The 134,742-nt window shown below is 41.0% G+C and overlaps 2 protein-coding genes across 6 annotated transcripts; one reads left to right on the top strand and one right to left on the bottom strand.

Annotated features, from left to right (window-relative positions):
* Positions 1 to 12,037: 12,037 nt before the first annotated feature.
* Positions 12,038 to 87,017, bottom strand: Mrrf (mitochondrial ribosome recycling factor). Of its 5 annotated transcripts, none has more exons than XM_004662768.2 (8): positions 86,928 to 87,017; positions 78,706 to 78,915; positions 72,533 to 72,688; positions 66,694 to 66,812; positions 59,957 to 60,048; positions 33,500 to 33,659; positions 12,484 to 12,572; positions 12,038 to 12,294 (listed from the first exon to the last, which is right to left on the bottom strand). In XM_004662768.2, the coding sequence occupies exons 2-7, from the start codon at positions 78,887 to 78,889 to the stop codon at positions 12,495 to 12,497; spliced, it is 789 nt and encodes a 262-aa protein (XP_004662825.1). In that variant the 5' UTR covers positions 78,890 to 78,915; positions 86,928 to 87,017; the 3' UTR covers positions 12,038 to 12,294; positions 12,484 to 12,494. The 5 variants fall into 5 exon arrangements, with proteins under 5 accessions (XP_004662825.1, XP_045016778.1, XP_045016765.1 ...); XM_045160843.1 differs by having other exon boundaries at positions 12,454 to 12,572; XM_045160830.1 differs by having other exon boundaries at positions 12,038 to 12,572.
* Positions 87,018 to 87,038: 21 nt separating this feature from the next.
* Positions 87,039 to 121,265, top strand: Rbm18 (RNA binding motif protein 18). Its single transcript, XM_045142009.1, has 6 exons — positions 87,039 to 87,172; positions 90,304 to 90,432; positions 107,676 to 107,802; positions 113,024 to 113,110; positions 115,025 to 115,110; positions 119,167 to 121,265. Exons 2-6 carry the CDS (start codon positions 90,320 to 90,322, stop codon positions 119,324 to 119,326), a joined length of 573 nt encoding a protein of 190 aa, XP_044997944.1. The 5' UTR covers positions 87,039 to 87,172; positions 90,304 to 90,319; the 3' UTR covers positions 119,327 to 121,265.
* Positions 121,266 to 134,742: the final 13,477 nt, after the last annotated feature.

Consider the following 134,742-nt stretch of genomic DNA (forward strand, 5'->3'; position numbering starts at 1 on the left):
AATGCAGATACAGGAAGCCTTTAGAACCCCAGCCACACAAAACCTGGAAAGAACCTCTCCTCATCATATTATAATCAAACTACCAAACACACAAACCAAGGAAAAAATATTGAAAGCAGTTAGAGAGAAAAATCAAGTTACCTACAAAGGCAAGCCCATTAGGATTACAGCAGATTATTCAACACAAACTTTAAAAGCCAGAAGGGCTTGGAGTGATGTATTCCAAGTTCTGAAAGATAACAATTGTCAACCAAGGTTACTTTATCCTGCAAAGCTATCCATTCAAATAGATGGAGAAATAAGGACATTCCATGACAAAAACAGGTTAACAGGTTTGAAGACAAAACCAGCTCTACAGAAAATACTTGATAAGATCCTCCATGCTGAAGAAAAGACAAAGCACACATATAAGGAACCTGGAAAAAAACAAGCAATACTCAAATACTAGTTAACACAAGAAAGCAAAGGTAGAACTGGAACAACAACAAAAAAAAATGGCAAACGTAAATACACACCTTTCAATAATTCTCTTAATATCAACGGCCTCAATGCCCAAACCAAAAGACATAGGTTTGCAGACTGGGTTAAAAAGCAGGATCCTACAGTTTGTTGTCTCCAAGAAATTCACCTTTCTACAAAGGATAGACATTATCTTAGGGTGAAAGGTTGGAAAACGGTGTTTCAAGCAAATGGGCCTTGAAAACAAGCAGGGGTTGCTATCCTAATATCAGACAAGGTAGACTGCAGTTCAACGTTAGTCAAGAAAGATAAGGAAGGTCACTTTATATTGATTAAGGGCTCACTCCAACAGGAGGACATTACAATCTAAACATATATGCACCTAACATGGGGGCTCCCAAATTCGTCAAACACACACTATTAGAACTAAGGTCACACAGTGGTGGTGGGTGACTTTAACACCCCACTCTCATCAATTGACAGGTAATCCTGGGAAAAAATAAACAGAGAGGCATCTGGACTAAATGAGATCATAGAAGGAATGGGCCTAACAGATATATACAGGACATTTCATCCAAATGCTACAGAATATATATTCTTTTCAGCAGCACATGGAACATTCTCTAAATCTTAATAAATTCAGGAAAATTGAAATAATTCCTTGTATTCCATCTGACCACAATGGAATTAAACTACCAATCAATAGCAAGAAAGGCTATAGAGCATACACAAAATCATGGAAACTAAACAATACACTACTAAATGGGTCAATGAAGAAATCAAGAAGGAAATCAAAATATTTATAGAGTCAAACGATAATGAGAACACAACATACCAAAATCTGTGGGACACAATGAAGGCAGTTCTAAGAGGTGAATTTATAGCCTTAAGTGCCTATATTAAGAAATTATAAAGGTCACAAGTAAACGACCTAATGCTTCACCTTAAAGCCTTGGAAAAAGAACGAGGCAACCCAAAAATCAGCAGATGGGAAGAAATAATAAAGATTAGGGCAGAAATTAATGAAATAGAAACCAAAAAAAAAAAAAAAATCCAAAGAATTAATGAAACAAAGAGTTGGTTCTTTGAAAGGATAAACAAGATTGATAAACCCTTAGCAAATCTGACCAAAAGAAAGAGAAAGAGACACGAATTAATAAAATGAGAGATGAAAAAGGTAACATCACAACAGATTTCAGAGAAATTCAAAAAATCATAGGGACATACTATAAAAGCATATACTCCACATAGTATGAAAATCTGAAAGAAATGGATGATTTCCTTGATTTATATGACCTACCTAAATTAAATCAAAATGAGATTAATCACTTAAATAGACCTGTAACAAACATGGAGATCCAAACAGTTATCAATAATCTCCCAACTAAAAAAAGCCCAGACCCAGGTGGATTCACTGCTGAATTTTGCCAGACCTTTAAGGAAGAGCTAACACCATTGCTTCTTAAGCTTTTCCAGGAAATAGAAAAAGAAGGAATTCTACCAAACTCCTTCTTCTATAAAGCCAGCATCACCCTGATACCAAAACCAGGTAAAGATAGAACAAAAAAGGAAAATTACAGACCAATCTCCCTCATGAGCATAGACGCAAAAATTCTCAACAAAATATTGGCTACCATCATGAAAACAAATGATCATAAATGTTGGCGGGGATGTGGAAAAACAGGAACCCTTCTACACTGCTGGTGGGAATGCAATCTGGTCCAGCCATTGTGGAAATCAGTGTGGAGGTTCCTAAAACAGCTAAAGATTGATCTACCATATGACCCAGCTATAGCACTGCTAGGCATATATCCGAAGGAATCATCTCATTTCCTTAGAAGCACGTGCTCAACCATGTTTGTTGCTGTTCAATTTATAATAGCTGGGAAATGGAACCAGCCTAGATGTCCCTCAACTGATGAGTGGATAATGAAGATGTGGCACATTTATACAATGGAGTTCTACTCAGCGGTAAAGAAAAATGAAGTTACGAAATTTGCAGAAAAATGGATGGATCTGGAAAGGATTATACTAAGTGAGGTAACCCAGGCACAGAAAGCGAAGTGCCACATGTTCTCCCTCATATGTGGATCCTAGCTACAGAAGATTGGGCTTCTGCGTGAGAAGGAAAATACTTAGTAGCAGAGGCCAGTAAGTTAAAAAGGAGACATAAAGGGAAGAGAAAGGAAGGGAGGAGGGTACTTAATAGGTTGGTATTGTATATATGTAAGTACAATGATTGAGATGGGGAGGTAATATGACGGAGAATGGAATTTCAAAGGGGAAAGTGTGTGTGTGGGGGGAAGGGAGGGTATTACCATGGGATATTTTTTTTTTAATTTTTATTAACATTTTCCATGATTATAAAATATATCCCATGGTAATTCCCTCCCTCCCCACCCCCACACTTTCACCATGGGATATTTTTTTATACTCATGGAAAATGCTAATAAAAATTTAAAAAAAAAGCCGGGCATGGTGGCGCATGCCTTTAATCCCAGCACTTGGGAGGCAGAGGTAGGAGGATCACTGTGAGTTCGAGGCCACCCTGAGACTACATAGTGAATTCCAGGTCAGCCTGAGCCAGTGTGAGACCCTACCTCGAAAAAAAAACCAAAAAAAAAAAAAAAAAAATTAAAAAAAAGATATGCTCATAGCAGAAGTCTAAAATAGACCATTTCAGTTCAAGATCCATCAAAAGTTCAAAAAACAAGAATACAGAAAACCTAAAGACATGTTTTCTTTTTTTTAACTTTTTTGGGGGTTCCAATGGGATAAAAATGTAGAAGCACTATGAAAAGTTAACAGCACCCACAAATACTGCTTCCAGGTGCTGTTGGTGCTAGAGTCCTTATTCATTGCTTCGTCATCATTTTGCTCACTCTGGTTCTCTAACACATTTTAGAGAAGCAGCCAATCAGGTGGGGTATGAACATGTATTCTTTGTTTGAACATGTAGTCTATACTGTCCCCTTAACAGCTGCCCCTTCCATATTTACTAGGTGCCAGGGACTACAGAGGCTCATTTTTATTGCCTTTTTTCATTAGAAATAGTCCTTGGGGGGGGGGGAGATTTCGAGGTAGGTTTTCAGGCTGGCCTGGAATCCACTATGTAGTCTCAGGGTGTCCTTGAACTCATGGCGATCCTCCCACCTCTGCCTCCTGAGTAAGTCATTGTTTTATACAGTAAGCTGCTGCTGCTGCTGCTCTACATCCCCAGAGCAACACTACCCACAGTCTGAGTGCTCAGTAGGTTCCGTAACTATGTACAAGTTAAATACCCCCCCCCTTTTTTTTTTCGAGGTAGGGTTTCACTCTAGCTCAGGCTTACCTGGAATTTACTATGTAATCTTAGGGTAGTCTCAAACTCATGGCGATCCTCCTACCTCTGCTTCACAAGTGCTAGGATTAAAGGTGTGCACCACCATGCGTGGCTTTTTTTTTTTTTTGAAAAAAACTTTTTATTGGTAGTCTTCATACCTGTGTATTAATGTACTTTGGATATAATCCCCTCCCATCATTCTCTTGTCCCAATCCCCAAACCCCTTCCACACTGAACCCCTGCCTTTCTCCATCTAATCCCTCTACCATTTTGATGTCTTTTTTTTTTTTTTTCCAAACTCTCCTTCACATCCATGATGACATGCTGATGGGCCCAATACAGGTAACAACAGCCACTATGAGGTAATGAATGTGTCCAGAATACTACATTCCAAAGCATTCCCCCACCCCCATCTCTGGCTCTTTTTTCTGGCCCCTCTTCCACAGTGTTTCCTGATTCCCTGAGCCTGGGCAGGCATGATGGAGATGCCTTTCCTAATCCTTAGCATTTAACTCGCTTCTCCTCAGCACTATGATGAGTTTTGAGTCTCCCCAGCAGTCATCACCATCTGTGCAGTTTCTCTGATCACAAGTGAGGGCAACATAATTATGTGAACATACAGTTAAGCATTCAAAGGGTAATATGATGGGTATAACATAGCTATGTAACCAAATAACAGTGCTGCCTTGCCCCCTAGGGCCTATTACTTTCTAAACCATAGGCTTTAGACTAGGTACCAGCCATGATATTCCTCCCATGGAGCAGGCCTCAAGTCCAAGCTGAGAGCAGCTGGTTATCCCCATAACACTCATGTTGCTATTGCACCAGTGGACACATCTTGCCTGTCTGGCCAGTTGTGTAATGCAAAGGGTCTACTGCTAGTAAAGACTGTTGATTTTTTTTTTTAAAGCAAACAAGCCATAATTTTCTTACATTCTATTTATTTTTATTTGAGACAGGAAAGAGGGGGGGGGAGAGGGAGAGGGAGAGAGACTGGGCATGCTAGAGCTTTCAGAAATGCAAATGAACTTGACAAATGAACCACATGTGCATCAGGCTTACACTGGAACTGGAGGATTGAACCTAGGTCCTTAGGCTTCACAGGAAAGTGCCTTAACAGCACAGCCATCTCTCCAGCCCCCACCCCCTTTTTTTCAAACTAGGGTTTCGCTCTAGCCCAGGCTGAACTGGAATTCACTCTGTATTCTCAGGGTGGCCTCGAACTCATGACAATTCTCCTATCTCTGTCTCTCAAGTGCTGGGATTCAAGGCGTGTGCTGCCACACCTGGCTATTGTTACATTTTTAATTTTTTTTCTTTTTTTTTTGATTTTTCGAGGTAGGGTCACACTTTAGTCCAGGCTGACCTGGAACTCACTATGCAGTCTCAGGTGGCCTTGAACTCACAGAGATACACCTACCTCTGCCTCCCGAGTGCTGGGATTAAAGGCATGCACCACCATGCCCGGCTTTAATTAATTTTTTAAATTTATTTGAGAGAGAGAATGGATGTGACAGGGCTTTAGCCACTGCAAACAAACTCCAGACACATGTGCCACCATGTATATCTGGCTTACGTGGGTACTGACAGATCAAACCTGGGTCCTCAGGCTTTGCCTTAGGCAAGTGCCTTAACCACAAAGCCATCTATCTCTCCAGCCCATTATTACATATTTTAATATTTTAAATTATATATATACATATATGTATGTATGTATGTAGTTTGCTTGTTTTTTCAAGGTAGGATCTCATTCTAGCCCAGACTGACCTGGATCTCATTATGCAGTTGCAGGCTGGCCTTGAACTCACAGTGATCCTTCTACCTCTGTCTCCTAAGTGTTGAGATTAAAGGTGTGCATCACCAGGCTCAGATAAAAATAATTTTATTTATTTGTGTGTGAGAGAGGCAGAGAAAGAGAGAGAAAGAACATAGGTGTGCTAGGGACTTTTGCTGCTGCAAACAAACTTCAGATGCATGGGCACTTTGTATATCTGGCTTTATGTGAGTACTAGGGAATTGAATCTGAGTCAACAGGTTTTGTAAGCAAGTGCCTTTAACTGCTGAGCCGTCTCCCCACCCCTAAATTACACACACACACACACACACACACACACACACACACACACACAGTTTTTCATGGTAGGGTTTTGCTCTAGCCTAGGTTGACCTGGAATTCACTATGTAGCCTAAGAGTGGCCTCGAACTCTCAGCAGTCCTTCTACCTCTGCCTCCCAAGTACTGGGCTTAAAGGCATGTACTGCTACAACTGGCCAAATTACATATTTTTTAAATTAGCTGAAAGAATAATAGGTTTCCATATGGCTCATTCATAACGTTTTTAACTTTGGTTAACCCTCCCTCCAACCCCTCCTTTTATCTACCCTCCTTCCCTGGCCCCACTTAGACTTTTCCACCTGTAGTGTCCTTCCCCTTTACTTACATATCTACTTGTGGTAGTTTAAATGGATGGTCCCCAATATATGCAGGATTTGATTAAAGTTTGTAATTTAGATCTGCAGCCACCTGGCTGGAGAAGGTGTCACTGGGTGGATCTTAAGAGTCCAGCACTAAGGTGTGGTGGTGGATTTGGAATTCCAGTCTAAAGATAGGCAAAGTGCCACAGTTCTGTGTGGAGTTCATGAAGTGTGCTTGTGGTATGGCTTTTGGGTTTGGTGTTGTGTCAGTCATTGTGCTTGGATTTGTAAAAGCAGGCCAGCTTCTTCTGCCATTATGGAATTCCCCTGCTTCAATAAATCCCTTCCTCCACAACTGTGCCTGGTCTGGAAGTTCATCTCAGCGATCTGGGGCTGTCTACTACACTACTATACCCTTCAACTTAAGCCCTCTCCTCTCCTTCCCCCTTTCTAGTTTACTGGCCTCTACTACTGACTTGTTATTCCAACTTACATATAAATCTAAAAATTCCATGCTAGGGTCTGCGTGTTAGAGAAAATATGCTGTACTTTCTGTACCTGGGTTACGTCACCTAGTATAAACAAAAACTTTCAAACACCTAAGAAAGAAATTGAGGAATTAAATGCCCTTTCAGAACTTCAATATGCTCATGTGAACACAGATAACAGCCGTACCTACATCAACTAAGATAACCCTCAATGTAACAAGACAATGTATCATGGTGACTAGTTCACAGCAGGCATTCCATAAATGTTAGTCTGTGGCTGCAGAAAGAGCAGATTTAGCTGGGCGTGGTGGCACGCGCCTTTAATCCCAGCACTCGGGAGGCAGAGGTAGGAAGATCGCTGTGAGTTTGAGGCCACCCTGAGACTACATAGTGAATTACAGGTCAGTCTGAGCTAGAGCAAGACCCTACCTCGAAAACTAAAATGCAGATTTTAACAGTTAATCCTAGAATAGGAATTTATTTATTTATTTTGAGACAGGATCTCATTTTTGTAGCCCAGGTTGGCCTTGAAGTCACAGTGATCTTCTTGCTTAAGCCTTGGGGCTGTTTAAGCCACCATGCCCAGTGAGGTCCTTTCATTTTTTTATTTTATTTATTTATTTTTTTAAAAACCCAAACCTTTAAGTAGAAAGAGTGTCCTTTTTGTTTGTTTTTTTGTTTTTGTTTTTCGAGGTAGGGTCTCACTCTAGCCCAGGCTGACCTGAAATTCACTATGGAGTCTCAGGGTGGCCTTGAACTCAAGGCAATCCTCCTACCTCTGCCTCCTGAGTGCTGGGATTAAAGGTGTGCACCACCACGCCCAGCTGAGTAGAAACATCCAATGCACTGGATTTTTTAAAAATAAAAATCATAGGATTAAGATTAAAATAAGAGGGCTGGAAAGATGGCTCGTGATTAAAGGCACTTGCTTGCAAAGCCTAACAGTCCAGGTTCAAATCCCAGTACCCATGTAAAGCCAGATGTATAAAGTGGCACATACATCTAGAGTTTGTTTGCAGTAGTAAGAGGCCCTGGCACGCCCATAATGACTTTTTCTCTCTTCTTTTCTCTCCCTCTCTCTGTTTGCAAATAAATAATATTTTTAAAATTACTTTTAAAAAGATTAAAGTGGGGCTGGAGGGGTGGATTAGTAGTTAAGGTGTTTGCCTGTGAAGTCTAAGGATCCAGGTTTGATTCCCCAGTACCCACATAAGCCAGATGCACAAGGTGGCATATGCATCTGGAGTTTGTTTGCAGCAGTTGGAGGTCCTGGTGCACCACTTCTCTCTCTCTCAAAAATAAAAAAAAAAATTTAAAGATAAAAATAAGAAGTGATAGATCTATATTATGAAATATTGCACTGAAGTGAAAGAATGAATCACATGTAAAAACATGGACAGATGACCATGGCTGTTTTGGCGTTAAGATAAGCAACCTTTAGGAAATGAACAGAATAGCTCTACCTTCTAACTTTTTAAAAAGTTGTATATGAAGCCAGGCCTTTAATTCCAGCACTCAGGAGGCAGAGGTAGGTGGATTGCTGTGAGTTCAAGGCCACCCTGAGACTACATAGTGAATTCCAGGTTAGCCTGGGCTACAAAGCGAGACCCTACCTCAACCACCCCCCCCAAAAAAAAAACTGTATATAAAGGGCTAGAGAGATGGCTCAGTGTTTAAGGTGCTTAACTGCAAAACCTAATGATCCTGGCTCAATTTCACAGTACCCATATAAAGCCAGAAGCACAAAGTAGTACATGCATCTGAAGTTTGTTGGCAGTGGCTAGAGGCCCTGTAGTGCCCATTCTCATTCTCTCTCTGCATGAAAATAAATAAAATATTAAAATATATATACACATTATATATATATGGCTGGAGAGATGGGTCAGTGGGCAAAAGGGCTTGGTGCCTAAGCATGAGGACCTCAGTTTTTGTTTTGTTTTAGCTTTTTTGAGGTAGGGTCTCGCTCTAGCCCTGGCTGACCTGGAATTTACTCTGTAGTCTCAGTGTGGCCTTGAAGTCACAGCAATCCTCCTACCTCTTCCTCCTGAGTGCTGGGATTAAAGGCTTGTGCCACCAGGCCCGATAAGGGCCTGGGTTTGCATGTTCAAAGCCAGGCATAGCTGTGCACACCTGTAACTCTAGAGCTGAGTGGGGCAGAGACAGGAGGGGAGCCAGGGCTCCCTGGGCAGCAAGGCTGACTGAAAAAAGCCCTGTCTCAAGGAAATAAGGCACAAGAGCATACAGGAGGGCACTTGACATCCTCCTCTGGTCTCTTCCTGTGTGCATATGGGGTATGCACATCTACACACATGTATGCATACATCACACATGCACACACACATATTACCTATGAAAGAAAATGGTCTGAAAGTATACATTATTTTAAAAACAGTAAGACTGGAGAGTTGAGAAATTATAATATCCAACAAACACATACACATGAAGTAAAAGATGAAGGAGGTAAAAAACATGAATTTGTTTATGGCACTTTGAGAACCACTGAACTGAACAAAGGGGGTGTTTACTTCTGGCAAGCATGAGAATTTCCATACCCAACTTTTCCTTTTGAAAGAGAAGAGTGACTGTCAGGGGGCAGAGGGGATGAGCTGTTCCCACACGCTCATTACTCAGCACATCCAAACAGGTAGTCTCCTGGTCCTGCCACAGACCTGACACATGGAGCAGCAGAGCAGCCCTTTGGTAAATGTCAACTGAAATAGAGCAATCAGCTGAAAGCTATTTGCTGAGCTGTCTGACTGCCCTGGGCTCGAGGTTTTCCTTTATTCATTTATCATGATATACAGCTTTGTCCAACATATACACAGGAGAAAAATTGTTGACATGTGGAACCCAAGTACTGAAAAATCTTTCATTCACCCCTCCCTCCCCGTCTGTTCACCAAATAAGTTTTTGTTTATTTAAAGACTACAGAGGATTTGGCTGTTAAGAACCAAATGCCTTTGGAGTGCAGTTACAACATAATTTATCATTTCCTCTGTTTATTAAAAAAATCCTGCATCTTTGAGAAGCACGTTTGCAGTGGGTGGGGAATTTCGGCCACTCACAAAAGACTTGCAAGGCCTCTGCCATGTGGCTTGTCCCACAAGGGGCTCTTTCATTGCTCTTTCCATCCTGTTCTCCCCTGGCTGACTTCCCACTGATCTCATGTGATGGACACAAAGGGCTGGTGAATGGGCTTGGAGGGCAGGTAAGCACATTACTTCCTTTCGTCCTTGACCTAATTCTGACCTTAAATCCTCCCTGGCTACCTCACAGATGGTTCCACCAGCATGAGCAGAGGGAGCAGGGCAACTCTTGCTTCCTTTAGCCCAGGACAGAGTCTAGAAGGAGTCAAACAGCAAAGAGAAGTCAGATGCTGCTCCAGAGGACCTCGGCCAGGCCCTGCTGCTGCTGCAGTTCCATTCTAAATTGAACACACAGGAGAAGTGGAACAAGCCTTTCCTCCCAAGGTAATAAGTTATTTCTGTATAGCAGCACTGCTAAAGACAGGTCATATCTTAGCAGTGTTTATATTCCAGTACCCAGCACAGCAGCCAGTGCTCACTAAATGCTTACAGGGGTTACTAAACATGTGGTGGCACTCTGTGTCATGCTCCTCCATACCTCACCCCTTGCCCCTGCTCATAGATATCCTCTTACATCAAGCCAGTGAACCCATTTCCTCAGGCTCTGTGAGCACCCTACCAAGTTAACTAGATCAAAAGAGGGGTCTGGGAACCCCATGTGTGTGGCCCAGCCTTGTGATAGGCATCAGAAGTGGGGCTCTCTTACAGGCTGAGTGTAGGACCCAGCTGTCTCCAGGCAGACACAGTAAAACTGAATTGCAGCATAAGATAAGTGGTCAGTACTCACTAGAGAAATAGTAGTGTGGCTGCACATTTTGGTCACAGGAGTGTTCTGTATTGAGAGAATATAGTACAAGAAGCAGTATTTTTTTTCCCTCTGACACTAGTGGGACTTTTGAAGTAGGCCTCAATTCCTCAAATGTGTTCGGTGTATCTGTGTAGGATGCACATGGGTGTGGGTGAGTGTGCACGTATCCGTGCATAGGCCAGAGGTTGATATCAGGGGTCTCATTCAGTCACTCTCAACCTGATTTAGGACACAGCCTCTCACTGAATCTAGAGCTCACCAATTCAGTTATACTAGATACCTAGTGAGCTCCAGACATTTCCCGTGTTTGCTTCCCCAGTGCTGTATTATAGGCCTGTGACTACCATGTCCACATTTGACATGAGTATTGGGGATCAAACTCAGGTCTTAATGCTTGGTGTGGTAAATACTCTGCCCACTGAACCACCATCACCAGCCCCTCAATTTTTCAACTTGAATCACAGCTCTGCCACTTGCTAGCTGCCCATCCTTGGACTTTACAAGAACTTTACCTTCTTATATAAATGAGATTGACTATGAATAATGAAAATTCTGTACTACTTTTCCATTTTATAATTTTGGGAGAATTCATTGCCTAATATTGTCAAGTCCATTTTCCTAATTATACATGTAGGTGAAATGCATCTGTCAAAGTTTCCCATGAAGATTCCAAATAATGCCTAAAAATGAACCTAGCTCATGACAGCTATCTCACAAATAGATGAATGAATTAGTGAAATGACCAAAGAGGGGGAAAAAATCTAACAACCTGGCATCCAAAGATGGACCACAAGCCACCTGTCTGTCAAAGACAGATAGGACCTAGAGGAAAGTTGTCTCATTACCAAATATATGGTGACAGAACAAGAGTGAATAAATAACAAAAAGAGAGTGGTAAGACCTGAAAGAGAAGAAAAGCCAGTAGCTCTTTTTTTTTTTTTTTTCGAGGTAGGGTCTCACTATGGTCCAGGCTGACCTGGAATTAACTCTGTAGTCTCAGGGTGGCCTTGAACTCACGGCGATCCTCCTACCTCTGCCTCCCAAGTGCTGGGATTAAAGGTGTGCGCCACCACGCCCGGCTTGCAGTAGCTCTTAAGTTCCATTTATTCCCAATGCAAATACATGGATGCCTATAAGTGTTACTCAGTGCATGTCATCTCTACAGGTACTATGTAAAAATATAGATTAATTAGTTAAAAAAAACCCAAAAAACAAAAACAGTGTTCAAATAAAAGCAGGAGACTAAAAGCCGCTAATGGGGGTCCTAGGTTAGAGGGCACTGGGAGACTTCTAAGAGAATGTGATATCCACAGTAAACAGGACTAGCTAGTGGAGAGCAGAAAAGTGGTTCAAGCAGAGCACAGAACCTTCATGAAGGTGACACAGAGACAGAAGCTGTGTTCTTGGTTGCTTTCTATACAGATTCCTGGCGCTCATCCATCCAGACCAAATACACTTTCTTGGTGGTTGTTATTTTCAATTTATTTAGGCTTTATCATGATCAGTCAGAGTAAAGGCCCACATCAGTCCATATAGTTTCAACATGAGGGCAGGGCTGACTCACTATCAGGAAAGGGGGCTCCTGAGATGAGAAGCAGATGGTGCTGAGCCAGCCAATGCTCCCAGTCCTATGGTGACTTCAGTCACAGCAACTGCCAGAGTAATGGTCCTCTGCCAGCAGCAGACATCCATACCAAAAGGCTCAGAGCAGAATAGGCTAGGCAGGGAAGCAAAGACAAGAACCAGTAAGCCGGAGCATCCTACTAGAAAGCTAGGTCTTCCAGGGACTGACCACATAGTGACTGCCTTCCACATGGACAACAGGTGAGGTGGAAGGTGCCAATCTGCCCACTCCCCCCCACCCCGGAGGATTCACCAAAAACTGGACTCTGTGTGTGGCTGAGACCTGCTGGACTTTCATCCAAGGAGTTCCTTGGTCTTCACTGCCAGATGCCTGTCCAGCTCTGCAACTGTGTCGTCGGCCATTTGGCTGATCTGCAAGAACAAAGTGAGGTGGCTTGATAACTAAGGCTGCAATTGGCAGCTGGACAAATATTCCAGAAATATGCAAAGGTGATCTGGAATATAATAACCATGGCCAAAGTCTCCATTAACTGAGTGCCAATCAGGCACTGCATTAAAAAACTGACATACATATTCTTTTTGACTCCTAGTAACAATCTTATAAGATAGATACTATTATTATTCATATTCTGCAGATAAAAAAATCTGAGGCAGTTAGCTCATTTATTTAGGACACATGGCAAGAAAGTTGCAATGCACAGCTTTAGTACATAGTAGTCCAATTCTACAAACCACCATTTTTTACTATTATACAATACAAAGAAGCCAGCCTATCTATCTCTTAATGAGCTTTCAGAACACCAATCTCTCAACTGTTCCATTATAGAAAGCATTTAGATGAACTGATAAAATAATATTAAGATCCCAAGTTAAGCAGAGAAAATGCCTTTAAAAAAATGAGGCACATCTGTTTAATAAACATGAAGAAGTAAACACATGTTGAAAAAACTGCAAATTGAAACAAGATACTGCTCAGCTAATATAGTTACTAGTATATTTGATATTGTGGTTTTTAATTATAATATTCAATACCAGCAAGCTATACTGAATGGATAATCTCATATCACAGAACTCTAACAATACAAATGTCCATACAATCTACCCCTAAAATCTCTAAGCTAAAAAATCATCACGTGAACAACAACTGAAAGTAAAATTCTTAAGTTCTATGTGTAAAGATTAGAAATGAAAAAGGCAATATAGCAGATCCTAGAGATAATTGGGAGAATCATAAGGACATATTTCTTTTTTTTTTTTTTCCCAAGGCGCTTGCCTACAAAGCTAAAGGATCCAGGATTGATTCCCCAGGACCTACATAAGCCAGAAGCACAAGACGTCACGTGTGTCTGGAGTTTGTTTGCAGTGGCTGAAGGTCCTGGTGCACCCATTCTCATAAGGACATATTTCAAAAGCCTATATTCCACCAAACTGTAAAATCTGGAAGAAACGGATGAATTTCTTGATTCTATCACTTACCAAAGTTAAACTCAGAAAAGGTAAGTTATGAGAATAGAACTGTAACATCTAACAACAACAACAAAAAAGTCCAGGCCCAGACAGATTCACTGACAGATTTCACCAAACCTTTATAGAAGAACTGAAACCACTGCTTCTCAAATTAATTCACAAAATTGAAAAGGAGGAAATGCTCTCTAACTCACTCTATGAAGCCATCATCACATTGATATCAAAGCCAGAGACCCAACAAGAGAAGAAAATTATAGACCAATAGCCATGAAGGACTTAAATGAAAAACTTCTCAATGGAATGCCTACAAATTGAATCCAAGAACAGATCAATATCATCTACTTCAATCAAGTAGGTTTCATCTCAAGGATGCATGGATGTTCAACATACAGAAAATAATAAACACTAAACTTAAGGACAGAAATCTTATGATCATCCCAATACATGCAGAAAAGGCCTTGAACAAAATATGACATTTCTTCTTGATAAATACACTGGAGAGGGGCTGGAGAGATGGCTTAGCAGTTAAGGCGTTTGCCTGCAAAGCCAAAGGATCCTGGTTTGACTCCCCAGGACCCATGTAAGCCAGATGCACAAGGGGGTGTGTGCATCTGGAGTTCATTTACAGTGGCTGGAGATCCTGGCACACCCATTTTCTCTCTCTCTCTCTCTCTCTCTCAAATAAATAAATAAAATATATTTAAAAACCACTGGAGAGCTTAGGATGGAATGCTCACATCTCAACATAATAAAAGCTGTATACAACTATCTAAAGCCCATATCATACTAAACCTGGAAATCTTGAAGCATTCCCACTAAGTCCTTGATCAAGGCAAGGGTGTTCACGCTCCTCATTCCTATAAGGCAGAAAAAAGATATAAGAGATACAACTTGGAAGAAGTCAAACTAGCCTTGTTTGCAGATGATATGAATTTGTATTTAAGAGCCCCTAAAGATTCCACCAAAAAACTTCTAGAACTGATAAACACTTTCAATAATGTGAAAGAATATAAAATTAACACAAAAATCAGTAGTCTTCAAATATTGCAAAGATAAACATATGGAAAAAGAAATAAGGGTAACAGTCCCATTTATAATAGCCACAAAAAATTAAGTATCTTGGAGTATTCTTAGCCAAGAAAGTCAAAGATCTTTACAATGAAAACATTAAAACATTGAAGAAAGAAATTGAGGAGGATATGAGAAGATGGAAATATCTCCCATGTTCATGGGCAAGAAGAATTATTATCTTGAAAATGGTCATTTTTTACCAAAAGTAGTATAAAGATTCAATGCAAGTCCAATCAAAATTCCAGCACCATTCTTCACAGAAACAGAAAAACTAATTTCAAGATCCATGTGCAAGAACAAAAGGCCTTGGACAGCGAAAAATGTGCTCAGCAAAAAGACTACTACTGGTATTGCCACCATGCCTGATTTCAAGCTACACTACAAAAGCCATAAACAAAAATAAATAACAGCATGGTATTGGCACAAAACAGAATGGGGAGGGATGGAGATGGAAAGGAACAGAAATGAGAATGGAATATCCAGAGATAAGTTCTAGTTACTACAGCTATCTGATCTTTGACAAAGATGTCAAAAACACACAGATAATAGATGGCAATTTCAACATATGGTGTTAGAGAAACCAGTAACTATATGTGCATAAATGAATCTAGACCCTCTTCTCTCACGCTGCACAAAAATCAACTCCAATGGACCATGGACTTCAATATAAGACTTAACTGTGAAAAGATTAGAGGACAAAGTAGGGAGATCACACTAAGATATAGGCACAGGAAAAGATTTTCTTTTATTATTCTTTTTTTGTTCATTTTTATTTATTTATTTGAGAGCAACAGACAGAAAGAGAAAGGCAAATAGAGAGAGAGAGAAAGAGAATGGGCGCACCAGGGCCTCCAGCCACTGCAAACGAGCTCCAGACACATGCGCCCCCTTGTGCATCTGGCTAACGTGGGTCCTGGGGAATCGAGCCTCAAACCGGGGTCCTTAGGCTTCACAGGCAAGTGCTTAACCACTAAGCCATCTCTCTAGGCCAAGACTTTCTTAATAAGACTCCAGTAGCCCAAGAAATAAGATAAACACTCAACCATTAGGATGTCATGAAACTAAAAAGGATTGCACAATTTAACAAACCATCAGAGTCAACAGACAACCTAGAGAATGGGAGAAAATATTCACCAGATATATAACATGTGTAATCTAGAATCTAAAACATGCAGGGAACTAAAAAAAAAAGTAAGCAGTAAAAAAGGTCAATCAATCCATTCATAAAATGGAGTAAAGAACTGAACAGAGTTCTCAAAGGAAGAAATGCAAATGGCCAATAGACAGCGTACAAGATGTTCAACATTTTCAGCCATCAGAGAAATGCAAATTAAAGCTGTTTTGAAATTCCAACTTATTCCAGTCAGAATTGCTATTACCAAAAAAATCAAATGAAACAAATGCTGGTGAGGGTGTGGGGAAAGAGAAACACTCATATTGTTGGTAGGATTATAAAACTGTACTGCTACTGTGGAAATCATTACGTAGGTTTCTCAAAAACCTAAAAACTCAGCTGGGTGTGGTGGTGCACACGTTTAATCCCAGCCCTTGGGAGACAGAGGTAGGAGGATCATTGTGAGTTCGAGGTCACCCTGAGACTACATAGTAAATTCTAGGTCAGCCTGAGCTAGAGTATGACCCTATCTTGAAGAAAAAAAAAAAGTACAACATCACTGGATCAAAACATTGGAGAGAATCAGCATAGACGGTTTATATCTTAACACAATAAAGGCTATATATACAAAGCTCCTAAAGCCCAAATAAGACTTAATGGAGAGAGACTGGGGGAATTCCCATTGAGATCGGGAACAAGACAAGGGTGCCCACTCTCACCTCTGCTCTTTAATATAGTACTGGAAGTCCTAGCTCAAGCAATAAGACAGGAGAAAGAAATAAAGGGGATACAATTTGGAAAGGAAGAAGTCAAGTTAGCACTATTTGCAGACGATATGATCCTACATGTACAAGAACCGAGAACCTCCATTCCAAAACTCTTAAAGGTGATAAACTCCTTCAGCAAATTAGCAGGATACAAAATCAATGCACAAAAATCAGTTGCCTTTCTAAATGCAAATAACAAAGACACAGAGAAAGAAACAAGTGACATTATCCCATTTTCAATAGTAACAACAAAAAAAAAAAAACACCTTGGAATAACGTTAACCAAGGAAGTGAAAGATCTATACAATGAAAACATAAAAACACTCAAAAAAGAAATTGAGGAGGACTTAAGAAACTGGAAAGACCTCCCATCCTCCTGGATAGGCAGAATTAACATTGTAAAACTGGCAATCCTTCCAAAGGCAATCTACAGATTTAATGCAATTCCCATCAAAATCCCAACATCATTCTTCACAGAGATAGAAAAACTGATCTCAAAATTCATATGGAAAAACAAAAGGCCTCGGATATCCAAGCATATCCTCAGCAAAAGAAACACTTCTGGAGGCATCACCATACCTGATCTAAAGCTATATTACAAAGCCATATTAATAAAAACAGCATGGTACTGACATAAAAACAGGAGTATAGAGTAATGGAATAGAATTGAGGACCCAGACTTTGGGACAAAGTCCCAAAAAAAAAAATATTTGACAAAGGCCCTAACTATATAGGCTGGCAAAAAGCATCTTCAACAAATGGTGCTGGACAAACTGGATAACCATATGCAAGAAACTGAAACTTGATTCACACATCTCACCATGCACAACAATCAAATCCAAATGGATCAAAGACCTCAACATAACATCAGAAACTTGGCTACTATTGGAAGAAAAGCTAGAAGGAACATTCCATGATATAGGAATGGGAAAAGACTTCCTGAACAAATCCCCAGTAGCACAGGAACTTGAACAATCATTCAATCAATGGGATGTTATGAAACTGAAAAGTTCTTCACAAACATACCATAAGCAGAGCTAATAGGTTACCCACAGAATGGGAGAAAATATTTGCTAAATATCCAACTGATAGAGGCCTAATTTCTAGAATCTACAAAATACTCAAAAAACCTAAACAATAAAAGTCAAACAACCCACTCACAAAATGGAGCAAGGAACTGGATAGGCAGTTCATAGAGGAAGAAATACAAATGGCAAACACACACCTAAGGAAATGCTCATCATCCCTAATAATCCGGGAAATGAAAATTAAAAGTTCTATGAGATTCCACCTTACCCCAGTAAGGATAGCAAACATCAAAAAATCCAAAGAAAATAAATGTTGGTGAGGATGTGGAGAAATAGGAACCCTCATACACTGTTGGTGGGAATGTAAGACGGTACAACCACTTTGGAAAGCAAGATGGAGGCTCCTAAAAAAAATGGCTATAGAGTTACCAATAGACCCAGTTATTCCCTTACTGGGCATACACCCTAAAAGCTCCATGCCTCAGCTCAGAGAGATTTGCTCAACCATGTTTATAGCTGCTCAATTCATAATAGGCAAGGGCTGGAAGATGTCCATCACTAGACGAATGGATAACTAAGATGTGGCATATCTACACGATGGAATTCTACACAGCAGTAAGGAAAAACGACATAATAAAATTTGAAGAAAAACGATTGAGCCTGGAACAGCTTATTCTCAGTGAACTCATCCAATCACAGAAAGATAATCACCACATAGTCTTACTCATCTACAGCTCCTAACCTGAATCTACCCAAGTCGCCAACATACCTAGCAAGCATCTCACAGACGGACAATAGGGAGGGGGAGAAGGGAGGAGGGTACACAAAAATGGACTCAAAAGGCAATGGTACCATAAAACACTACATCCTAAAAGACAGACCAAATGGATTAACCTCCACCAGGCCCTTAGAGGGAACACTAGATTCACAAGGCCCTGTAGAGGTTATGACAAAAACTGTCCCTTATCTCCTCCTATTTCTGCTTCTCTCTCTCTCTCCCTTTCTCCCTCCTTCTCTCTCATCTCTCTATCTCTTTTATATCATTTATCCTGTTCTTCCTTCTCTTCTTGGCCGCTGACATGAACTCCCGGTACTAGCAGGTGGCAATCATCTACAATGGACTTTTGATCACAGAGACCTACAAGGTTTCCCAAAAGAAGACAGATTTATGTCAGAGCTCTTGAGGATTCACCATAGGTTAGTGGTAAGACCCTACTGCTGAAGACACCATACACTGTTGGTATGTAGCATAGAGCAACATGGCTGGAAGCTAGAAGGGAATCAGTCCCCAGACAGCGTGTGTAGTGCCAGAAAGTAATACATGAGCGACTGGGGGATAAAGACCAATATCTGCCCAAGCAACGCATGGTCTAACTTACTTAGCAGCAAACAACCCCACGTGATACTCATACAAGTGCAATAGTGGCGCATAGCCATGGTGGGAAACTATCTGCTCTCAATTTGGCTAACTGATCTGCTCAGTGGAAGAGAACCCATACCTGGAGCTGGGAAACAAGTCAGAACCATATCCAAAAATGAACCCGCTCTCCAGTAAACTATCTCTAAAAAACAATCATTAACATATCTACTTGGTGCTAACTTTACTCTCCATTGGAGAATCTGCTTCTCTTTGTCAGACACAGATCCTGAGGAGAGAACCACCCCATCACACCTCAAAAGGGCCCCAGCTGAAACTAAGAATAATTGGGGAAACATGCAAGAATGCTGTTTTCTTGGCGAACTGGAAACCAGCACAACAGTGAAGGAGACAGACACAAAGAATAATCACACCCTACCAAGCCAGATATCCAGAGGCACCCAAGATCTCAACATGGAAGCAGACCTAATATGAACCCAACATGGCTCAGGAAAATTTGTGGAAGAGGGAGCAGAAAGAATGTCAGAGCCACATGTTGGGTCATGACATACAGAGACATTTCCTCCTACCTGAAACTAAAGGCTAACCCCACAATGCATGACCCATATACCCCAACAAGGAGGGTCCTGGTGGAGGAGGAAGGACAGATTAGAGGCTAACAATGGTACCAACCTGAATGTATTCACTGACTACAAAAAAATTAATTAAGGAGGGCATTACCATGAGATATTTTTCATAATCATGGAAAATGTTAATAAAAAATTGAGAAAAAAATTAATTAAATAAAAAAAATCTAAAGCTCTACCATTTGATCCAGCTATACCACTCCTGGGCATCTACCTTAAAGACTGTACACTTCAGTGTAGAAATACTTGCTCAGCCATGTTTGTTGCTACTCTTTCACAATAACTAGGAATTGGAATTAAACTAGATGCCCACTAATTGATAAACAGATAATGAACATGTGGTATATATGCAAAATGGAGTTTTATTAAGCTATAAGTAAAAATGAAATTTATGAAAATGTATGTAATACCAAACAAGTACAGTAATCCAGGCTCAGAAAAGCAAGTACCACATGTTCTCTTTCATATGTAGATCCTACCTTCAAATTTTTAGATTTGTATGTTTAAATTAAAGCAAATGTCTAGATTCCAGGAACTGAGAAGGGGGGATGAATGAGAAGTGGTAGCAGAACACATGTGACATGAAAGTAGAGGGAGGGAAAACTGGGGTGGAAAGTTATAAGTGGAGATGTAGGCAGGCTATGGGGAGCAGAAGGATGGGAAAGAGAGTTATTGAAAACTAAGGATGCATGAAAAATTTCAAAATATAGTATCTAGTCCAGAAACTTGAGTGTTTTATAATAAGCATGGGTTACATTTATAATCAGCAAGACATGTTTGAATAATGTTTCAAGATATATATAATATCATGGAGACATGCTTATGTTATCCTTCAATTGCAGAAAAAGCAATTCACTATTCAAATTTATGTCTCAGTATCTGATCAATAAACTATGTAAGCATAAAATTGTAGATTTTTTAAAACTAGAAAGAGACATTTTAGAGATGAGAAAATAGGTAATATATAATTCATGCTGTCTCAGTCACATCCTGCCTAGGACATATCAAATTCTCAAGAAATATTTACTAAGTGAAAAATTCTTAAGGTTTTCCTGCAGTAAATATGTATACCCTTTTATGAATGAAGAACAAAACAATATAATTTACTTAGAGTATAAGTCTCCCTCCTAAGCCAAAAGGGGGCTGAAGGCAGGAAGCTCAGGCAGGAAGCTTTGAGGGTAGCAGCATGGTGCCCAGGTGCTCAGCAGCATGGTGGCTGCTTGACATGTTTATTTGTCAACCACAGGCCTTGGCCAGAAATTGGGAACTCCATGCACTGTTTGAAAGAATAGAAAATAAAAAGGACTTGTAGCAATTGGTCCCAGGCAGGCTCACTCCAAAGTAAGAACACATTTTTCAGCTGGAAAAGCAAAGCTCCTGGGGCTGCCAGATAGTCTGGAAGAGTGGCTTGAACATGAATGGCAGCTTCCTCCCTCCTCTCTTATGCTGCTTTTGGCCTCTGCAGGTTCCTTGCAATGGGGCTAAGCAGTGATTAGCAGCACCGGCACCTTCAGGCTGCCAGCCTGGGACAGTGAAGAACAAAAGCTGTACAGAGGATATCAAGGTACTAGAACGGGGATGGCTAAGAGAAAAAGTACTCAGATTAATAATACGATAACGTGGGGAGATTGTGCAAACCACTTTCCTACTTTAGGTCTCAGTGTCCTCCTCTATCAAATGAGGGTACCAGTTCTTTCCTTAGACAACAATTAATTGTAAGGATCAGTAAAACCACAAATAGACAAGCATACTTTAGACTGGGTATTTGTTATGCAAATTTTATTTATGTTACTATGAATTTTACTATCACTTTCTGACTTCTTTTTGAGTTAATCAAGCAATGAAAACATTACTAGCCTTTGGGAATAGTCCACTAACAGGTTCATCATTATCATGTTTATTGGACTCCCTGAAGTACTGATGATTAACATCAACAGCAACAACTCCCAACTCCCAAGTATTTATTACATGCTAACCCTGTGTTAACATGTTTATATACACCACTGCACATAAACCTCATGATAAATGAAATGTGATGATCTATCTCTTTTTAGCATATTTTCTCTCATCTGCCTGTTGCATAAGCATTTCTACTGTCTATAGGTGTTTTGATTGTTACTTCAGTCACTGAAATCCAACCACTTCATATTACTACTATAGAGCTGGTAGAATAGGCATCGTCCCTATTTTACAGAGAAATAAACCAAAGTGATCTGAGGTCTACTTTAACTTAGTGGTGTGACTGGGCCAAAAATTCACCCACTCTTGATGGAGAGTGTGGTGTTCTATTCCACAGCACCTACAAGAAGAAGCCTACACCTTCCTCATTGGAGCCAGGCTTTAAGAATCCATTCCATGGGCTGGAGAGATGGCTTAGCGGTTAAGCGCTTGCCTGTGAAGCCTAAGGATCCTGGTTCGAGGCTCGGTTCCCCAGGTCCCACATTAGCCAGATGCACAAGGAGGCGCACGCGTCTGGAGTTCGTTTGCAGAGGCTGGAAACCCTGGCGCGCCCATTCTCTCTCTTTCCCTCTATCTGTCTTTCTCTCTGTGTCTGTCGCTCTCAAATAAAAAATAAAATAAAAATAAAAATAAAAAAAAAGAATCCATTCCAATTCCTTTAAAACTACAAGGTCAGGGAGTGGAACAGAATGGGCAAACACAGTGAAAATTACCAAGGAGCAGCAACCATATTAGTCATCTCTAAGTATGTTGTACAATTTGGTTTTCCTATCAGTCTGTGGGATGGGTACTATCCCTACTTTATACATGCGCAAAGGCACAGACAAATGAAGCCATTTGCTGACTTTCACAGCTGGAAAGAAAAACAGCTAGAATTTGAATGCAGGTCTGCTGACTCCTCAGCAAGAACCACTGGCACAATCACACCCTGTCTTGTGAAGATTATACCTTCAGCACAGCAGCAGCAGCAGCAGCATCGCCTTTGTGCCTTACAAGTTCAGGAAAATGACAGGCAGGGACAGAGACAAGGATGACAGGAGCAAAGACCACAGCTCTGGGCACAACAGTTTTCACACGGACAGGGCCCGGCATCCCTGACTCTGCCTGTCTCCCAGGGCCCTCCCCTCTTTTGGCCCCACCAGCACCCAGCTTCACTCGCTTCAGAATGGCTGTTTCTCGGAGAAAGACAGCAGTGAAAGGATCTTGGCCAGAGTTACTGGTGGTTTGTGCCAAGTGCTTTAATGTTCAGCAGACCCATTTATAGCAAACTTAAGTGAAGGTGAAACAGCAGGCAGGCAGATGTCAGCATCCTGAGCAAGAAGATCCTGGGCCTTCAGCAGTGCTGGCCTGAGGGGGGGAGGGGGCGCCAGGAAACTGCGAGGAGTTGAAGAGTTTAGGGTCAGATACAATGGCTCAGAATTTACAGCTGAATCATTTCATTCTTGCACACCAAAGAAGAAAGAAACACTGACAAAATAAGTCAAGGGCTGTAGAGATGGCACAGGGGTTAAGTGTGCTTCTTGAACAAACACGAGGGCCTGAAAAAGCCAGAGATCTCATTTAAAACAGCTGGGTGTGACCAAGTGCACCTAGGACCCCAGTCCAGCAGGAGAGCTCCTCAACCTCCAGAAACAGTAACAAGAGGCTCTCAAGCCTGGTGCACCTTTAATCCCAGCACTCAGGAAGCAGATATAAGCTCACTGTGGAAAAGCCACCCCCCCCACCCCGCGCCAAAAAAAGCCAGGTGTGGTGGTGCACGCTTTTAATCCCAGCACTTGGGAGGCAGAGGTAGGAGGATCATCGTGAGTTCCAGGCCACCCTGAGACTACATAGTGAATTCTAGGACAGCCTGAGCTAGAGTGAGACCCTACCTCGAAAAACAAAAACAAACAAACAAAAAAGCTCACTGTGAGTGCAAGGCCAGCCTGGAACTATAGAGGGAGTCCCAGGTCTGCATGGGCTACAGTGAGACCCTACTTCAAAAAAATAAGGACAATAAAAAAAAGAAAAAAGATAGTCTGGGCTAAAAGCAATTGAGCCAGACACCTGACATTCTGCAGGCAAGTGACCACCACACCACCATGAAGGCAACAACAACATGCATACACCACACCACATAAACCGTATTACATGCATGCAACAAAATAAAAACATTTAAAAATTTTTTTCAAAAAATCTGACCTCAAAAGAATTCTGGAAAGTGACTTTAAAAGGAAAAAACAAAATCCCAGCACTCGGGAGGCAGAGGTAGGAGGATCGCTGTGAGTTCAAGGCTACCCTGAGACTACAGACTGAATTCCAGGTCAGCCTGAGCTACAGTGAAACCCTACCTTGGAAAAACCAAAAAAAATAAAATAAAATAAAAAAAAAGGAAAAAACAAAAGACAATTTCACAAAAAACTTCTTCATAATCCCATCACATGAAATGACAGTGTGTGTATGTATACTGCCTACCATTTTATGTTTGTGACTTTTCTTTATAAAAATGGAGTCATAATACTGTTGTGTAGCCCATTATTATTTTTTAATTTTTATCTCTAGTTTATTATTATTATTATTTTAGACTAAGAGCAGAGTATGAAAACTCACAGCCAAAGCACTTGAAAAAAAGGCCCAGGATGGGTGGGGACCACATGGGGTTGGCAGGGCAAGGTCCTGGGGGAGGGGACATTGTTGTCATGGTCTCCAAAGTGTCTACGCGTTGCATAGGTCCTGTCTTCACAGAAGACAAAAGAGGAGCCAGGGGGTCTCCGGGAAGGAAGGGGCCTAGCCTGGTGGAGAAGGCGTCTGCAGCTGGAAGGGGAAATTGAGAAAGGTTGGAGTTAAGGAGGGAGAGGATCTCTGTACAAGAATACCCACCTCTTTCCACCCCTGCCCACGGCCTGGCCCCAGGGGTGTCTTATTTGTAAACTTGGATGCAATCCGAACCACAATCCTGCAAGTGGGAGTGGAGGGAGAAGGACGTGCTTATTGCTGCAAACAGGGGAGGGGGGCAGCCGCTGGCACTGCCTCTCGCCCACCCCGCCCCCTCCCCATGTTCTGCCCTGGAAGAGAGAGACAGGGTGTACACCTCCCAGGCTTCCATTCGTGCTCTTTGAGGGCATTTATGTCCCTCTTGGGGTGGGGTGGGAGACAAAGGAGAAGGGCACCAAGGGTCAGGGGAAGGTACCAGAGGGCAGGGAGTCCTGAGGCACTGCCCTTTAAGCTCCTCCCCAACGTTACCAAAACCACAAGGCCACCTGGGGACCTGTGGCTGTCCCTGACCCTGATCCAATACAGTGCCCTAACCTGGAGAGGGGGCACAGAGGAGGGCCAGCACAGATGTACAGTGCAGACCCCACTTCCGACCATGGGGGAGGTAGACCGTAGGCCACACAGCTAGGCTTCCCTTGCAGAAGCAGAAAAGTTCTTGGCTCCTTCTCAGCCACGACCCCATCTCTCCCTACCCCGAGAGAGGGCAGAACTAGGAGGCCAGGAGTATCATGAGGAAGAAGGCGATGCCCATGTCCAGGGGCAGGTGTTCTCTCTTGGGGCTGGTCCTGGTGATGCTCTTCTCAAGCCTGGGCATTTGGGGGTTCTCTCCCTCAAAATCTTCTAACACATTGATCTTCACATTGAAGCCCATTACTTTTAAAAATCACAAATTCTCAAAAATGTCCATGTCAATGAAATATTTTTATAACTCCTATATAGATGACATCCATTGAATGGGTATAAAATAATTATTTTTCCACTGTTAGAAATTAAACATTTTCATTCTATTATACATAACATCAATGACACACAACAGCCCTAAAGACTAATATTGCTCACAATATCTTTTGGATAGATTCCTAATTATTGAGTAAGAAATGTAAGAACTTTTGGCATATGCTGCTATATTATTGTCTAGAAAGGCTAGATCTGTATTTTTTTTTTAAATAATCTTTTCTAGAGTTTGGAAGTAGAAGCAGTGCTTTAAAGACAATCAAAGAATTTTAAGCTCACATTATATTTCCAGTTCATACAGGTATGTTGTCATCCAGAACTCAGGAGCTAAAACTGGAGGACTGATGTGAGTTTGAGGCCAGTCTGGGCTACACAGCAAGTATGAAGCTAGCCAAGGCTTACACAGCAAGATACCATAAAAAAAAAAAAAAAAGTAGGGCTGGAGAGATGGTTCAGAAGTTAAAGCATTTGCCTACAAAGTCTAATAACCTGAGTTTGATTCCCCAGTACCCACGTAAAGCCAGATGCAGAAAGTGGTGTATGCATCTGGAGCTCATTTGCAGTGGCTACTGGCCCTGGCGTGCCCATTCTCCCCCTCTCTCATTGCAAATAAATAAAATAAAATATTTTAAAACTAAAAGTAAAAAATCTTAAATGTTGGGACTCAGAAAAGGTAAAATAAACTGGGCATTGAGGTACATATCTGAAATCCCAACACCTAAGAGACTGAGGCAAGAGGATCACGAGTATCAGGTCAGCCTAGTTTACACAGTTAAGTCTGAGTTCAGTCTGAGACATACAGGGTGTGGTGGTTTGATTCAGGTGTCCCCCATAAACTTAGGTGTTCTCAATGGTAGGTTCCCAGTTGGTGGAGATTTGGGAATTAACGCTTCCTGAAGGCAGTGTATTGTTGGGGGCGGGCTTATGGGTGTTAGCCAATTTCCTCATGCCAGTGTTTGACACACTCTCCTGTCACTATGGTCCATCTCATGCCATCGTTTTCCCCTGTCATTGTGGAGCTTCCCCTTGAGCCTGTAAGCCAAAGTAAACCCATTTTTCTCACAAGCTGCTCTTGGTTGAATGATTTATACCAGCAGTGCGAACCTGATTGCAATAGTAAAGTGGTACCAAGGAGTGGGATTGCTGCTAGACACCTGACTGTGTGGCTTTGGCCTTTTGGAGCTGATTTTCAAGAGGAATGTGGAAGGATTAGAAACCTTGGCCTAAGAGACACCTTGCAGTGCTCGAAGTACAGCTTGATGGATTATTCTGGTCAGAGTTGAAAGACCTGAATGCAGTAAGAACTATGGACTATGAGGTTTGGCTTATGAGGGTGAAAAAGAGATTTGCTTGGACTGGGCTGGCAGTTTGTGAGAAGCTTGCTCTTACGCCCTTGTCCTGAGAAGTTGTGCAGGGTTGCTTTGCGTAGAAATGAACTGGTGTGAGCAGAGGGATATGGCACAGAAAAAAAAAAAAAAAATCTTTGGGCGAACTATTGCCCATTCAGCTGCAATTGAGAGATTACAACCTTTGAGATTGGGCCAGCTGACCTGCACTGGGGCAACAGGAAGAATGTAGACTCTTTTGAAGGGGCCTAAGTGCTCAAGGAGTGTCCTGTTCTTCAAAGTCTTCTTTATTCCCCCCTGGATTAACAAACTGGCCCCCAACCTGGTATTATAGAGCATAAGAAATTCACAAAAGAGAGGGTCATTGTGTTTGCAACACAGTCTTGTGTTTTGGAAATGGCCATGGGTAGTGTGAAGCTGGTTTGCTGGCTGCCTATATGGAGACCCCATGGGGCCATGCGGATGAACCGTGGATTGCAGTGGAGACCCAGTGGAGATGCCGGGACCATGAGATGGCTGCTCAAGAAAGGTGCCGCCCCAAAGAAGTTTTCCAGGACTGTGAGTAGCCTAGCTGGAGGGGTAGAATTTGAATGCCAGAGACTTGTTGCTGGTTAGAATTAGTGGACTTGAAGATTTGTTGCTGGCTAGAGTTGTTGGACTTTGAGCTATATTTGGTGTTTACTCTGGTTGTTTTAAATCTTGTACTGACTGAATATTCTTTGCTATGCCCAATGCCATTTCTTGCAGTGTGAATGTTTATTCTGTGCTATTATAGGTTTTTTGAGGTTATTTTTTGGTATTGTGGCTCAGTTAAAAAATCTTGGACTATTGGGATGTAAGAACATCATTGGAATTGATAAAAAGTATGGGGACTTTTAAAGTTGGACTGAATGCATTGTATTTTACATCATGTATGTATATCAGTTTATGGGGGCCATGAGCAGAAAGTGGTGGTTTGATACAGGTGTCCCCCATAATCTTAGGTGTTCTGAATGCTAGGTTCCCAGCTGATGGAGATTTGGGAATTGACGCCTCCTGGAGGCAGTGTATTGTTGGGGGCGGGCTTATGGGTGTTATAGCCAGTGTCCCTTTGCCAGTGTTTGGCACACTCTCCTGTTGCTATTGTCTGCCTTATGTTGGCCAGGGGGTGATGTCCACCCTCTGCTCATGCCATCATTTCTCCTCTGCCATCTTGGAACTTCCTATTCGAGCCTGTAAGCCAAAATAAACCTTTTTTACCAGAAGCTTCTCTTGGTCACATGATTTCTACAAGCAATGCGAACCTGACTGCAACACAGGGAGATGTCTGGAAACAAACAAACAAGAAAAAAAAAAAAAAAAAAACCACCAAAGGGGCTAGGGAGATGGTTCAGTGGTTGAGACTGCTATGCAAGCATGAGGGCCTGAGACCTGAGTTTCCCTAGCACTCATGTGAATAGCTGGGAGTGACCACACACATTCCAGTCCTGTGAGGAGTAAAAAACAAATTATCACTGGGACTCAGCAAGCACTGGAATCAGTGAGAGAATGTCTCAAAGAAATAGGAGGATGAGTATTAAGCAGATACCAGAGGTACAGGGCATGTGCATCTGCACGCGCACCCACACAACCCCTCCAGCTACACCCATGCACACGCCGAAAGTGGAGTGGGGGGTCCTCCTACAACAAAAAGGTAAAGTTCAAATGACACAAAACCTAAAGTGGAGTCGGGGGGGGGGGGTCCTCCTACAACAAAAAGGTAAAGTTCAAATGACACAAAACCTAAAGTGGAGTCGGGGGGGGGGGGTCCTCCTACAACAAAAAGGTAAAATTCAAATGACACAAAACCTAAAGTGGAGTGGGGGGGATCCTCCTACAACAAAAAGGTAAAATTCAAGTGACACAAAACCCAAAGTAACCTAGGCAGCATGTACCAAATATGCATTTCTGGGATAAGAACACATCTCAGTGGCAGACTACTTGCCCTGTGTATGCAAGGTCCTGGGTTCAGTCCCTAGCACTAGAGGAGGGAAAAATGTTTCTCTGTTCAAGAATCACACACTTAGTATATTTTATCCTAAGAAAACACAAGGATTTATAATAAAGGTATTCACTGCAACTGAAGTTACAGGAAGTTTTCTAATTTTTTGGTATCTAAAAGGAGTACTTCTAAAAGGAAGTTATGGGTATAACAACAAGATGAATTATTTGGCAGCCATTGGAAATGTTCATTTACAAAGTTATTTAAGACACAAGAAAATGCTAAGGCCTTTAATCCAAGTGGAAAATTAAACTTGGATGTATGTGTATGTATGTACACACACACTGTATACATCCAATCATGTTCAAAACTATGTAATGTACTGAAAAGAAAAAGAAAAAGAAAAAGAAAAAGAAAAAGAAACAATCATTACAAAATGTTAACAGCAGCTGCCTGTGGGCTTATGGGATTAATTTTTCCACAGATTTTTAAAAACAGGTTTCATATTCTAAATTTTTATAATGAGCAGATCTTACTTTGATAATCAGGAACAAAATTAGCCAGCAGTCTCATTTATATAAAACAAAACAAAAATAAAAACCCACACCAAAACTGTTAGTGTAGTCCCACTGGAGCAAAGAACAAAATGAGGTGCACATGGGCTGGAGAGATGGCTTAGCAGTTAAGGTGCTTGCCTGTGAAGCCAAAGGACCCAGGTTTGATTCCCCAGGACCCATGTAAGCAGGATGCACAAGGTGGCACATGCATCTGGAGTTCCTTTGCAGTTGCTAGAGGCCTTGGTAACCCCATTCTCTCTCTCTCTCTCTCAAATAAATAAACAATTTTAAAAAAATGAGGTACACAGCCTTCCTCTTAACTAGTTTCCTGCACAAACCTTTACAAAGTTACTAAATGATAAAGAACTAATCTTTTTCTTAACAAGCTTAATTCACTTTCATTTTTCTGTATAAAATCCCTATGTGGTAGCCACAGCTGGAGCCTGGGTCCTCTGCACTGAGACTCTGGTGTGTGTATTTTTAATTTTTAATTTTTTTTATTTTTCAGGGTAGAGTCTCACTCTAGCTCAGGCTGACCTGGAATTCCACTATGTAGTATCAGGGTGGCCTTGAACTCATGGTGATCCTCCTACCTCTGCCTTTCAAGTGCTGGGATTAAAGGCATGCGCCACCACACCTGGCTGGTATGGGTTTTCACAAGATGGTCAGTGAATTCCTGGTAGGGAGACTTAGTGAACAGTCTCTTTCCAGAGGTCAGGGGTCAGGTAAGCTGTAAGCCTCAGAGATGGTGTCAGAGGTGGCCTTGGCAAAATTGTCCAGAGTGGCAGTACAGCCCTTGGCTGAAGTACAGCAGTCATAAATACCAGCCACCAGTAGCAGCTTCTTGGGCACGGGGCAGAGACAATACCAGTGCCCCTGGGGACAGGGATAAGGTGCACCAGCACTAAGCCACAGTGGCCTGTCACTTTACGGGGCCCTGTGTGGGGCTTGCCAATCTTGTTCCCCCAGTGGCTTCTACAGACAAGCACAATGGAGAGCTTAGCCAAGATGCTGGACCCTTGGATGACAATGGCTACCTCCCTGGAGCACTTAACACCTAGACCAACAAGACTGTTGTAGTCCCCAATGACAACAAAAGCCTTGAACCTGGTCTCTGGCCAGCCTGAGTCTGCTTCTGCACTGACATGATCTTCAAACCTCATCCTCAAGGGATGCCCTAAGAAGAAATCAGTAATCTCAGACTGTTGGATGGACAGGGAGAATGGAGGGATCTCCTGCAGAGACTTGACCAGGCATCCCAGCTTGGTGACAGGATCCACTCCTTGTCTTTAGCTTTGCCTGCACAAGCCCCAAAGCCTGACTGAGGCCTGGAGACGGCTGCCCAAACCTCCACAGAAGCCTCCCAGGCCTGGACCCTGTGTCCTCTGGGACCTCCTACTGCACCAGCATCATCGCCATTTGGTGTTTTCCCAAGAAAGAAGCAAGAATTAATCTTTAAATGCTGTCTTTTTTTTAACACACTTTTACATTAGAAAGATGTCTATGCTATGTTGTTTAGTATAAATCTCACAAATCTGCTTAGAGACCAACTGTAGGGCCTCACTAACATGTTAACAATGGTCATATTTAAGTGATGAGATTTCAATAACTTTCTTTAAAATTTTTTGAGCCAGGCATGGTGGCACATGCCTTTCATCCCAGCACTCAGAAGACAGAGGTAGGAGGATTGCTGTGAGTTTGAGGCCAGCCTGAGACCACATAGTGAATTCCAGGTCAGCCTGGGCTAGAGTGAAACCCTACCTTGAAAAACAAAAAAAAAAAAAAAAAAAAAATCAATCAACCTATCTATCTATCTGGAGAGAATGTGCACAGCATGCATATGAAGGCCAGAGGACAACCTCAAGGTGTCTGTGCTCTACCTTCTACACAAGTAGGGTCTCTGGGCTGGAGAGATGGCTTAGTTGTTAAGGTGCTTGCCTGCGAAGCCTAAGGATCCAGGTTTGATTCTCTAGGTCCCACATATGCCAGGTGCACATGGTGGCGCATTCATTTGCAGTGGCTAGAGGCCCTGGCACGCCCATTCTCACCCCCCTCCCACACACACCTATCTCTCTGTCTCTAATAAATAAATAAAAATAAATCCTTAAAAAAATGTAGTGTCTCTGGCCACTACAAACTACCACACTAAAAAGGAACTCTGACTCACTGGCCCTCCAGCTTCAGGCTCCGGGTTCTCCTGGCTCTATCTCTCATTGTTGTAAGTGTACTGGGATAACAGATGTACATGTCACTTTCTACCCAGCTTAATGTAGGCACTGGGTAATTGAACCTGGGTTTATCAGGCCTTGCAAGCAAGCACCTTTAACCACTGAGCTATATTCCCAATCCTCTTCCTTCTCCTCTTTTTATTTTTCCAATAAATATGTATTAGCTTAGTATTAGAAACACTAAAAAAAATAAATGGTAAGAAGCACTTGAAGGAAAAAGTCTAATCTGAAAAGGCTGATGAAAAGCCAGTGTTAACAAGTAAAGACTTCTGGCAAAGTTTCTGTCAAGTGGATTTTAATAAGAGTGTTGGTTATCCTTCTTCAAAGATATGATGACTTCTGCACCCTGAGACAAACCCTCTATTTGCTAAGTGAGAAACCCAGGAGGTCCACAGGCTTACTATCAGGAAGCAATGAAAAGACAAAGTGTCCACTGGAGAGAGGGAATCTTCTATGACAACGATGAGGAGCTGGGCCAGCTGGGACAGGGCCAGGACAGTGTCTCTCAAGCCTGACCAGGCTCAGTAAAGGCCAAGCTACTCTATGGAAAGACCTCCTTCTGGCAAAGCTGAGTAGAAGGGTGGAAAAAAGGCAAGGGGGTGGGGAGCTTTGAGAGCTGGGCGTCAGGGATACTGATGGTACTTTCTAGCACACCAGGAAACCCCTTCAAGGTGGAAATTCTCCCTCTCTCTCTCTCTCTCTCTCTCTCTCATGGTTTTTCGAAGTAGGGTCTCATTCTAGCCCAGGCTGACCTGGAATTCACTATGGAGTCTCAGGGTGGCCTTGAACTCATGGCAATCCTCCTACCTGTGCCTCCCGAGGGAAGGTAGAAATTTGTTACACACACACACACACACACACACACACAGAGAGAGAGAGAGAGAGAGAGAGAGAGAGAGAGAGAGAGAGAGAGAGAGAGATATGAGACCCTAAAGGTCAAGTAAATACTGGTAAATTCACCTTTCTACCTCAGTTCCCCCTGGCACCAATCAGACTCAGACTCAGACTTTCTTCATTTCCTGGCTAGATTTCCACAACCACCTACTTGCTTTGGTTTTGTCCCCCAACAATGTTTCCTACCTGGCCACCACAGTCATCTTTCAGAAACACATATCAGCTGATTGATATGGATGCACAGCCAGTGTGGGAACCCTTTGGACATGTTAACTGGCACATAAGACCTTCTATGATGTGGCCATTCTGTCTTCCCACTTATTCTCTAGGCTCATTATAGGGTCAAGTCCTGCTGACCTATGTGAAAAAAATTCTTTCATATCACAATACATCTGTACATTGAATCTTCCTATCCCCCTTGTCTATTACTGTTTTACTCTAGTTCCTTGAGGGTTTATTAAGTGCCACTCTACACACTGGGAACATAGCTACTCACTCCTCAGCAACCAGCAAACCTAACAGAACAGCATTAGCAAGGAGCTCTAAAGTCAGTCTGCCCATATTTATTTATTTATTTTAAATATTTTTATTTTTATTTATTTATTTGGCAGAGAAAGAAGGGGAGAAAGAGGGAGAGAATGGGCATGCCAGGGCCTCCAGCCACTGCAAATAAACTTCAGATGCATGCACCCCCTTGTGCATCTGGCTAACATGGGTCCTGGGGAACAGAACCTGGGTCCTTTGGCTTTGCAGGCAAACACCTTAACTGCTAAGCCATCCCTCCAGCCCAGTATGCCCATATTTAGAGGTCATTGCTACCATTTACCACCAACAGGACTTGGACAAGTTATCAAACTTCTCTGACTCTTAGTTTCCTTACTATCCACCTTGAAGTTTTGTTGTTCTGTTGTTTCAGGGTCTTGCACAATCCAGGTAGGCAAGTATTCTTCCACTGAGCTACACCCCTGACCCCAACCTCAATTTTGCAGTGATGGGAGAAATGAAGCAATGTAAAGTGTGTGGCCCAAAGGCTGGGCCACAGTCAAAGGTCAACAGCATCTTATCCTCGCCTATGGATCTTTCCAGGGTCTAGCATAAGACAAAATCTAGAACAGAGACTTAGTGTTGATCATATGAACTAAAGAACCAGAGACATTCTGTTTTTAATTGTCTTTGCTTCAGATACAAACACATAGGTTCCCCGGATAAGATACATAAACAATAGTCACTGGTACCTGCTTCTCTATGAGCCTAATGGTGTCCTCTGAGGTGTTGTCCTTTGATTTCTTGAGCTTGTTCATCGCATTGGCACGGACCCTCCGTAAACTGTCTTTGGCCTTGTTGGTGCTTTGTTTGGCCAGTTTCACCAGCATTTCCCTGTGTTCCCTGGTTACTCTGATAAAAGACACACACAAAAAAAGTTCAACAAGATCATCTAGCAATGCATTAACGTCAAGCCAGGATTTGACCACCACTATGTCCACTAGCTCAGTAGTCTGTAATTTCCCCTGTCAGCTGATGATCTTCATTATTCCTGACAGATGTCCATGAACATGCTCAGTGTCAAGCACAGTTCCTGGTGAGGTATCCAGGAAGAGCCAGTAAGCAACTGCTGATGAGCAGGAACCAAGGAGGCTAGGAGGACCTGGAGTCATGCTCCATACTACTTACAATATACATTCATGAGTAAGGTGAAGGGTAAACAAGATGATCATGTGAACTGGTGATTAGTAACTCTGGCACATCCCAAATATTCAACAAAAGCAATTAATTAGCCATAATTAGCCTTTCTCTTCCATGAAAGGCAGCAATGCAAATGAGTAATGATGTTATAAAAATAGCATTAGCTCTAAATCTGTAAGTCACCCAAAACGAGTAATTTATAAATATTGTAAAACTGACCAAGAAATAGCCTAAGTCCAGTATAACATGTGAGAGTTGCTGTACCTGTTGACTTTCAGAAAGTACCCACGGAAGTGTCCAGTATCTTACAAAGACTTTATATATCACAATTGTTCATATTTGTTTATTTATTTAAAGACAGAATCTCATGTATGCCAGGCTGGCCTCAAAATCATTATGTAGCTGAGAATGATCCTAAATTTCTGATCTTACTGCCTTTATTTATTTACTTTTTGGTTTTTCATGGTAGGGTCTCACTCTAGCCCAGGCTGACCTGGAATTCACTATGTAGTCTCAGGGTGGCCTCAAACTCATGGCAATCCTCCTAACTGCCTCCAGAGTGCTGGGATTAAAGGTGTGAACCACCACACCCAGCACCTTTATCTTTTAAGTGCTGGAATTTTAGGTGTGTGCCATTATGTCTTGCTTATGCAGTACTAGGGTTGAACCCAGGGCTTTCTGCATGCTAGGGAAGCACTCTTCCCACTGAGCTACATCCCCAGCCCATCATTTTTATAGTTAACATCCTCATCAGAATGACACCATACAGATTTGGTGCTGACAACAAACCACTGGGAAAGTAGTGCTTCACTGATCCTTACAACTAATAAGACAGTTATGATTTTACATTTAGTCGTCATGACTACCTAGTCAGTAGCCCAGCATATCTGCCCTGCCCTCCTTCCCCCATTCTGTACAAACTGCCCACTTCCAGTTAAAACCAGTTCTGGGTGCTAAAGTAATACATTAGGATGAAAGCAACAGACATCTGTTCTGCTCTTAAAGAATCTCATTTATGGAGAGAGGCAAATAAGAAGACATTTACAATCCAGCATGAGAAATGCTTCAGTAAGGGAAGTGGGAAAAGAAAGAAAGGTGCCATGTAGGGAGCAGCGCAACTAACTCACTAGGAACCGATGAGTTCCTGGAGGGAGTGAGCAGTCAGGGAAAACTTCCCTGAAGAAATGGTGTTGAAGGCTAGTAGTCATCAGGAATAGTCACTACTACTCTGGGCCTTGTCCTCATAGGCACAGGTGAGGAATGCAGTTCCACACCCTATGGTAAGGCTATACAACTTGCACTGGCCAATGAAATATGAGCAGATGATGAGTATCATCACCTCAAGAAAAAAGCTTTCAGAGGCAATGAGTGTTATACCATATTTGTTTCCCTGGGTCACAGTAGAAGTTGAGATAGAGCTCAGGTCCTAGGATATTCATGACGAACAGCACCTAACACATAGCTTAACCAAAAAATAAACTTCTTGCTGGGTGTGGTGGCACAGGCCTTTAATCCCAGAACCCAAGAGGCTGAGGTAGGAGGACTGCTGCGAGTTCTAGGCCAGCCCGAGACTACATAGTACATTCTAGGTCAGCCTGGGCTAGAATAAGACTCTACCTAAAAAAAAAATAATAATAAAATAAAAAATAAATAAATAAAAATAATCTTCTTCTGTTAAAAAAAAAAAAAGGAGATTTGCTTATTATTGCAGCACAGCCTATACTATCCTAATGCACCTCACTAGACCTAAAGCATAAGTTCAAGTTTAGAGGCAGAGCAAGGAGAACTCCCAAGAGTAAAGAGCCTGTACAAAGGCTCTGAGGTGCACAGAAGCCATGTTTCATCTGAGGAGCTGGCTGGAGCACAAATAAAGGAGTAACAAAGGAACAGTCTTATATGACCATGAGCCACATTTCACAGATGAGGAAAATGAGCTCCAAAGAAGAGTTATATCTTTTTGTTGTTATTGTCTGGGGATTTTTTGAGACAGGGTCTTACTATGTAGCCCAAGCTTGCCTGAAAATCATGATCCTCTTGCCAAAACCTCCCAAGTTTTATGTCTATAGGTATGCATTAGCATGCCAAAGTTTGGTATCTTAATCAAAGTCAAACCCAGAATGACTAGACTCAAAAGCCACTGATTGATATTAGTGCAACAAAATTCCTCTACCCTGAAATGGACATCCCTGGCAAATGCTTCTTGACCCTTTGTGGTAGTTTTGAGTAGATGTTCCCCAACAAGATTAATGAGTTTTCTTGAAGCTTCTTGGACTTCCAGCTACTTGGCTGGAGGAGGTGTCAGTGGGGCAGACCTGAATAGCAGCTGAAGACAGGCCTGTGCTCCCAGCAGTTTGACTGCTGGTCTTTTTGCTCTTGGCTTTTGGTGGTGGATTTTTGCTTTTATTTAGTTATATATGTTTTTTGCCATTAAGGAACTTCCCCTGGGTCTGTAAGCTTCAAATAAATACCCGTCCTCCATAACTGTGTCTGGTCTGGAGGTTTATCCCAGTGACCTGAAGCTATGGGCAACACCCTCAAATCAACATTGTTCTTGCCAAGTAAGGACTTCCCAAGTTCTGGATACATGATCATTATAGACTACTAATGAGTATACACCAAACATTTCATGGCATCTACCTTATAGTTTCTCTAGAGATAAAAAGAATAGAAGTTTTGAGGAAGAACAAGCTCTGAAGATGAGGTAGACAATGTCACTAATCTTCACAACTCCTCTTCAAATGAGAGTCCCATTTTCCAATGAAGAAACTGAAGCTTACAGATGTTAAATGACTGGCCCAAGGGCTTGAGTGATAGATAGTACAAGGGCTCAAATCCAAACTTTTCTGTTCTGAATTCTTTCTACTCTCAGTACAAAACACACAACTCTTAACACAAAGGGGATAAAAGATTCTGGAATCAAATATGCATGACCATGGCCCCAGGAACACAGATTCAAATTATCCCAAATGTTATGTTCCAAAGTGTTAATTTTACAAAAGTTTTACAGTTATGAATAAAATAAATTCATAAATCAAGGCACCTTTTGAACACATTGGTGGAGACCTCAGATAGGAGGGTTACAACAAAGAGGAGAAATCTCTGCTCTAGGCTTCAGAGATTATCTGATGTTACTCTCAGCCTTTGGGTTGGTGGAAGCCAGTGGTCTGTTAGTACATACTGAAAAGGTTTCACCTGATCACCTGATAGTCACAGGATATTAGGTCAGACACAAAGGTGGGCAACAAATTGCTAGTAAGGGGCTAGAAAGTAGCCCAAGGTAATCTGGCTGTGATCCTGCAACACTCCATCTCTCTGTGATCACAGGAGCTGTATCACTGCATTTGGCCTTGATCGAAGGAAATGCAGTGCTTTTTGGGAACTTTAGTTCCTACCGCTTTTCCATGCTGCCTACCCCTTAAATCTATTTCATTTCAAGTAAATCATGCACTTCTGCTTCCAGGCAGAAAGCTTTCAAAGTCAGTAATATGAATCTTGGGACTGAGAAAGGACAAAACCACCATGTCAGGAGTTTAGGGATTTGGATCAGATCTTGTTACTTTTATGGTTTCTAATTCATTGAACAAAAATCATGCTGACATGTTTAGGTCTCTTTTTTGTTCTGCCAAAGCATATGTCGTTATAAGGAAGGAACAGGAAAATTAAAACTTGATCCACTGATTCAAAAAACTTAATCCTGTTGAAATGCTAGGAGGGGCAGAAAACAAATGAATCTAAGGCTATAAGAAACCTCTTAAGCTTCTCTAAAAAGAGCTTATTGCAGTATTTCAATCTTGTATTTCATACACAATTTCAAATAGGTATCTCACTTTTTTTTTTAAATTATTTATTTATTTAGTTGAGAACGACAGACACAGAGGGAAAGACAGATAGAGGGAGAGAGAGAGAATGGGCGCGCCAGGGCTTCCAGCCACTGCAAATGAACTCCAGATGCGTGCGCCCCCTTGTGCATCTGGCTAACGTGGGACCTGGGGAACCGAGCCTCGAACCGGGGTCCTTAGGCTTCACAGGCAAGCACTTAACCACTAAGCCATCTCTCCAGCCCTCAAATAGGTATCTCACTTTTGAGAAACCTTCAATAAAAAATTTTAATCAACTTTTCACTGCTTTAAATTTCAAGTGGAAGAAAAAACATATATTTTAAATACATATATTACAACTCAAAAACACCCTCAAAAATAAAAATGAGGTCATTATATATAATTTGGCCTTATTATAATGTATTTTATTATTTTTGTGAGAAAGAGACAGAATGAGAATGAGCAAGCTAGAGAGCCTCTTGCTACTGCAAACAAACTCCAGATGCATGCACCACTATGCACCTGGCTTTACATGGGTACTGGGGAATCAAACCCAGGCAAATTGCAAACAAGCACCATTAATCACTGAGATATCTCCCCACCGCATAGGCATTTTTAAAATATATTAATGTACCTGTAACATTACCATACCATTAACAGCAGGTTTTAGATGTACAGATTATTACTGACATTGTAAAAATATTTGTTTCAGGTTTTAAGTACACAGTCATTTATCAAGAAGATACCACAAGGAAAAATGAGAGGGAAGAGCAATGAGAAGGGGGAGGATGGTGGGAGGAACAAGGAATGGTGGGCACAGGAAGGGCCAAAAGGAAGAAAGGCAGAAACATCCTCACTTGCATTTGGTGCTGAGCTGAAATTTTGTATCTAACTTATAAGATCAGATACTCACGGTGACAGTAGAAAGTAATTTTGAAGTCAGAAAGACCAATTTCATTTGCATCCTTATCACTGAGAAGATGGCTACCTGAAGGCAAGATAGTTTTCCTTTTTTTTTTTTTTAAATGTTTATTTATTTATTTGAAAGTGACAGACAGAGAAAGAGTCAGAGAGAGAGAGAGAGAGAGAGAGAGAGGGGGAGGGAGGGAGGGAGGGAGGGAGGGAGAGGGAGAGAATGGGCATGCCAGGGCCTCCAGCCACTACAAACAAACTCCAGACGCATGTGCCCCCTTTTGCATCTGGCTAACATGGATCCTGGGGAATCCTCGAACTAGGGTCCTTAGGCTTCACAGGCAAGCACTTAACTGCTAAGCCATCTCTCCAGCCCACAAGACAGTTTTTCTGAGTTTAACTTTCTTTATGTCTAAGATGAAGACAAAAAAGATACCTTATAGGGTGACTTCAAAAAGTAGATATAACATGGGCTGGGGAGATGGCCTAGTGGTTAAGGTGTTTGCATGAAAAGCCAAAGGACCTTGGTTTGATTCCCAGGACCCATGTAAGTCAGATGCACAAGGGGGTACATGCATCTGGGGTTCACTTGTAGTGGTTGGAGGCCCTGATGTGTCCATTCTCTATGTCTTTCTCTGTCCTTCTCTCACTCTCTCAAATAAATAAATGAAAAAATTAAAAATTAAAAAAATTTTAAAGTAGATGTAGCAGATATAAAGTACTGATAAAGACAGCAGCATATAGTAGCCTTGAATAAATGATAGCATTTATGAATTTCTTAATCAAATGCATTTAATTACTTCCTTATGAAACAATAAAGGCACATCTGCTTTAGAAAAGAAACATACATTATATTATGGAAATATTTTAATCCCTTTCCAGGCCAGTTAGTAACACATCTGATCATCGGCACCTCACATGCATAGGGTCTGTGACTATACCAGGTTTGTGTTCCAGACTTCTGAGTTCCCACTCTGAACTGGTGTGCATTTCTTATGGAGCACTGGCTGAACTCCTTGTGCTCCATGCCAGATCCTCACACACACTACAGAGGAAGAAGGCTGGGCCTGGCCTTTCCAGAGATTCAGTGAAGTGGTAGAAACAAACTTGTTAACCAATGCCAAAAAAGACTGTGACTTCTCCTAGGACCTTCTATTCAAGGAGCATGCGGAATTTTGGCACAACTGGTCTGCTCTGAAATGGGAAATGCCTGAAGAAGCACAGTAATGGGTCAGCTGCAGAAGATAGGAATGGACATTTTGGGGAAAAGCACAGAGGGAGATGAAATGGTGGGAGAACATAAGACTGGAAAGGGCATATCAGGACAAATTTGTGCTGCAAGCCTGGAGTTTTCAATTTTTGTTTATCAAAAATTGATTAACAAAAGGGGAAAGTATGGGGGGAGGGAGGGAATTACCATGTGATATTTTTTATAATCATGGAAAATGTTAATAAAAATTTAAAAATTTAAAAAAAAATAAAAAATTTTAAAAAAAATGATTAACAAGAAAAGAAAGGAAAAGGAAAGAGACAGCGAGGGAAGAAATATTAAGGCAGGCCAAGCAAGTGACTGATACTCTCTAAGTCTTAAGTGTTCTTATCTGGAAATAAAATAAAAGACAAGAATACAGCACCTCTAATTCATTACTGAGACTGAAACAATGGAATTATGGAGGGAGACACTCAAGCCTGCCAAAGAATGAGCACTCAGAATATGTAACCCATCTCTTGCTGCTTAAACAGTAGCTTAGGTGTTGGCACCCCTCAGGCATCTTCAAATAATGAATAGTTTAAGAAAGTTTTAATAAATAGAGAAATGATTAACACAAAGATTATTTTTTGAGATCTGATGAATAAGTTAACATCATATGTATATTTTTTTAATTTATTTTATTTTATTTTATTTTATTTATTTATTTGAGAGCAACAGACACAGAGAGAAAGACAGATAGAAGGAGAGAGAAAGAATGGGTGCGCCAGGGCTTCCAGCCTCTGCAAACGAACTCCAGACGCTTGCGCCCCCTTGTGCATCTGGCTAACGTGGGACCTGGGGAACCGAGCCTCGAACCGGGGTCCTTAGGCTTCACAGGCAAGCGCTTAACCGCTAAGCCATCTCTCCAGCCCTCATACGTATATTTTAAAGTTACATGTTCCAAATATATAGCCCTGAAATCTCTTTTCAACATTCACTCAATTTCTGGCTTTATTCAACTTTTTACTAAACATCCATTATGGCAAAAACAAGGGCATAACCTTAAACAAATGAGTTTCCAATCTAGCAAAGAGAGCAGTCCTGTTTAGGCTAAGATGAGGAAAAGTAGGGGGAATGGTTATTCTCACCAGAGGGAATGGAAAGGCATTGTCCTGAGTGAGGACACTGCTCGTGGACTGAAAAGGCAGTGCAGTAGGAGCACAGAAAGCAAGGGGTAAAGACTACCCAAAACAATGAGGTTGGAGAGGCCGGCAAGGGCCCAGATACACAGACCCTTCAATGTCATACTGAGCCATGCATGCAGAGGAATATTATTCAGCCTTCAAAAGGAATGATTTGGATACATGCCACACATAAACCTGTGTGACACAAACCTAACAGCCTACAAGCTTGGGCATTACAGTGACAAGTCCAAGTGAAATAAGCAAGATTCAAAAAGAAGGTACTGTGTGACTTTGTATATATAAGGTTTCTATAGCAGTCAAGTTCATATAGACAGAAAGAAACATGGTTCCCAAGGATGGAAGGATAAGGGAAATGAGGGGTTCTTTAACAGATACATTGATAGATACTGTTTCTGTTTTGCTGGATGAAAAGCACTTGGAGACTGGCTATACAACCATGTGAATACACTGTTACTTATACACTTAAAATGACAAAGAAGATAAAATTTAATATGTATTTTACCACAATTTTTTTAAAGAAGGGACTTCTTAGATTATTCTTACAAATAACACAAACCACCACAATAGAGGTCCAGGGAAAAGGAGACCTGGACAAACTTGTAATTTGTACAGACAGCAATGTGCAAACCATATCTAAGAACACAGAGAGACTGGGCAGAAACCCCTAGATAGGAAACTGGGGTGCTCAAGACACACTTTACAGCAGCTTCTTGGCTGGGTGATGAAGACAGCAAGAAGCCTTTTCTGCTAGGGTCAGAGAGCCTGCCAGTGTAAGGCAGGGCTTTTGGCAGAGCCAGCAGGGTCACATTTTGTTTGCATAAACTTTGCCAGGCAGGTCTTGCAGTAACTTCCTGGATAGGGGCCTTCTTTCAAAATTCCTTGAGCATGTTGTCATGAACAATAAGCAGAGGGCATACCCCACTGATAACTAACACAACAGAGACTCTCACTGGCTGAAATGACACTGCCCACTATTTCAATCAAGTAAGAAGCTATATGCCACCAGAGGAAGCCAAGCCCTGCTCAGCGTGGGCAGTACAGTATAACTGCACTTCTAATGTCACAGATGTAACTTCAGAAGGATCTTTGGTCACTTAAAAGGTAGCTTGAAATATAGCCTTAGGGACTGGAGAGATGGCTGAACAGTTAAAGGGGCTTGCTAATAAAGCATGATAGCCTGGGTTTGAGTCCCCAGAACCCACATAAAGCCGGATACACAAAGTGGCACATGTATCTGGAATTATCTGCTGTGGCAGGAGACCTTGGTATGTCCATACTCACTCACTTTCTGTCTGCCTCTTTCTCTCTTCTTCTCTCCACATAGTTTTTTTTTTCAACTAAAATATTTTTTTAAATCATAACTTTAAGTCAGATGTGGTGGTGCATGCCTTTAATCCCAGCATTTGGGAGTCAGAGGTAGGAGGATCACTGTGAGCTCAAGGCCAGCCTAAGACTACATAGTAAATTCCAGGTCAGCCTAGGATAGAGTGAGATCCAACCCCAAAAAAGAAAAAAAAGAAAAAAAAGAAAAAAAAAACACATAATTTTAAAGCCAAGATGACTTAAGTTAAAGTCTCAGCTCTGTCACTTGTTAGTTTTAGAACTTTGATTATGCTATTCAACCTCTCCAAACTCAGTTTCCTCATGTTTGAAATGGGAGCATGGCCATTACTAAGAAGCGGATACAAATGAAATGATGGTGGTAAGGGCTTGGTACACTGCCAGTGCATATGTACTGCAGGAGCTCAATATGGGGTAGTTGCACATCATTCTAATTACCGGAATCTCCAATACTTAGGGACAACAGGATATGAGTAGAAAGGGAGAACATGTTCAAAAAAGATTTAGTCCCTTGAAGCTTGGGCCATGGAATGGATGGTGAGCAACAATGTAAAAGGACAGTAACTCAGGAGTATGAAGCCAGAGCAATGAAAGTTCAAGCCCATCTGTAGTACAGAGTGAGTTCAAGGCTAGTCTGGGCAACTTAGTGATATTCTGTGTCAAAATAAAAAGTAGGAAAAGGGCTGGAAACAGAGTTCATAATAGAGTACTTGTCTAGCATGTGCAAAGCCCTGGGTTCAATCCCTAGTAAATGTCAAAAAAAATTGGAAGAGAGGGCAGTAGCAGACAGTGGGAGCTATGGGGGCTATTCTGTCCCAGTGGTTGGAGGGAGCAGCATATCTAACCACAATTCTGAGGATTCCACTTAGGGAAAGTCTATCATCCCCTTACTGGGTTGCTGAGAGACTTCCCCCCAGTAGGAACATAGATCTGCAATCAGCAACAGACACATGCCCTGTTTCATTGTTTGCTGATGGGAGCTGTTCAGTGCCTGAAGGCTGCTGGCCCAGAAGGAAATGTTTTTGTTTTTATAGCCTGACCAGACTTCCTATGTTGCAATGTACCTCAACCCAACCCTCCCATTGGTCGGTCTTATATACATTAATATCCCATAAAGACATCAGACCAAAGGACTTCTACCACCAATAACTTTAGTTCTACTTAGGAACACAAGTAACCACCTGCTTTCCAAGGTTTGGGACTGAAGCCTGGCTAAGAAATGCTGAAGTGCAGTCCAGTAGGAAAGAAAGAGAGAGGAGCTGAGGTCATGATCCTAACCCCACTCTGCCAGCTACATGACCTTAATTAAGTCAACTGTCTTCTCTGTCACCCTAGGATGGAAACCCAAGCCCTGGACTAAGCAGACTCCTAAGGAGACTCCTTCAGCTTCCACATACATTAGTGAATATAGGTTTGTGGCCTAAACAGAACTGATTCCCCAGCCCTACTCTGTCACTCAGAGATTGAAAAACTAAGGACACTGGCTTTTCCTCTCTGAATTTCAAGGTCACCTTGTACTTGAGAAAAGTCTCTGAATCCAGAATGCAGGGCTTAAGACCCAGATGTACATGTCTACATTATGTGGCTCTGGGAAAGTAAATTAACTTCTTTGTCTTAGTTTCCCTGACTGTCCTAAATATAAATCTATTTGCTTAATTAGAATCAATTAATAAGTGTGATGGCACATAGTGACATACTCAATAAATGTGTTATTATTTTCTCAACTGTGAAATGCAAAGCTAGGGTGAGAATATAGTTTGGATGTGACCTTTAACCAGTGTCACAGTGGTGCATACCTTTTTTCTTGTTTGTTTGCTTGTTTTTGTTTTTCGAGGTAGAGTCTCACTCTAGCCCAGGCTGACCTGAAATTCACCATGTAGTCTCAGGGTGGCCCTGAACTCTTGGTGATCCTCCTACCTCTGCCTCTCAAGTGCTGGGATTAAAGGCATGCGCCACCATGCCCGGCCGCGGTGCATTCTCTTAATCCCAGCACTTGGGAGGCGGAGGTAGGAGGATTGCTGTGAGTTCAAGGCCACCTTGACACTACATAGTATATCCCAGGTCAACCTGGGCTAGAGTAAGACCCTACCTGACAAAAACCAAAATACAAAAAAAAAAAAGGTGACCTTTCTTCCATACCTGTTATAAGCAAATAGCAGATGATAGCTAACAAACATATGCAGGCACTGAGCTATCTGAAATTATAAATAAGAAAGTAAGAAAACTAATAGAGGCCCAGCTCAGGGGCAAAGCACTTGTCAAGTATGTACAATGTCCTAGGTTCCATCACCAGCACCAAAAGCAAAGGCAAGGGGGGAAATAAAGATGTTTCCTACTGAAAAAAAGGTGGCTACAAGACCACTCTAGAGAAAGACTACCTGTGCTTTCATGTATTAGCTATGTGACACTGGGCAGAAAGAGCCGCCTTCTGTGACTTTTTTCCATCTATAAACTAGGTATAGTAATGGCTTCAAAAGATTACTATGACAGCTGATGTGTTCATAAAAAATTTCTATTTAATAGAAAAAACCTAAAGAATAAAAGATTACTATAAATATATTAGCTAACACACAAATAGCACCAGGAAGACAGGGGCCAAATAGTGAGTGCTCATATTTGCTTAGTCCACAAACACTGAAGGCACTGCAGCTGTGCCTTGTTCCAGGGGCTAGGGATATATTGATGCAAAAATGACTAGCTCTTCCTCTCTCTTCTCAAAGCATTACCATTCTAGTGAAGGAAGGAGAGAGAAAGAAAATAAATAAATGTCTAAAAGGACATGTAAGTGCTGAGAATAAAATAAAGCAAGATAAAGAAATATGGAAGGATCTTGCAGTAGTGTAACAAACCCAGTCACATTCATCTCATCATCCTACCCTGGCGTCTTCAGCTCCCTACCAAAAATAATGATAACATCTGCAAAGCCCTTTTAAGGTGCCTGACTCTGAGCTGATGCATTCTCTATGTATTAGGTCAGTGAATTTCACAATACCTGGATTTTACAGATTAGAAAGCAGAGGTTCAGAGAGATCGAGCAACCTGCCCAAGTTCTAGTTTAATCTCTGTATGGCCCGACTCCTGAATTCCAGGCCTTCTGCTGTACTTATCCTTGTTGGTTACATGAATGTCACAGCTATTCTTACTAGAGGTAGGATAAGGACAGCACTGCTTGTGCATTAAGACCTGCTTATATGATATAATTCACTGTTATCTTCCAACACTTGCAAGAGCAGTAGGGGGGAAGGCGAGAGGGAAGGAATCACTAGAGGTACAATGGAACAATGTTTTGCCCTACAGCAGGTACAGAGAACATAGGAATGGCAAACAGAGAACGCTGTCCTTTGTGTACAGCTTTTGGACAACCATAGGTGGCAACTTTCTTTTCAGTCCAGGCTCTACTTCCCTGTGTGTTTCAGTCATCACATTTATGCCGACAGGGAGCCCTACCCTATACATTTGGGACTTGTGATCACAGCAGGCACTTCTAAACTGCCATGGTAGGAAGCAGCACTGAATAGGACAAGACAGGCATCTTGAAACTGTAGGGGATCTCCAGGCTTGGGAGGTAGGAAGAGACAGTGTTCTGAACTTGCCTGAAAAATGACTGGCTCTGGGACCTGGGCGATAGCTCAGTAAAAGCATATGCTGTGCAAGCATAGCAGGACTTGAGCTCAATCTGCAGTATACATGTAAAAAGCCAGCTGTGGCTTAGCAGTTAAGGTGCTTGCCTGCAAAGCCTAAGGACCCATGTTCGACTCCCCAGATCCCATTTAAGCCAGATGCACAAGGTCATGCATGCAAACAAGGTGGCACATGGGTCTGGAGTTCAACTGCAGTGGCTAGAGGCCCTGGGGCACCAATTTTCTCTCTCTCTTTCTCTTTCTCTCTCGTTCCCTCCCTCCTTCTCTCTCATAAAAAAAAAAAAAAAGCCAGTTGTGGCTGCACACATCTGAGGAGTGGAGTCAAGTATTGCTGGGATCCCTGGTCGGCCAGTCTAACTGAAAAATAGCAGCTCCAGGTTTAGTGAGAGATTCTGTCTTAAGGAAATAAATAGAAGAATGGTAGAAGAGGACATCAGATGTCTTCCTCTGGCCTCCACTTGTGTATACACCTGTGCACATGCCACATACACATACACATCGCAGTCACCCAGCCCACCAGAACATAAGGTGTTCTCCTCTGATGTGTTTTTCCCTTAACAGATCATCAAAGGTCTATGTGGGTTGTATAAGAAAAGGATGTTACAAGTATTTCCTAGAATGTATAAATCATGTACACATATTATCCTTATAACAAGATCTATAAGGTGATTTAGTGGCTGAAGTAAGGTCAACCCTAGATGGAAATTGGTCACATGTCATTAGCCAAAGGAACAATGTGATAAGATGGTAAGAACATGGACTCTGAAAGCAGACTGCTTCAAACCTACAAAACAGCTCTTTGCTCTTCCATTTACTAATCTGTCACCCTGAGCAAGTTATTAAACTTTTTGATCTCTAGTTTCCTTATTTGTATTTTACCCATCTCAAAAGGGTATTTCTATGCAGCCCCAAAATACCAAGACCATCATGAAAAACCAAGTTATAGTGCTGTAGACATCTAATGCCATTTACATAAAATATGTACAAATACTCTTTGATTCATGATGGGGTATGTCCTGATAAACTCATAAATTAAAAAAGGTTGAAAATGCAATACTTCATACACTTAACTTTCCAAACAATGTGGCTTAGCAATACAGCACTGCAAAATATGGCTGTTTCCCTTACGACCAAGTGGCCAGCTGGGAGCTGTGACTCACTGCCCCCTCCAGGATCACAACAAAGTATTGGGCTGCATATGGCTGGCCCAGGGCAAGGTGGGGGTTGGAAATCAAACATCCAAGTACAATTGCTACTGGCCACTTATCACTTTTACGTCATTGTAAAGTACAAAAATCCAAAGGTGAAGGCTGGAGATGGCTTAGCAGTTAAGAAGCTTGCCTGCAAAGCCCAAGGACCAATGTTCAACTCTCTCTTCAGATCCCACATTAGCCAGGCACACAAGGTAACGTGAGCACACATGTGCACAAGGTGGTGCCAATTCTCTCCCCCATACCTCTCTCTCACATAAAACAAACAAACAAAAAGACCAGTCTGTTGGGCTTGCCTCAAAAAAAAAAAAAAATCCTAAGGTAAGCCACCATATGCCACTGCCCATTTGTACATATACATGAGTTTACATGTGCATTTTTTTTTTTTTCGAGGTAGGGTCTCACTCTAGCCCAGGCTGACCTGGAATTCACTATGGAGATTCAGGGTGGCCTCAAACTCACAGCAATCCTCCTACCTCTGCCTCCCAAGTGCTAGGATTAAAGGCGTGCAACATCACGCCTGGCTTTACATATGCATTTTTTAACTGGGAAGAATATATATGTATGCATGTACACTAAACAGTGGCTACTATGGAAAGAATACTTGGGTAGTAAATGAACTTTGCTGTGTTTGCTTATTTGTCTATTTTTGCAGTACTGAGGATGGAATTCAGGGCCTACACATGCAAGACAAGTGTTCTCCCACCAAACTACATTTCAAGAGCTTTTATTACTTTTTCTTTTTGAGACAGGGTCTTACCAATTGCCCATGCAGGCCTTGAACTTGCAATCCTCCTACCTCAGCCTCCCAAATAGCTCAAATTACAAGCTTGAGCCAACAGGCCCAACTTAAACTTTCCTTTTTGTATTGCTCTAGAATTTGAATTTTTGTGATAAATGTGTATTATTTTTTCAGTTAAGAGATGAAAAAATATATATCTGATAACTGTCTAATTGCCAAGATACATAAAAACTTATAATTCAACAATAAAAAGACCAAAAAAAATGAGCAAAGGACTTGAATAGGCCTTTTTTCTAAAGAAAACACAAATGGCCAATAAGCACATGACATGCTAATCATCATCAGCCATTAGGGAAATGAAGACCAAACCCAAGTGAAATACTGCTTTGTATCTTTTTTTATATAGAGAGTTTTGTCTTTTAAAATTATTCATTCATTAACTTTTATTTGGGACAGAGATAAAGAGTATGTGCGGGGGGGGGGGGGGAGTGAGAAAGAAAGAATAGGTACACCAGGGCCTCTAGCCACTGTAAACAAACTCAAGACACATGCACCACCTTGTGCATCTGGCTTATGTGGGACCTGGAGAATCGAACCTGGGTCCTTAGGCTTCACAGACATGTGCCTTAACTGTTAAACCATCTTTCCAGCCTCACTTCATATTTTTTAGTATAGTAACAATAAAAATGACAATAAGATAACAATAAAAATAAATGGTATGGCCGGGCGTGGTGGCGCACGCCTTTAATCCCAGCACTCAGGAGGCAGAGGTAGGAGGATCGTCAAGAGTTCGAGGCCACCCTGAGACTACAGAGTTAATTCCAGGTCAGTCTGGACCAGAGTGAGACCCTACCTTGAAAAATTAAAAATAAATAAATAAATAAATGGTATGGTAAAGAGATAGAAAAAATGGAATCCTCATATAGTGTTGGTAAGAATGTAAAATGTGCAGTTCCTATAGAAAAAGTTGGCAATTCCTCAAAAAGTTAAGCAGAGTTACCATGTGACCCCATAAATCTACTCCTAAGTATAAATGCAAGGAAACAAAAACGTTCACCCAAGAACTTGTACAATATCCATAGCACCTTATTCACAACAGCCCCAAAGTAGAAACAACCCGATGCCACCAAATGAGGAATGGATATATCAAATGTGTATCTGTTTATACAATGACATACTGGTACATGTTATAATATGCATGAACCTTAAAAACATAAGCGAGAAAGGAAGGGAGGAGGATACTTAATAGGTTGATATTGTATATATGTAATTACAATGATTGTAATGGGGAGGTAATATGATGGAGAATGGAATTTCAAATGGGAAAGTGTGGGGGTGGGGAGGGAGGGAATTACCATGGGATATATTTTATAATCATGGAAAATGTTAATAAAAATTAAGAAAAAAACATACGCTAAAAAATCTCAATCACGAAAGAGTACTTATTTTATAACTTCATTTATATGAACTACTCATACTAGGAAAGCTAAGCTAGAGACAGAAAGTAAATTAGTAGTTGCCTAGAGCAGGTTTTCCAGGAAAGTGAGTAATGACTGCTAGTGGAATAGGACTCCTTATTGGGAAGTAGATAAAGCCCTAAAACTGATTGTGTTGATGGCTGGATGCACCTCTCTGCACACTAAAAACCACATTCATATACTTGCAACAGGTAAATCCAATCTCAGCAACGCTATTAAAAAGCCCCAGGCGGGCTGGAGAGATGGCTTAGTGGTTAAGTGCTTGCCTGTGAAGCCCAAGGACCCCGGTTCGAGGCTCGATTCCCCAGGACCCACATTAGCCAGATGCACAAGGGGGCACACGCGTCTGGAGTTCGTTTGCAGTGGCTGAAGGCCCTGGCGCGCCCATTCTCTCTCTCTCTGTCTATTTGCCTTTCTCTCTCTCTGTCACTCTCAAATAAATAAATAAAAATAAACAAAAAAAATTTTTTTTAAGCCCCAGGCCTCTCTAGTATAGCAATGTCGGGCTGCCTGCCTCAGTGAAGGCAGTATGCTCATAATGGTGACCCTCACAGAGAATATCACAGGAGGGCTCAGTAGCAATGGTGAACCTAAAAATGACAATGACAATAGCAAAAATCATATGAACTCCCATTTGTTCAATTTATTTCCCTCCTTCACTGGTGTCAGACCTACATTGCAAGCAAACGACACCCTGTCTACTCCTGCTCCCCTTGTATTTCATTCTTCACGTTTCTTTCAGTAAATATTCACAAAAGTAAATACTGTTGTCATTCCATTTTATAGAGGAATAAAGTAAGCTTAGAGAGGACTGTCTTGATTAGGACATGTAACTCTTTGCTGATTGCTTTTTAACTGTTTCCTCCAGCTCTCCATTTGAGCTCTCGCTGGCTGTACAGCAGCTTCCAGCCTCACATAATCCAGCTGGGGACCAATCCACCCTGGGCATCATCCAGAAGAAACTGCAAATTGGTATATGGGAAGAGAGTGGAAGTTAGCCAGCGGGAGCTGTAACCCATAGCTTTTTACTATAATCTGGAACACTTTCTAGTCTGATTCTTCAATCATCTTGGAACAATGTCTGGGGGAAGGAGCCAAATCTAGGCATCGGATCTACCATTCAATAATGCCCAGAGAAAAGATGAAACTGATGACAGCAAATATCCAACAGCCAGACCTTGGGGAGTAGTTCACAAGGCAGGGAGTGCCAATGACAACAGGGTCTCTCACCTTTACCAGAAACATAAAGCCGATCTCACAAATAAAACTAATCACTAGATTTTCTTACTTAGGGCACACCTTCCAGGCAGTCTTGTTCATCATTCATATGCAAAGAATAAATCAAGTGCCTATTAACAACCAAACTATAGGGCTCCTAAGTAACTTATATTCCAAGATAATTACAAGATAATAACTCAATTCTTTCCATCCCTAAAAGTGAAAAAGGTAAGAGAGGAATCAATGAGAACAAAAAGGGAAGGGCTAAAGAGATGGCTCAGCAGTTAAAGGCACTTGCTTGCAAAGCCTGATGGCCCAATTTCAATCCCCCAATACCCTCATAAAAACAGCTGCACAAAGTAGCACATGCATCTAGAGTTTGCAGTGGAAGAAGGAGGCCCTAGCATGCCTATATTCTCACTGAGCTCTGTCTCCCTCTCTCTGTCAAATAAATAAATAAAAATATTTTTTAAAGTTTAAAAAAAAAGAGGGCTGGAGAGATGGCTTAGCAGTTAAGGCACTTACTTGCCTGCAAAGCCTAAGGACTCAGATGTGACTTCCCAGAACCCACATAAGCCAGACACACAATGTGATGCATGTGCACAAGGTGGCACATGCATCTGGACTTCAAGTGCAGTGGCTAGAAGTCTTGGTGCACTAATCCTCTCTTTCTCTCACTCTCGCTTGCTTGTTCTCATTCACAAAAAAAGAACCTTCCCCAGGGGGGAAAAAAAAGTGGGAAAAGAAAACTAATAAGTAGAATAGGAATTAGCAAACAGGGCTGGAGTGATGGCTTAGTAGTTAAGGCACTTGCCTGCAAAGCCTGAGAATTAAGGTTTGATTCCCCAGTACCCACATAAACCAGATGCACAAGGTGTTACATGTGTCTGGACTTCGTTTTCAGTAGCTGGTGACCCTGGCAGGCCCATTATTTCCCTCTTTCTCTACCTGTCTCTTTTCCTATCTCTCAAATAAATAAACAAACAAATAAAAAATTTTAAAAAAGAAATTAGCAAACAGACATAAAAATATCCTTGGTTTTAGACCCAAATAACCAGAAAAGAAAGCTATGTCCAAAAATTACTTAACTAGAAGAATTAGATCAAACATTCTAAGATGAAGGAATTAAAATCTATTGTCTATGATGGTCCTCATATAAGAAGCCTTACATATATTACCTGGCTACCCCTCAAAACCACTGTCCTTATTCTCATCTTACAGATAAGGAGGCTAACAATTTAAAAACCTAAACATGTCTAAGGTCATAGAAGCAGGAAGTACACTGCTCTACTGGCCCACCATAAGAACTCATTTTGAGAAGAACAGATGCCTAGCAGCTTCTGACTTCCAAAGTGTTGAGTTCCCTGTGGCATTCATGCTGAGATCATTCCAAAACCACATTATCCAGGCTGCTCTCTGCCAGTGACCATGCATGACGGAGATTCGGGAGCAGAATCTCATTTTAACCAGCAAGTTAAGTACTCCTCGGGTGGTCTGTGCTCAAGATTATCCCAACGGCCTGGCTAAGAGAGCTACACTGTAGTAAGTCTATCCAATCCTCCTCTTTTCCTTTCTTTTTAAAATTTTAATTATTTTAGAGAGAGAGAGAGAGAGAGAGAGAGAGAGAATTTTGGTGTGACAGGGCCTCAGCCACTGCAATCACACTCCAGGTGCTTGTACCACATAGTGGGCATGTGTGGCCTTGTGCTTGCATCACCTGTTTCTGGCTAACATGAGATCTGGAGAATACAACATGGGTCCTTAGGATTCGCAGGCAAGCACCTTAACCACTCAGTCATCTTTCCAGCCCTCTTCCTTTCCTTTCTTTGCTCATGTCAGACCTGAACTTTCTCCCCTTTGTCTTTCACAAGTGTCCCTCAGCATCTCTCATACATCTAATTCTATCCTGGTGACTTTTTTCTCAGGAAATCCAGGCTGGCATAACCAGAATGACATAATAGGGACTTCAACCAGGTTTGTTAGCCCTAATATCTTGTGTTTCCCTTTGCATCACAGAGATAGCAATTTTCAGCATAGCTATGGCTCCTAGCTTTTCTGACTCAGGAGACACACATTCTCAACTCTCCTTTGCTGGTTGTCAAAACACACACTGCAGAAAAGACAGTATTTGTAACAAATGGTGCTGGTAAAATGGAAAAATAAAGAGATAGAGATGCTGAAGAAAAACCTAATGGAAATAAAATGAAATAACTCAATTTAAAAGTTCCCAAGAAAGCCATACCAAGAGAATAAATCATGTGGAGGACAGAGTAATAGGACTTGAAGACAGGGCAGAGAAAAGAGACTAAGAGGTCAAAATCAATAACAAATTCAAAAAAAAAAAAAAAAAAAAAAGAACAACATGAGAGAAATGTGGGACACCTTAGAAAGACTTAACATTCAAATTATGGGCATACACAATGGGGACTATAGGTCAAGGGCACAGAGAATATCCTCACTAAAATTATAGAAGAAAGTAAGTTTCCTAAACTTTACAAAGAAGAGGCCCACCCAGGTATAAGAGGCATGAAAAACTCCAACTAAGCAGGACCAGAAAAGATTCTCTACATCACATTATAGTTAAAACACTAGCCAAGAAAACAAAGATAAGTGTATTAAAAGCCACAAGAGAGAAACAGCTAGTCACTTATAAAGGTAAGCCCATTAGAATAACATCAAATTTCCCAATGAAAACTCTAAAGCCCAGAAAGGCTTGGAATGCAGTATTTCAAATTTTGAAATGCTGTAGCTGCCAATGAAAACTACTATATCCAGTGAAATTATCCCTCATAATAAAAGAAAGTAAGAAGCTGCTGAGAGTTATACTAAAGAAGGCTTCTAACAAGCCCTTCAAGACTCAGGGAAGATGAGGCAGAAATAATGTAAGAGCCACAGGGTTGGAAAGCATTCTGTGAGTTATTGTTCTCCCTACAGGAACCCACTGGTCCATTCATGACCCACAGTGACTCCATCACTGAGGAGAGCCTTCAGTGGAATGGGGGTGGGGAAGAGAGGACAAAAGAAGGTAACCTGGCCAGGCATGGTGGACACACTTTTAATTCCAGCACTTAGGAGGCAGAGGTAGGAGAACTGTCATGAGTTCAAGGCCACCCTGAGACTACATAGTGAACTTCAGGTCAGCCTGGGCTTAAAGCAAGACCCTACCTCAAGAAACTGAAAAAACAAAACAAAACAAAAAAGATAACCTGATGGTAATAAGACCAATTTGTAATATGTTTTTATATTAAAGTTCCCAGTAAAAATTATAAAAAATATGAACAAGCATAGAGCAGTGCCTATAACCCTTGCCTATCATAACAAGAAAGATGGAAGGAAGATATGTGGTGCTTGACTTTGCATTTAAAAAAAAAAAGCTAAAGCCACGTTTTAAAGTCTGCTGGCCTGGGTTCAATTCTCTAGTACCCGCATAAATCAGATGCACAGTGTAGCACACACATCTGGAATTCATTTGCAGAGGCAAGAGGCCCTGGTACATCCATGCTCACTCATACATGTTCTCTCTCTCCCAAATGAATAAATAAAAATATATTTTAAAACTCTAGAAAGTCAAGATGGCAAAAATGGTTTCCTGTGAAGAACTAGATGGAGGTAATTATAATTTTTTATTTAATTTCTTTTAAGATAGATCTAACACAGACACTGATGGATAAAGAAGGCAATCAATGAAGGATGCAATGTCAGTAGGGAATTAGTCACTTGTGTACTTTTGCCTTTTGTTGAATCCATCATTTTCGTTAAGAGTTTACAGGCTGGAGAGATGGCTTAGCAGCTAAGGCACTTGCCTGAGAAGCCTAAGAACTCATGTGTGAATCCAGGTCCCACGTAAGCCAAATGCACAGTGATGCAAGCACACAATGTCACACATGTGCAAAAGGGGGTGCACATACCTACAGTTCATTTGCAATGGCTCAAGGCCCTGGTGGGCCCATTCTCTCTCTCTCTTGCGCTCACTCTTTCTCACTCTCAAATACACACACAAAAGAGAGTTTATAGACAATCTCAAAAGCAAAGCATTCCTATGTCCTTTAGTTTGCCCAGTGCTATTTGGTAAAACAATGAGTACACAGTGTATACTTGTATATACACATGACGAATATGTGAATAAAACAGAAGTAGAAATCTGGCTGATTAAGTCCTGCTCACATCCTTTCAGGACCTGTGATAAGAAGGGAAAGACTGACATTCTGGATACATCTTCTATCAGGAAATCACAATAGGAAGAAAGGAAAACCTAGACTGCATGCAATTCTAATCCTACTTCTACCACTTACACCTATCTGACCTCAGGTATCTATAAAAGGGCTTCCAAACAGACTCACTCCTAATTGAGAGAATCTGGGAGAAACTCTACAATGCAGTATCTGCAGTGGCCACACCTCTAATGTAGATGGTTAATAAAGGGTGCCCCCCCCACACTGAAACTATTTCAATGAATCTTGATTGACGTACAAAGATTCCTTTGACTTATCATAAAACAGTAGTGGTCAGAGTTCAAATCAAAACTATATACATGGTCAGTGAGAAAGGATTTAACACAGCATCTGAGACTCAGTAGCATTGTACCCAGAGAGGCTTGCTGAAAACCTAGAGGCACCCAGAGCTGACGTTCAAAGGCTGCAAAAAGGGGACTTGGGGAAAAGAACCACTTAGGTTCCTAGCGTGACCTGCTACTAATTTAAGACTTATTTTCAGGCTGAAGAGATGGCTTGGCAATTAAGGCACTTGCCTGCAAAGCCAAAGGACCCAGGTTCGATTCCCCAGTACCTACGTAAGCCAGATGCACGAGGTGGGATAGCATCTGGAGTTCATTTGCAGCAGCTAGAGGCCATGGCATGCCCATTCTCTATCTCCCTCCTTCTCTCTCTCTCTCTCAAATTAATTGAATATTTTTTTAATTTAAAAAAAGATTTATTTTTGTTTCCTTCCCAGAAGATCAGGGACAAATAACACAGCAAGAATCACATATTCAACAAGCTCTTTTAAAAAGAACGTAAGGCTCCAAGGAGTGTAATGAAAGCAAGGCAGTGTCTAAGATCAGTGGTGACGAAAACTGAAAGGTACTTGTGAGCACCAGAGTTAAGCAAACTTGCCGACTGTCATCTACCCTGAGACTACATACTGAATTCCAAGACTGTTTGGGCTACAGCAAGACCCTACCCTGAAAATAAAAAAAGAAAAAGAAAAAAGGTGAAGACAATTTCCCCTGTTACACAGATAAAAAGAGGAGTTGGAACTCAATTCAATGTATGTAGCACCAGGGCTTAAATTTAACCACTGTAATCTCCCTGTACTGTGCTTCCCCTTTTGTATGTTAGGTAACGGAAAGCTCCTCAGAGTCATGCTCAGTGCAACCATTCCCTTCCTCACACCTTCCTTTTCTCTTAAAAGTACACATAGGTATAAAATTAAGTTTACAGACATAATAGTATATGTGGTTTCTTTAAGGAAACTATCCTGCTTTATCTTCTCTCTTAATCTCACATCTCTGCCTGTCACTATGTACTATTTCACCTACTTTACAAACAGGAGCTTGAAGACAGCAATCTAGGGTGATATAATACGAGTCATATGAAAGTCACATTTATTTATTTATTTATTCATTTATTTACTTACTTACTAGCTTATTTATTTATTTATTTTCTAGGTAGGGTCTCACTCTAGCCCAGGCTGACCTGAAATTCACTATGTAGTCTCAGGCTGGCCTCGAACTCACAGCAATAGTCCTATCGCTGCCTCTGGAGTGCTGGGATTAAAGGTGTGTACCACCACACCCAGCAATGAAAGTCACTTTTAAATCAACTTTTATCTCTCCTCCCATGATACAGCCATAATGAACAGATCATTTTTTTTTAAATCTAGAAAACTGCCACATGCTTAATTCAGTAGGGCCTCATGACCCTACCACTTTGTCAGAGGAAAGATAGTATATAAAAATGAGATTTGCAGGAACAGATGGTTTTGGTCTGTCAACTTTCTCTTGGATTACACCCATTCCACTAACCAAGATAAAATAATGTTACAGATCCCCTAGTCTTTAGAAATTAGAAATTCGAGTTAACCTCACTGAGTCTTTAGGCTCATGTACCAAAGGCAATTAACTCCTGCAGAGTTATAGAAACACACTTTATGTCAATCTGATGTTTGAAATAAAAATGTAACACACATTTGAGCTACTCTGAAAAGAACACAAGTCAACACTAAACATTAGCAATACCAATTTTAAGGTTTCATAAGGGACCTGGCAGATCCGCAGGTGTCTCCTTCATCCGGTATATGGGGAAAACAAAACTGAAGAGAGTGAAGTGACTTCTCAAGGTTGTAGACAGGACAGCAAGAAGTATAACACAAAGTTGCTGACTATTATCATTCCACTTGGAAACCTTGTTCCTACTATTTGTAAGTACACTTAGCATTTTCCAGAATTACTCATCTACCCAGAGACAGAAAAGTTCTGGCCGTGAATCCTGACTACCACTTCTTGGTCATGTTATCTTGGGCAATACCGTAATTTCTCTGAACTTCAGGTTTTGTTTTGTTTTTGGTTTACAAACTATAGTCACGTTATGTTCCTGAAATAAACTGAAGGTAATATAAATAAGGGGCTTGCCGCACAGCCTTTGAGCTACATCAGATCTATATGCTCATATGTCCCCCAGCAAAGCCTGCTGTATAAACATTCTCAGAAGACACACTGAGCAAATCATTTCCCAAGCAAAACAGGTATTAGTCTTGAACCCAAGTCTATACAGCTTTTATACACCAGATTATAATTCACAGGATTTCAAAGTAGAGTGGTAATTCGGTTTATATAGTTAGTACCAAGGACACACACAAAAAAAAATAAGTCATCTTCTGGCCATAAGTCAGAAAAAAGTTAAGGAGGAATATTCCTAGTTTCTCAGTGTTGTGACTGAGTCTCACTGCGGAGCACAGAGGTACATACTTGTAATCTCAGCATTCTAGAGGCTGTGGCAGGAGGGCCTCAAATTGGGAATCCAGCCTGGGCTACGGAGTGAGACCTTGTCTCAAAGAAGGGAAAAAAAAAATCTTGTTGTTATCATGATATATTAGAATCAAATAAACCAATGTTTAGATCCCAGCTTCAGTATAAACTATATGACCTCAGAATGTTACTTTACCTCTCAGAGCCTAAATTTCTACAACTAGAAAAAAAAAAAATCTAAAGGGCTATGATGCATAAGGCAAATTTCATGAAGAAATAAAGGATGATGTGTGGCACATAAAGAAACCTAAGAAGGGCTACACTCCACTTTCTCTTTCTAGTTACCTAAAACTTCATCTGCTTTACATTCCTTCAAATGTCTCTCCTTTCCCAAAATCCATCTAGAAAATAGCCCCCAGGTATCTCTAGCTCACATTTTTCTATTTTCTTTTTTACTTTTTGAGGCAGTATCTCACTCTATCCAAACTAACTTGGAGCTCAAAATGTGATACAGGCTGACTTTGAACTCATGGTGATTCACCTCCCACAACCTCCCAAGTGCTGGGATTATAGGCATAAGCACCCACACAGGTATGTGTATCTCTACCTTTTTACCATGTTTACACTTCCTCATGGTCCTTAACATCATTGTGTTACATGCTTTTTGTTTTAATATTTTTCATCTACTTATGGAGAAAAGCAGAGAAAAGACTGAAAGAAAATCGGATGTGATAGGGCCTTTTGCTGCTACAAACTCCAAACTTATGGCATCTAGCTTTATGTGGCTACTGAGGAATCAAATCCAGGCTAGCAGGCTTTACAAGCACCTTTAACCACTGAACCATCTCCCCAGCCCTTGTTTATGTTTCTATGTACTATGACTGCTCAGCTATCAGGGAAGCTCCAAGAGGATAGGGAATTTTTGTTGTTTGTTTTGTCTACTGCTACAACTCACCATTTAGGAAAGCACCTGGCCTATAGTACTTAATAAATATTTGTTGAATGACTAAACAAATGTTCTACAAATATGCAAGCCACTCTGTAAGAACAAGGACTTAGTTCTACTCTGGAATCTGGGACATAAGTCTCACCTGGCCTGAGGCAGCTGCTTCCTGACTGTTCTGGTGTTCCCACTGTCCCCTGCATTCCATACATTTACCAGCAACAAGAGAGACCCCAGCAAAATCCTTTACTTCAACCAACAGCTTCCCATTACCGTTGGAACAATGACCTATGAAGCCTCCACCACTATCTTCCCAACTAGTCCAAACTGTTCTTCTTTCTCCTTGAGTTTCAGCCATGCTGGCTTTTCTTTTTCTCAAATGCCATCATATCTATTTTTAAAAATATTTAATTTAGTTATTTATTTAAGAGAGAGTAGGAAGAAGAGAGAGAGAGAACAATAGACAGATAGAAAATGGGCACACCAGGGCCTCTAGCCACTGCAAACTAACTCCAGATGCATGTGCCCTCTGTGCATCTGGCTTACAAGGGTACTTGGGAATCAAGCCTGGATCCTTAGGCTTTGTAAACAAGTGCCTTAACCACTAAGCCATCTCTCCAGCCCCTGTATCTATTCTTTCCTTTAAGACAGGGTTTTATTGTGTAACCCAGGCTAGTCTTTAACTCATGATCCTCCTGCCCATTTCCTAAGTGTTTCTGTATTTTATTTTTTAATTTGAAATGAACATGTGTTTTAATGCATTTATAAATTTATTTTTAATAGTGTTCTGTGCTTATAACTAAAATTATTTAGCTAGCAAAGACTAATGTAAAATAATTCTTCAAGGAATATGGGATTGGAAATTACAAGTGACAACTTTTTTCTGAGCTTGCTACTCCCCCTGCCTAGAATGTCCTTCCCTAAGGCTGATTGTGCTCTGCTTCATCTCCTAGCTCTCAGAAGAAAAGGAATCCCCTTAAAGAGTCCTCCCAGGCCAATGCGACCCTTGGCACTATGACCCACACCAAGTCACTGTCAAGAGGACATCACTAACTTTTATTTTCTCATAGTATTTCCTGATCAGAAATGACATTGTCTATTTGCTTGTCTGAACTTCCAAGCCAGAATGTATCAGAACAGGCTATTTCACAAGCTGACTACTGGATACCCAGCAACCAGCCATGGTAGGCATTCAATAAGTATTTCTGAATTTGTAAAGTGGATCACAAAACATGTTTGCTAGGATGAAGGATGCAGGTAAAGTACACTATCTGCATAAGTATGGTATTCTTGCAAGAACAACATCCCATTTCATTTAAATATATAAATTTCAGCCAAACTTACTTAGGAATGGGTACCCGAATTAGTGTCCCTTCCACTTCTGGGTTCAGATTCATTCCACTTTCTCTTATAGCCTTGATAGCTGCAGCTGTACACTAAAAACCAGATCAAAAGGTAAACAGAATTAGTAAATAATTATTACCAGATGTAAGCCCTCTGTCGATAACTGGCAACCCATCTTGGCAGAACATGGAAACATTTAGTTCTGTTACCAGTAAGATCAGGAAGTTACATTGGTGTAGAGTGCTTTGATCAAGCTGAATAGCAAACTATGTCCACTCCTGGTACTAGTGTACTGCGGAAGGAAAAAAAGAAAAAGAAGAAAAAATAAAAAGAAAACAGCTCTGCTTCTTTGAAAAGATTTCAATGGTTTGAGGCAACGCAGATCAAAACCACAATAATTCTCAAGGGAGGAGGGCTGGTCTGTGCAAAGATTGGTGTAAAGACAGATGAAAGATTTCTTACGTTAAAAATTCCAGTTGAAAAAAAAAATTCCAGTTGACATTTTACACTTAAAATATACCAGTGCCGATTTGGATGAGTAAATATATTTAACTCATTCGCATCTACACACAGACCAAACAAATGAACAATCAATATCTACCACAGAAAAGGTAGAATGGTACAGACTGAAAGCGTGGGCTTCAGAGTCAGAAAAGTTTAGTTCAAATCCCAGCTCTGGGACCATGTGACCTAAGCAGGAAGCCTGACCTCTCTTAGCTAGCATTTCATAATTTGAGATGATGTGTATCCAAACCTCTGAGAGGCCATGAAGTAGCACAAGAGATGTATCTTTCTCTAGTCCTAGCACACAATGATACTCAGTCAAGGGCAGTTATTGCATAAGCAAATTATGCACACTTATTAAAATCCCCCCCAAAAGGCTGAGTTTATATCATCATTTAAGTTAATACATTGCTGTCCTCCTAGCATCCTTTGGGGGCTTCTTTGACAAGTCTGGCACACTGGAATACAAACATCCCCAAGTGCCTGTGACATAACCAAACATGACCTGTTTATCATGTAACAGGGACCTATAAGGTACAGTCCCTAAGCATAGGCATGGCCTCCCTTTGAATTCAAGAAAGATGGACTGATGGCCTAATCCATCATACTCCCAGTTACTTGCAGAGTTAAGGGGAGACTAAACAATGATTTGGTCTAATGATGTTACTTTGTATTTTTTACAAAAAGCCAAACTCAATGTATTCAGTAATTATGACACCAGGAAGATGATTTTTAACAGCTAAAAATAATTTGAGGGATGGAGAAATGGCTTAACCAAAGGACACAGGTTCGATTCCCCAGGACCCATATAAGCCAGATGCACAAGGTAGCACATGCAACTGGAGTTCATTTGTAGCAGCTGGAGACCCTAACTTGCCCATATCCTCCCTCCCTCCCTCCCTTCCTCTCTCTCTCTCTCTCTCTCCCCTTCCTCTTTCTTTCTCTTTCTCAAATAAATATATAAATAAATAAAAATAAGATAGAATAATTTGAAATCAGGTTTGGTATATAAAGAAAATGTAGTTTAGAGCTGGAGAGATGGCTCAGTAGTTAAGGCACTTCCTTGCAAAGCCTAATAACCCAGGCTTGATTCCCCAGTATCCATGTAAAACCAGATGAACACCTGGAGTTCATTCTCAGTGGTAGAGGCCCTGGCACACTCATTCATATTCTTTCTCTCTCTCTCTTTGGCTCTCTCTTCTTCAAATAAATAAAACAGAGGCTGGAGCAATGGCTTAGTGGTTAAAGCACTTGCCTGCAAAGCCTAAGGACCCAGGTTCGATTCCCCAGTACCCACATAAGCCAGATACACAAGGTGGCACATGGATCTGGAGTTCATTTGCAGTGGCTGGAGGCCAAGGCATGCTTATTCTCCCCCCCAAAATAAATCTTTAAACATAAATAAAATATTTGTTTAAATAAAGAAAATATGGGCTGGAGAGATGGCTCAGCAGTTAAGGTATATGTCTGCAAAGCCTAAGGATCTAGGTTCAATTCTCCAGGTCCCACATAAGCCAGATGCACATGTTGATGCCTGTGTCTGGAGTTTGTTTGCCATGGCCGGAAGCCCTGACATGCCCTTTCTCTCTCTGTCTCAAATAAATAAAAATAAATCTTAAAAATAAAGAAAGAAAGAAAATCTGAGGTACATCCACAATGGAAATTTTTCCAGCCATAAAGAAGAATGAAGTCATGTCAAGAAAATGTATGCACCTAGAGATAAACATATTTATCTCGAATTAAGTGAATTAAGTCAGTCTCAGAAAAATATTGCATATTTTTTTCTCATTTGTTCATCCTACACTTTATAAATACATAAAAACGGTACAGTACAGATAACATGAAAGTAAAAGGGAAAGTATCTAGAGGAACAAAGGAGACTAATGGGAAGGGGAGTACTAGGAAAGGAGAGAGTAGTAAGGATGTGCTCAAAGTATACTCTTACTTGCATGAAAATGGCCTTATCTATTCCCTCGTTAAAGAAAAAGAATATGGCCAAAGGAAGTAAGTTAACTGGACAAAGAAATGAAATTAATTTTCTTCTGCAAGAGAAAAGCCATGGTCCTTATTAAAATTAAACACTGATTTCTACAATTAACAATAAAAGAAGTCTCTACTTTGAAGAGGTAGCCTTGTCTCACGTCTCCCAATTGACTTCTGCAGCCTCTCTCTGCTCGGCTAATGACTCACCACTCTAACACTACACTTCCACCAACCTGCTGTTCAGTCTGATGCAAGTAGTTCCATACACCCTTCCCCAGCAGGCAGGCATAAGAGCACTCACTACCAACACAAAGTTAGGCAGGCAATGGTTCAGTACTTACATTTTTCTAGTACACAGCACAGTACTTATTGAACATATTAATGAGCTGGATTAAATCTGCTTGAAACAAAACTCCTGACTTCATCTCATAGGAACCTTCAAACTCTTATTATAAACTTTAGCTTTACAAAATCTCTTCATATGCAGGGGCAAAACATTAATTACAGTGCAATTTTATATAGGAACCTACTGAAATAGTTCTTATAATTTATCCTAAATATGTATATTTTAACACGGTAAGACACAGAGCCTCAGGAAATTATGGCTATTTCTCCAACATGATGTTTGAACCATTCATGGGTCAAACAAAAAATGACAAATGGTACAGAATTTCCATCTCTTACCTTAGCCTTTATCTCCTACTGGAGGAGGTACTCAGCAGTATCTCAGTTACTTTGTTTTCAAATGCCAATATGCAGCAACTGGTAATGGCTACTAGAGTACTGTGTGTTGAGAAAGATCAGGGACTCCATCTCTCAACAGGTAGGGAGATGTGCCATGATCAATGAACAGCAATGTCTGTCCTTGCTATACTTAAGCCAATCTACACTGAAGGACAAAGATGGAAAATCACTTGTGGGTGGATGAACAAGACTTTAGGAATCTTGAGTCAAGTCAACTCTGTTAGTGACACACCAAATACTGGCCTTCCATTGTCTTGATATCCCAATGAATCCTCAGAATAAAAAGTCTATGAAAACAGAGCTCTAGTCTGTCTTGATCATCAGTTAATTTCCAGCTTCTCAAGGTGAATTTTAATCACTTGAAGGACTCAAAACATATGTTGAATTAATGAATGAATCGTGAAAGGAACATAGGCTTCCCTGTCAAATAGAGCTATGTTAAAATATTGACTCTATTACAACAGTGTGAACCTAGAAGAGATATCTGACTTCATGTAGCCTCTGTTTCCTCTTCTACAAAATAGAGTAAGACTGATTTTACTGCTAATCATGTGAAACAAATGATACGAAAGTGACTGACAACACTTGCTACACTTTCTTACAGGCACTCAATACACATTCACTTTCTTCCCTCTATAGAACATAAGAGAGCCTGCAGATTTGATATCTATCTGCCTTGTTCAAATGATGCTGTGGTTTTTATTCCCTTCTTTTCTTATCATTAACTGTAGCTTCAGACAAGTTTGTGGAAGGGAGCAACTATGTGCTTCATTTATCAAGCAGGACACATGTTAAAGAAATGCAGCACAGTTTTCTTCTTCAATGCATTTAAAAAGATTATGCATGTAAATCAGCATCGCATCACTAGAGCATGACACAAAAATGCTCAGATTTGGAAAGAAAGCCAACTCTAGGTGAGACTGAAAGGAATTATATAAACACAGGGAGGATTAGCTCAGCATTTTGAAGCTATGAACATCAATACCCTATGGGCAGCTTCTAAGTTGGAGGAAGGAAATGTTTAGTTAGCACTATTTGTTTAACATATATACCAGACGAGATAAAGAAATTCAAAAGACAATGTAACTCACACTTCCTCACTCTGTTCCTGTAAATGAACCCCTCTACTGACCTGCTGGTTAAGCTTTCTCAAAGCCTAAGAAATTTCACATTGGAAAATGGCAAAGATGCTTTGGTTGAAAAAGGAAAATATACTCCAACCTCCTAAGAAAAAATGAAGCTGTTAATACCTCCTCCTGCTTCATAAGAGGTGCTCTGGTGGCCAATCAGGTGCTTCTTCTGTGAATACCATTTGCTATTTAATAACAGAAGTACTTGGCTCTGAAAAGCAATCTGCCTGATGAGGTCTTCAAGCTGTGTAATTAGGAGGCTATTCCCTAAATTGGTCTGCAGTGCCAATGGGATTAGATGAACAAGGCAGACAGGCCTCAGTGGTGCAAAGGGGACCAGTAAAGGAAGAGGTGACAGTTCCATTTTCAACCCTTCTGTGCTCCTTCGCAATGCCATGAATTAGTGCTTCCCTTCCATCAACCTAATGACAAGTATTCATCAACTCAAGGACACTTTATGGAGTGTGTCCGTGTGTCAGGCACTGTGTTTGGTGCTAGACATAATGAACAAGCTATACTGGATTTCTTTACTCCAAGTTTACAAGCTAGTGAAAGTGAGGCAGAAGAAGTGACATTTATGATGTGATCCAAAATATGAGTATCAATTAGCCAGTCACATGTTCCATAAGAACAGTACAAAGGCCCAGAGGATGCAAAGAGCTTGATGTGTTTAAGAACTTTAAAGCCATAGTAGATGGAGCAGTACACAAGGAAAGCAGTGCCACAAGACTGGAAAGATTAAAAACAGGTAGAGACCAGATCATGCAAAGCCTTCAAGGCCACAGCAGGGATTTTCTACTTTAAAGATTACTTGAGGGCTGGAGGGTTGCCTTAGCAGTTAAGGCGTTTGCTTGCAAAGCCAAAGGACCCAGGTTCAATTCCCCAGGATGCACATTAGCCAGATGCACAAGGAGGTGCACACATTTGGAGTTTGTTTGCAGTGGCTGGAGGACCTGGCGCACCCAGTCATTCTCTCTCTCAAATAAATAAATATTAAAATTATTATTAAAAATTACTTGAACCATGGGAATGATACAATCCAAAATTCGATGGAAAAAAAAAAGTTCACTGGGCATGGCAGTGCACACCTTTAATCCCAGCACAAGGGAGGGTGAGATAGGAGGATTGCTGTGACTTCAAAGCCAGCCTGAGAATACATAGTGACTTCTAGGTCAGCCTGGGGTAGAGATAGACCCTACCTGGAGAAAAAAAAAAAGTTCACAGTATAGTAAAAAGAATGGGGTAGTTAGTTATTATGTACCAGCATCCCCAAGAACCCTCCAATTTGAAACAGTTTGTTCATGGCAAAGGATTTCTCCTTATACTCATGCTAACCTAGTTTTTCTAATCCAACACACAGCCAATCCTGTTTCAGTGTGGGGGCTAGAACTACTGAAATGATCAGAACAGGAAAATTCCTTGTCTTCATGTTAATAGGTAAGGAAATGAAGGTCCACAGAGTGAAGCAACTTACTGAAAGTCAACACCAAGTTACAGGTTGAGATGATACCAGATGACACCAGGCCCTCCAAGTTTCTCAATCCAGGCTGATGCCAATTAAGAAGTCCGATTATCTTCCTCAAGGTTGCAATGATTTAATATAACCCATCTTCCAATTTCCAAAGCACTGTGTTCCATACAACATTTTGTCTAGTTTGAAGAGATGTGAGTTCCTGCAGGATCTACTCCAATACTAAGACAAAAGTCACAAACTGGTGACCCTCAGGCCATACATTTTACCCATTAATATGTTTTATTTGCTTCACAGAAATTCTTGCTTGGTTGGTTTTTTGAGACAGAGTCTCACATAGCTCAGGCTGGTCTCAAAGTCTTGACCCTTCTACCTCTACCTCCTAAGTGCTGAGATTACAGGCCTGTGCCACCATACTTGATTGTCTCAACTTTTAAAAAAGAAAAGTGAGTTATTATTTTGTGTACAAAAGATTTCATACCAAATTTGCAGTTACTGGTTTCTTCTGGAAATAAAAATGGGAGCATCTAGTATCACTAATTACCAAGCCTACATGTCTTTCTGGCAATGATCAGGAGTTAGGCAAAGGTGTCCCCCTCAGACAGAGCACATGCTCCAGGTTACCAGAGACAACCCCTACCTTTGGCCAAGCACCAAACACTGCCTCTTCATTACTGTATTTCTTAGATGGATGGTGTTATTTCAGCATGCAAATCACTTACCTGATCGCTATGGTCTGTGTTTAATGGGAAAGAATTTTAGAAACAGAGAGAGCTTTCTTTATCCTCAAATTCTGTTTAGTAAGCCTGATCTCAAACTGAAGGGAACACTTCCTCCTGATAACACCCAACCTCCTTTATTCCAAGAGAGACTGGAAAAGAACCCTTTTAGCAAGACCACCTTACCTCTGGGAAGCTTGCCATATTCACCAAGATCAACTGTGGTGACTTCATGGAGATCTGGCCAATCTGGTTTAAAGCAAGTTTTCCATCAGCAGTTACCACAGTAATATTATCAAGGGATCCTAAAAGAAAATTCAATATGGCTTTAAAATTCCAAAGGACCTTACTTAGAAGCCCCATATCTAAGTCATTGAACTCAGATTCACAAACATTCAGGGATCTCTTACCAATGTGACAAGACTGCTCAGAGGCTTTCATAGGAGCAGCGTCACATGGTGGAGAGCACTTAAAACATTGGCAGAACTTGGGCTGGAGAGATGGCTTAGTGGTTAAGCACTTGCCGGTGAAGTCTAAGGACCCCGGTTTGAGGCTCAATTCCCCAGGACCCACGTAAGCCAGATGCACAATGTGGCTAATGCATCTGGAGTTCGTTTGCCGTGGCTGAAGGCCCTGGAGTGCCCATTCTCTCTCTCTCTCCCCCTGACTCTTTCTCTGTCTGTCACTAGCAAATAAATAAATAAAAATAATTGAAAAAAAAAAAAAAAACATCGGCAGAACTGGGCTGGAATTCCTTACTATCAAGTAGGGTAGCCAACCATTCTAGTTTGCCTGGACTGAAGTGCTTCTCTGTGATATAGAACTTTTATAGTTGAAACTGCAAGGAACTGATCACTCTTACAGCAACTTTGCCATTTACTATGAAACCTCTAACAAATTACTTTTCTCTGTGGCTTGGTTTCCATCTTAAGTTAAAAATAACAACTTTGGGGCTGGAGAGATGGCTTAGTGGTTAAGCGCTTGGCCTGTGAAGCCTAAGGACCCCGGTCCGAGGCTCTATTCCCCAGGACCCAAGTTAGCCAGTTCATTTGCAGTGGCTGGAGGCCCTGGCATGCCCATTCTCTCTCTCCTTCCCTCTGCCTCCTTCTGTCTGTCTCTCTCTAATAAATAAATAAATAAAAATTTAAAAAAAAAATAACAACTTTGGGCTGGAGGGATGGTTTAGTGATTAGGCATTTGCCTGCAAAGCCAAAGGATCCAGGTTTGATTCCCCAGGACCCATGTTGGCCAGATGCACAAGGGAGCACATGCGTCTGGAATTAGTTTGCAGTGTCTGAAGGTGCACACATTCTCTCTCTCTCTCTCCCTCCCTCTTTCTCTGTCAAATAAATAAATAAATAAAAATAAAATATTAAACAACCTTGTGCTGGAGACATGGCTTAGCAGTTAAGGCATTTGCATGCAAAGCCTAAGGACCCAGGTTCAATTCCTCAAGACCCACATAAGACAGATGCACAAGGTGGCATATGCATCTGAAGTTTGTTTGCAGTGGCTGGAGACCCTGGTGTGCTCCCTCCCTCTCTCTCTCTCTCTCCTTTTCTTTTTGAATATATTTTATTTATTTGAGAGAGAGAGAGGCAGAGATGGAGAGAGAGAGAGAGAAAGTGAGCATGCCAGGGCCTCCAGTCACTGCAAACGAACTCCAGATGCATGTGCCCCTTGTGCATCTGGCTTACATGGGTCCTGGAGAATCAAACCAGGATCCTTTGACTTTGCAGGCAAACGCCTTAACCGCTAAGCCATCTCTCTAGTACTCTCTGCCTCTTTCTATCACTCTTTCTATTTCTCTCTCTCTCATAACTAAATCAATTAAATATTAGAAAAAAATAATAATCTTATATAAATGACCAACTACATAACAGATACCAAAAACATAAGGATTTGTTACTTCTTATCCTTCTTTGCTCTAACTACTCTACCCTTCCACACTATATTAATACCTCTGCTTTACAGATGAGAAATTGAGATCTGAGAAGAATAAATGGGCCAAAATCACACAGCTAACAATAATCAAGAACCAAAAGTCGAACTCAGGTGTGCCTAATTCTAAGGGAAATGGGACAGATAGGTGTCTTTTAAAGAAATTAAAGTTGTTCTGGCAATATGCTGTTAGATTAAAGCAATACCATACTGTGGTATGAGTGAGGTTTGATTTGAAACACTCAACCAGATAACGAGATTCCTTGTCATCACAAGATAGCTAGCTATTCGTACCATTGGCTTAAACCTAGAAAAATATAGGTGGTATAATGATAAAAGTCACTATGATTCTAAATACCAAAAACCCAAGTTCAAATACCAATTCTTCAGTTTTCAGATTGTGAACACTGGACCAATACCTTTAACTTTATGGGCTTCTTTTCTTTTTATAAAGTTTTTGGAGGCTGGAGAGATGGCTTAGCAGTTAAGGCATTTGCCTGCGAAGCCGAACGACCCGCGTTTGATTCCCCAAGACCCATGTAAGCCAGATGCACAAGGGGCATATGCATCTGGAGTTCGTTTGCAATGACTACAGGCCCTGACGTGCCTTCTCTCTGTCTGTCTATCTGTCTGTCTCTCTCTCTGCTTGCAAATAAATAAATAAATAATGTTTAAAAGTTTTATGATGATTAGTATAAAGTATTTATAACTGTGTCCCAATAATGGTATTACCTCTTGACATTATTCTGTTTTAGCCATACTAATGTACTTTTGGTATTCTAATACATTGCTCTCTTTCCTCAGGACCTTTGCATAATTTTCCTTCTATTAAGAATCTCTTGGGAGCTGGGCGCATGCCTTTACTCCCAGCACTTGGGAGGCAGAGGTAGGCGGATCACCATGAGTTCAAGGCCACCCTGAGACTGCATAGTGAATTCCAGGTCAGCCTGGGCTAGAGTGAGACCCTACCTCGAAAAACCAAAAAAAATAAAAAAAGAATATCTTGGGTTGGAGAGATGGCTTAGTGGTTAAGCACTTGCCTGTGAAGCCTAAGGACCCCGGTTCAAGGCTCGATTTCCCCAGGACCCACATTAGCCAGATGCACAAGGGGGCACACAAATCTGGAGCTCATTTGCAGTGGCTGAAGGCCCTGGTGTGCCAATTCTTTCTCTTTCTCTGCCTCCTTCTCTCTTACTGTTGCTCTCAAATAAGTAAATAGAAATAAAACCAAAAACAAAAAAAAAAGAACAACTTTCTCAGGCTGGAGAGATTGCTCAATGGTTACAGGCTCTGGCTTTCAAAGCCTGATGGTCTGGGTTCAATTTCCCAGTACCCATGAAAAGTCAGATGCACAAAGTGGTACATGCATCTAGAGTTCATGTACAGTGGCAAAAGGACCTGGTGTACCCATGCATTCTCTCTCAAAAAAATTTTTTTTAAGTATTTTTAAGATTTTTTTTTTTTTTATTTTTATTTATTTATTTGAGAGTGACAGACAGAGAGAGAAACGGGGGGGGGGGGCACACCAGGGCCTCCAGCCACTGCAAACGAACTCCAGATGCATGTGCCACCTGTGCATCTGGCTTATGTGGGTCCTGGGGAATCGAGCCTTGAACCAGGGTCCTTAGGCTTCACAGGCAAGCGCTTAACCGCTAAGCCATCTCTCCAGCCCCCAAAGAATATTTTTCTCTACCCATATAACTCTTGCTTATTCTTTAATACTCTGGTATAGTAATATTTAATCTCTGACCCTCTCAGCTGGATTACAGAGCCCTCTTATGAGCCCCTGAACACCTATGCCTAAATTTACTGAGCACTTTCTATAAGCAACATACCATGCTTCCTAATATTCACTTGCTTTCATTATCAAAGTTACTCAATGAGCTATTACTTCCACCATTTTACAGAGAAGAAAACTGAGACACACTTGAAACTTGAGACTTGCTCAAGGTCACATCAGCTCTTAATAATGGAACCTAAATTCAAATACAGGTCTGACCATCTCCGAAGCCATGGTCTTCACCACTCTGCTTTCTTGTATGGTTTTATACATACTCTTTTACTTGTCTGCCCTTTCAGACTAGATTCTATGTTCCTAGAAGGCAGGGACCAAATCTTTCTCTCTGTGTTCATAGCACCTATTGAAGTTGTCAGCACAAAAGAAGTGCTCAGTAATACTATGCTGAATAAATGGATGGACAGATGATGAATGAAAGGGAAACAACAAGAGGAAGAAACAAATCTGTAACTTAGACAACTGTTAAAAGGTGTCAACTACCTTAGAGACAGAAATTTAGACAGATGGAAGTATAAGAGGAGAAAAGTGCTTGCTGGTTCAGATAATAATGAAAGATGATAGAGAAAAATCAGTCTAGTAAAAAAGACCAGCTAGGTTTAGCCTGTTTCACCCGGTTTCTTCACAGCCTCAAGTCCTACGTTGAACATTACACAAACATAACCTAAAGGAAAGAAGCAAAGAGGAAATACCAAGGGGAGGCCTGTTGAAAACGAATCTTAACTGAGCCTTCCTGATTTGCCATAAGATCCTTTGCCACAAAGTCTCAACATGGGCATTTCAGTGTGCAGTTGTGGTGGTTCCCATCCCCTAAATCCATATCGACATAATACATCAAATCCTTTTCCCTCAATCTGTCCCCAGTGAGAATCTCCCTCAGCCTCATTCTTGCCCCTCATTTTCTCAGAGGTTAACATTTAACAAATTACACTCCCAGCCTCTTTCCAGGTCCATCATCTTTTTAAGTTCAACAAGAGTGGAGCTTGCTGGCTAATTTTAAGTATCACATTTCTCCCTGAGCTCCTCTCAAACTGCTCTCTGGTTTCGGCTGCAGAATGTTAACAGGCCAGAAAGCACGAGGGAGACAGAGCACTTTATCAGTTTCATACCTAAAATAATAAGCAAGCTTAAAATAAACAGTTGGGAGAGATTGAATGGCATGCTTTACTGTCAGCAAAGGCAGAAATGCCCCAGTCCAAAGGTTAACAAATGACGTGAATGGTCTTCCAGTTTCACACCAGATCTGATCTCTGAATTCAGCATGTTTCTGATACTTTTAATAATGGAGCTGTATATTTTTCACTTGGCTTTCTTACATACAAATTCATGAAATAGGTTTCTATCTTCCTTACTAACTTCCTCAATCAAAACCTGAGTGTAGAAGTCAAAGCTCCCACAGATACCTTCAGAGGGGGTCATAGGCTTAACTATGGGATGATGACAATTTGCAAAAGGCCAATTTAACAGCAATTGGATTTTTCCTGCCTGCTTGCACCATTAGCTGACAACTCACTTCTCCATCACATCTGCAAACAGTTCTCCTAGACAGTTCTGACATTTTCCACTTAGAAAAGCCACTTTCAGGAAGTTATTAACCCAAACGAAATCTTCCTGGTCAAGCTCATGGGTACAGAAAGGCCTCAGGTAGGCAGGTTTCCAGCATTTGGATTCCAGTATGGGATAAGCGCTGTCAAATAGGACAAGTCTGGAAGAAGCAGACCAAGGACATCAAAATTGTGAGCCTACATACCTAGATGTGTTTACTCGTAATGAAACTTCTTTTTTTTTTTTTTTTTGTTTTTCGAGGTAGGGTTTTACTCTAGTCCAGGCTGACCTGGAATTTACTATGTAGTCTCAGGGTGGCCTCGGACCCACAGTGATCCTTCTACCTCTGCCTCCCGTGTGCTGGGATTAAAGGTGTGTGCCACCACACCCAGCTAAAACTTCTATTTTTTGAAAGCATAATTTCATAAAGGAATGATTATGACTATTTTTGTTCACTGCTGTGCCTAGTTTACTGTGCACTCAACTCAATGTCTAGTTCCTAGGAGACAACAATTGCCAAATGGATAACCATGTGGCAGACATGCCAGAACCATTATACATGCTACTGCATTTATTTCAGTACTCCTGTAAAGCTACACAGTAGGAATCAGACCAGGAAACTTCTGTTATAGGAAAGTAACTGCCATAGTCACTAGTTGGTCAGATCAAGCTAGAGTTAAAGCTCCATCAAAGGTGTGCTCCTTACACTAGACCACTTTTGGAAATACAGGTTTCGTCACTAACCTGGCGAGGTCCTTATGTTGAGAGTCTTATTGAAGTTATCCTTGAGTGCGTCCATCACAGACTTCATTTCTTCATCCAACTCTTCTAAGTTGATTATATCTTCAACTAAGGCTGTGTTAATATTCACTCTGGTTTGGGAATGTCCTTTCAATTTAGCTGGAAAGTCAACATTCAGCAAATAAAATAACAGCAGAGGCAATACAGATCAGTAAGTAAGTGCCTACTGTGTGCAGGGCAAAATGTCAAGTGCTAGAAATTTATATATTCTCTCTGCCTTTATTGAGTATCAGCAAAGTACCTAGCACTATGCTAAATACCTTCTCAGACATTATTAAGGGAAAAGGCTTTATAATTAGACACTGTAAGTTAAAATTTAGCTATAATGCATACTAGCTTTATGACCTTGGGTATCTCTAGCTTTCTGAGTATCAGGTTTCCTATCTGTAACTTTCAAGTCTATATTGTGAGGTTGCTACAAGAAGATAAATGAAGTCACTCAAACATCTATTATACACATGGCAGGAAATCCTTAAGTAAATTAATACCTTATTTTTCTGAAAAAGAAAAAAGCAGATGAGACAGTTATTAGTCAGTGCCTAATGTCACATATAGGCCAGGGAATGGTAAAAACAATACTTGGTCTCAGATTTGTATAATATTAAGCCCATGAGCTTTCTTTTAGACCACCTCCAGAAAATCTAATTGGAGAGAGTGGGACTGAATTAATTCAGCTAAAAATGAATGTCCAAGGTTATATACAGTATTGAATGGTTGATACAGATAAAAAGAGAGTAGAGGGACTGAACAGATGACTTAGTGGCTAAGGTGCTTGCCTGCGAAGCTAAAGACCCAGGTTCAATTCTGCAGTAACCACGTAAGCCAGATGCACAATCTGGAGCTCATTTTCAGGGGCCTAGAGGCTGTAGCATGCCCATTCTCTATCTGCCCCCCCAAATAAATAAATAAATGTTTTTGAAAAAAAAAGAACAGCAGAGAGACATTAAACACTACCAATAGCAGTAGCAATGGTGTATATTTTAGGGGAAAAAAACAGTACTGGAATATCAATGAAATTTAATTTTAGGTTTAAATCACCAGTAATTTTTCATACACATGTGTATGTGAAATAAATATTATTGTATTTCTTTATGGGTATGGCAAAGGAGAAAGCAAAAGTATTTACTATATTCATGCAATGAGTATAGTGCTGTTTATGCATTAAACATTCAACAAATTTTATTATTTGCAATGAGCTCAATGCTGACTGCTATGCTATTGTGTGGCACATCCTAATTTGCAATTTCAAGTATATCTTTTTCTTCAACTTTAATTAATTTATTTGCTTGTATGTGGGGAGAATTGGTGTACCAGGGTCATATCTTGCTGCAAACAGACTCCAGATGCATGTACCACTTTTTGTCCAGCTTTCTGTTGATGCTGGGGACTTGAACCCAGACCATCAGGCTTTGCAAGCAAGAGCCTTTAACCACTGAACCATCTCCCTAGAACTCAAGCACATTCTCCTATTTGATATTCAAGATGGCCGTCTGAGGTAGAAAAAATAAAGTAAAATTACTGTGTATGGTAAGAAATCTGAGGTGCTGGCCATTTAAGTGTTTTGCCCAAAGTAACTTACTATCTGTAAAGTGACTATTTTCAAATATTTGTTCTTGTCACCATCATGCTTAAAATCTCAGTGCTCTTGAGCAAACAAACTAAGAGCTTAAAATTTTTTGAAACTGATAAAAGATATTATCCTTTAGATTAAGAAGGGCAAATTAAGCTGGGCGTGGTGGCACACACCTTTAATCCCAGCACTCAGGAGGCAGAGGTAGGAGGATCACTGTGAGTTTGAGGCCACCCTGAGACTACATAGTTAATTCCAGGTCAGCCTGGACTAGAGTGAAACTCTACCTCAAAAAAAACAAAAAAAAAAAAAAAAGAAAAGAAAGAAAGGCAAATTACAAATAGGATAAAAGCAAATCCGTTTCTAGATATCCTATAAATAAAGAAAACCAAGGGAAAACACAGAGATCATTTAAAAAGCCAAAAAGAAAGACAAAGTCAGAGCTGGAGAGATGCCTTAGCAGTTAAAGGTGCTTGCTTACAAAGTCTGCCAGCCTAGGTTCAATTCCCAAGCTACTCACCATAAGCATAAAATGGATGCAAAAAGTGGTGAAAGCACCTGCTGCTCATGGGTGTGTCCATTCACACACATGCAAATAGATAAATAAGGCTCAATAAATCCAGCAATGAAAGAGATTGTATATCAAACTATATATGTGTGTGTGCACACACATATGCATATACTGCATATCAAAAGCAGCAGAGCTCATACAAAAAAAATGGTTTAACATCAGAAAAACTATTTGGTGTCAAGTTACCATATTAATAGATAAAAAGCAGGGGAAAACTGGGGATACAGCTCAGTAGCAGAGGACTTTCCTAGCACGTATCAGACCTTGTACTCAATCCCAGGCACTACAAAAAATAAAAAGGGTTGGAATCACCTCAATAAATGTGGTACTATCATTTGGTAAAAATTTGATACTGTTGCAGTCAGTTTTGTTTTGCTGGCAGAGATCACCTAGTCAAGAGCAGCTTTTGGGAAAAAAGGGTTTATTTTGGCTTCCAGACTCGAGGGACTGCTCCACGATGGCAGGGGAAATGATGGCATGAGCAGAGGGTGGATATTATCCCTGGCTAACATAAGGTGGAAAATAGCAAAAGGAGAGTGTGTCAAACACTGGCAAGGGGAAGCTGGCTATAACACCCATAAACCCACCCCCAACAATACATTGCCTCCAGAAAGCTTTAATTTCCAATTGCCATCAGCTGGGGACCTAGCAGTCAGAACACCTAAGTTTATGGGAGACACCTGAATCAAACCACCACCGATACCTACTTAAAAAAAAAAAAAATGTTTAACCGGGCTGGAGAGATGGCTTAGCGGTTAAGCGCTTGCCTGTGAAGCCTAAGGACCCCGGTTCGAGGCTCGGTTCCCCAGGTCCCACGTTAGCCAGATGCACAAGGGGGCGCACGCGTCTGGAGTTCGTTTGCAGAGGCTGGAAGCCCTGGCACGCCCATTCTCTCTCTCCCTCTGTCTTTCTCTCTGTGTCGCTCTCAAATAAATAAATAAATAAAAATTTTAAAAAATGTTTAACAAAATAAGGGTTACAGGTATGCTAAAATTAAACAACCAAAAATATAAAACAACAAATATTTATGTTAATATATAAGATGTAAGACAAAAATGTTTATTATCACCAATGACATTTATTCAAATGACACTAAACTTCCTAGGCAATTGAGTGGAGGCAGGGAAGGAAGAAAAGGGAGCATATGTGCATGTATAAGCACCAATGTTCATATGGACAAGAATATTTATAATATAACAACATAATTGCTTTCTTTAGGCTCATTTATCTTTTTAACATTTTATTTATTTACAAGGCAAGAGACAGAGAGAATGGACACACCAGTCTCTTGCCATTGCAAAACACTACAGATGCACTTCGTGCATTTGGCTTTACGTGGGTAATGGAGAATGGAATACAGACTGTCAGGTTTTACAAGCAGGTGCCTTAGCCACAAAGCCATCTTGCCATCCACATAACTGATTTTTAACTCAAAATCAAAAGCTACCCAAATATCCATCTGCTATAAATAAACTGTGGTATATACATTCAGCATAACAATACAGAGAAATGAAAACATATGCATATATATACATATGCTGCTGCATGTACAATATAGGCAAATCTCATAAAGAATGTTATCCAAAAAAATCATCCAGAGTTCAGAAAGGACAAAACTAATCTTTTTGTTTTTTTGTTTGTTTTGAGGTAGGGTTTCTATTCCAGGCTGACCTGGAATTCACTATGTAGTCTCAGGGTGACCTTGAACTCACAGCAATCCTCCTACCTCTGCCTCCTAAATGCTGGGATTAAAGGCGTGCGTCACCACGCCCAGCTTAAAACTAATCTTCACTGTTAAAATGAACAGAGTAAAGACTCCACTCTTTACTGCAGAGACACTTGCTTAGCTATGTTTGCTCTATTCACAATAGCTAGGAACTGCAATTAGCCCAGATGCCCATCAACTGATGAATGAAGACATGGTACATATATGCAATGGAATTCTACTCAGTGGTATGGAAAAATGAAACTTGTTGGAAAAAATTCTAAGCAAGGTCACTCTGGCACAGAAAGACAAACACTACACGTCCATGTACTCTCTCATCTGTGATTTCACATCTGGGATCAAGTGGAGAAGAGTGTTAATGGTAGTAAGCACCAGGAATATGGGCATAAAACTAGAATGAGACCCGGAGAGAGAAGAAACAGGGACAGAGAAAAGGAGGAGCTAATTGACAGGTTAGGGGAGGGACATATTATGGGTGTGGGAGGAATATAGAGGGAGAGGGCAGGGAGGGTTTATATAACAACATAAAAAAGGCAAGAAGAAAAAAAGATGTGTAAATATGAAGGTAGAAAAGATTTGTACTACCCACAGACAACTCTTAGACTTTTTGTTTTGTTTTTTTGAGGCAAGGTCTTGCTCTAGCCCAGGCTGACCTAGAGCTCACTATATAGTCTCAGGGCAGCCTTGAACTCACAGTGATCCTCCTACTTCTGCCTCCCAAGTGCTGGGATTAAAAGCATGCACCACCACACTCGGCTAAAAGTAGACATCTTAAGTCACAGAATATTCAGAAACAAACTACTTAAGAGTAGGAAAAAATTCTTGAAAGAGATACAAAAAGTATAAAGGATAAAGGAAAGAACTGAAAACTATGATTTGACTAAAACTTACAATCAACAAAGATAACATAAGCACAGTAGAAAAACAGAAAATCCTTGTAACACAATCCACGGGGATTAGTATCCTTGGTGTAGAAAGACTGCAATAACTCTAACAGAAAGTTAATGAACAAACTTTTTAAGGAGGCAAAGAACATGGATATATTCATATCCATAGAATATGAAAAGATGCCAGTTACAGGCTGCAATTAATGTCCAGTGTCTAGGAGACTGCAATGCTGTGTACTGGGAGGCCTAGGCTTCCTGCTCTTCCACTAGCTACCTAGATATGACCATGAGCATTGGCTGTTTTACAAATGTACTTCAGTTTCCACATTAAAAAATAATGAATTTTGGATTAATAAGAAAACCGTAAGATTTTTTTCCACTGGAAAATTTTAAGTTTTTTCAGTGAATAAGGACAAGGATTGAATTAGTATATATGCAAAAAACATAACATACAGAACAAGCATTATGATTATTACTCTTCTTAGCATTAATGTTCCTCAGCAACTTAATTTTCTTTGTGACAAAAAAATGGAGGTCTGCATAAAAACAGAAAAGGAAAGTGAGTGGGAAAACATTCAGCTGCATACTTCTCACGCCATTCTTCAAGAGGTCTATCTGACCATTACAATAGGTGATCTGCTTGGCAATTTTCTGTCACTCATTCATCCAATTAACATTTCTGAATACACCCTACATGTTAACTAAACAGCAATCAGATTCCGTCTTCATTGTGTCCAACATGGCAGGCAGGTAACAAACAATAATCAATATTATAATTGATTAATTAGTTAATGACTGCTGTTCTAAGTGCATCAAAAGTAATATAATAGTATGCATGTAACAGGGGGCCTGACCTAGTTTAAGAGGTCAGGGAAGACTTCCCTGAGGAAGTGGCATTTAAGCTGAGACCTGCAGTACATCAGAATCTCATTCTTGGATGACATAAGCTATTAAGATCATCCATCTAAATCCATGGCTCTAATATCCCCTTCACCCAAAAACCTTATGGCTTTAATTATATTTCTACCATATATCTTCCTAAAAAGAGAAACTATGTTGAACCCCACCACAAGCATTCTGGTTTGCCTGGCACTTATACCTCTATTCTTTATCAAACAGAAATAGACTAGGCATTTTTTCAGCTACCAAGAAAATAAATGAGACAGTATGGTAAAAAGAAAATAAGCCCTCGGTTCCAATGCTATCTCTGTCACTTACGACCTTCTAGCCTAATCCGTTAAGCTGCCTGAGGCATTATTTCCTCATGTGGACAAGGACAGAAACTCAGTACATCTCTTCCAGTTATAATTCAAGGACCAAAATACAAGAAACAGATGAACAGAAGGAGATCATGATCTCTACCTTTGGCTTTCTTGGTTGCAAAATGGCGAATTGGTACAGCTGGGCAGGCCACACATTGTCTATGGTCGTGTTGTCTTCCACTCACTGTCTTCATCGAAATTTCTGAAACAGGTCTGGTCAAGGTTGCAAAGTAATTGCAAAAGGCAGGGTGGATCACACGGAAGCACTTTAATCCCAAGGCCATGACTGAAGACAATCCTTAAATATCCACTAAAAAGAATAAGACAGAGATCTAAGCAAAGAAATCCAACAGCAACTTCAGAAAATTCATACCAAATATCAAGTGACTCCTGTAACTGAGCTACATATACTTGTCATTTTAAATATATCACTTCTAACATTCCTTCCAACAGCCACAGAAGGAAGGATTAGCCTCATTTTATAGGATGAAGAAACTGAGGCTCACAGAGATTTAACTAACTTGCTTGGTCTGGATGACTCAGAACCCCCTTCTTTCCACTGTATCCAAATGCCTCTCTTAAGCAAATGTGCAGCTGCCTATATCTTTAATGATGCTAATTAAACCCTTATATGAGAAAAAGCACAAAATCTTAATAAAACTTAAAGAGGAAGGACAGAGCACTAGAAGAGAACTTTAGATAAGAAAAACATTTCAACAGGCATAAAATGACTGGAAAATTTACACGACAGCATTTAATTAAAATTTTCTTTGGTTCCTTATGCACTGATTACCAATTAGAATGCACTTTAATGTGAGTCTGGAGCATGATTGAGGTTTGAGGTCCTCAACAGTATAGAAATAAAGCCTGTAAAATGCCACCATCCACTGAGTTAGCACAATTTACATAAACTTCTGTATATAGTCTTTGACCATGAAAAAATGTTATTTCCTCCAACTACCTCTGAGACAGAACATGGTCTTGGCCAACAAATATAATGCTAATAGCTTCTGCCAAGAATCTGGCTATCACTCAGCTAAAATTTAAGAATAGCATCAAATACTTAAAAGCTGCTATCTTTGAAAATCACATTTTCTTTTAAATTTTATTTTTATTATTTTATTTTATTTTATTTTGAGGTAGGATCTTACTCTAGCCCAGACTAACCTAGAACTTACTCTGTAGCTCCAGGCTGGCCTCAAACTCATGGTGATCTTCCAACCTCAGCCTCCTGAAGAGCTGGGATTAAAGGCATGCACTACACTGGCACCTTTTCTCAAAACTCTCTATAAAATGCTGATGTACCATAATGAACAGCATGAGCTCTGCAGCCATGAAGACCTGAAACCCAATCCCAGCTCTACCACTAAATTCTCCAGCCCCATATTTCTTAAAGTTCTTAAGGTTAGGCAGTAAAACACTTGGTACAGTGTCTAGTAGACAACAAGAACCCTCAAAATTATATTTATTGACAGTTATTTTAAAAAATATTTTATATTTATTTATTTATTTATTTGAGAGAGAGAAAGAGGCAGGGAAAGAGAAAGACTAGGCATGCCAGGGCCTCCAGCCACTGTAAATGAACTTCAGACGCATTCACCCCCTTGTGCATCTGGCTTACGTGGGTCCTGGGGAATTGAACCTGAGTCATGTGGCTTTGCAGGCAAGTGCCTGAACCTTTAACCCATCTCTCCAGCCTGATAGTTATTTTTTATGAAAGGGACAGACACAATGAAGGAATAAAACAGTAAATACATGTAAAACACATTGCCTTGGGGACTGGGGAGATGGCTCAAGCTGAGTGTTGGCTTGCAGCAACAAGAACCCTGGCATCTGCATGTGCATGCACACGCGTGCGCGCGCGCGCGCACACACACACACACATACACACACACAATTAAAAAAAAAACTAACTTTGCCTGAACATTGGAACTGCTTAATAAATATAGTTATTGTTGGCCTGGAGAGATAGTTTAGCTGGTAAGGCACTTGCCTGTGAAACTTAAGGACCCAGGTTCAATTCCCCAGTACCCAGATAAGCCAGATGCACAAGGTAGTACATGTGCCTGGAGTTTACCTACAGTGGCTAAAGGCCCTGGCATGCCCATTCTATCTGCATCCCTCTCTCTCACAAATAAGTAAATAAATACTAAATGTAGCTGTTGCTATGATTACTTTTTGGGGGGTGTGGGGTTTCAATGTAGGGTTTCGCTCTAGTTCAGGCTGACCTGGAATTCATTGTGTAGACTTAGGGTGGCCTCAAACTCACAGCAATCCTCCTACATTTGCCTCCCAAGCGCTGGAATTAAAGGCATGCAGTACGACACCCAGGTATGATTGCTTATATTAATGACAAGAAAATCAATAATACAAAAAGCTGGGCATGGTGACACAAAATCTCAGCATTTGGGAAATGAAGGCAGGAGGTTCAAGAGTTTAATGTCACTCTCAATTACATAATGAGTTAGAGGCCAGCCTGGGCTGCATGAGTCTTTGACTAAAAAATCTCAATGAAAATGAATAATCCAAAGGCAAAAAGCCATGGGATTTTTTTGTGGTTGTTGTTTTTTTGTTTTTCAAAGTAGGGTCTCACTCTAGCCCAGGCTGACCTGGAATTCACTCTGCATTCTCAGGGTGGCCTCAAACTCACGGCGATCCTCCTACCTCTGCCTCTTGAGTGCTGGGATTAAAGGCGTGCGCCACCACACCTGGCTCAACCATGGGATTTTTAATGTTAAGTGATGCAAAATATCAGCAATCAGTATGTGAATTCTGTTCAAACAGATTCAGATGAAAAATTAAGAAATATGATTTCCTCTTCTTTAATTATTAATAGATCCTATTCGTGAGGCTAGGCCAGGGATGCTTCCTTTACTCTAATTATTTCATTTACTCCTGTCAATAATATCACAAAAGAAAAAAAATCCCTACTTGGCTGATACTAAAACTGAGGCCAGCGAGATTAAGTCACTTTCCAAGGACATGGAGCTAACAGCCCCTCTATTTAAGAACAGTTCACAAAAGTTTGGCTCCAAGTGGTTTCTAAATCTAGGTTTCTGCCTAATATAGCTAATGCCTAACACTCACTTGTATCCAAATAGGGTTGTATAATAATGTGTAAATGGTGGATCTCAATCTGGCATGTATGACAGGTTTCCTGGTGTTCCTGTTGTGGGTCATAATACCAATCCACAAAGCAACAGGAAACCAAAATAGTTTAGAAATAAACAACCTTTGACAAAAAATGCAGCACCCAAAAGTAGATCTGATACACATGAACAGGAAGAGAATTCTATAAATAAACCACATTGCTGAAATGCTTGAGGCAAAGATTTTAATTGCACAGAAGTCAAGAAATTTCAAAGTGGAAGTTCAATTAAGGCAGTCCCTTGGATATGTTACCTTAAAGACATGCACATTAATATTTAGGTAATATTAAGCACAGATGAAGAACTAAAATGCAGGAAAGAAACTTCTTATGAGATTTCAAGCATTTTCCAATGATATTAACATGTGTCAAAGTATCTGGGAGTTGGACAGTCTGGAAGTAGAATGTAAGTTTCCCATTTCAGGTTATCTTTGTGTGACCTTAAATAAGTCAGTTAGCCTTTTTGAACAACAGCTTCTACCATATCTTTATGATGGTGATATTAGCGAACTTATAAGACAATCCCATTAATACTGACAACAGCTAGCTCTTTATATAGTGATAACTGATAAGAACTATTTTAAGTGCTCAACACACATTAACTTATTAGATCCTCAAGTTAACCCTGAAAGCACTATGATCATGCCTACTTTATAGATAAGAGCCACAAATATGGCTGAGGAGATTCTGGCTCAGAAGTTAAGGTGCTTGCCTGCAAAGCCTAACGACCTGGGTTTAATTATCCATTACTCATGTAAAGCCAGATGCACAAAGTGGCACATGCATCTGTAGTTCGTCTGCAGTGGCACTATGCCCTGGTGCGCCCTCTTTAATCGTCATTCTTTCTCCCTCTCTCTGCAGTATTTAAAAAAAGAAAAAGAGGCAACAAATAAATTGCCCAAGATTTGAATTCAAGCAATCCAGCTCCAGAGTCTGTGCTCTTAACCACTATGGTATACTGTGTTTATAAAACACAGTAGTGCCGGGCGTGGTGGCGCACGCCTTTAATCCCAGCACTCAGGAGGCAGAAATAGGAGGATCACCATGAGTTCAAAGCTGCCCTGAGACTACATAATTAATTCCAGGTCAGCCTGGACCAGAGTGAGACCCTACCTCAAAAAACCAAAAAAAAAAAAAAAAAAACTACATACAATAAACAATCTATTTCTCTGATGGCTGAAATATTTTTAAACTACTTGAAACACATAATTTTTCCAAAGTTTCAGGTCTCAAAACCCGAATTTCCATGATCCTCACAGACATGCATTTTAATTTTAGAAAGAATAAGATGGTAAACCTAAGCCCTGGCTTGTTCACTGTCCCTGCAATCTCTTCCAACCGTGTATTAACTTACAATATGTACTTTTATGAGTGTATGAACACAGGATATCATATATAAAGTACTTTCATGTTATATTTGATTACCACATACATATTACAAAAAAAAAACTGATCTTTTGTTTCCTCAAGCACTCCTCTAGCTCCTCCGTGTTCAAAATGTCATGAAATCTAACTGAAATAAGCTTCCCTCACTTCTTTACCTGCCTTTTTCTTTTTTTTTTTTTGGTTTTTCGAGGTAAGGTCTCACTTTAGCCCAGGCTGACCTGGAATTCACTATGGAGTCTCAGGGTGGCCTTGAACTCACAGCAATCCTCCTACCTCTGCCTCCCAAGTGCTGGGATTAAAGGCGTGCGCCACCATGCCCGGCTTTCTTTTCTTTTAAAACTATTTTTATTTATCTATTTGCAAGGAGAGAGAGAAAGAGAGGGTGAAAATGGGTGCACCAGGGCCTCCTGCCACTACAAATGAATTCCAGACACATGAGCTACTTTGTGCATCTGGCTTTACATGGGTAATGGAGCATCAAATCCAGGCCATAAGGCTTTGTAAGTAAGTGCCTTTAATCTCTGAGTCATCTGTCCATCCCTACCTTCCTTTTTCTTTCAGATATAAGCTTAAGCACCATGTTCTCAAGACCACACATTTCTTAGCCACCAACTCTATCTCAACTAGGTTAAAGCTCCTGTAATACATCCTATATTTATCATAACACTATTTTTTGTTTGTTTGCTTGTTTGTTTTGAGGTAGAGTCTCACTCTAGCCCAGGCTGACCTGGTATTCACTACGTAGTCTCAGGATGGCCTTGAACTCTCGACAATCCCCCTACTTCTGCCTTCCGGGTGCTGGGATTAAAGGTGTGTGCCATCATGCCCAGCTGCACTTAATTTTTTTTTTTTTTTTTTTTTTTTGCTTTTTCGAGGTAGGGTCTCACTCTGGTCCAGGCTGACCTGGAATTCACTATGTAGTCTCAGGGTGGCCTTGAACTCATGGAGATCCTCCTACCTCTGCCTCCCAAGTGCTGGGATTAAAGGCGTGCGCCACCACGCCCGGCTTGCACTTAATTTTTAATAAGTAAATATGTGTGTAACTTTTTATCAGTGTCTAGAGACCCTCCCATACAACTATGGGCACTACAAGGACTATTCTAGTACACTGCTAATCTACTTGGTCAGCACAATAACTGAACAAAGATGGTACCATGCAAATGTGACAAATATGTGAATGAAGTGCTGAAAGTTTAAGTTTTGCCCCACATCAAAATGCTGATACAAGAGCAGGAATCTATAGCTCTGATGATAGGTCCTGGGCCCTACTTTCCAATATTGCATCCAGCATTCCTTGGTTTTCCATATATTTTCCTTAAAAAGAGTAGGGCATGTTCTTTGCCAATTTTATTGTCAAATAAAGAAAGGTATTTGTGATATCTGGCTCTATACACTCAATGTTCTTGACACAGGCAAAGATGGGATGAGAAACTTTAACAAGTGGACAAAGTTTTCCTAAGGGCTAGAAGATCTGGATTCCAATATCCCCACCTCATCATTCCCTGCCACCTAGTTCTTTAGGTTCACAACTTCCCACATTCAAAAAGCATTTATGGGAGCCAGGCATGGTGGCGCACGCCTTTAATCCCAGCACTTGGGAGGTAGAGGTAGGAGGATCACCATGAGTTCAAGGCCACCCTGAGACTACACAGAGAATTCCAGGTCAGCCTGGGCTAGAGTGAGACCCTACCTCGAAAAACCAAAAAAAAAAAAGCATTTATGGGGCTGGAAAGATGGCTTAGTGGTTAAGGCGCTTCCCTGAGAAGCCTAAGGACCCAGGTTCAATTCTCCAGGTCCCACATTAGCCAAGATGCACATCATGGCACATGCATCTGGAGTTCGTTTGCAGTGGTTACAGACTCTGGTGCACCCATTCTCTCTCTCTTTCTCTATCAAATAAATAAATAAATAAAACGATTTAAAAATCTTTAAAGCATTTGTGGCAGTTCTATTGCCAATATGTGAATTGTACTAAATCATTTCACTTAGCTATTTTTTGTTTCCTCAGTTATAAAATTAAAGAACCAGACCAAGTTTTCATCCTTTCCAAGATTCTGGAAAAATGCAATGAAGTGTCAATAAAGGAATATGGTAAACTTAGAGAAGACCTAAGCCAGGGTCGCGTTTCCAGAGTGTTCTAGGTATGTGACTTCAATCTTATTATCTTTAAAACTTGCCACGATTACATCAGGCATGAGCTCACACCTTTAATCCAAGGACTCAAGGAGGCTGAGATAGGAGGATCATCCTGAGTTTGAAGCCAGCTTGGGCAACAGAGTTCCAGGTCAGCCTGGGCTAGAGTGAGACTCTGCCTCTAATAAAAACCTCTCATGGTCATGTAAACAGAGATGGGCTATTGAAATGACAACCATTTGCCCACTGGATTGCAGAGTGTGATAATTTTAAAAGGTGAACTTTGGGGCTTGCCAGAGAAGCCTAAGGACCCAAGTTCAATTCCAAAGGACCCACATAAACCACATGCACAAGGTAACACCTTGTGTCTAGAGTTCATTTGCAGTGGCTAGAGGCCCTGATGTGCTCATTCTCTCCCTCCCTCCCTCTTTCTCTCAAATAAATAAAGATTATTTTAAATATATAAATTCAAGCCAGGGTGGTGGAGCACGCTTTTAATCCCAGCACTTGGGAAGCAGAGGCAGGAGGATCGCTGTGAATTCGAGGTCAGCTTGGGCTAGAGTGAAACCCTACCTCGATAAAGAAAAATCAAAAATAAATAAAGGTTCAGCTTGGGGTGGAGAAGCAGCTCAGCACTTGCCTGCAAAGCCTACCAACCCGGGTTTCATTCTCCCAGTACCCACGTAAAGCCAGACGCAAAAAAGTAGTGCATGAATCTGGAGATCGTTTGCAACGGCTGGAGGCCCTGACACGCCCATTCTCTCTGTCTCTCTCTCTCTGCTTACAAATAAATAAATAAATAAATAAAAGTCGGGCTGGAGAGATGGCTTAGCGGTTAAGCGCTTGCCTGTGAAGCCTAAGGACCCCGGTTCGAGGCTCGGTTCCCCAGGTCCCACGTTAGCCAGATGCACAAGGGGGCGCACGCGTCTGGAGTTCGTTTGCAGAGGCTGGAAGCCCTGGCGCGCCCATTCTCTCTCTCCCTCTGTCTTTCTCTCTGTGTCTGTCGCTCTCAAATAAATAAGTAATTAATTAAAAAAATATTAAAAATATTTTTTAAAAAAAGTTTAAGCTGGGCGTGGTGGCGCACGCCTTTAATCCCAGCACTCGGGAGGCAGAGGTAGGAGGATCGCCGGAAGTTCAAAGCCACCCTGAGCCTCCACAGTGAATTCCAGGTCAGCCTGGGCCAGAGTGTGACCCTACCTTGAAAAACCAAAAATATAAAAAAATAAAAAATAATAAAAGTTTAGCTAGGTTAACCTCCATCTCTGAGTAGCCACCGCGTGACCCTCGTAAAGTTAACTCTGAGCTTCCGTTTCTTCATCACTGTTATTATATCTACTCCCTTCGGCCTGTTTCGAAAACTGCAGTGTTCCTGTCAGGTGACAGGCTACTAAGTACCGGGCACTACTTACTAAGTCCAAGGGCATCCCTCCAAATTCCCCGCGCGCGAGCGACGCGAGCCCCGCCCCCACCGCGAGGCTCGCCCCGAGGCCCTAAGTCCCGCCCCCGGCCGCAAGGTCAGGCCGCACTCAGTGGACTGGGTCACGGGTCAGCGTGGTCCCCCGGGGGCCCCCCCCGCCCAGAAGTCGCGAATAAGGAAGGGTCTCTGACACCTGGACCCCGCCCGTACCTCGAGACCCCTCGAGGCCACTCACCCCAGCTATCCACCCAGGTTACTAGAGGAATTAAAAAAAATACTCGTGCACCGACTACGGCGGCGGCGGCGCGGACGTCATGACGTCACGGGGCAGGCCGGGACGGCGGCGCAGGCGTAGTGCGTCACGGGCGGCCTGGCGGCGAGCGCTGTGAAGTCAGACGCCAGCCCACGTCCCTGAGATACCCCCGGCGACGGGACCTGCTTTCGGGGCATGAGTTGGGGGCACAGTGCCGAGGCCAGCAGGTGAGTCCGTCCGCGGTGGGACCCTGTACCTGCACGGCGGGCCCACGGCGGGGGTCTTAGAAGAAGCTGCCCTCGCCGAACGGCGCCCACCCCCCCGCCCCGCCCCGGATTGGCCTGCCTCTGGCCCGGAAATAACAATGCGAGCCCCGACTGCTCGCCTCTGGGAACTCGCGGCCCGAAATGGGGAAACCGGGGTTCCAGCCGTGCCCAGGCCCTTAGCTTTTAGGGATGAGCCTTGCTTTGGCTCCTCTTAGCCTCGCTTCTCCGAGTAACTATTCCTGGCCTCCAGCGTTGTTGCATCCCCAGCCGGGGAGGCTAGATGGAGGAGCGTTTTTGTGAACTCTTTGCAAGGTATTGGCGCTGTTGCAAACCCAAGCAATTTAATGGTGGAGTGCTGCCTTTGCTTACACTTCGCCGTCTCTCCAGAAGCCCTGTGCTAAGTTGTCACCAGTATATTCTTATTTTAAGTGACCACGAAGGAGGGATAACTGTCCCCATCTTTGGAAAGAACAACAGGGATTTGTTTCGTTCGTTCTGTCAGCAAATTACGAAGCACTAAGTATGAGCCAGGCATTTTACTGAATATTGGGGAAATAAACCCGTAATCAAGGTAGGCAAGGACCTGTCCTCTGGAAGCTTACACTTTAGACAAAGGCAGAAAATGAATTATTCGTTGAATTCACATAGATGGAAAGGGGGCAAAAGCGGCTATGACAGAGGAGAACTCTTGAAAGGAGAGATTGTGACTACTAAAGCCACAGTAACCAGGTGCAAAAGTCAGCGTTGGAGTCAAATCTCTCTGGCCCTATATCCTGCCTTCTTCCCATTAGAACATGGTGTATCTTGCCAGTGTTAAGTAGCTTTTGGAATTACTGAACTTTTTAGACATGATAAAACCTGAAGTTTGTATTCAAATCTCAAGTGCTTTAAGGAGGCCATCTCTTTCCACGCAATCTAAAGTTGCCCAATTCCATATCTGATTACCCTGTGTAGTTGTTTGCAGCATTTTTCAGTATGCTCCATTTTTTTTTGTTTGTTTGTTTGGTTGGTTGGTTTTTCGAGGTAGGGTCTCACTCTGGTCCAGGCTGACCTGGAATTTATGCTCCATTTTTTAATTTTCTTTTGTCCTCTCCTTCCAAATCTAAGCATCCTGAGAGCAGGATGGTCCTTGCTTGTGTAATGTTCCGGCTGCAGTAATTTTCTAGACAGTATCTAAAAAATTGAAATTCAGTATTTTTTGAATGCATAAGCTACATAAGAAAGTTAGGGGAAGGGAAAATGAGAAAGGGAAAGCATTTCTCTCACTTTTACTCCTAGAATTTTATTGTTCCTGTTTTACCTTCCTCTCAGGAGGTAAAATCAAGAGCTATGGCTTAGTTATTTCTGTTTCCAGCACATGGCCAAGAATTTTTCAATTTGTAGTTGCTTGTTATACATTGCTGAACAGATTTAATATATGAATGGTAAAAGAGACAGGGAGGACTGTGTGCTAGAGTTTTCTGGCTATGCTGAGACAAACCATGACACTTGACATAGTCAGTTGTTGGTAAGGTAGTTCCTACAGGGCTGCCCTGGATACAGAGGACATGTGTTTTCTCTAGCAAAGAGGTCTGAAATCTGACACAGCAAGTCATCTTTCCAAGCCCTTCAGCTTTCCTTTCTCTATCATATACATTTATTGACATTTTTATTTTTCATGTATTATCTCATTTTGAAGTCCCAGTAACCTTAACTTCTAGACAAAGCAAAGTTTATTGTTAAAGACCCAGAAACTGAATCTCAGAGAAAATTGTTTTCAATGGAAATGCAACAGTTTGAAGCAAGGTCTTCTGACACCAGACTTTCTGCTCTTTCCATTACAACCCTCATTCTTAGCTGTGAGATATTTCAGGATCTAAGATTTGTAATAATTTACCAGTCTTGAACACTTCAGAGGTTAGCTCAGTAGATCTACATACTTTTATGGGATATTATCCCCATAAGGAAGCCAAGAAACCAAGGTAAAGTGTAGTGTTAAGTAACTTGCTCAAAGTTAAACTACTAGCAGATGGTGAAATTGAAATAACTAAGGAAGAAATTAGTCTCTTCATTCTAGCCTTTTCCAGAATATTAAGTATAAAAATATGGCTGGAGGGATGGCTCAGCAGTTAAGACACTTGCCTTCAGAGCCTAAGGACCTGAGTTTGATCTCTCACTACCCATATAAAGCCAGATGCACAAAGTAGCGCATCCATCTGGAGTTGTTTGGCAGTGGCTGAAGGCACTGGCACACCCATTCTTTCTGTCTGCCTGCTATCTCCCTCTGCTTGCAAATTAAAAAATATATATATATTTAAAAAGTAAATAGTGAGCCAGTTGTGGTGGCGCACGCCTTTAATCCCAGCACTCAGGAGGCAGAGGTAGGAGGATTGCCATGAGTTCAAGGTCACCCTGAGATGACAGAGTTAATTCCAGGTCAGCCTGGACCAGAGTGAGACCCTACCTCGAAAAACCAAAAAAAAAAAAAAAAAAAAAAAAAAGTAAATAGCTAATATATATTGACTGCTCACTGTTACAGTGTTTGGTGATTGTTCATGTATTGTCTTTAATCTTCACAACTCTATAAAATAACAACTATTTTCTCCATTTTTGTATCTCAGGCAACTTAGAAAATTCTGATAATTCACCAAGTCATACAATCTGCTTTTGAACCCAGTTCTGGTTTTTAAAGACAGCACTAATTTTCTATGCTGCTTTTTTCCTTCACTGTATTAATACATTACTTTTACATAAGGAAAAGAGATACAGTACTGTTCCTCCCTTATCATTCCTTTCAGTGCAACTGTCATCCTGGTGCTCTCCAAGGCTCATTCTGGGTGACACTCACTGAACTGGAGTACCATGTAGTAATAGAGCCTTTGGCCTCTTGAGAGAGGTAAGCTTGAGACTGTCTACACAGCCATACCTCTTTCATCTAATTAATGGAAGCTGCTGTGCTCTGGCTGCCAAAGCTATCCCAGGGTATCTGGTCTGGGGTCCTGGTTGTGAAATAACTAAGTTCTGCCCAAGACACAAGCCTGTGTTTTAAATGTTTTGGGGGTTGAATGTGAGATTGCTCTGTTCTCCTGCCTGAATGTTTACATTGCCTTTAGTATTTCATAGAGATTGATGGAAGCAGAAACCAAAACTCTTCCCCTGGAAAATGCATCTATCCTTTCAGAGGGCTCTCTACAGGAAGGTCACCGGTTATGGATTGGCAACCTGGACCCCAAAATCACAGAGTAAGTCTAATTCACCTTAATTCATTACGTACAAAAATTGGGATGTTGGTGGTGATGAAGTTCAAATTTTCCAAGGGGTTGTAGGATTATACTTGACCCTATGTCTAGGTTTGTTTTTTTATTTATTTATTTATTTATTTATTTATGAGAAAGAGAAAGAAGCAGAAAGAGGGGGAGAGAGAATGGGCGTGTCAGGGCCTCCAGCCACTGAAAAACAAACTCCAGATGCATGTTCCACCTTATGCATCTGGCTTACTTGGGTCCTGGGGAACCAAACCTAGGTCCTCTGGCTTTGTAGGCAACTGCCTTAACTGCTAAGCCATCTCTCCAGCCCTGTTTTATTTTTGAAAGGAATGCACTGATATTAGCCTGTTACCACTTTTTTTACATTTATACTCTGCTACTGTAAAGATCCTGTAAAACATAAGCCTCTTTTTTTTCCTACTAAACAAAAAAGTTCTTGCAATTCCAACTGTGTGGCTCCATCAATCTTCCAACTAGTGGCTACAGAAAATTGTTCTAGAATCAATCTTGGGCTTTGTTGCTGGGTCAAAGCACTAGACCAAGAGCAACTGATGAAAGGAAAGTTGTTTATTTTGGCTTATGGTCTTGAGGGGAAGCTCCATGATGGCAGAGGAAAGCATGGCATGTACAGAGGCTGGACATTGTTGTCACAGCAGGTGGAAAACAACAGCAGGAGAGTGAGCTGAACTCTTAAACAAGCGGGAACTGGCTCTTAATACCTAAGCCTACCCCCAACAACCTGTCCTCCTCCAGCAAAGCACCACCTCTAAAATTGCCACCAGCTGGGGACCAAACATTCAGAACACATGAATTTATGGGGGGCATCTGACTCAAACTACCACAGGCATATCTTATCTCTCAGAAGAAAGGAGCAAGCAAAAGTGCCAGGATCTTTGCAAGCAGGCGAAGGACTCCCCTTGACTGATTTCTGTAAGCAGCCTCAGAATCACAGAAGGTGACAGTGGGAAAGGATTTTAGAAGTCATCTTAGTTCTTTTGGTTTTGGTTTTGGTTTTCATTCATTCGTGAGGTGATTTGAGTGCCTGTTAAGTGCTTAGCACCATGCTAAGCCATTTTCAGACCTTTTAAATCTGAGGATCCCTGTCAAAAAATAAAAGCAGCTGCATGTGGTAGTGCATGCTTTTAAGCCCAGCGCTTGGGAAGTAGAGTCAGGAAGATCACTGTGAGTTTGAGGCCAGCCTGAGATTACATAGTGAATTCAATTCATCTTGGGCTACAGCAAGACCCTACCTTGGAAAAAAAAAAAAAAAACAGCAGCCAGCTAGGCATGGTGGTGTACATCTTTAATTCCAGCACTTGGGAAGCAGTGGTAGTAGGATCACTGTGAGTTGAAGACCAGCCAGAGCGAGCTCCAGGTCAGCCTGGGCTAGTGTGAGGTCCTACCTCAAAAAAAAGTAGGGGCTGTAGAGATGGATTAACAGCTAAGGTGCTTGCCTGCAAAGCCAAAGGACCCAGGTTTGATTCCCCAGGACCTACGTAAGCCAGATACACAAGGTGGCGCATGCATCTGGAGTTTGTTTACAGTGGCTAGAGGCTCTGGCAGGCCTATTCTCCCCCCCCTCCCTCCCTTCTCCTTTTCTCTGTCTCTCAAATAAAATATACGTGTGTGTGTGTGTGTGTGTGTGTGTGTGTGTGTGTGTGTGTGTGTGAAAGAAGCTGTATGTAAAGTAATTGATGAGAGCTGCTCTGATCTAAGTGGGGGAATGATAAGCCCAAAGCCTTTGTCAGTTGTTCCCTCTGGTAATTTCTGGTGAGGCCCACTGGAACTTCTAGGGATGAACAGAGCACACTTTGAAACCTTTGGTGCTATCCAGGTCTTTATCCTATAGTATAGCTAATGGGGATCCAAGAAACAGAAGTAGACTGGGGAGATGGCTCCGCAGTTGAACGCACTTACTTGCAAATTCCTGCTGGCCCAGGTTCAATTTCCCCAGTACCTTCGTAATGCCCTGAGGTACAAGGTGGTGCAAGCATCAGGAGTTCACTTGCAGCGGCAGGAGGCTGTAGTGCACCTTGGTATATGCTCGCTCTCGCTCTCTCGTCTCCTTTCAAGTAAATAAACAAAAATTAATATAAAAAGCAGCCGAAATACCTTGCCCAGGGTCTCAGAAGTAATTAAATTATCCTGATTCCCCACTGATTCCATCAGAGATATTACAGTGTAAAAGGATTTCTTCACAGAGAATTTCGTGGTTTTTCCTTACCCCAATTTTTAGTAGAAGATAAATGTTCATTGGTGGCAGAATAGTAAAGGGTGATTAGACAGATTTGCATGGAGTCAGTGCTTAAAGCAAATGTGTGTTGTAGAGTCAGTACTAAAAGTCACTCTCTTTAAAACAGTGTTCAAAGCCAGGCATGGTGGCACACGCCTTTAATCCCAGCACTTGGGAGGCAAAGGTAGGAGGATTGTCATGAGTTCGAGGCCACCCTGAGACTCCATAGTGATTTCCAGGTCAGACTGGACTAGCATGAGACCCTACCTCAAAAAACAAAAACAACAACAACAACAAAAAATAGTGCTCAAGACAAAGGGAGAAGAGAGATGGGAACTTGCTTAGGTCTGGGATGAGAAAGAAGTACATTTAAAGATTGGTATTAGAAGAGAGGAAATGAGATGTAATTTTATAGACAGAATCACAACAAAAAGTTTAGGTCTTCAAACCTGCTGGATGACTGGGATGTTCAGTCCCCAGCATCACATAAAACCATGTATGGTGGTGTTGCATTCAGGTTCGCATTGCTGGTAGAAATCACCTGACCAACAACAGTTTGTGGGGAAAATAGGTTTATTTTGGCTTATAGGCTCGAGGGGAAGCTCCATGATGGCAGGGGAAAATGACGGCCTGAGCAGAGGGTGGACCATATCAACAGGAGAGTGTGCCAAACACTGGCATGGAGAAACTGGCTATAACACCCTTAAGCTCACCCCCAACAATACATTCCCTCCAGGAGGCATTAATTCCCAAATCTCCATCAGCTGGGAACCTAGCATTCAGAACAATTAAGTTTTGGGGGGATACCTGAATCAAACCACCACAGGTGTTACACATGTGATCTCAACACTTGGGAGGTAGAAGCAAGGGATTCAGAAGTTCAAGGTTATTCTCAGCTACATAGTAAGTTCCAGGCTAGCCCAGGTTATATGAGACTATGTCTCCAAAAAAAAAAAAAAAAAAAAAAATTAGCTCAAGCCCAGAACACCTAAGTGTAGGTATATATGAGTTCCTCTACAAGGGATCATAAAGATATGTTACTCCCATTGTAGGTTACCCATGATAACAAGGACCCTGAATATAGATTGCATTTATTTCTTTTTTTCCTCAGGGTTCATGGGTTTGAGGATGAATTTATGAATCTACCCAACCTCTGAATTAATATCTCTTCATCAACGTTTTTCTATCATCTAAAACCCAGGCAGTGAGGGGAAGCTCCCAAGAGTGGTTTCCATTCCCACCTCTGCTTGTCTGAATGGATTCTAAAGCATGGAAACTGTTGGTTGTTTTAGCTGTAGTTCTCTGTAACGAGACTTGTGCCAACTGTGTCCTGCTACTTTTTAGGAAGGTTTGATTGGGCATTATGTCATAGTTAAGAATATGGAAATGTAATCTTAAGAACTTTTAACAGGAATGTTGAACTAAAACTTCCCCATGGATGTTTCTGTTCTTTTCATACTAGCCAAAGGTCAATATAAAATGCCAAACTATAGATCAAGGCCTTGCTTTTTTAAAAACAACGATCAATTATAGCTTATAGCTAAGATGGTAGGTTTAGTGTTCATTAAATTTAATTATAGCATAAAGACATAATAGTTAAGGTAAGTCTTATGAAAATATATGACTTTCTTTCAAGTTTTCATTCAAACATACAGACTTTTGGATCCTGCTTCTCTCTTGGGGTAGATGTTGGTGAGCCTAGATAAATAATTAAAATACTGCTATATGTGCACACATGGTCTTAGACAGTTTAGTTACAGGTTAGAGAGATGGCTCAGTGGGTAAAGTACTTGCTATGAAAGCATGAGTTCTGTTCCTCAGAACCCACCTAAATGCCAGGCATGAATAATGCATGCCTGTAATCCCAGCACTGAGGAGAAATGTAAACAGTCAGTACCTGGGGCTCACTGGCTAATTTTAATCAAGCTAGTGAGCTCTAGTTTCAGTAAGAAATCCTGTCTCACTGGGCGTGGTGGTGCACGCCTTTAATCCCAGCACTAGGGAGGCAGAGGTAGGAGGATCACCATGAGTTTGAGGCCACCCTGAGACTACATAGTTAATTCCAGGTCAGCCTGGACCAGAGTGAGACCGTAACTCGAAAAACCAAAAAAAAAAAAAAAAAAAGAAAATTCGGTCTCAAAGACTTAAGGTGGAAATTACCGAAGATAGATTGTCAAAGTCAACCTCTGACTCCACACAAGTGCACACATACATACATATCCACCTCTTCCACACAAACACATGTCAAAAAAAATTTTGTTGAGGCTAGGCATGGTAGTGCACGCCTGTAATCCCAGCTCTTGGGAGGCAGAGGTAGGAGGCTCTCTGTGAGTTTGAGGCCCCCCTGAGACTACATAGTGAATTCCAGGTCAGCCTGGGCTAGAATGAGACCCTGCCGTGGAAAACCGGAAAGAAAAACAAAAGTTGGTTGAATCCAAATCTCTAATGACTAGAGCACCCTGTAGGTTTCCTAATTGAGTCTATCCAACCATAGATTGCTGCCACTTCCTGTTATTTCCTCTTCAGCAGACCCTTTACTTCACTTTCCTATGTCTCTGTCCCATTCTTAACACGTCTCTTTCTATCTGACTCATAAGGTGATTTTAATGCCTCTCTTACAGAAATGCTCTCTTAGCTCTTATTGTAAAAAAAAAAAAACTGTAGTATGTAGTCACTGGCATGAATAGTTAACAGGGGTGTATAAAACAGTGGCTTTTTAAAAAAAAAGTTAGAACATCTTTCCCATTCAATTTTTCTAGGTTTATTTTGTGATTAAGACTACACTGCATGCCAGAAATATTCATATGACTGAGTAGACCTTGGAAACTTAGATTTGAGGGAGAAATGGTGCAGTTGGGTTTATGGAGATAGCCAAATCCAAACCCACATTCTTTCCACTGTGTTCTGATTCTTCAGTTTCATTGTACCTATATTTCTTACCTATGAAAAGAGACTGATGGACTAAGTGATTTGAGCATTTTGTATAATTTAGTATTTTCTGAAGTCTTGTTTAACCTCATAACAATTTGGGGAGGTAAATGGAACAGGACTTACCCTGGTTTATAGAAAAAGACTTAATGGAGTTGACTTAATTTAAACGTAGTTAATGAAAGTACTAATTTTCTCCTGCTTAATTAGTGCAAGTCATGTAAAGTTCTAATAGTTTAATTGAATGCTCATGACCTTAAGTATCCTGTTTTAAATTTATTTTTTATTTTTTTAAATCATTTTTATTCATTTATTTGAGAGTGATAGAGAAAGAGGGAGGGAAGGGGGGGGGGAGAGAATGGGCACGCCAGGACCTCCAGCCACTGCAAACAAACTCCAGACGCGTGTGCCCCTTGTGCATCTGTCTAACGTGGGTCCTGGGGAATCAAGCCTCGAACGGGGATCCTTAGGCTTCACAGGCAAGTGCTTCACCACTAAGGTATCTCTCCAGCCCCTGTTTTAAATTTGAACATATAGCAACCTCCTTTAAATTGTTGTGGGACCCAAACTATAAGATTAAATACTACTTCCAAATCTTATTAGTAACTTTAACAGAGAAGCCAAAATAGATAGTATCCTTAAAAATACACTGATTAACACTGGCTTTAGTTTCCAGATATTAAATGTGCTATCTTAGAAAAAGATAGTCTTTGCATTATACATAAGTATAACAGAGAATAAAGCCCATAGAAATGCTAATAGAGCATTCTAAGTGGAGGGGAAATCGTAAACAAAATTATATAAGTTGAAGTTAAGAAAAATTGTTGGGCATGAGAGAATATTCAGAAGGCATTTTTGGCTTAAGGACAGGTTGACTACTAAATGGTAATGAAGAGAGTACTTAGATAGATAAAATATTGTCAAGTATACGCAGGGTTTTAAATTGTATTTAGACAAGTTGAATTTCATGTAGAAGAAACATACTGTGGATGTTAACAGGAGCCTAGCTTCATGAAAGTGACATTTTATAGAGAAAACAGGCTTCAAATAAGATATATTGAAAAGGCCGAAACTGAGGATGTAGATAAGTTATGAAAAATTGCTGTAAACCACATGTCCACATGTCACATAGTGATAATGAACTTGGAGACTGCTGAGTAAGTCTGAAGTATGAAAAACGTGAATTGAAATAGGGAGTTGGTGATTCTGAGAGGTGTTACTGTTTTTGTGTGCCAGGAATCAAAATCCAGGCCCTCCAGTATCTGAACATCGTTACCTGAGGAATGTAGACAACTCATATCTCCACTGACCATGGGATAGCTGAAAAGAGACATTAGTTTGTGAGGAAGTCAGCTTGGGGCAAATTAAATAAATTTTAAAAGCAGTAGCCAGCCAGCCAGGTGGATGTATCTTTGTGATACAGACTCTGGGGGATTAACTAGATAAATTAGAATGCAAGGGAAATGTGTGCATAAGCCCTTGAGAGCAGTAAGCTGACCCTGGAGGAAACCTATTCTCAGCCAAACTTTTCCTTAATTGTCCATGCTTTTTTTTTTTTCTCATATCATGGTTCACATGAAATAGCCTTTACTGTGTGCTCACTTAAATCTACAACATTAAGATAGTTTAAGGAGGTATATGAGATAGGACAAAAAGATAATCATTTCTGTATATTTATTTAAAATTTTTCTCAAAAACAAATTATGTACTAAAATAATCTTTAAAAAATTTAATTGGCAACTTTAATATGTCAGTATACTGCAAATTGGTCAAATTGCTGTCAGGTTATACTCTATAAGTCCCTTTTCCCCTGCTTTCATTCCATTGAGGGCTTTCCTCAGTGGTGTTATTTGTAATCTCTGTGGGGTTTTGAATGAATCAGTCCATTCCTGTGTGTGGTAGGGCAGTGCCTCAGACTATGCCTTGCCATCCTGTGGCTCCTACATTCTTTCCCCCTCCTCTTCTGCAGTGTTCCCTGAGCCTTGGAGGGCGTGTTGTAAGTCTTTAGTGTTCAGCTCTCAGCAGCTTCTAATTTTCTGGTTTGTTAAGTTTTGAGTCTCTTCAGTATCTACCGCCACCTCCCTAGAGGAGGTTCTCAGTAGCCAGGAGAGCAGCACTCATATTTAACCTACTATTTCCTCTCTAAGTTTTCCTGAGCCCTGGAAGGTCATGCCAGGTGCTTGCTACTCTGATGGGTCTCAGGTCTCCCCAGTATTCACTGCCATCTGTAAAAAGCAGATTCTCTAAACAATAATGAGAGCAGCCTGGATAAAAGGGGATAAACATAGGCATTTATAAGACTTTTGTTGGTTTTTGTTGTTTTTCTTTTTTTCAAGATAGGTTCTTGCTCGAGCCCATACTGACCTGGAATTCATCATATTGTCTTAGGCTGGCCTCAAACTTACAGTGAGGCTCCTACCTCAGCCTCCAGAGTGCTGGGATTAAAGGCGTGCACCACCATGCCCAACTGTAAGACTTTTTTTTTTTGAGAGCAACAGACAGGGAAAGAGGCAGAGAGAGAAAGAATAGGCGCATCAGGTTCTCCAGCCACTGCAAATGAACTCCAGGTGCATGTACCACCTTGTGCATGTGGCTTACTTGGGTACTGGGGAATCGCGCCTTTAACCGGGGTCCTTAGACTTCACTGGCAAACGCTTAACCTCTAAGCCATCTCTACAGCCCCTGTAATATTTTTTTGATGAGCATAACCTCTCCTTTTTCCAGAGAACAGTAGGAGCATCCCTCTAGGATCCATGACCTTCAAGCTACAGTCTTCTGGCTTGGTTCTTAGTACCAGGCATAAATTCCCTCTCACTGAGCAGGCATCTTATCCAATCAGAGAGCAGTTGATTACCCCCATAACTTATGTGCAGCTATTGCTCCCTGGGTACATATTGCCTGGCTAGTTAATTTTTGTAGCTTGCAGGACCCACTACTTGTTCACATTGTTGATGACTTTTATCCCCAGCAGAAAGCTGGCTTCAATCTCAGTTCCAACATGATCTCTCAATGCCCTGCAGCCATAGCCTGTGGTATCTTCAGCAATAAGATCTTACCATTTAGTTCTGATGAGAAACCAAGTGCTTTAGCCATGGCCTGCATTATTTTGGCGGCCACATGGGGCTCCCTGACCAACAACTCACTGTGGGGGATGACCCAGTCCTGGCACTGGGATTAATTAGCAACTGCCTATGGTTCTAGAGTAAAACTATCTCCACCTCTGCAGGGTATAAACAAAGAGTTAGGCTTGTATGGTATTGATTCATGCCATCTTTAGTTTTGAATATCTCCCTTCTCTCCTGCTCACTACTTAGTTCCTGTCTTCCCAAGAACCTTCTACCTACTGTGTTCTGTCTCTCCACGTGCCTGTCACTATCCTCTGATCTAATCCCTCACCACTTCCCCTATCTCCAAGCCTCATTCTAGCTTCCTTACCAGTTAGTTCTACTGATGCTTACAACAACTTATAAGAAAATCCATGTTAGCATCTGCTTTTAAGAGAGAATGTGTGGCATTTGTCTTTCTGAGCCTAAGTAATCTCATTTAGTATTTTTATCAGGTCTGTCCATTCTGCAAATTTCATAAATTTATTTTTCATTACCACTGAGTACCTCATCTTCATAATCCATTCATCAGTTAGTGGGCATCTGGGCTGATGCTGTTTCCTAGCTATTGCATATAGAGCAGCAACAAACATGGCTGAGAAAGTATCGCTATAGTAAAGAGTAGAGTCTTTTAGACAATTATTGGCTATTTATATATCTTGGAGAACTCTCTTTTGAATTCCCTGCCCATTTTATGACTGGGTTGGTTGATTTCTTTTTTGTTTTTTTGTTTGTTGTTTTTGTTTTTTGAGGTAGAATCTCACTCTAGCCCAGTCTGACCTAGAATTCCCTGTGGAGTCTCAGGCTGGCCTGGAACTCAGCAGTCCTCCTACCTCTGTATCCCAAGTGCTGGGACTAAAGCCATATGCCACCACACCTGGCTGATTCTTTTTTTTTTTTTTTTTTTTCCCTATTGCTTAGCTTTTTGGGTTCTTTGTATATTCTAAAAATTAAATCTGTCAGGTGGATAGCTGGCAAAGATTTTCTCCCATTCTGTAGGTTGTCTGTTGACTCTGTTGATGGTTTGCTTAGCTGTACAACAACAGCTTTTTAGTTTCATGAGATCCCAGCAGTTGAGTATTGGTCTAATTCCTTGGGCTACTGGAGTCTTATTTAGAAAATCTTCCTCTATGCCTATATCTTAAAGAGTGTTCTCCCTATATTTTCCTGTAGTTGTTTCACAGTTTCAGGTCTTATATTGATGCCTTTAATCCATTTGAAGTTGATTTTTGTACAGGATAATAGAAGACAGTCTGGATTCATTCTTCCACATGTGGTTTTCCAGTTTCTTCAGTACTGTCTTTTCTCCAATGTTCATTTTTGGCCTCTTAGTCAAAGGTCAGGTGACTATAGTTACTAAGCTTATACCTGAATCTTCTATTCTATTCCATTGATCTATGTGTCTGGTGTGTGTCAGTACCATGTTGTCTCTATTACTATGGCTTTGAGGTATATCTTGAAATCAGCTATGTTGATTCTACCAATAGTATTTCTTTTGCTAAGGACTTTTTGGCTATCTGAGGCCTTTTGTGCTTTCATATGTATTATGAAACTACTTTTCCTAGTTGTGTGAAGTGCATTGCCAGAATTTTGAATTTTGACTGGAATTGCATTGAATTGCTGTGGGTAGGGTGGCTGTTTGCTTGATATTAATTTGTCTACTCCTTCTTGTAGTCCTCAGTTTCTATCTTTGGTGTTTTTAATGTTTTCATTGAAGGGGTCTTTCACTTCATTGGCTAAGAATAGTCCAAGATACATATTTTTTTTGTCTACTACTTCTTGTAGTCCTCAATTTCTATCTTTGGTGTTTTTAATGTTTTCATTGAAGGGGTCTTTCACTTCGTTGGCTAAGAATAGTCCAAGATACATATTTTTTTGTGTGTATGTGGCTATTGTAAATGAGACTGTTTCCATGTTTTCTTTCTTAGTATAGTCATTAATATATGCAAACTACTGGTTTTTATATCCTGTCATTTTGCTGAAAGTAGTTTTTGGTGGAGTCTTTAGGAGTTCCCGAGTACAGAATCAAATCATTTTCAAATAAGACGAATTTGACTTCTTCCTTTCCAATTTGTATCCCTATTTCTTTTTCTTGTCTTACTACTTTATCACTAAAGCTATGACTTCAATACTATGTTAAATAGCAGTGGGAAGTATGCACACTTCTGTCTTGTTCCAGACATTTGTGGGAATGTTTCTAATTTTTTCTCCATTTAATATAATAATGGGCTTTGAGTTTGTTGTATATAGTCTTTATTTTGTTGAAATGTGGTCCCTCCATTCCTAGACTCTCCAATGCTTTAATCATGAAAAGATACTGTGTTTTGCTAAAATCCTTTTGTATATCTACTGAAATGACTATGTGATTTCTGCCAAGTCTATTGATAGGATATATTATGTTTATTGGCGTGCATATGTTAAACCATTTCTGTATCCCTGGGATGTAACCTACTTAATTGAGATAGATGATACTTTTGATGTGTGGAGATTTGCTTTGTTTTCTAATTAATGACTTTAGAGAAAGTTCTATGAGCTGTTGAGAAGAATGTATATTCTGTAGAGTTTGGATGGAACATTCTGTAGATGTCTGTTTAAGTCCATTTGATCTGTAGTATTTAACTTAAATGTTTCTCTACTTTTTTGTGTAGATGATCTCTATATCAGTGATAATGGGGTATTAAGGTCACCCACTATTACTGTGTTAGGATTTATTTCCAATTTAATATCTAGCAGATTTTGCTTTATATTGGAATACATATATTTATGGTTGTACTATTTATAATCCTCTTGCTGAGTTGTTCCTTTGATGAATATAAAGTGGTCGTCTTTATCTGTTTTGATTACATTTACTCTCATGTCCTATTTTGTCTGATATTAGTATAGCCAGACCTGCTTGTTTTCCTGTTTCCATTTGCTTGGAATATCTTTTTTCCATCTTTCACCGTAAGGTTGTATCTATATTTAATGTTAAGATGAGTTTCTTATAGACAGTAAATGGATAGATACAGTTTTCTTATCCTCCCTATTAACCTGTGTCTATTAAGTGCATTGACATTCAGAGTTATAATTGAGACATGTGAGCTAATCCCTGTCAACTTGAACATTTTGTGGAGTTTAATGTTTTCTTCATCTTTATTTGCTTTCACAACTGTTTTAGGGGTGTGTGTATGTGTGTGTGTGTGTGTGTGTTTTGAGGCCCAACAGACTGGCCTTTTTTTTCTTGTTTATTTTTATTTATTTGAGAGAGACAGACAGAGAAAAAGGCAGAGAGAGAGAATGGGCACATCAGGGCCTTCAGCTACTGCAAATAAACTCCAGGCATATGTGCCCCCTTGTGCATCTGGCTTATGTGGGTACTGGGGAATTGAGCCTCGAACTGGGGTCCTTAGGCTTCACAGGCAAGCACTTAACCACTAAGCCATCTCTCCAGCCCAGGCCTTACTTTTTTTTTCTTGAGAAAGAGAAAATGGACATGCCAGGGTTTTCAGCTGCTGCAGATGAACTACAGATACAAATGCCCCCTTGTGTGCATGTGCGACACTCATGATTGTATCACTGCTAAGCCATCTCTCCAGCCCTGGAACATACATATATATATATATATATATATATATGAGGGGGGGGAGAATTGGTATGCCAGGGCTTCCAGCCACTGTAATTGAATTCCAGACTCATGTACCACCTAGTGCACTTGGCTTATGTGAGACCTGGAGAGCTGAACATGGGTCCTTAGGCTTGCAGGCAAACACCTTAACCACTAAACCATCTCTCCAGCCCTGTTTTAGTTTTTTAATTTTTATTAACATTTTCCATGATTATAAAAAAAATCCCATGGATGTTTTAGTTTTGATTATTGGGGGGTTTTTTTGTTTTGTTTTGTTTTGTTTTGTTTTTCACTCTTGTAACTTCTTGAGTGTGTTTATTCTTCCCTTCACTGAAAACTGTTCCGTCCATTATTCTCTGTAGGGCTGACTTAGTTCTCCTATATTTCTATAGCCGGCTTTTATCGTGGAAAGGTTTTCTTTCACCGGTCTATTATGAGAGATAATTTTGCTTGGTATAGTAGTTAGTTTTGTTTGGCAGCCATGGTTTTTCAGAATTTGAAATACTTTATTCCAAGCTCTTCTGTTTTTTAGATTCCAGTGAAATATCACATACAATTCTGATAGGCTTACTACCTTTCTAAGTGGCAAGTTTTTGTTTATCTTGCAGCTTTTAGTTTTCTATCTTTTCTGTGTTTAATGCTTTTGTCTATTTATTTATTCATTTTAAAGAGAGAGAGAACAGGTGTACCAGGGCCTCTAGCCACTGCATACCAACTCCAGATATATAAGCCACCTTGTGCATCTGACTTAAGTGATTACTGGGGAATCAAACCTTGGTCCTTAAGCTTCACAAGCAAGTGCCATAACTGCTAAACCATCTCTCCAGCCCTATTGTTTTAATTATAATGTGACATGGGGAATTTCTTCTCTGGTCCTGTCTGTTTGGTGTCCTGTATGCCTTCTTTACCTTGGTGGGTCCTATCTCTCATAAGATTTAGAAAACCTTCTTCTATAATTATTCTCTTATGTTCTTGGTCTGTAGTTCTTCTTTGTGTATGCTCATGATTTGAATATTTGGTCTTTTTAAGGTGTCCCACATTTCCTCATGTCCTACTGGTATGATTTTTTTGAACTTCTTACTGATCCTGGCCTCTTGAGTCTATATTCTCTACTTTGTCCTCCATATGATCTATTCTGTCGATGGAGCTTCCTTAGGAAGCCTTTTGATTTGGTTGTTTTATCTTTTTAATTTCCATTTGTTTTTTTTTTTTCTTCAGTATTTCTTCTCTCTTTTTTAAAAGATTTACTTTTATTTATTTATTAGAGATAGAGGGAGAGAAAGAGAGAATGGGCATGCCAGGGCCTCTAGCCACTGTAAACGAACTCCAGACACATGTGCCACCACGTGCATCTGGCTTATGTGGGACCTGGAAAATTGAACCTGGGTCCTTAGGTTTCACAAGCAAGTGCCTTAGTCACTAAGCAATCTCTCAAGCCCATCTCTTATCTCTTTATTGCATACAGTTTTCATTTCTTGGTTAGACTTTCTCACTGCATTTGAGTTGATCATGCTTTCTTGGGATTCATTCAGACATTTGTTCTTGTCCTCTTTGAATTCATTCTGATTTCTGTTGAGTTCTTATTGATTCTCTTCCTTCATTCAGCTGTTTGTTCATGACTTCACTAAGTTTGTTGAATATGCTTATCATAATTGCATTTTGGAATTCTTTCTCTGGAGTTTCCTCTAAGTAGTTGTCATTGGCAGCTTCCATGATGGGACTGGGCATCTCTGGTGAGGATATCTTGCCTTGGTTTCTTGTGTTACTTATTTTGTGTTGGGGTTTGCCCATCTTTGATAACCTCTTTGTCTTGCTGAGACTGCAGCAACAGTGGCTTGGTGGGCATAGGCTGGCAGTGTATCAACAGGGCTGGGCTAGGCACGCTGGTAGCTGAATAGCCTACTCTTTGTGTGAGGGCAGTCTCCACCGGGAGTTTGGTCTTGGCTTGGCATGCTGGAAAGTCACCAGTGTAGGGAGATCCTAGTTGTCCCTTATCAGGGTGGGCACAGGTTGGTGTTCTAAAAATGATGTTAAGGACAGAAAATTTCCTAAGCACACACTTGGCAGCCTATCCCTTGCCCATTTAGCCTCATCGCTGTCTTCTGTACTCTCTTCCAATGGATCAGACCTTTTTTACTTCCCCATCTTTACATGTAGTTCTCACTCACACTGATATGCTACACTCAGATACTTTGCTGCAGCTTTCCTTAATTGTCACCTTCCTACACAGTTGAGCTTTCTTCATCTCTGTGTGCATGTACGTGCTTCTGTGTGCAAGTATTACACTGTTTTATAATTATTTGTGCATTGCTCTCTAAACAGAAGATGGAGGCCTTGAAGGCAGCTTTATTCGTTTGTACAATCCAACTGCCTTCTTGAAATATAGTAGGTATCTCTTGTAACATTTTGTAGAGATTAATTGTTTCTGTGCCATCAGGCAGGAAAGCTATTTTAATGACTCATTACAAAAAGAAAATACTGATTGCAGAAATATGTGTGGTACTGGTATACTAATTCTCTCACTCCTGAAGGTAGTAGACCCACATTTCATTAAGTGATGAGTGAGATCACGCATACTCCAGCAACATATAAAAGTGCTTACAGATGTGAAAGCAAGAGCCTTCAGGCTTTTCTCACTATCAGAGCTTGCAGTCCCCATCTCCAGGAAGCAAAATAGTAAACATTTCATTCCTTTTGTTTCAGTGTTCCGATAATTTCAAGAAATTCTCAAACAAGAAAAGAAATCCTAGAGAAGTTGAAAGACACAGACCTAAGCAGATGTTCCTGGAATCTTAGGGTCATACTTCTCAGGCAGAATGTGTTTGTTAGCTTTACAATGAATAATCTGTTGGCATTTTTTTCTGCCTAAATTAAAATTCATTTCCAAGGAAATGCCTATCATGTTACCTTCCTGCTATTAAGCAGAACAGAGCTAATGAAAAGATAGCCATCCCACAGTAGCCTCAAGTTGTTTTTTTTTTTTCAAAAATGGATTTAGGAGCTAGTGAGATGGCTCAGTGGTTAAAGGTACCTACTAACAAAGCCTGATGTCCTGGGTTCAATTCCCTAATACCCACATAAAGCCAGGTGCACAAAGTGATACATGTATCTAGAGTTTGTTACAGTGGTGGAAGGCCTTGGCACACATAACTCTGTCTGTTGGTCTGTATCTCAAATAAATAAAAATATTTGTAGCCAGCTGTGGTGGCACACACCTTTAATCCTTAGGAGGCAGAGGTTGGAGGATCACAATGAGTTTAAGGGTACCCTGAGACTACAGAGTGAATTCCAGGTCAGCCTGTGCTAGTGTGAGACCCTACCTGGGGGGGAGGGGATATGATACACACACACACACACACACATTTTTAAAATGGGTTTGACCCACTGTTCTGTATCAGTAGCGGGTTGAACTATGAATTAAAGCTTATTAGGAAAATGAATCGAACCAATCTGTCTGAGAGAATCACGTTTGCTATAAGCTTATTCAGATAGTTGATTAAAAACAGAAATTTGACAAGGAGGGATGGGCACGCCTTTAATCCCAGTACTCAGGAGGCAGAGAATCACCATGAGTTTGAGGCCACCCTGAGACTACATAGTGAATTCCAGGTCAGCCTGGACTACAGTGAGACCCTACCTTGAAAAACAAAATTAAATAAAAACAGAAATTTGTGTCTCCCTTTCCTCCAAAGAGTCACCTCCTGCATTCTCAGTAGGTAGTTGAGGATTTCTCACAAGAGATAGGAATTGAGTATGAACTCATTATCTTCTATTTCAAAACTAGTAGAAGACTAGGTTACTACCCAAAGTGGGCTTTGGGATCATCCTTTCCTCCTGTCAGTACAAGACCTGTATTAGTCGTCCTCACTTACGCTGTGTCAGACTCCTGATTCAGTGTAATAGGCTTGCTTATTTGGCATATATTAGTATCAGATTTATTATCACTTATGATGTATTTTATGTCTCTATGCTTCCCAAAGGAGATTCTTGCGTAAGAATACAGTTTTGAGTTTCTCCTAGAAAACAATGTGAATATAAATATGCCTATAAGGACAACTTTACTGACTCCCTGTGGGGTAGAATTCCAAGTAATAACAGATTTAGCATGTGGGCTGATACCTTTTTAGTATCCCAGGGATAGCATTGTTTAGAGAAAGCCTTGACTCCATTTGAATAGCTCTGAGGATGCCAGGAGGAAGGCCAAAGGAAAAGGAAGTGGGAGAGCTGTTGGTTTGTCTCACCCTTAAATCAGATGACAGGAAGTCAGAATTGAGATTGGCCACAGCAACCTGTTAAGGCTACATCTGTTTGAATAACTTAAAAGCCCTATAGAAACCAAATTAGCTTTAGAGTAAGGAATACAAGGAAAGATTAAGGGAGCAGAGTAGCAAGCAATAGCATGAGGTAAACATCTGCCAGGAATAAATTTCTTCTTTAACTTTGTTCATTACTTGACCATACCTCAGAGTATGAACAGTGTTAAGACAACCATAGGTGGGCTGGTTACTGGTGGCTGGATGATTCACAGAACTGGCCTCAGGCATGTGCTTCCACATTATCCTAATGTCCATTTACATTAGGGTTTGAAGCCTTTGTGGAAGCCACAAGCTATAGTTGTTTTTTGGCTGAGTTTCTGACAAGTATAATTTGTGTCTAATGATTAACTGTAAAATCTAATATAGGGAAGTCTTCTAGGACTACTTTTTGTCTGAATGTATGTGTGTTATTACTTTATTATTGATACAGGGTAGGATTTGTTTTTTGGATTTTGGGTGTGTATTTATGATGAAGTTACAGTTATTCATAAATACTATTTCACTGTCAAGAAATTAAAAATAACACATTTTTGAGCTTTTTTTTTTTTTTTTTTTTTTTTTTTGAGGTAGGGTCTCACTCTAGGTCAGGCTGACCTAAAAGTCACTATGGAGTCTCAGGGTGGCCTTGAACTCACGGCGATCCTCCTACCTCTGCCTCCCGAGTGCTGGGATTAAAGGCTTAAAGGCGTGCGCCACCACGCCCGGCTTGAGTTTTTTTTTAGAAGAAAAACAAATGGTGTTTTGGGGCCAGACAGCTGTTCATTAGGTGTGGGATTTCTTTTGTTTGATATTTTTCTGTTGGACAGACACATAGGCATGACAATTCTTGTTCCCATTCTAAATAGAGGCAAACAGCTCTGTTTGCCAAATAACCTAACACAGCATGTTGGAGTTGAAAGCAGAGGGCAAGGGTGAGTGACACTTTCTCACAGTGGTTAAATTGTCTCCTACTTTCAACTCACACTTAATGGCTGAGAGATCTGCAGGCTCCCACTCTGGACTCATTGGCTCTTTTTTTTTTTTTTTTTTCACAGATACCACCTCCTGAAACTCCTCCAAAAGTTTGGTAAGGTGAAGCAATTTGACTTCCTTTTTCACAAGTCAGGTGCTTTGGAGGGCCAACCTCGAGGGTACTGTTTCGTCAACTTTGAGACTAAGCAGGTAATGGAGCTTCCTTTCTCTTTTGTGGTACACAAACTATCATAATCTTTTGCTTGTCTCTTGAGTACTAGGTCACATGGGAAGGAACTATGTCTTGAATTTTCTTTATGTGCCTCACACTGAGTGTTGAAAGAGATGTTTCATAAAGAATTAGCTAACAGCTTGCACAGATATCCTCCCTCTAGGCTTAAGGTCTAAGGTGAGATCTCGACTGACCAAGGGTCTTGGGATACCCACATTGAGCATGTGGATACCCTCCTCTCTTCTTGTTTTGTTGACTACTCTAGTGGATGACCAACAAAGTCTCCTTTTCTTTTAGTCATTTTCTCTGTGATACAGAAACTCTACCTGTGACATACCACCTACAAACTAGAACTTATTTATTGAAAAAAGGTTTTGTTGTTTCCCAGGCTGCCTTCATACTCATTGTATAGTATTTTGATTTCTTAAACATACATGCTCCTCAGTGCCTCAACAAATATACATAAACTTTGTTTACAAACAATACATTCTTTTTTATTTAATTTTTATTAACATTTTCCATGATTATAAAAAATATCCCATGGTAATTCCCTCCCTACCCCCCACACACAACAATACATTCTTTTTTTAATTTTAATTTATTTATTTGAGAGCGACGGACACAGAGAGAAAGACAGATAGAGGGAGAGAGAGAGAATGGACGCGCCAGGGCTTCCAGCCTCTGCAAATGAACTCCAGACGCATGTGCCCCTTGTGTATCTGGCTAACGTGGGACCTGGGGAACCGAGCCTCGAACTGGGGTCCTTAGGCTTCACAGGCAAGTGCTTAACCGCTAAGCCTTCTCTCCAGCCCAACAATACATTCTTTATACATTCTAGCTAAGTACTTTACCACACTAAGCCACCTCTAGACTATCACATACAAATTTTCATATGTTTAGAGGAAGAGAACTTCACCTTCAACCATGATACATACATATTTTTTTTATTAAAATTTATTTGGGGGCTGGAGGGATGGCTTAGCGGTCAAAGCACTTGCTGGCAAAGCCACAGGACCAAGCTCTGATTCCCTAGGACCCACATAAGCCAGATGCACAAGGTGGTACATGCGTCTAGAGTTCATTTGCAGTGTCTAAAGGCCCTGGCATGCCCATGCATGCTCAGCGCTAGCTCTCGTGCGTGTGTGCTCTCTCTTTCTCAAAACAATAAATAAGGCAGAAGTAGGAGGATCACTGTGAGTTCAAGGCTACCCTGAGACTACATAGTGAATTCCAAGTCAGCCTGAGCTAGAGTGAGACCCTAGCTGGAAAAACAAAAAATAAATAAAATGTTTTTAAGTTTATTTGGATTAGAAATGCATTGACAAGGAAACTTGGAATGTGAAGTATAGAGATGCTTTTTAGTACTCAAGTGTTATATGTAGGGGCATTTCCTGGTCATTATTTTATTTATAATAACTTGTAGATGTTTCCTTTTTTTTAATAGTCTTTTTTTTAAATATTTTTTGTTCATTTTTTATTTATTTATTTGAGAGCGACAGACACAGAGAGAAAGACAGATAGAGGAAGAGAGAGAGAATGGGCGTGCCAGGGCTTCCAGCCACTGCAAACGAACTCCAGACGCGTGCGCCCCTTGTGTATCTGGCTAACGTGGGACCTGGAGAACCGAGTCTCAAACCGGGGTCCTTAGGCTTCACAGGCGAGCACTTAACCGCTAAGCCATCTCTCCAGCCCAGATGTTTCCTTTTGTAAATATTTTATTTATTTATTTATTTGATAGAGAAAGGCAGATAGAGAGAAAGAGAGAATGGGTACACTAGGGCCTCTAGTCACTGCAAATGAACTCCAGGTATGTACTCCCCTTTGTGCATCTGGCTTACGTGGTCCTGGGGAATCGAGCCATAGTCCGTAGAGCATCACAGGCAAACACCTTAACCTCTAAGCCATTTCCCAGCCCCCTAGATATTTCCTTTTTATAAAAGTAATTATATTCCTATTATGGATGAAAATATACATAGCCAAGAACTTTACATTTTTCCACAGAATTGGTCACTTGCTACTCGTTTTTCAAGTTTCTTCATAGCTTGTTCTGTCCTCCACTGTACATCACGATGACATTCTGTATTGTGATATTTGGTTTCACCAGTGTATATTATGTACGTACATACATGTGAGTATATGTATGTGGCTATAAAACAATGTACATATAACATGAGTAAATTTTATATTTGACTTAGAGCTCAGTTAAAAAATAACACCATTGCTGGGCATAATGGCACACGCCTCTAATCCCAGCACTTGGGAGGCAGAGGTAGGTGGATCTCCATGAGTTCAAGGCCACCCTGAAACTACATAGTGAATTTCAGGTCAACCTGGAGTAGAGCAGGACCCTACCTCGAAAAACCAATAATAATAATAGTAATAACATCATAGAAAAAAAAAAGGCTGGGGAAATGGCTTAGTGGTTCAGGCATTTGCCTGCAAAACCTAAGGACCCTGGTTCCATTCCCCAGGACTCACGTAAGCCAGATGCACAAGGGGCCACATGTGTCTGAAGTCCGTTTGCAGTGGCAGGAGGCCCTGGCACACCCATTCTTTTTCTCTCTGCCTCTTCCTCTCTCTCTGAAAAACAAAAAATAAAAAATAACATCAGTGCTAGAGGGATGGCTTAGGGTTAAAGCACTTGCCTGTAAAGCCAAAGGACCCAGGTTTGATTCCCCATGATCCACGTAAGCCAGTTGCACAAGGTGACACATGCATCTAGAGTTTGTTTCCAATAGCTAGAGGCCCTGGCATACCCATTCTCTCTCTCTTTTACTCTCTGTGCCTCCCTCTTTCTCTCTCAAATAAATAAAAAATACAAAGTTTAAAAAAAGATAACATCACAGACTTGGAGAGATGGCTTAGTAGTTAAGAGGTTTGCCTACAAAGCCTAAGGACCCAGGTTTGATTCCCCAGTACCCATGTAAGCCAGTTGCACAAGGTGGCTCATGTGTCTGGAGTTGTTTGCAGTGGCTAGAGGCCCTGGCATGCCCATTCTCTATCTTCCCCCACCTCTTTCTCAAATAAATTAAAACTATTTTTAAAATAATGACATAACTTCTGATGACTGCATATTTCATTATGTGGATATGCTGTTTATCCCCCCCAAAAAAAGCCAAAATTTCTTCAAAAAAATGGCATATCAGAATATTCAGACTACATGAGAGTGCCATTTATCCTTAGCAGTTCTAAGTATTTTTTATTTCCTCTAATTTTTACAATGATCATAAGTAATAAGTGACTTATTGTTACATTTATTTATTTATTTATTTATTTATTTATTTGGAGAAAGTTAGAAGAATGTCCATATGGTTAGCATTCTTATTTTATTTATTTATTTGGTTTTTCAAGGTAGGGTCTCACTTTAGCCCAGGCTGACTGGAATTCACTATGTAGTCCCAGGCTGGTCTCAAACTCATAGCGATCCTTCTACCTCTGCCTCCTGAATGCTGGAATTAAAGGTGTGTGCCATCATGCCCAGCTGGTTAGCATTTTTAAATTTTTCCCCTCGATGATAGAGTATGATGAGGATTTTTGCAGACAAGTAAATAAAGTTAAAGGCCATGTTAGGCACAGATGTTCATTTAAAACAGTGGCCTAGACGTCATAAAATATACCTTATATTTCTAATTGTTGATTAACTTTGAGAATGTCTGTGTACTTTTTTTGGCCTTTTTGTTTTGTTTTGTTTTGTTTTTTGTTTTTCAAGGTAGGGTTTCACTCTAGCCCAGGCTGACCTCGAACTCTCAGTGATCCTCCTACCTCTGCCTCCCGAGTGCTGGGATTAAAAGCATGCACCACCACGCCTGGCTTTGGCCTCATTTTTTATCTGTACATGGAGATAAAGGAGGAGGTTTTCTTAGAGAGTTAGGAAAATACATGAGGAAACATATGAAAACACAGTTGGCATTTAATATTGAATGTATGAGCTTTGAAGCTGTACATTGAGAGGTTGTTTTTCAAAGCACTTTTCACCTGTTAGCATCTTACTATAGCTGGTACTTCAGAACTAATAGAACACCACATGTGTTCTAAGCCACCAAAAGAAACTTAAAAGAATATAACACATGTCAGATTATCTAGCACTCTTAACTCTCTGTATGCTGTGGTGGAGCAGGGATAGCTACTGAACATCTAGTGCCTGACATGCCATGGGTAGTGAGTAAATAATTACTGAGTGTTAGGCTGGTGAGCTCTGGGGGAATGAGAGTCACTGGAATAACCAGACTGGAATGTTTATGTGTACTACATCTTAGTCTCAGATACTCTCCCTGCCCTTTAGGACTTCCTGTTCCTTAAGGATTTCTTCATTCCTACTAAATGTGGGTTCCCCTTGGCTGAATGCCTCATGGATACAAATGGGGCAAAGAAGGTTGTCAGGATGGGAAAGTACAGCCAGATTTCCTGGGAGTGACCTGCAATGACTTTTATCCAGCTTCAGGAATTCCTTTTAACCTTGTTGCTTCTATATCTGATGGGGAAAGGGTCAGGGAACTTTGACTCTGAAAACCAGGTGCATAGATTGACTCACACAAATACCTTGCTCACAGTCTGAGTTGCTCCTGCTTTTTCCGGCCTGGTTTCCTTCACTCCCATGTCCTTTGAAGCCATTACTGTTTTTTTGGATACAAGCAATAAACTGTAGTCTAGGATATCACCCTAAGGTCCCTGGAAGTGGTATAGTTTCTTAACATAGTAGGTGCTACCCCTGCTAATGGAGGTATGTGCAAAGACACCATCTGATAAAAACTATTCTGTTAGCTAACATTTGTGAAGTGCTTACTATGTGGTCCATGCTTTATGTGTATAAGCTCTTCTTTTAAAAAAAAAAAAGATACTTATTTATTTGCAAGCAGAAAGAATGAGAATGGGCACACCAGGGCCTCTTGCCACTATAAACGAACTCCAGACACATACACCATTTTATGTATCTGGCCTCACATGGGTACTAGGAAATCAAGCCCAAGCTGTAAGGCTTTGCAAGCAAGCACCTTTAATCACTGAGCCATCTTTCCAGTCCTTGTCTGGCATTCAAAAACTCATCCCTTTTTGTTCTTCCTTTTAAAATTATAAACCATTGCCAAGTATTTACCAAATGCCATTTAGTTAGAAACTCAGACAAACACAGTGAGACCCTGTGAGAATACAAATAGCTATTTCAGCATTTGAATTTTTGATTGTTGTCCCTCTCTTGGACAGGAAGCAGAGCAAGCCATCCAGTGTCTCAATGGCAAGCTGGCACTGTCTAAGAAGCTGGTGGTGCGATGGGCACATGCTCAAGTAAAGGTATGTCTAAGAGGCTAGAGAGATGACATCAAGCCTCATCCTAGGAGTCTAAAGAATAGTTCCATGTCTTCTTCATTCATCCTAGCCTCCTCCCATCTGGGACAGACATACTTTGTTTGGTCTCCTATTTGTACTTACCATGTGTGTTACCAGATTTTCCTTTTGAGAAGCATCTCAGGAGGGATTATGTTCCTTCATTGTTTCTCCACATACCCACAGGTCCTATTTTTGATTTATTTTTCCACATAGCTGATGTGTATACTCAAACTTCTATCTTTGTTTTTTTTCATGAGAGTTGTTCTTTGGAGGAAAAAAAAAAGTATTATTTTCAAAATTAGTTGCTTTAGACATTAGACTCTTTCTAGCCTCATATCTCTATGGAGAGTTTGAATTTGTTTATTCTGAGTGCTTGAGAAATAGGTAGTTTCTATTAGTGCTTTTAAAGCACTGGCATCTTGTTCCAGAGATTTTGAGTTTTTAGGGTGTGGGACTTTGTAGTGCCTGTATTGTCTTCAAACCCTGAGAAGTGGCAAACTGCCCTCTTCATCTTGTAGTTGGTCTCTTAGGAAAATGCACTTAAAAAGCTGTGGCGAAAAGAAAGAGAGAGAAGGGAGAAAGGGAGGGAAAGGGAAGAAAGGAATAAAGGAGAGGAAAGAAGGAGGGAGAAGGGATGAATTCATTCTGTTCCAACTGGCACAAAAATGTATAGTGTGCAGTCCCAAAAGTCAACTCTTGTTGCAGTGGATCTGGACAAACCTGCGTGCAAAAAGCTTTGCTAAAGCCGGGCATGGTGGCCCATGTCTTTAATCCCAGCACTTGAGAGGCAGAGGTAGGAGGATCGCCGTGAGTTCAAGGCCACCCTGAGACTACATAGTGAATTCCAGGTCAGCCTGGACTAGAGTGTGACCCTACCTCAAAAAACCAAAAAAAAAAAAAAAAAAACTTTGCAACTGTCAGAGCTGGAGCTTCAGTTGTTACCCATGTGAGCATGGTTTTTGGTCAGAGGCACTCTTCTCTCTGCCCAACACGCTTCCTACAGACACTAAACAGGCATTTGAATAGGGCCTCCCAGCTGAAAAACTCAGAAACTTTGGATCCTTTTGAGCATTTCAGGTAATCACAGAGCCTTCTCGGTTTCTAAAACATGTTGCCTTAAAAGTAGAAGCAACAAAGAGAACTACCAAATGCTCCTTTACTTGAGATCAAGTCTCATTTGTCAAACTTGCTGTCGTTTTCTCATTCTTTTCTCATTGCGAAGGCATGCAGGAGAAATCATCCTTCATTCCTGTCTTTCATTTGAAAATCTCTACCTCATGGTTCTCTTTGCCTATAAATCTTTGTTGACCAGAGGCTCCTGATTACTCCTTATATTTTCCTTTTTTTTTTTTCAAGAAGCATATAATTATCTGACATCGAATTAAACTCCTGTACCATGTGATGTTTTCTGTATCAGCAGCTGAAAGCTACTTTTCTTCTCCAGGCAGGGCTATTAAGAGTTGAATATTATGCTTGGTACGTTGCAAAATCTATCAAAATTTTAAAGTGTTTTGAATAAAACAAATGTTGTAAGAGGCATTATATGACAGTTTAAGAATGTAAGAGGGCAACCCTGCTGTGTATTTGTACCATCTGTGAATTTGAACATTGAAGTTCCTAGCCAGGAAATTCTTTCTTCACCAAATAAAGAGGACTGATGGCTAGATAGAAGCTTCTTCTCAGCACCTTTCTCTGAATTGACAGTATTTAGACCAGAATCCCATGGATGATTTTTGCATCAATTCTAAGTTTAAAACAATCCAAAACTGTCTAGGACTACTCTGATGATAAACTGGGTGACGCTGCATTTTTAAACCAATATACTACAGTAAGGGCTAGTTTCTGCCAAGATAACCTAGTTTCCCATTTTTCTTTCAGAGATATGATCATAACAAGAATGATAAGATCCTTCCAATCAGTCTCGAGCCATCCTCAAGCACTGAACCTACTCAGTCTAACCTAAGGTAAGACAGCATACTATAGCGCAGTCATTCAACAGTTTAAACCAGTTATTCCACACCATCAATGACACCACAGTGAATCTTAAGGCTCTTAACTTAGAATAGAATCTACTAACCTGATGTGTTAATATGTTCAGTTAACCTCCAAAATCTGCGCATTTCTTCTCCTTCCTTCCCCCATGATCTTGTATACCCCCATTTATAGAATTCATTCACTCAAAAAGAACAAGTTTAATTACCACACAGCATGCCTGTGCTTGGCACTGAGCATACAACATAAATCAGACACAGCCTTACCCTAAACACAGGCATTATAGTAAAGCCTTGAGTCCCCTTGGCATTTTTCATTATATACTAATTCCTCCCCAGCTTTGTGTTCCCTTATATAAAATTTTAGTTTGCAGACGTATAATTCTATGTACCATTGCAGTAACTATAATAGTTTTAGCTTGTATGAATTGTCAGTTGCTTCTTTGGAGTTAATTCAAAACAGGGGGACTAAGAGTGGGTAGAGAAAGGGGAAGTTAAGTGGGTGGTTGAGCATAAAGTAGTTTGTGTATGTGTGTGGTGGCAGTAGGGGGAGGGGAAGCAATGTTCATTGTAGCTTAGGGAGAAATTTTAACAATAACAGTAACAATAGCCGGGATTTCTTGAGCTTACTATAAGTAAGCACTGTGCTAAATAACTATACGCTATATGTTATTTAATATCATAAAAATCATTGCACACATGAGACAACTGAAGCTTTACAAGGTGAATATCATGGCTGAGACCATACAGGTAGCCAAAGTCAGAATTCAAAAGCAGAAATAACCAAAGTCAGAAATCAAAAGCAGGTCTAATGCTCTTCAAATTTCAGTCTTTTATTACTTCAGAATTGCATCAGGCCCTAAATTTAAGCTCTAAAGCCTGTTCCAGGGGCAAGGAAGAAGAAATACAGAAAAAGTACCAGTAGACCAGAATTCAGTAGTTATAGTCTGTTTAATGTAAAATTATAAAATCAGTGATACTTGTTTGGACTGTGCACCCAACAGGTAGGAAAAATGCCTTTCTTACCTATTATGTACACCAAAAAACACAGAAATTGAAATTAATTATATAGTTCCTGGAATTGAAATTAATTATATTGTTACTCATTTAAGTTTAGTGTCACCAGTATTTCTTAATATCGTGTTGACTTTATTTGGTGCTCTTGGAAATTAAAGACTTAAAAGTTATAATTTCTCTAGATTGGCTGGGAGCTCATATCCACATATCATTTCCCCATAAAATTGAAACCTCCTTGATTACAGATTAATCTCCATGAAGGTTATCATAACTCTACCTGTGTGTATACTAATTTATGCTTGATGCTATCTGTGTTACAGTGAACATATTTTTGATGTCTTAGGGTCAATATTTGCAGCTTGTTTATCAAATGGCTTAGTGTTTTCCATCTACTTTGTTGTTGTTTGAGGTAGGGTCTTGCTCTAGCCCACACTGACCTGGAATTCATTTACTGTATAGTCTCAGATTGGCCTCAAAGTTACCGTGATCCTCCTACCTTGGCCTCCTGAGTGCTGGGATTAAAGGTGTGCGCCACAAAGTCAAATTTTTTTTTGCGGGGGGGGGGGGGGCCTTTTTTTTTTGATTTTTCAAGGTGGGGAGGGAATCTTTTTTTTTTTCCCCAAGGTAAGATCTTGCTCTAACCCAAGCTTTCCTGGAAGTCATTATGTAGTCTCAGGTTGACCTCGAACTCACAGCAGTGCTGGGGTTAAAGGTGTGTGCCACCACGCCTGGCCTATCTACTTTAAAATATAAATATGTACACACACACACACATATATATATATATATATATATATATATTTATTTATTTATTTATTTATTTATTTGCAAGCAGAAAGAAATAGAAGAGAGACAGAGAATGAGCATACCAGGGCCTCCAGCCACTACATTCAGACTCCAGATGCATGCACCACTTTGTGCTTCTGCCGTTATGTGTGTACTGGGGAATTGAACTTGGGTCCTTAGGCTCAGTGCAAACACCTTAACCAGTGAGCCATTTCTTCAGCCCCTTAATCTACTTGTTAATACAGAGAATCTCAGCTTTCAGCTTCTGTTTACACCCATGCATAACTAGAGGAGGTTGTTTTCCCTGTGACTTAATACAGAATGAAGGACTATCTTGTTAATAAAAGAAATGTCAAAATACATTTTGGTAATACATGAGTATTCCTTTTATTATGACTTAGAGCTGTTTTAATTGACATATAAAAATTGTGCATATTAGCCAGGCATGATGGCACACGTCTTTAATCCCAGCACTTGGGAGGCAGAGGTAAGAAGATAGCCGTAAATTCAAGGCCAGCCTGAGACTACACAATGAATTCCAGGTCGGCCTGGGGTAGAATGAGACCCTACCTCAAAAAAAAAAAAAAGCAAATTTATGGGATGCTGTGTGGCATTTCAGTGCATATATACATTGTCTAACCAGGGATGTTTCTGTCTTCAAATTGTTTCTTTTGGAGGATTTTCTTGCTGTTGTTGCTTTTTGCTTTTCAAGTAGGGTCTTACTCTAATCCAGGCTGACCTATAATTCACTATGTCTCAGTGTGGCCTCAAACTCACAAGGATCCCAGTGCTAGGATTAAAGGTGTTTACCACCATGCCCAGCTCTAATCATTTCTTTTTAGTGACTTGTTTTTTTTTTCCCATTAAAATGATTTGGTATATACTATAGATGTGTACCTTTTGAGGATCTATAGAGCACTATATATGCATTTCTTACAAATTTATCTCGCTCACTGTAGACCATTGACAACATCAGAAATGGAAAAGAAAAGAATCTGAAAGCCAGAAAATTCTCACAGCCTGGGGGCTTTAGCATTCTGGCCCAGCAGCCTCAGTTAGAAGCAAGCTCCTTACAACTTCCCCAGCTTCTCCTCACCTCAGCCTTTTTATGTATACAGAGCTGTTTAGCTCCCTGTCTAATGAAGTAAAAAGCAAAGACTTTGGTGACAAACTAAGGTTCAGTCTTGCTCTTTAGTTTAGGTTTGTGAACCTTGGGCACAGTTCTGCCCTTCTGTATTTGTTTCTTTACCTATGAAATATGTGTGGTAGCTCTCATGAACTTACTACAGGAATTAGAAGCAATTTCAGTAAAATGCTGAGTGCTGTCTTGGCTCACTGTGACACATTTGTCAATTTAAAGCAACTCTAGCCAGGCGTGGTGGCGCATGATTTAATCCCAGCACTTGGGAAGTAGTGGTAAGAACAGTATCATGAGTTCAAAGCCACCCTGAGACTACATAGTGAAGTCCAGGTTGGCCTAGGCTAGAGTAAAACCGTGCCTCAAAAAATAATAATAAATAGAGCTGGAGAGATGGCTTAGCAGTTAAAGCACATGCTTGAGAAGCCTAAGGACCCAGGTTGGATTCTCCAAGTGCCATGTAAGCCAGATGCCCAAGGTGGCACTTGTCTGGAGTTCGTTTGCAGGGGCTGGAGACCCTGGCATGCCCATTCTCTCTCTCTATGTGTCTCAAATAAATAAAAATAAAATAAAAACTATACAACAGTATGTGAAATGCACCTAACAGTGCCTACCTAGGCTTATATCATAAACATAAAAGGTGGATCAGACTTTAATTTTTTAAAAAAAAAAAAGATTTTTAATTTTTATTTATTTATTTATTTATTTGAGAACGACAGACACAGAGAGAAAGACAGATAGAGGGAGAGAGAGAGAATGGGCACACCAGGGCTTCCAGCCTCTGCAAACGAACTCCAGACACGTGCGCCCCCTTGTGCATCTGGCTAACGTGGGACCTGGGGACCCGAGCCTCGAACCGGGGTCCTTAGGCTTCACAGGCAGGCGCTTAACCGCTAAGCCATCTCTCCAGCCCCAGACTTTAATTTTCTTCACATTGGTTACATTTGTCTCCTATGAAATGACTAAATATTTATAATTTAATATCTTGGTAAGCTTTCCTAATACACAGAAGCATAAGAAGATGAAATAAACAAGTGTTTTCCAAATGTACCTAGACTCACTCTGATCCTCTACTTTCCTTTTTCCAGTGTCACTGCAAAAATAAAAGCCATTGAAGCAAAGCTGAAAATGATGGCAGAAAATCCTGATGCAGAATATCCAGCAGCACCTGTTTATTCCTACTTTAAACCACCAGATAAAAAGAGGACTACTCCTTATTCTAGAACAGCGTGGAAGTCTCGAAGATGATGGTTGTGAATTACTGGAGCAGTAAAAGTGTATTGGTCTCCACACCTGAACTCCTTTGCCTTTGTACTTTGTAGATGTGAATGGTATTATCCAACAGAGCACAATCACATGTAGAGAGTTTGCTAACAACATTTTTGGATGTTCTAATGGATGTGTCTTCCCTGAACTATGTGTGGAATTGAGCATCATCCAGAATAAATAGGATTGTGTCCAAAATTGTGACTTGAACACTGAAATGCTCTAGTTGGCTGGTTTGTTTGGGTTTGAAACTCCAAGAACATCATATGCTGTGCCAGAGAAAAAGGCAAACACACAAAATGTTATTTAAATCAGGAAAACAAAAATTTATTAATATCCATCTAAAAATAGAGCATTTTTCTATGTATACATCTTTTCAACATAAAGAAATAAAAGAGGGTAGGAAGTGAGAGACAGATCTTAACCATTATTAGAACTTCTGTTTGAGAATTTACAGTGGAAATCCTTCCAGTTGGACTAAAAAAGAAAATTCTTGGCAAAAAGAAACTGGTCCTTTGAGCAAATGTAGTAAAAGAATTATACTTATTGTTTCAAAATCCCAATTAGGAAAATATATGGTATAGATCTTAAAATTGTTTACATCAACAGACAGAAATTCTGTTTAGAAATCAGCTTTCTTTCTATAGTGATCATTCTTTTTAAATCTAATTCTGCCTTCTATATACCAAATATTACTAATGTGGAACTTTGAAAATGCACTTATTGCATGAGATTGTTTTCATAGCATGAGATTGTTCCAACTAGAAGTGTATTATGGTTAGTCTAAATAGAAAAGGTAAATTTCTTTGAAAACCTAAATACTATATTGGTCCCTATCAAACATTATTTTCTAACATCAGTGTAAGGTCTAAGTAGAAGCAGCTGATGCTCTTGTGCAGGATGAGAAGCAAAGTAAAATGCACACAGGAAGTCCAGTAGAGCAGCCACTACTCTGGCACCAAGATCCCAATCACTTTGTGTTGTGTGTAGTTTCAGAAAGACTGCATGACTTAAATGCTCCTTCATTCATAGAACATAAAACAGACATCTCCCTAGATATTTTTGCCTCTTTGGACATCCTGCATAGAAACATGCATAAACTGATAGACTTGGGGATGTATTTATTCAGCACATTTTGGTGTCAGGCTTGACGAACTGTTTGATCAGGCAGCACTGCTTCTTTTCTAGGTAGATCACTTTGTTACTGTAGGTACCATTCACGGTGATTAAAGACTGTTTACCATCATGGTTCCTCACAGGGAGAGACTTTCATTATAGAAATTTAAGTCTTCCTTGGTGTACATGAGCTTAAGACACTGACTCAAACTTCAGTGTAGTGCCAGGCGTGGTGGCACACCCCTTTAATCCCAGCACTTGGGCGACAGAGGTAGGAGAATCACCATGAGTTCAAGGCCACCCTGAGACTACATAGTGAATTCCAGGTCAGCCCGGGCTAGAGTGAGACCCTACCTCGAAAAACAAACAAAAAACCTCAGTGTAATGAGGTTTTAGAGTCTGTAGAACTGGTTTAGAGAAATCCTTGTCCCTTTTCCCAAGGTCAGGCTTTTAGCTGTCTTTAGATATCAAATACTTTGAGAATATATTAGCTACATGTATCTATGATACTAGTAACTCTCCTTTCACTTTGGGGATAGTTCAGGGAGGTAGAGGCACTGTCTCCCGTTTTCTCTGGTGACTTGGAATGTGGAATTTACCATTTTATCTTTAATTCCTCAGAGTGATATGGTGGAGTAGAACTTGATGCAATAGCCTTCTATTTTTAGTAGGAAATTAGAGAATGCTTGGGATTATATAGAATTGTTTCCTGTAGAAACTAGAACTATTTATTTGTATTTAAAGCAATGTCTGTTATTTGTACCAACTCTTTCTTCCTCCATGTGAATAAACACAAGACAGTGTCTGTGTGATTGTATCATCTTTCATGCATGTACTAGAATAAAGACTGCAGCTATCTGATAGACTTGCTTCCACTCAGGACTTGGCCAGCTGGTACAGGCGAGGTGCTGCTCTCCAGAACCTTCTCTGCTAAGAGCTCCAGCTAGAGTTGACCCTCTGCCCTTTTGACTGCCCACTCTGCAGTTAGAGATGAGCAAAAAGGCTAGACGATCTCATCGCAAATCTGTTTGAAATTAACAGAAGGCTACAGTCCCTGCCTGTATCATACAATGTTAATTCTCTCAGAAAGTCCTAAAGAATAAATATACATTTTTTTAAATTATTTATTTATTTATTTGAGAGCGACAGACACAGAGAGAAAGACAGATAGAGGGAGAGAGAGAGAATGGGTGCGCCAGGGCTTCCAGCCTCTGCAAACGAACTCCAGACGCGTGCACCCCCTTGTGCATCTGGCTAACGTGGGACCTGGGGAACCAAGCCTCGAACCGTGGTCCTTAGGCTTCACAGGCAAGCACTTAACCGCTGAGCCATCTCTCCAGCCCTAAATATACATTTTAAATATGCTAAAGGCAGTCAGATAGGCATATAAAATACAAGTGTTAACCTGATCTTTCTTTTTGGTTTTTCAAGGTAGGGTCTCACTCTAGCTCAGGCTGACCTGGAATTCACTATGTAGTCTCAGGATGGCCTTGAACTCATGGCTATCCTCCCACCTCTGCCTACTAAATGCTGGGATTAAAGGTGTGCATCACCACACCCGGCCTGATCAATTAAGAGGTTATCCATAATTTAAGCTTATTCTTTGGAGAAAAAAAATGCCAGGCGTGGTGGCACATGCCTTTAATCCCAGCACTTGGGAGGCAGAGGTAGGAGGATGGCAATGAGTTTGAGGATACTCTGAGACTACATAGTGAATTCCAGGTCAGCCTGAGCTAGAGTGAGACCCTACCTTGAAAAACCCAAAAGAAAAGAAAAACAGAATTATTCTTTGGAGGGCTAACTCAGTGGTAAAACAGTTGCCTAGCATGTGTGGGACCCTAGGTTCAATCCCCAGTACTGCAGATAAGAACAAACAAACAAACAAAAAAATCCTTGGCTTACTATTTTACTAAAAATCACTTCAATTTTGATATAAAAGAGTGAAGGATTGACAGAAATATTAGAGGGAAATGTAAGGACTGTCTTATTTATTTGAGAGAAAGAGGTAGAGAATGAGAGAGAGAATGGGTGCACCAGGGCCTCCAGCCACTGCAAATGAACTGCAGATGCATGTGCATCTGGCTTACATGGGTCCTGGAGAATCAAACTCAGATCCTTTCACTTTGCAGGCAAGCGCCTTAACCGCTAAACCATCTCTCCAGCCCAGGACTGTCATCTTAATCCTCATTTCAACTGCACACTTTAACCCTAATCCAGTGGATTTCTTTAGTTGACATCTCAGTATTGGGATAAAGAATCACATGATGCCAGGCGTGGTGGCTCACGCCTTTAATCCCAGCACTCGGGAGGCAGAGGTAGGAGGATCGCAGTGATTTCAAGGCCACCCTGAGACTACAGAGTTAATTCCAGGTCAGCCTGGACCAGAGTGAGACCCTACCTCGGAAAAAAAAAAAAAAAAAATAGCAAGAATCACATGAGAGATTTTTCAAAGCATGTTATAATAAATAGCTCAGTTTTAGGGAAGCCAAACATTCTGTAGCCCTGTCCCTTATTAAGACATGCAGCTAAACCAGGTGTAGTGGTACACGCCTTTAATCCCAGTGTGAGCTCGGCAGGCAGAGATAGGATCACAGTGAGTTTAAGGCCAGCCTGTGACTACATAGTGAATTATAGGTCAGCCTAGGCTAGAATGAGACCCTACCTTGGGGGGGGGGGGGGAGATAAGCAGCAAATTGGCAAGTTTATCTTTTTATGTAATTATAAAAGAACAGGATTCTTGCCTTATAAGTTAAATTTTAAACATTTCATGCTTGTAATTACTATGTTTCTAATATATTTGATCCCAGCAAATTATCTTTGATTTCTCTTTATCTCTGCTGCTCTTATCCAGTCCTTAAACAAATCCTGTCAATTCTATCTTCCAAACACATTTTGAATCCAACTGCTTCTCACCCTCGAGCACTATGATTATTGTTCAAACCACAGTCAACTATTGCAGTGCTTTAATTCTAATTACACCCCATCTCCACTGTTGCCACCTTCAGTCAATTTTCTTTCTTTTTTTAAGGTAGGGTCTCTCTCTAGCCCATTATGACCTGGAAATCACTCTGTAGTCTCAGGGTGCCTCCCGACTGCTGGGATTAAAGGTGTGCACCACCACACTTGGCCGAGAGAGAGAAAATGGGCACACCAGTGCCTCCAGCCAATGCAAACAAACTCCAGATGTGCAGTGCTTTGCATCTGGCCTTACATGGGTACTAGGAAATTAAACTTGGGTCACTAGCACTTACAAGCAAGTGCCTTAACTGCTGAGCCATCTCTCCTGCCCATGTTTGGTTTGGTTTTGTTTCATTGTTTTTTGTTCTGGTTTGGTTTTTGAGGTAGAGTCTCACTCTAGCTCAGGCTGACCTGGAATTTACTATCTAGTCTCAGGGTGGCCTTGAATTCACAGCAATCCTTCCTCCTACCTCTGCCTCCCTAGTGCTGGGATTAAAAGTGTGTGCCACCACGCCCGACATTTTTTTTTTAGGTTGGGTCTTGCTCTAAGGCCAGGCTGACCTGGAATTCACTATGTAGTCTCAGGATGGCTTCGAACTCATTGTGATGCTCCTACCTGTGCCTCCTGAGTGCTGAGATTAAAGACATGTGCCACCATTCCCAGTTTAAAGTCAATTTTCTCCATTAGCTAGAGCAGTCTATCAGTACTGGGAGGATTGAACCCAGGACCTTGCACATGCTAGGTAAGCACCCTACCACTGAGCTACATCCCCAGCCCTTTTAGTATTTTTATTTTTCGGTTTTTCAAGGTAGGGTCTCTCTAGCCCAGGCTGACCTGGAATTCACTATGTAGTCCCAGGGTGGCCTCAGTCTTACCAGGATCCTGTCTCTGCCTCCTGTATGCTGGGATTGAAGCTGTGCACCACCACATCCATCTCCCTTTTAGTATATTTTTATTTTAAGAGAAGATCTCATGGGTTGGAGAGATGGCTTTAGTGGCTAAGGTACTTACTTGCCTGTAAAGCCTAAGGACCTAGGTTTTATTCCTCAGAACCCACATAAGCCAGATGCACATAGTGGCATATGAGACTGGAGTTCATTTGCAGTGGCTGGAGGCTCTGGAGTGCCTATTCTCCCCACCTCCATAAATAAATAAAATAAACTTTAAAAAAGAGCCAGGTATGGTGGCGCACACCTTTAATCCCAGCACTTGGGAGGCAAATGTGCTTGCCTGCAAAGCCTCCTGGCCCATGTTCAATTCCCCGGAACCCACGTAAAGTTGGGTGCAAAGTGGTGCATGCATCTGTCATCCCAACATGCTTAGGACGATGGAAGGTGGAGCCAGGAGAATCCAAATCTTTTGGACCAGCTAGTCTGGCAGTTCATTTGCAGCAGCCACAGGCCCAAAAAAAGTGGAGCAAGAGACCAAACTGCCCAGTTAGCACTTCTCTTAATGTTAATACCCATATATTAATGCTACTCTCACCTTTTTTAAAAAAATTTTTATTAGTGTTTTCCATGATTATAAAAAAATATCCCATGGTAATTCTCTCCCCCCCTCCAACATTTTCCCCTTTGAAATTCCATTCTCCATCGTATTACCTCCCCATCTCAATCATTGTACTTACATATATACAATATCAACCTATTAAGTACCCTCCTCCCTTCCTTTCTCTTCCCTTTATGTCTCCTTTTTAACTTACTGGCCTCTGCTACCAAGTATTTTCCTTCTCAGGCAGAAGCCCAATCATCTGTAGCTAGGATCCACATATGAGACAGAACATGTGGTGCTTGGCTTTCTGGGCCTGGGTTACCTCACTTAGTATAATCCTTTCCACGTCCATCCATTTTTCTGCAAATTTCATAACTTCATTTTTCTTTACTGCTGAGTAGAACTCCGTTGTATAAATGTGCCACATCTTCATTATCCACTCATCAGTTGAGGGACATCTAGGCTGGTTCCATTTCCCAGCTATTATAAATTGAGCAGCAATAAACATGGTTGAGCATGTACTTCTAAGGAAATGAGATGATTCCTTCGGATATATGCCTAGGAGTGCTATAGCTGGGTCATATGGTAGATCAATCTTTAGCTGTTTTAGGAAACTCCACACTGATCTCCACAATGGCTGGACTAGATTGCATTCCCACCAGCAGTGTAGAAGGGTTCCTCTTTTTCCACATCCCCGCCAACATTTATGATCATTTGTTTTCCTGATGGTGGCCAATCTGACAGAAGTGAGATGGAATCTCAATGAAGTTTTAATCTGCATTTCCCTGATGACTAGTGACGTAGAACATTTTTTTAGATGCTTATATGCCATTTGTATTTCTTCCTTTGAGAATGCTCTAGTTAGCTCCACAGCCCATTTTTTAAAAAATTTTTTTTTATTTATTTGAGAGTGACAGACAAAGAGAAAGACAGATAGAGGGAGAGAGAGAATGGGCGCGCCAGGGCTTCCAGCCTCTGCAAACGAACTCCAGACACGTGCGCCCCCTTGTGCATCTGGCTAACGTGGGACCTTGGGAACTGAGCCTCGAACCGGGGTCCTTAGGCTTCACAGGCAAGCGCTTAACCGCTAAGCCATCTCTCCAGCCCATAGCCCATTTTTTGATTGGCTTGTTTGATTCCTTATTATTTAACTTTTTGAGTTCTTTGTATATCCTAGATATTAATCCTCTATCAGATATATAGCTGGCAAAGATTTTTTCCCATTCTGTAGGTTGCCTGTTTGCTTTTTTTCACTGTGTCCTTTGCAGTGCAAAATCTTTGTAATTTCATGAGGTCGCAGTGATTAATCTGTGGTTTTATTGCCTGAGCAATTGGGGTTGTATTCAGAAAGTCTTTGCCAAGACCAATATGTTGAAGGGTTCCCCTACTTTTTCCTCTAGCAGTTTCAGAGTTTCAGGTTTGATGTTAAGGTCTTTAATCCATTTGGACTTAATTCTTGTGCATGGCGTACTCTCACTTTTGGTTAAAGAAGCTTCTCTTTTCAGATGGCAGTGACCTTGGGATGACTCAGAAGGCACCATAATGCTGAGAAGAAGTAACAGAGGAGTGCTCAGCACTGAAACATCTCTATCACACCTTCCAAAGCTCAGGGTCCATTGTGGAAGAGGTGGCGGAAAGAATGTAAGAGCCAAAGGAAGGGTAGGACTCCTTACAATGTGCTCCTCCAGAAACAAAACAGCCTGGATATCCATGACCTCACAGTACCTGACACTGCCTGCACAAGACCATCATAATAGGAGGAAAATATGATGACATCAAATTGAAAGAGACTGATTGAGAGGGGGAAAGGGTATGATGGAGAGAGGAGTTGGAAAGGTAAAGTGTTGGGGAGGGAATTACCATGGCTTATTGTCTATAATTATGGAAGTTGTCAATAAAAAATTTAAAAACATTAAAAAAACAAAATGGGGGCAAAAAGAAAGACAGTTCAAAGTTGTCTTCTGGCCTCCATACACACACTGTGATATGTGGACCTTTGCACACGACAAGTAAACACATAAAACGTGAAGGTTATACTTTTTTAAAAAAAAATGGAAATCTCAAGCCATGGGCAGTGGCATGCATCTGCAGTCTCATCTACTTGGGAGGCAGAGTCTAAGAATTTTGGCCAGCCTGAGCTCCATAGTTCTCATTCTCTCATTCTCAATAGTTTTCCATCAAACCTAGAGTAAAATCCAAAAACCTGTATGCCTCCAAATTACTTGTCCTTGTCTATCTGTCCAAACCCTATGGCTTCCTCTACTCATTGTGCTCACAGTGACCTTGTTCCTTTGAATGCCAGGGAGCATCTCCCTGAGGCCATTATGTTTGTTGCTCTTGCCTGAAGTGCACTGTGGCCACAACCCATTCCATCTGAACATGTCTTCTCAAGTGTGGCCATTACGAGACTGTCCTTGGTTCCCTTTACTGTTACAGCCCTAACACTTGCCAGTTCTTGCCTCTTTGTTGTGTCAGTAGAATTTCTCACTTCTTAGCATTGTATATAACTTGATTTTGTCTCTTTTCATTTAAATGTAAGTTGACAGTAAGAAGGAAACCATATCTGGAACTGGGAAACAAGTCAGAATCATATCCAGATAATGAGTTTGCTTTCTAATATCAAGCTCCCACTAATTTTGAGCTCTAAGAGGGTCTATATCCATTAAATTCTCCCTAAAGTAATAATGGTTATCCTATTTAACCTGTGCTGACTTTGCTCTCTGCTGGAGAATCTGCTTCTCTTTTTCAGATGAGAGTGGGACCTGAGGAGATAAACGACCCATCGCACTTCACTGGGGCCCCAGCTGAAACCACAGAGGAATTGTGGAAATGAGCAAGAGAGCTGCTTTCTCCGTGAACCTGATATCAGCACAAGGGTGAAGGAGATAGACACTGAGGACACTCAACACCTAGCGAACCAGAGATCCAGAGGCTCCTAAGAGCCCATCACTGAAGTAGTCTTAAAATGCTCCCAGCATGGCTCAGGGAATTTTGCGGAAGAGAGGACAGAGATTGTTAGAGCCACTAGTTGGGACACTAGGCACAGAGACATTACCTCTCCCCATAACTGACTGCTGCCTCCACAATGTGCAACCCACAATCCCCATGGGAATGACATCCCCAACAAGGAGGGCCCCTTTGGAAAAGGGGCAGGGATGAGGGAAAGGATGGTACCAACATGTATTGTTTACATACTAAGTTTGTCCATAACTAATAAAAATTAAAAAGAAGGAACTCTTGCTATTGTCACCAGACTAAAACAGTGCCTAACATATAATATATGCTCAATAAATGTTTGCTGAATGAAATATCAGGATCCTGGTAATTTGAGTTGATGGGCCTTGTGGAAACTGTCTCACATAGCTCCTTCATTGTTCAGCTGGGAAAGATGGAAACCCAGAAAGACAAAGTGACTTAGGCAGGATCATACAGTTGATAAGTGTATAGTTTGAGTGTGTCCATCAACGAATGGTCCATGAGTTGAAATTGAAGTCCTATTGTGGAGTATTAAAAGGCCAGAAACAAAACACTATATTTGCTGACGCAGCCTTTGTAAGGTGACTGGGATTAAACGAGGTCAGCAAGGCAGGGCACCAATAACCAAACCAGGGTGGCTTTATAAAAAGAAGAAGAGAGAGCAGAGGGTGCACACATGCACATGCTCACTGTTCCCTGCCTCTCACTATGGATGCAGCACCTCAACCTCTGGTAGACCTCTGGAACTGTGAGCCAAAATAAACTTTTTCTTCCTTAAGTAGTCTGCCGTACATACTTCATTCTGATGACACAAAACTAACAATGAGAGAGTTTTAGGTAGGACCTCCAAACCTCAAGAGCCCTAAAAATTCTTATCTCAGGTTAACTTTAGTACATTGGCTCTGGCTACCTCATTTTGTATAGCTACAGATGGTTTTTTACATTTTCAAGTGGTTGAGGAAAAAAGTCAAAAGAAAGCTTGGCGTGGTGGCGCACACCTTTAATCCTAGCACTTGGGAGGCAGAGGTAGGAGGATCACCATGAGTTCAAGGCCACCCTGGGACTACAGAGTGAATTCCAGGTCAGCATGTGCTAGAGTAAGACCCTACCTCAAAAAACACCAAAAAAAAAAAAGGCAAAGAATACTATTTTGTGACATATGAAAATGATTTGATAATCAAATTTCAGAGTCCATCAAGGAAGTTTTAACTGGAACATTGCCATACCTGTGCATTTATATATCTCAGGCTGTTTGTCACTATAATAACATCTGAGTAGATACAACAAAAAACTATACAGTGCCAGGCATGGTGGCACACACCTTTAGTCCCAGCACTTGGGAAGCAGAGGTAGGAGGATCGTTGTGAGTTCAAGGCCACTCTGAGACTACAGAGTGAATTCCAGGTCAGCCTGTGCTAGAGCTAGGTCCTACCTTAAAAAAAAAACGTATAGCACACAAGGCCTAAAATATATTTCCTGTCCCTTTAAAGTTCCTGCTCTGAGCTATCCCATTATTGGAAATGTCTTTCTAAGCCTTTATGATATCCAAACTACTGGTATTACTATAGAAAATAGCCATAGACAGGTGACAGAATGATGTGCCTTGCTATCATTATTTATTATTACACTGGTATTGTTAGTTTCTTACTCACCTCTGGCTTCATATAACTTTTGGGATTGGGAATTGCCTTTGTCCACTCTAGTAACAACATTGTACCACCCTCTGTCCATGTGAGGAAACCAAACTACATGAGTGCTGGCATCAGACATTCCTAAATCAGCCTTCTAGCCCTAGTATGTGAACAGCCAGTTGGAACTCCTTTAGCTCAAAAACAAAAACCCTGCTCCAACTACCGTGTGGTAGGAATTTTATTGGCTCATGTAACTGAAACATCCAGGTGTTCAAATGAGATGGTTAGGACTCTGTCTCTGATTGTGTTTTCCTCTGGATTAGTTTCATTCTCACACGGCTGTCCTTAGCAGTCTCTGGAGAGAGATTTGAATCCCAGGTTAAAAAAAAATTCTCCAAAATTTATGAGAACATGAGTCTATGTCTTTTTCCCTCTACATTCAGTTTTATTTAACTAGGATTATTGATTTTTTTTTGATATGCACATGACCTTCCTAAGCTAGAAATATCATTAAAAATGTAGCCTTTGGGGATTGAAGAGATGGCTCAGCTGGTAACAGCACTTGGCAAGTGAACTTGAATCCCAGCTGCCACTTAAAAAAAACAAGCACAGGGGCTGAAGAGATGGCTTAGTGGTTAAGGTACTTGCCTACGAAGCCTAAGGACCCATGTTCAACTCTCAAGGTTCCACCTAAGCCAGCTGCACAAGGTAGGGCATGCGTCAGAAGTTCATTTTCAGTGGCTAGAGACCCTGGCGCACCCATTTTTTTCTCTCTCTCCACTCCTCTTCCTTTTCCTCTCATATAAACAAAATAATAAAATATTTTTTTTAAAAAAACAAGCATAGCCAGGTATGGTGGCACACAGCTTTAATCCCAAAGGTAGGAGGATCACTGAGAGTTTGAGGCTAGCCTGAGATTACATCGTGAAGTCCAGGTCAGCCTGGGCTAGAGGAAGATCTTATCTTAGAAAACTACAGAGTAAGAAAGAAACAATAACAACAAAAACCTAGGTACAGCTGCACATGCCCAATCCAGTGGAGAAATGGAGATAGGAGAATCGACAGTCAGACACTCTGATTGGGGGAAAAAATAACTAGCAGCTCCTAGTCTCAAGGAAACAAGCAGATGAGTGATAAAGGAAGACACTCAACGTTTCCTCTGGCCTTACACACAGGGTGCTTACATCTGTACGCATGTACAGACACATACCGCATCACACATACTACACATATATGCCAAAAAAAAAATGCTAGCCTTTCTCTCCTGAAAACATCTCCACCATTTGAAAAGTTGTCTCTCCCAAAGGAACTGTACTTACTCCCCTGCCATATATACTGGACATCTGTCATACGCCAGGTGGGGGGGAAATAAGGACAATAAGTCCTGGTCCCTGTGCATGGCCATGCACTATGATAAAGAGACGGCTTGGGAGCAAGGCGCCTAATGCAGCTGGGCACAGAGAAGAGGGCATGATGGTTTCCTGGAAGAAGCGACACCGGAGTTGAACAGTAAAGGGTGTTAGAACCCAAGCCAGGCCAAGGATGGTGGAGAAAGGGGCTGGCATGACTGTAAAGTGCTTGCTGAGTGAGCATGAGGACTGAGTTTGCACCCCCAGCACCCATATAAAGGCTGGTGGGTTGTTGGCAGCTGCCTGTAATCCCAGTGCTCTGGAGGTGGAGACAGGAAGATCCTTAGGGCAAAGTGGCCAGCTAGTTTAGCTGAATTGGCATGCTCTGGGTTTGGAGAGAGAGACCCTGTCTCAATGAACAAGTGGGAGCATCTCCACACCCTGCGCCCCCCCCACCCCCACCCTCAGGCTTCTACTTACCTCCCCTCTGAAACATGGCTGGACCCCCACTGTTCATCCTGACATAACTCCCCCTCAATCCTTGCCTGCTTCATACTGACTCATCCCGTAGAAGTTTCCTGAAAGGTCACTTCGTTCATGGTATCTTGCCTATAAGCCAGGTTAAGCACCCCTTGCTTACTAAGACTCCTTGGAGCACTTAACAAACCACACTGTGTGCCAGCACTTTTCTCTCTCAATAGGCTTTGGGTTCCTTTGTATGCAGGTGAGCAGGGAACAACACGGCTTCTTCTGTGTTTCCTGTTCCTAGCTACAACCTGGTATGGAGTAAGAGCTTACAAATACCTGCTAATGAGTTTATTCAGTATATGCTCAAAGTGGGCAATTTGGAGTGACTATACTTGTACACATTTGCAATATGCTTTGAGGTCTAGAAACCTCACACTGATCATTCATATAATCTTCAGAGGCTAACATTGTCCTCATAGCTGAGAAAACTGAGGTACAGATAGATGAAGTGACATTTCCAAGTTCACCCAGCCAGGAAGTGGCTGGGTTGAGATTTGACCTCATGTGTCTCTGATCTAAGGTTCTCTATCTCTTTCCGTATCACTGGATTCAAACAGACACATTTTATCACCAAGGACACTGACTCTAGGAAAGATAAATTTGTAGCCTAAGGTCAGGCAGTTTGTACCCCATTTTATGTTCTTTTCTCAAACAGGAAATGTCCAGGAAGGTGACAAGGTGAAAATAAGGTCCTGGACAGCAGAGGGGTATGTTGCCTGTGTCTCTTCCCATCTGCTCACTCCCCATTTGTCATAACCTGAATGTTTAAATTTTGTATTTAGTATTTACTCTGAAATGGCTTTCATCTGATTTCCCTCTTGCTCACCAATTTAGCTGTCAGAGTAAATAAATGTGAAGCTGGGTCTCCAGTCTCTCCAGCTCACATTACCTTCCTAGAATTACTCCCCGGCAGGGTGGAACCACTGCTGGGGGCCTCCCACAGAATTATCCAGTTACTAATGAAGCCTCTTTTCAAGCCCAAACCCTAGAGACAGAGTCTCAGGTGGGGGAGGATGGCAAAATCCACCTCAGAGGACCAGATGACCACATCCTGTTAGTGACCAGTGGCCAAAACTGCAGTGTGTGCTAGATATTACACATGTTGGGTGCTAAATACAGGAATGGAATCAACTCTTGTAAAAATATTAGTTTTTAATGTGTGGTTAGTTGTCACTCCAATCCAGAAGGGTAAGTATTATGATCCCCATTTGCAAGTCAGGAAACCAAAGCTCTGAGAAACAGAGTGACCTGGCCACAGACTCCTGCAGGAAGAAATCAAGTATCCTGTTGGAACTGACTAAATATGTCAATCTAAGTTTACCAATTTGGGCTCTTCTTGCTATTGGAGTCTGGGTTTGGGAGAAGATGGGTTTCTTATTCTAAGTGAATTCACTTCCATCCTCTTTGAAGTCAGGCATGCCCAGTGGGTCTGCAGCTTCCTTAGGTAAGTTATTCAGAAGGGTTTGTGATTATTGGATTGAATTATACTTTGCCTTACTCCATAAAGAATTTGCAGTGATATCCAGTTGAGTCAATGCTGAGAAACTTGGCAGGCCCATGTCATGATGGTGGGTGATGCTTATGGGTTGCTTACTATGTGCCGAGCACAATTCTGAGCCCCAGTGTACACATAATTTTTAAAGTTGGACTGGGGTTAGGCATAGGAAGTGGACTCTTGTCAGCCTCACTCACTGATGAGGCTGAAAGAGTGACTGAATTTCTTGTCTGAGTTAACGCAAGTAATAAGGTGCAGGGCCAAATCTGGTACCCAGACAGTCTGGTTTGAGAGTCTTTGTATCTCACTGTTGAATATTCTGAGAATTTAATCGGAAGTCCAGGAGACTTGTATGGAAGTCAAAGCAAAAGTTTGGAGTGTGACTGCCAGAGTTTGAAATGGGGGTTCCTGTGATCTTGTTTCCTAAACTATAAAATAACAACATACCCTTTTTGTAGAGCTTCTGGGAGCATTAAGCATAACACTGCATGTAAAATGGTGCACAGGCACATCAACCCTTCAATGGTGGGTATATCATCACAGTCATCATCATTGTCATCATTGCTCAGGGAGTGTATAAGACCCATTCCTCCTCATAGGACCGTAGCTACTGTTGTGCCTCTGGACCTTTGTAATTATTGCTGTACCTAGAATACTTTCTTCTGTCCTCCAAACCTATGCAAATGTTACCTGCCTTTTAGTTTCAACCCATGCCTTCTCTCTCTTGATAAGAAGTTTTGCAAAACCAGGGCGCTCCTAAGACTCTTTCCTCCCCCCAACACCCCAGCCCAGGTAGGGTCTCACTAGCCCAGGCTGACCTGGAACTCACTCTGTAGTTCCAGGCTGGCCTTGAACTCATAACAATCTTCCTACTTTTGCCTCCAAAGTGCTGCGATTAAAGGCATGTGCCACTAGGCTTCCTCAGACTCTTTGCCCGAGTCTTTATGCATTTCCATATACATGGCTACAGGTACTGTATATTGACCTCTGGATTCCCCCTGCCCCCATACACACACCCAGAGGGGAGGAGGATGAGGATAAAGGAGGCCTTTTTTGAGGGGGTGGGGTGTTTTTATTTGGGGGGGTTGAGGTACGGTCTCACTTTAGCCCAGGTTGACCTGGAATTCACTATGTAGTCTCAGGGTGGCCTCAAACTCACAGTGATCCTCCGACCTCTGCCTCCCAAGTGCTGGGATTAATGGCATGTGCCACCATGCCCCAGGAGGAAGCCCTTTTTTTATTCCCTCTTTGCAGATAGTCAGGAATAATATCCAAATTTTTTGACAGTATATGGAAAGTGTGTGTATGTGTGCACACACAGAGTGGACACAGTAATATTAGTAGCCTAGAAATCATGGAGATGAGCTCTGGTATCAGAAGAGTCTGACTATAAGTTTTTTGTTGTTGTTTTGTTTTGCATGTTAGGGTCTCATTCTAGCCCAGGGTGACCTGGAACTCACTCTGTAGTCTCAGGCTGTTCTTGAGCTCACAGTGATCCTCCTACCTATTCCTCCTGAATATTGGGATTAAAGGCACATGGTACCACATGACTGGCTGGTTTTGAGTTCTTGAACTCTTGGCTCCATAGGTATTAGCCACAGAACACCATGTTGGACATAGTGTCTCTAAACCTCAGTTTCTTCATCAGTAAAATGAGTATCAAGAGATTCTGCTTCGTGGGATATTGTACAAAGAACATGACAGCCTGGTATGGTGGTGTATGCCTTTAATCCCAGCACTCAGGAAGAAAAGGTAAGAGGACTGCCATGAGATTAAGGCTACCCTAAGACTACATAGTGATTTCCAGGTCAGCCTGGACTAGAAGACCCTACCTCAAAAAACCAAAAACAATA

This window comes from Jaculus jaculus, chromosome 1 (assembly GCF_020740685.1).
Source record: "Jaculus jaculus isolate mJacJac1 chromosome 1, mJacJac1.mat.Y.cur, whole genome shotgun sequence".
NCBI lineage: Eukaryota > Metazoa > Chordata > Mammalia > Rodentia > Dipodidae > Jaculus > Jaculus jaculus.

What these genes read in the sequence shown, in the direction of transcription:
- Mrrf (XM_004662768.2), bottom strand. Translation starts at nt 78,889, where the DNA reads ATGGCCTTGGGATTAAAGTGCTTCCGTGTGATCCACCCTGCCTTTTGC. An exon ending in TGCAACCAAGAAAGCCAAAG is followed by an intron (nt 72,689 to 78,705) that starts GTAGAGATCATG and finishes TTGACTTTCCAG; the next exon opens with CTAAATTGAAAGGACATTCC. An exon ending in ATATGGCAAGCTTCCCAGAG is followed by an intron (nt 60,049 to 66,693) that starts GTAAGGTGGTCT and finishes TCTGGTTTTTAG; the next exon opens with TGTACAGCTGCAGCTATCAA.
- Rbm18 (XM_045142009.1), top strand. Translation starts at nt 90,320, where the DNA reads ATGGAAGCAGAAACCAAAACTCTTCCCCTGGAAAATGCATCTATCCTT. An exon ending in GGGCACATGCTCAAGTAAAG is followed by an intron (nt 113,111 to 115,024) that starts GTATGTCTAAGA and finishes TTTTTCTTTCAG; the next exon opens with AGATATGATCATAACAAGAA. An exon ending in CCTACTCAGTCTAACCTAAG is followed by an intron (nt 115,111 to 119,166) that starts GTAAGACAGCAT and finishes TCCTTTTTCCAG; the next exon opens with TGTCACTGCAAAAATAAAAG.